The 143,875-nt window shown below is 32.7% G+C and overlaps 11 protein-coding genes and 1 pseudogene across 21 annotated transcripts; 7 read left to right on the forward strand and 5 right to left on the reverse strand.

Annotated features, from left to right (window-relative positions):
* Positions 1 to 14,526: 14,526 nt before the first annotated feature.
* Positions 14,527 to 19,215, forward strand: LOC103501477 (probable inactive receptor kinase At5g58300). Of its 4 annotated transcripts, XM_008465055.3 has the most exons (4): positions 14,527 to 14,976; positions 15,070 to 15,123; positions 16,873 to 18,205; positions 18,315 to 19,215. In XM_008465055.3, the coding sequence occupies exons 3-4, from the start codon at positions 16,942 to 16,944 to the stop codon at positions 18,971 to 18,973; spliced, it is 1,923 nt and encodes a 640-aa protein (XP_008463277.1). In that variant the 5' UTR covers positions 14,527 to 14,976; positions 15,070 to 15,123; positions 16,873 to 16,941; the 3' UTR covers positions 18,974 to 19,215. The 4 variants fall into 4 exon arrangements, with proteins under 4 accessions (XP_008463277.1, XP_008463283.1, XP_008463279.1 ...); XM_008465061.3 differs by lacking the exons at positions 14,527 to 14,976; positions 15,070 to 15,123 and adding an exon at positions 16,313 to 16,760; XM_008465057.3 differs by lacking the exons at positions 14,527 to 14,976; positions 15,070 to 15,123 and adding an exon at positions 16,313 to 16,639.
* A 2,009-nt stretch (positions 19,216 to 21,224) lies between these two features.
* LOC103501476 (ubiquitin-conjugating enzyme E2 28) lies at positions 21,225 to 24,343 on the forward strand. Its single transcript, XM_008465054.3, has 5 exons — positions 21,225 to 21,595; positions 21,741 to 21,813; positions 22,043 to 22,170; positions 22,294 to 22,398; positions 23,887 to 24,343. Exons 2-5 carry the CDS (start codon positions 21,744 to 21,746, stop codon positions 24,028 to 24,030), a joined length of 447 nt encoding a protein of 148 aa, XP_008463276.1. The 5' UTR covers positions 21,225 to 21,595; positions 21,741 to 21,743; the 3' UTR covers positions 24,031 to 24,343.
* Positions 24,344 to 26,306: 1,963 nt separating this feature from the next.
* Positions 26,307 to 29,982, reverse strand: LOC103501474 (uncharacterized). Of its 3 annotated transcripts, none has more exons than XM_017047510.2 (6): positions 29,789 to 29,982; positions 28,462 to 28,617; positions 28,232 to 28,363; positions 27,353 to 27,751; positions 26,671 to 26,785; positions 26,307 to 26,457 (listed from the first exon to the last, which is right to left on the reverse strand). In XM_017047510.2, the coding sequence occupies exons 2-6, from the start codon at positions 28,593 to 28,595 to the stop codon at positions 26,425 to 26,427; spliced, it is 813 nt and encodes a 270-aa protein (XP_016902999.1). In that variant the 5' UTR covers positions 28,596 to 28,617; positions 29,789 to 29,982; the 3' UTR covers positions 26,307 to 26,424. The 3 variants fall into 3 exon arrangements, with proteins under 3 accessions (XP_016902999.1, XP_050944401.1, XP_050944402.1); XM_051088444.1 differs by lacking the exon at positions 29,789 to 29,982 and adding an exon at positions 29,652 to 29,774; XM_051088445.1 differs by lacking the exon at positions 26,307 to 26,457 and having other exon boundaries at positions 26,459 to 26,785; positions 29,789 to 29,980.
* A 1,298-nt stretch (positions 29,983 to 31,280) lies between these two features.
* LOC103501473 (thioredoxin H-type) lies at positions 31,281 to 35,368 on the forward strand. Its single transcript, XM_008465051.3, has 5 exons — positions 31,281 to 31,749; positions 32,265 to 32,336; positions 33,195 to 33,317; positions 34,319 to 34,441; positions 35,019 to 35,368. Exons 2-5 carry the CDS (start codon positions 32,316 to 32,318, stop codon positions 35,169 to 35,171), a joined length of 420 nt encoding a protein of 139 aa, XP_008463273.1. The 5' UTR covers positions 31,281 to 31,749; positions 32,265 to 32,315; the 3' UTR covers positions 35,172 to 35,368.
* A 1,834-nt stretch (positions 35,369 to 37,202) lies between these two features.
* Positions 37,203 to 41,669, reverse strand: LOC103501472 (receptor-like protein kinase FERONIA). Of its 3 annotated transcripts, none has more exons than XM_008465049.3 (3): positions 41,366 to 41,550; positions 38,363 to 41,175; positions 37,203 to 37,516 (listed from the first exon to the last, which is right to left on the reverse strand). In XM_008465049.3, exon 2 carries the CDS (start codon positions 41,088 to 41,090, stop codon positions 38,397 to 38,399), a length of 2,694 nt encoding a protein of 897 aa, XP_008463271.1. In that variant the 5' UTR covers positions 41,091 to 41,175; positions 41,366 to 41,550; the 3' UTR covers positions 37,203 to 37,516; positions 38,363 to 38,396. The 3 variants fall into 3 exon arrangements, with proteins under 3 accessions (XP_008463271.1, XP_050945215.1, XP_008463270.1); XM_051089258.1 differs by lacking the exon at positions 37,203 to 37,516 and adding an exon at positions 38,051 to 38,282 and having other exon boundaries at positions 41,366 to 41,547; XM_008465048.3 differs by lacking the exon at positions 37,203 to 37,516 and having other exon boundaries at positions 38,051 to 41,175; positions 41,366 to 41,669.
* A 15,935-nt stretch (positions 41,670 to 57,604) lies between these two features.
* On the reverse strand, positions 57,605 to 62,755 carry LOC103501471 (serine/threonine-protein kinase STN8, chloroplastic). Its single transcript, XM_008465047.3, has 4 exons — positions 61,897 to 62,755; positions 60,059 to 60,232; positions 58,804 to 59,208; positions 57,605 to 58,130 (listed from the first exon to the last, which is right to left on the reverse strand). Exons 1-4 carry the CDS (start codon positions 62,452 to 62,454, stop codon positions 57,792 to 57,794), a joined length of 1,476 nt encoding a protein of 491 aa, XP_008463269.1. The 5' UTR covers positions 62,455 to 62,755; the 3' UTR covers positions 57,605 to 57,791.
* Positions 62,756 to 68,582: 5,827 nt separating this feature from the next.
* Positions 68,583 to 73,570, forward strand: LOC103501470 (uncharacterized). The gene is made up of 7 exons (XM_008465046.2): positions 68,583 to 69,285; positions 70,829 to 70,909; positions 71,363 to 71,437; positions 71,612 to 71,656; positions 71,738 to 71,827; positions 71,957 to 72,058; positions 73,006 to 73,570. The coding sequence occupies exons 1-7, from the start codon at positions 68,674 to 68,676 to the stop codon at positions 73,186 to 73,188; spliced, it is 1,188 nt and encodes a 395-aa protein (XP_008463268.1). The 5' UTR covers positions 68,583 to 68,673; the 3' UTR covers positions 73,189 to 73,570.
* A 2,061-nt stretch (positions 73,571 to 75,631) lies between these two features.
* Positions 75,632 to 76,767, forward strand: LOC103501469 (high mobility group B protein 6). The gene is made up of 3 exons (XM_008465044.3): positions 75,632 to 76,212; positions 76,304 to 76,372; positions 76,455 to 76,767. Exons 1-3 carry the CDS (start codon positions 75,787 to 75,789, stop codon positions 76,533 to 76,535), a joined length of 576 nt encoding a protein of 191 aa, XP_008463266.1. The 5' UTR covers positions 75,632 to 75,786; the 3' UTR covers positions 76,536 to 76,767.
* An 8,687-nt stretch (positions 76,768 to 85,454) lies between these two features.
* On the forward strand, positions 85,455 to 93,148 carry LOC103501467 (phospholipid-transporting ATPase 1-like). 2 transcript variants are annotated; one of them, XM_008465042.3, is made up of 9 exons: positions 85,455 to 86,121; positions 86,338 to 86,516; positions 86,635 to 88,693; positions 89,454 to 89,793; positions 89,977 to 90,760; positions 90,874 to 90,997; positions 91,079 to 91,298; positions 91,632 to 92,090; positions 92,208 to 93,148. In XM_008465042.3, the coding sequence occupies exons 3-9, from the start codon at positions 86,932 to 86,934 to the stop codon at positions 92,413 to 92,415; spliced, it is 3,897 nt and encodes a 1,298-aa protein (XP_008463264.1). In that variant the 5' UTR covers positions 85,455 to 86,121; positions 86,338 to 86,516; positions 86,635 to 86,931; the 3' UTR covers positions 92,416 to 93,148. The 2 variants fall into 2 exon arrangements, with proteins under 2 accessions (XP_008463264.1, XP_050944430.1); XM_051088473.1 differs by having other exon boundaries at positions 86,338 to 88,693.
* A 789-nt stretch (positions 93,149 to 93,937) lies between these two features.
* Positions 93,938 to 97,655, reverse strand: LOC103501466 (protein FATTY ACID EXPORT 3, chloroplastic). 3 transcript variants are annotated; one of them, XM_008465040.3, is made up of 7 exons: positions 97,077 to 97,655; positions 95,973 to 96,363; positions 95,478 to 95,645; positions 94,982 to 95,028; positions 94,824 to 94,861; positions 94,634 to 94,726; positions 93,938 to 94,476 (listed from the first exon to the last, which is right to left on the reverse strand). In XM_008465040.3, exons 1-6 carry the CDS (start codon positions 97,326 to 97,328, stop codon positions 94,645 to 94,647), a joined length of 978 nt encoding a protein of 325 aa, XP_008463262.1. In that variant the 5' UTR covers positions 97,329 to 97,655; the 3' UTR covers positions 93,938 to 94,476; positions 94,634 to 94,644. The 3 variants fall into 3 exon arrangements, with proteins under 3 accessions (XP_008463262.1, XP_050944431.1, XP_050944432.1); XM_051088474.1 differs by having other exon boundaries at positions 93,938 to 94,726; positions 97,077 to 97,557; XM_051088475.1 differs by lacking the exons at positions 93,938 to 94,476; positions 94,634 to 94,726; positions 94,824 to 94,861; positions 94,982 to 95,028 and adding an exon at positions 94,956 to 94,981 and having other exon boundaries at positions 97,077 to 97,542.
* A 12,536-nt stretch (positions 97,656 to 110,191) lies between these two features.
* On the reverse strand, positions 110,192 to 114,208 carry LOC103501509 (probable serine/threonine-protein kinase PBL1). Its single transcript, XM_008465105.3, has 5 exons — positions 113,954 to 114,208; positions 112,392 to 113,072; positions 111,484 to 111,741; positions 111,149 to 111,274; positions 110,192 to 110,969 (listed from the first exon to the last, which is right to left on the reverse strand). Exons 2-5 carry the CDS (start codon positions 113,019 to 113,021, stop codon positions 110,337 to 110,339), a joined length of 1,647 nt encoding a protein of 548 aa, XP_008463327.3. The 5' UTR covers positions 113,022 to 113,072; positions 113,954 to 114,208; the 3' UTR covers positions 110,192 to 110,336.
* A 20,444-nt stretch (positions 114,209 to 134,652) lies between these two features.
* LOC127150717 (uncharacterized) overlaps positions 134,653 to 143,875 on the forward strand; it is a 10,642-nt pseudogene continuing 1,419 nt past the window's right edge.

Here is a 143,875-nt window from a genome sequence, read left to right on the forward strand (position 1 = left end):
AGGGTATCGACCACTTCCACTCTCAGAAAAATCAGTCTAAAGGAAGATAAGCTTTCTTGTCTTGTAACGCATGAACGATAAGGTCATCATCATTTCTCATTATTTCTATATTTGTTTAATGAAACAACTCAATCTTTTCTTTTATACAACTATTCACTCCTTTTCATAGGCTTTCCTTCCACTCTATAGGCTTTCTACTAGTTTCGCATCTTCCTCCTTAATAACCAGCCTCTGAACAAAAGAGGTAAGAGCTTCTTCTACGCCTACTATTTAGAGGAAACCCTAGCCTCCAAAAAGTCTATCCTCCGTCTGTAATAATCAGCCTTCCGCTGGATCGTAAGTAGCATGATCAGTTTAGGCAACGATCAGTCACTCATCTTGGTCACAGGTAAGAACAAGACTAAATTGGATGGATCTGTCTCAATTGATTCATAAAGGGAAAATAAAAAAGCTACATAAGCTGCGGCCCTGGCCAAGAATACGAGTCTTCCATTATTCAAGTATTTTGAATTTAAGTGAGAAAGGAAGATCAACTTGCTCACAATAAATGAACTTCGAGAAAAGAAGTCATTTGAAGATGCAAACTATAATGGGGTCTTTCTCTTTTGAGTAAGCTAGATCGACCACGTCAAATAAGAAGGCAACACATGTCAGAGTGAAAAGAAATGGATGTTTTAGAAGTGGTAGTCGTTGTTCTTGTCCGCCTTTTGTAAAGCTATTATCGAGACGAAGAGGTTTTCAACAGCTTAACCTATAAAGAATAAGAGGAATCAAGAGCAATAGCTCCCCTTAAGAAAAGAGAAGAAGAAGAAAACCTAGGCTCGTACAAAGGTTGAGGAAGAAGTAGCTTTAGTTCTTGTTGATCCCAAGAAATAATAGAAAGAACAAGGGAAATGAGATGTTGAAACTACATAAGTCAATCTATAAGATGAAGATAGTTGTGGTGAACAATATCGATCTTCTTGTTCTCTTTCTGTCTTTTGAAGGCTAGAGCCTAAAGTGCTTAGCCCCGAGGCTTTCACTTTCAATCTGACTCAAGTTGTTGAATTCAGTCTCTACTCTAAGTTATATGCTCTACTTAGAAAGAGGCGTTTTCCTCGCATTAATTCTTCTTTGTTGCTTTCTACTAACCATACGGAGATAGGCTTCGTGAGCGCCTATCGATTTATTCCAATATTCTTATATCCAAACTTACTTTCCTCCTATCATATCCAAAATCATCATACGTCCAAACTTGTAGACCAATAAAACCCACATTTCTCTAGCACCAATTATGCAAAACTTACTTTCCTCTTATCATATCCAAAATCATCATACGTCAAAACTTGTAGACCAATAAAACCCACATTTCTCTAGCACCAATTGTACAAATATCTTTAATTAAGGTGCTTCCATTATTTAAAATTCTATCCAACCCATTTTTACTATAGCCCCTCCAATTTCTTCCATTTAGACAGATGAGTTTCTTCACCAATCATCTAGAAACTTGTAGAAACAAAAAAAAAATCATATACCAACGAAAATCCAGTTCTGAAATTTTGTTTCCAAGTAAATTTGTGCCAACAATGAAAAGTTAAATTTGAAATTCACTTATCCTACTGCTTTTTGGTTCGGTCGTATTTGTCCCTATCGATCCTACTAGTTGGTCAAGCTCAACATCCTTTCCTCCTCACATACATAACCACTAAACACAACAGACCCAAGGATTGTTTATTATCCAGCATACTCACCAATATCTAGCTTATGTCCATTACAATGCAACTTCTCTCTAGCTTCATTTACGCAAAGTCCTTTTATTCTTGTGCGTCCTTTATCTAGAATTCTTCCAAACAACTTTTCGTCACCACTCAAATTATTCCTTTTTTATTTGTGAGTTTGTCCACCGATCCTCCAAAAACTAATAAAACTCAAAAACATATACCAATTAATCTCCAATTTGAATAAACTTAGTGTCCAAAGGCAATTGTCTTTTTCCTTTTCTAGTACATAATCTCTAATTTTATCTTGTCATATCAATCTCTATGGAAAATCATTGATAATTTCAAAAATAGTCTATATGTATTATCTTAACACTTCATCTACTTTGCTAATCTTTCATCCAAAGAATGACAAGAACTCTTCAGTAGAAAAGCTAATCCAAATTGACGAAGGCTACAGTGTGTGCAAAGTGTGATGCAAACCGGTAAGGTCGTCTTAGTATACTCCATATGCAACAAAATCAAATTAAAAGAGACAAAGTTAATCATAAAGTTGTAAATCCAAAGAGAGAGTTCAAATAAAGGAAGTTCTTACCTTTAGCTCCAATCAAAAAGAATTTATAAAATCCTTTACTTTTTACTGTAGAAAGGGGAAGTAAATGGTCGAACCCAAGGGATTCGGGAGGAATAGGGATTCTAATTGCAAACTAAAAAAATCTCAACCAAGTAGTTAGATGACCAAGCGAAGCATTAAAAGGAGTGCGCAAGAGTGTAAAGAGAGAGAGATCTTGCTAGAATCGGCGGGCTATAGTTGTCTAGGGTTCTTAACTTAGTTCTAGTGTTATTATTTCCTTCGAAGTGACAACAAGCTTTATTGAACGTGTATCCTTCATATAAGACTTCTAGTTTCATTGTGGCTAGACAAGAGGCTTCTAAGTCATGCTTTAACTGCACAAGAAAGTTATGGTCGTCTTCAACTTCTAAAAAGCTTGCCTATCATTTTCAAAATCTACCCAGGCAAGATTTAGATAATTGCATCATAGGCACGTTCTAGTTAAGCAACAAAAAAGACTAGCTAAGGAAAGGCATCTACGCATTTATTCTTGTATACAAGCAATCAAGCATTCACTAACGATCATACTTGGCATTCAAACAATCATATACAAGTGGGTATGACCAAAAGAGGGGTATTAATATAAAAGAAAAATAGCAGCACATGTTTTCAGCACATATTATCAAGTATGTACAGAATTCACAATATTCAGAAAATTGACAGCATGTGTTCTACTCATTTCTAAGCTATCAAAGTATGCATTTTCAACATATTCAAGATATTCAAATAGCAAACACAATCACAAACCCGAGCTCCATGCTCAAGGGTTGGGCAGACACACTTTTCTAAGCTAGAAAGCAAAGTAGACATGGTATTTATTCTAGGAATAGAGGATTTGAAAATTTTTAAGATTTAGGCACTTTTGGCGAAATGAAAAATTTCCAAAGGACATGGAACATTCAAGGCTACAACCCTACCCCTACTTAAAAATTTGGTTTGTCGTTAAAACACTTTAAGAAAAATTCTAAGGATGGAAAAGAAAGAGACGGGGAACAAAAAACCTCCCTTTGTAATCTAGTCCTTCGTGGAAGCCTACTTGTAAAGGTTCCAAGTTTGGTTATACTTCATTTTCCTTTATTCCTACGATAAGAAAACAAAAATTTCTATCAAAAAACATGCAGAATTTAAAAGAAAGCAGTAAAATTTTGCATCGTTTAAGGTCGGTTGCACAACCGTACTCTCTCTAATTCTACCTGGATCAATGACCAAGAGTTTCTTTCCTCTTTATGTGATTCTTGAAGACCTTCCGAGCTTTGGTTGACTATCGATGGAGGACCTTCCAAGCTAGGAGTTGATGGAATAGAAAGAGAAAAGCAAGAAATGTTAGATGGAAAAGTTTTATTCCTTGCATATTTTTGCCTTAGAAAAATGTAGTTGATAACAAGCTTAAAGTTTGAAGCCTCAATGCAATAATCAAAGTCAAACAAATCATTTTGTTCTAAGCTTACATTTTGCTCTAAGCTTGCATTTTCATCTTCCAACTCGTACTCACTATCCACTTGTTGGTAGGCTTTCTTTCCACTCCGTGGGCTTTCTACTCGCTTCACATCTTCCTCTTCAATAACCAGCATCCGAACAAAAGACGTAAGAGCTCCTTCTATGCCTACTATTTAGAGGAAAGCCTATCCTCCAAAAAGCCTATCTTCCGTCTGCAATAATCAGCCTTCCTTTCACTTTCTTTCTCGAATTCTTGAATGAGTTCCTTCAAGCTAGGTCAAAACAATAAGAAGACATAAGACGTTCCATCTCGAACACATTAGATGTACCGACTGTTTTAGAATGAATAAGCATGGGATAGGAAGAAACTTGATCTTATAACTTTCCTTTGAGTAATATCATTATGAAACATTTTGCACTCCCGAGAAATTGAAGAGAGAAGATTATCCTAAAGATTCGGTAAGTCGCTCCATTGAAATCCGTACTATACGAGACTGGTTGTCCAATGAGATACTACGATGACCTAGCTAATGCCATGCTAGCCCAGCACGCTCTGTTTCTTTAAATGTTGGGACACTATCCAAAAAATTATATCTACCCGAGACCAAAATTTGTGCACCATTGGAGGCTAGGGGTCAGATTTGGACAGATCCAAAAGTATCCCTTTAAGAAGTAGCATTGGCAAGTCTCGCTCTCCTTTCTTTTGTTCTTTCTTTGCTATATCATATTTCTAATAGAAAGTTAAATAAACCTGAAACATGATAAGTTCCATAAATTAATCTGACTATCGATGGACTAAGTGTATAATGGAAGAAAGAGAATATGGATATAAACAAGTCCTTTGGACGGGTCCTTTGGGGCATGTCAAATTTGAATTGAGGTACAATTCTTTCTCTTTTAGAAAGCTGGAAGACATATTTTTCTCATTCGGGTCAAAGACGCTCACGAGAGGAAGGAAGCCCACCTCGAATAGTCTTGAATCGGGTTACTTTCAATATTGCTTAGGAAAATGAGACCCAAACATAACGACTTTAATACACCCTATACACAAATACTGGAATGCAAGGTTCAACTCTATATTCAAAATGGTAGGGCGTTAGGCTGGCTCCTCATTATCTTTTTATCTTGAATTATTTATGAGGAGCTGGTCGGCTCTCATTTCCATCTAAGTTTCAATTGATCACTCGTCGTTCATAGCCCTAACGTGCGAGATCGAAAAGAGTAGTCCACGTAGCAGTAAGGTCAGCAATGTTGCTATTATTTGTTTTGTTTGATCGGTTTCACACTAAGGCATGCTTTTCCTTGAATGAGGTCTGATGAAAGAGATCTAAGGAAATGCTCTACTGATCAACGGATAAGGCCACCTCTTAAACAAGTACGGGGACATCATCGTACTTTGCTCTTTGGGATAGCATTTCTTCCTTATATCAGGCACCTCTCATCCTCTCTTTCTCATGAAACTAATAAGAAGAATAGCAGAAAAGAGAGAATGAAAGAGTCAACCGAAAGAGCACTCTTGATGAAGTTTACCTTTCAAACTCTTTCAATTCAAGACCTCATTATTCATTTCTCATTATCGCTTTACAAGAATGCTACTTCCAAGATTACTTTCTCATGCACAACCTCTCACGTGAATGAATTGAACCTATCCTTTTGACCATTTTTATTCATTCGCACTCTACACTCCCCTTCGAAGTTCATAGAAATCAACTTTGCACTCTTTTTTCATTCAAAATGAAAAGGACGAAAAAAATGGGGACTGACTCTGATTTTGGATAAAAGAGGAGGAATCCCACCAATCCTCAAAAGTGGAAGAAATCCAAGACTTACTGGCTCGATCTGGTACGAGACTTTAGCAGCTTTCTGATCGAGTGGCACAATAAAGAGAACTACTTCCCTTTCAAGTGGGATATCTACTACTGCCCTTGTATGCGCTCTGACCCATCCCTTCTACCTATCTCGTTGGTGAATCTAGATTCCTCCTCATCACCTTCAGTCTCTTTTCGGTATGGTCTTCCTCTTTCTAACATGTATGCCTTTGTCCATCTTCAACCACCTCGTGCGAGATTCCTTTCTGTCCCTCTTCAAGCGCCTCGTGCGAGATTCCTTTCTTATAGACTCGACAAACGGTGGATTTGGTGATCTCTCTATAGAACCTTTCTCACTTCGACTTAGGAAAAGTGACCAAGTTTGATATATGTCCTCCAAGTCTATTTGCTTGAAAGCCTGAGAAGCCTTAAAAGCAAAAATTAGGCTAAATAAGGAAGACAAAACAGTAGGCAAAAAGAGAAAGCTCGTCGCTTCTCAAATTCCTCGCCTTAAATAAATGAGTTCGGAGGACCATTTCGAAGATTAATGTGGATTTTTTAGTCCTTTGGACGTGCGATCTTTAAAGAGGTATCCAAATCTGAGATTCAAGCTCACCGATCCAACCTTTTTCCTCTTCCACTAAGTGGAGCGGTCTGGAAGTGTTGCTGATAAAGCCCACGGAGCGGAAGGATCAAGGAAATATGATTGATACCTCAAACTATCTTCCTTAGCTAATGACAAGCCAAGAGCTAGAAGTGAGAATCAAATTTCATTCAATGGAAAGTGCTTAAGGAGGGGAGGTATCGAATCAACCAATCGAAAGCTTCTTTCCTGAAACTTGTTCGAGTGGAATGAGTCGGGTCTTTCTTGCTTTGTCTTCCTTCACTTAGGAAGCGATATTGACCAAGTGTGAGAGGCCACAACCTCTCGCATCTTCTTCTTTATCTCTTTCTTTATCATTCTTTGAACCTAGCTCGACTCGTATTCTAGAAATTGGGCGACTTGACTAGAGGGAATTCAGTCTCAATTCTTGCTTCAAGGGAATGAGAAGGATCAGAATCGGGCAAGGAGAAGGAGAAGGAGAGGTTCAAAGAATTTGAGAAGCTAACGAGCTTTACCTAGGAGAATAGTTCAAGATGAAATAATAGAAATGAAAGTAGAACATTTTTCATTTCAAGGGGATCGGAGGGGCAGGGAATCAATATGCTAAGGCATGGCCTAGTATGAATTAGTTAGATAGATTCGGCCTTGAGGTAGTAGGGAGGGACTCCTTCCTTTTTCATTCCTCATATCTCCGCCTCTATTTCACGACAAGACTGAACTGAGTTAAGGATGAAAAAGACGTGTAGAAAGATAAGAAAAAATGTTTGATGCTAAAGAAGAAGAAGATGTTGGAGATATGGAGGCCTTAGAGGAGAAGACATCCTCGAAAGCAACCAACTATTTTAATTTTCGAGATACAGTTAATATTAAATTTTTATTTTGATATTTCTATCAATATTTTACGTTTCTATAAGTTTGATGTCGACATAAGTATTGAGTCGGTCGATATTTTCACTATATTATAGAAAAATCTTAAAAAAGGAAAAGTAAGCATCAAAATGCACTAATATAAATATTATACAAATAACGAAACATTTATTTACTAATTAAATCTTTTTAATTGTTTTTTTAGAAATACCCATAAAAATCAACATTTTTTCGATATTTTTATTAAAAATTTTCATAAAATATCTCTATTTTAAACCTTTGCACCACATCATCTCCGATGCTTCACTAAATTATTATATTATATTATATATATATAATATAATAAATAGAAATGAAATTTTAAGATGGATGTGTGATTTAGATATAGTAGTTGATTAAAAAGTGTAATTTAAGGTTAAAATTAGATAAAGAGTACTATAAGAAGGGAAGATCCATATTTAATATTAAAATGAGTTTATAATAAGTTAAAAATTAATAAGAATATATATATATATATATATATATATATATGGTTAGGTCAACCACTTCCAAGCTTTTAAGGACAACAAATAAAACAAAAGTTAACAGTAGAGATGTCATTGTTATTAGATCACCAATTGTTGGCCCCTTACTCCTAACCATTACTAACTATACTACATTTTTTTATATATAATTTTTTTAGAGCATAATAATACTAAGGTATTATTCAATTATACAATTCAAATTAATTACCTATAATTATTTATACATTTTCATGACATGTCTTAAAATGAAAATATTTTTTTAGCATTTTTATAAAAAATTCATATAAACAAACACAATTATCTAATATCTAAAAGTTTAATCTCTATTTAATAATCATCTTTTTTCTTTCTCTCATTTTTAAAAGCTAACCTTATAAGTACTATTTTGATGGGTTGATTTCTTTGTTTTTTTAATCTATTTTAAGCATTATTTTTAAATCTATATTAAGTTTTTGTTTTCTTAGGTAGAAATCAACGCGAAAAAAAATTGCAAGAAGATAAAAGAGATATTTTCAAATTTATCAAAGGAAACTAAAATATTTATAAAATATACCAAAATATCATAACTTATGTACGATGAACTACAGTAGATCAAGATAAGACTATCTATATCATATATAATCTGTATAAATGATTAAACTTTTGAAAGTATTTTCAAATACACCGAAATATCGTAATCAATTACGATATATATTTGAAAATACTCTCAAAAGTTTTGTCATCTAAAATAATTTTTCAAAAAATATACATAATTTGCAAAAACTACAAAATAAAATAGTTGTTCTCAAATACAACAAAACAAATCAAAATACTATATTATGACGATAGGTCTTGCAAATACGTTGTGATATTTTACTATATTTGTAAATATTTTTACCCGATTTAATATTTAATATAATTTTCAAATAAAAAATTAAACTATTATATTAATTATGCAAAAGGGGCTTTTCAAAAATGATTAAAAAAATTATTTACCCTCAATAAAAATCCACTAAAAAACAAAAATCTATTACATTATATTTTTCTACAAAGAACAAATATGGCTATTTTTTACCGTTTCTCAATTAAGAATTTAGGTTTTAATAGAATAGCCTCTAAATACTTCTTTACAAAACATGATTTTTCAAAATAGGTTTGAAAACAAAAGCACAACAATATTTTAAAGAACAACTACCAAACAACCATAATCTTTTCGAAAAACAAATATATTACAATATAAAATACTAAACATCGGATGTGCTACAAAAATTCTCATCTACTCTTTCTTGTTATAATAATAATAATTATTATTATTATTGTTATTTATTTATTATTGCTATTATTTAATTATTATTATAAAAATCATTAATTTACTTAGACTAATGAAAGTTTGCTTTTTCCCAACCTATAATTTTGGTCCCCCACCAAAATAAAAAAGGGCATCCAATGCCATATTATTAAACAATAATGGTTGTGATTTTTAATATAAGGATCAAATAGCAAAAATTAATTCCTTTAAAGATGTGGTCTAAGATTCAATTTTCCTTTTCTTTCTTTATATATTCATTCAAATAAATTCCTACCTTAAATAATAATAATAAAATTGAACGGTCAAATTTATAAAAGCATCCATTTCTGCCTTTTAACTTACAAACCAAAAGTGAATAAATAAATATATTAAAAAAAAAACATTTGGTTGGTATTTTTAATTTAGTAAATGCATTGATATTGAAATTATTAAAAATGCTATGTGTAGCACTAGACTCGCTACTAACATTATTGTACCTTGTAAATAAAAATTTTACTCCATTATTTTTTTGGGATCTTAAATGTTAAATTTATTCATTGAGTTTGGAAATAAAAAATACTCCATTTAATTTATTTCAACAAAATAAAAGATTTTTTTTTCTCTTTTTAATCTATTCATAGTCAACTTTTACTATCAACGTTCGTTTTCATTCAATTTTTTTTCAAAAAAGGCATTTATTATTATCATCTTATTGAATTTTAGGTTAAAATAACTTTAGCATCATTCTTTTCTCGTGCGGAAAATAGATTTTAAATCTTGAATTCGATATTGTAAGTCTACGTATGATATATTTATCAACTAATTATAAATAAAAAAATTTCTATTAATTTGATCACCAAAAAAAATTGAGTTAATTAACGGATAAATGTTCCAAATCAAAACTAAAAAATAATGGTTAAGGTTTAAAAGTAATCATTGTATAATTTTTACCAAATTAAATTTTATAAATGCACGTCTTGTCTTTTTCTAAATTCTCAATCAATTTCAGTTAAATTATTAATTATTGTTTTATCAAATAATCCTCACAAAGGAATTATTTAATATCACCACATTGCATTCTTATGTCTAATTAAGATTAAAATTGACCCATTTGACGAACTTTTAAAAAATTAAAATAAGAGTTTAATTTGTCTAGTCAAGTTTAAAAGTTAAAAAAAAAATAATAATGTTTCTTTAATGAAAAAAAAATACCAATCATTTCATGGAGGGGGAATATAAGGTCTTTATCTATATATATATATACACGATTTGTTTATAGCATTTTATAAAGGGTTCTGGTTGAATTTCTAATAAAATACTCATTTATATTTTATATACACAAAGCATTATTCCATTAAAGAGAAAGTTTATTTTATTAACGTTTTTTGGGGGGTTTTTAGAAGAATAAAAAATATATTATTTACACTACACCACAGAAATCACTAAAATACAAAAATATATGGGAGAGGATTCCCCTATTTGTTGAGTTTAATATTAGACCATCCGATTTTAGTTTTTATATTTTTAGTTATCTTCAATTTCAGTTTCTGATTTTAGTAATTTATAAAAATAGTTATTGTCACGAGGAACAAACTACTTGAAATATTTACAAAATATAATAAAATTTTAGATTTTATTGAACTTAAGTGTCTCTATTGATGAATGCAGGTAAAAGTGTATTAGTGTTTATTAATGTCTATTATAGATAGAATATGAAAATTTGTTATAATGCGTAAATATTTTGGTTTATTTTATTATATTTGAAATTGTCTTATATGTTACTTCGTTTTCAAAAAATAAAAATATTATTGCTATTAGTTTTTGGATGCTTGTTCATTTTGGGAAAACATCGATTATACTCTAAACCTTAAAAGTTGTATCAATTTAATTGTGTTTTAATGGTATTAAATTAAACTTTGAACTTTTGTAAGTGTTTCAATTTATACACCATCCGTTACTTTTCATTTAAAAAAGCGTCGTGTGGAACTTATAATTGTGTTATTTAAACCACCAAACTTATAATTGTATCATCCCTAGTCATAATTTTCTTGAAAATGATTCGTGTATTTATTCTAATCATTCATTCTAGTAAAACTGACATTTGAAAAGTATACACTTGTCTAAGAATAAGTGTATTGATGATTTTCAATGGTAACCAAAATGGTATGTCTAAATTGATTGACAAATAAAAAATTAAGGATTTAATTGACTCAAATTATAAGTTTCACATAATATTTGTTTCGACGAACTCTGGAGAAGAATGCAAGTTGATATACTAAAAAATTTGGCTTAAATTGATACTTCAAAGTCTTAATTGATACCATCCTCAATGTATAGGGATATAATAAATTGATATTTACTCATTCACAAAGTTTTTTTTCTTAAATAATATAACGATAAGAAATTTAAAGTTAACATCTTCTGATCAAGAGTAATTAGTTTGATGGATTGAGTTGAGTTATGTTTAATTTCAAACACATAAGTCAAAATTCAGTCACTATGAATTATTTAAGATTTAGTCACAATAGGTTATCAATTGTTTGAAATAAAAGTTTGTTGTTGGAAAAGAATATTGTAGCTCATTATTTCACTGAGTTAGGTAACGAAGTAATAAGTTGTACTTTTCAAAACAATAATCATAATAAGTTGTAAAATATTTAAAAAAAAAAAAAAAAAAAAAAAAAAAAAAGTCACATTTTCTAGAGAAAAAGAGTTTTGAGTGTGAAATTAGTTTAAACATTGAAATTACAAGGTGTAAGTATAATCAAATGAATCTTAAGATACTCACGCAAAAAAATTCTAATTATTTGAAAAAGATTAAAACATGAGTATTTAACCATCATCTAAAATAGATTAAAAAAATAAGTTTGTAAAATAAATTTGAAATCAAATTTTATAAAAATAAATGTAAGTATTTAATGTAATTAATCTTCCTAATTTGTTTGGAAAACTTCGCACCTCTATCTATCATGTCTCATCATCCATTATCTTTTAATGTAATCAACGCATTCTTTTATAGTAATTCAAAATTGATAAAAATACTTTTGATATATAACAAGTTAAACAAATTTTTGTAAGAGATAACACTTTTAAATATAGGAAAAGAAAGTGAAATTATTTATCAATAGAACAAAACCTATAGTTAATATAAGTATTTTTTTCTATATATATGTTTGAAAATATTTTTAATTTTTTATTATTCATGACAAATTTTCTACTATATAAGATTTTTTTTATTTTTTTGTATTTTCACGATTTAGACTTTTCATTTTATTTTATTTTTTAAATTTAATGTAAAGAGATTGACATCAAAATTTATCAAATTTTCTACCGTCGGTATAAATTTTTTTTGGCTATATATATTTAAAAATATATTCTTTTTATTATTCTTGACAAATTTTCTTCCATATAATTATTACTTTTTGTTTGTATTTTCATGATTTAGACTTTCATTTTATATCTTTTAAATTTAATGAGGAGAGATTGATATTTTGTAGTAAAAATTTGTTAAATCTCTAAACTTTCATAAAAATAACAATTTTGTCTATGGACTTTGATTTGTAAAAACTTAGTTCATGTACTTTTAATTTTGTAACAATGTATTATAAGGACTTTACTTGTATAAATTTAATCATTATATTTAAAGTTTGTAATCATTTAGACATTATCTTATAAATTAATGTTAAAATTTAATAAGATTTTTGCAAAAATGAAGTGATAAACAATATATATAGTTTATATCATAAAATAATAAAAATTGACATCAGATTTTGATATTCTTTTTTTTTACGACTAAATTGTTATCAATTTAAAAGTATAAGGAATAAATTGCTACCTAATAAATTCAAGGAACTAAATTATTATAAAATTATACCAAACAAATTAAAGGTTAAGGATCAAATGGTCTATTATGGACTAAAAAAGAAAATGTTTCTAACCTTATAAATAACTCTTTCTCATTATCATTATTTCCAACCAAATAAAATCAAAAAAAAAAAAATCTTACAAAGTTACATTTTTGTGTACTTAGAAAAAAAAGTCATAGATTTTAGGAAAATGGCTTTCAAGAACCCACCTTTGCATTATTATGGATATTCAATGCATACCCCATTGAAATATAAATTAAAAGATTGGATAACCATTTTTTTTTATTAAGAAAATAGGTTTGTTTTCTCCTATATATATATTCTCCTATTTTCTATTTTTGTAAATAAAAAAAATATTTTGAATTTGATCAAATTTCAAAATAGAAAGCAATTTATCAAACCTATTTAAAAACTTGGCTTAAATTTTAAAAAACATGTATAAAAAGTAGTTAATTAAGAAAAACAAAACAAAACAATGGGTGAAACATGAAAAGTACTTTTCAAAAATTAAAAAAAAAATAAATATAAAATAATTATCATACCAAACTCGAAGATTAAATTATAAATTTATTTACTAAATGCAAGGATTGTGACAACCTTTGAATCTCCAACTCCATTTTGTTGTCATCCCTACTCATGGAGAGTGAAGAACATTGAAAAAAACAGATGTGTTTTATGAATACTTTCAAAGAGGACCCCACAAATAATGAAGAATTATGTGAACTTCTATACTATATTTTTTTCTTTCTTTTTATTATTAATTTGTTAACACTCTTTTTTTCAACCTCTCATGGTTTTCAATCCAACCATTATAAGAATGAGTGATTGAACCATTGACCTTTTAAAGAATAAATAGCATATTGAATCAGTAAATTTAGGTGTCTTCCAAATTCTAAACGCATGTTATCAATTATTTTATACTCGAGATCAAAAGAATGTTATAATGTTATTTATTAGACACCTCTAGATAATATATCATTCCTTAAGAAATAGAAAATCTTTCGTTAAGTAAAAATATCAGTTGTTGCAAACATAACAATCAAACCTAAAGTAATATTAGTAAATATAGTCTAAGGCAAAATTTAGATCTAGTTCTAAAAGTCTATGATGTACCATATCACTAGTATATTAGTGACAAAGTTATATTAGTGACAAAGTTCTACCGAAATCTATTATCAATAAATTTTGCTATATATATTTGAACTTTTTTTCAAAAAATGTTGTTATATAGTTAATTATTATCTTAAAAATGTTAGTTATTGTAATCACTCAAAGTAGACCATTTGATGCACATTTGAAATTATTTAAGATGTTTTTGTTAGTTCAACAATATTTAAATTATCAAAATGAACCTAGCTTGACTAACTTATGAATATGTTATTGATTAAGAAGTCAATTATAATATACATCCAAACAAGTGAGCTATGTTTTACATTAAGGAGTTATTTGCGAGCTTGCAATGAAATGAGTTTGTAATGTAATATAATATAAAGTTTATGTTTGGATTGAGCATTCTGTAAAAAAATTTCAGTGCTATCCTGGATGAATTCTTTTTCATACTGTCTCAATGTGGACTTCACACAGTAAAATGAATTTGTAATATAATATAATATAAAGTTTATGTTTGAATTGAGCATTCTGTAAAAAAAATTTCAGTGCTATCCTGGATGAATTCTTTTTCATACTGTCTCAATGAGGGCTTCACACAATGAACATTAACATTCCTGAAGTTTTTAATTCAACCCTTTTTTTTTCACTATTCACAATTCTATCTTTATTTTTTTTTTTTTCATTCATATTAGCGGTAATCGTGATTACATTTTGTATTGCTGAACCAACTCTAGGATTGTTTTTTACCTTTTCTGAAGGGATGGTGAGAAGCCACCACGTGGACTCAGAATCAAAGAAAGAAAAATTTTCGATAATTTCATTGGTCAAAACTTACTGTCCCCACTCACTCCAAAGCTAAAACATTCCGATCTAAAGAACCGACTCGGCGGCAGAACAGAGTGACTCGGATGGAAAATGCGGTGGAGGCGGCGGCGACGGTGGCTTCATGGTGAAGTTTGAGCCCAACGGTTGAGGGAGAAGAGAATCTGAAGACACCCAAAAGGGGAAAAAGGAAAGAAAGAAAAAAATTAAAAGAAGAAAGAGAAGAAAGAAAGGGTATTAACAATGGAACCCAACTCCAACCACCATGGCTCACTCAGTAGGTCACTGACTTTAATTAACTCACTTTCCTTCTCTCTCTTAATACCCATTGCGTCTTCTTCTTCAAGGAATGCCGTTAAAGGTCTGGTTTCTCCCTTTCCTTTCTCTTTATCTATTTCTCTTTTCTCCACCATTTTTCTTTACTTACTTACTTGCTTCTTCTATCTTATTTCAGCTCTATTTGGTTTCTTTACAATGCTCTTGCTCAGTGCTGCTCATGATTTCTTAGGTTTGGTTTCTCTCTCTCTATTTCACTGCTGAAATTGCCGTTCTCTGCTTGTGGGTTTTGTGTAATGTAATGTAGATTGGTCTGTGAATGGGGTTTTCTAATTGGATTTTTAGATCTAGGAAATGGGTATTGGAGTTTCTGAAGAGATGGGTTCTTGGTGAGTGAGAATGAGGGAGAGATTTCTCTGTTTTGTTTGGTTTTTGAGAATGTCAATTGGAATAATCATTCTCATTTCACTGTCACTGTCTGTGACCAAACCCCAACCCATATTTTTACAATTTTGCTTTGGTTTAGGTTTGGAAAAATGAGTTCTAAATCTGTACTCTGTTTGTGAGATTGGAGTACCCCTTTTGTCCTTTTCTTTGACTGAGAGGACACCCTTTCACTTGAAGCGACTTGGAGTTTGATTAATCTAACTAAGTTTTGCCTCTGTGTACACTGCATCTAATGTTCTTTCTCTCTTTCTCTTATCTTCATTAATGGTGTTAAGTTACCAAATCTTGGCTGTGTACTATTAAATTTACTGGAAACTCCATCAACATTTTGAATTTTACACATCTTTGATTGTAGTGAGAGTACAGAGTACTGTTTCTTTTTTTCTGTTCTTCCATGGCTGACTTTTCTGTTGTATGGGAAAAAGGTTGGACCCCTCCTCCCTCCTGTAACTTTTCATCTTCTTCTCCATTTAGCTATGCCTTAAGCTCTGCAGTGTTCCTCCATTATCTGGTTTTTCTTTTTCTGCATTTAGATGGCAGATTTTAATTCAATTATCAAAGTTGATAAAGTAAAAGTTTGGGTGAACTTTCCTTTTGGACAAAAAATAAAGTAGAATTATTGTTTCATTTCTTTTCGTTTCTTCTCTTTTTCCCATTTTGAACTCCATTGAACTTACTCAAGCAAAATTTTCTATAATAATTTTTCTTTTTGTTTCTCCCAAAGTTTCACATTTTTAGTCTTAACTTTTTGGATTGTTGTTTTGATTTTAGGACAATTACACTTCGTTCTCGTGCATTATTTTACATTATATCTATAACTACAGAATCGTTTAGGCAATGCAAAAGGAAGTTATGAAGAATGGAAAAAAAAAGTGATAAAGGGATTCTACAAGCATTTCTTTTTCTGGTCGCTTTAATGCTTTTTCTTTTGCAAAAAAAGGTTATGCTTTTGTCTTTTCATTTCATTCCTTCTTCTACGTCCCCATATCCCACCATATGACTTTTGGATTTTCATTCAGCTTCATCTCACTTCTTCAAAATCTGAAATTCGTTAGTGCTTAAGAGTTAAGACATGTGATTGAGACAAAGATACGGCTTTTTCAAGATTTGGAAGGACTACCCTGTGTTTTGGATGTGCTTCTCCCATGATTTAATCCATCAAGTTTGACCGCTCATTACATCTCTTGAGAAATGGGCTGTTAGATCTCCTCCTTTTTATAAAAGTAATTGAAATGATTACCGTTGCTGTGTGGACATCCTTACAAATCTCCCCTTCCCCCTCTTTCTGTTCTTGGATGTTGGTATGGTCCTGGCTTTAGTTTCTAGATAGGATTTTTGCTGTTTTTATTGTTTCGATCACATTTGTTTATTATGTTATACTCTGTTATACTCCTGCAATAAATAACCGGCATGTGATAGAAGGTTGGTTCTTTTTCTTTGCATTTATATGTGTTCTATGCATTTGGCTGATTCTGATCTTTTTCGAGTTCGAAATAGATAGAAATAATTCCTGATAATGCTTCTTACTTTGCAGGGAAGAAACTTTTTTGAGATTTTGCCAAGATTTTTTGCTACCATAATTGGCCTCCATTAGAAATTCTCCATGAGGCTACAGTCCCTTCTTGCAGCATCATCTTTACTCTTACTCATTTATTTTCTCTCCTTCATTGCGGCTGATCTAAACTCAGACCAGAAAGCTCTTTTGGATTTTATTTCAACGGTTCCCCATGGTCGAAAAATTAACTGGGATCCTTCTACCCCGGTCTGCACTACTTGGGTTGGCATCACTTGCACTTCAGACCTCTCAAATGTGCTTGCTCTCAGGTTGCCTGCAATTGGACTGTATGGTCCAATCCCGGCCAATACTCTTGGAAAGTTAGATGCCCTTAGAACTTTGAGTCTTCGATCTAATAATCTTAACGGAAATCTTCCATCAGATGTGCTATCCCTTCCCACCCTAAAGTTTTTGTATCTCCAACATAATAACTTTTCTGGTAAGGTACCTTCTTCCCTCTCTCCTAGTCTTACCTTCCTTGATCTGTCCTTCAACTCTCTAACTGGAAATATTCCAAAATCGGTACAAAACTTAACGCACCTCACTGGCCTCAACGTTCAAAACAACTCCCTGAATGGATCCATTCCTGATATAGGTCACCTAAGGCTTAAGCAATTGAACTTGAGCTACAACGAGCTCAGCGGTCCCATTCCTGCTTCACTGCAGTCATTTCCCACTTCTTCCTTTGAAGGGAACTCACTGCTATGTGGCTCACCTTTAAAAAATTGCTCAGTTGGTGCTCCCTTACCTTCTCCATCGCCTGCTTCGTTTCCCCCGCCAAAGAAAAAGAGTGAAAAGAAAATAAATATTGGAGCTATCGTTGCCATCGGCTTAGGTGGTGCTGCCGTGCTCTTCCTCCTTGTATTATTGATTGTTGTCTGCTGTATGAAAAAAAAAGATGGTGAAAGCAGTGCTGCTGATGTGAAAGGAAAGGGTAAAAGGACTGAGCAACCGAAGGAGGATTTTGGAAGTGGGGTACAAGAGCCCGAGAAAAATAGGCTGGTTTTCTTTGAAGGCTGTTCTTATAATTTTGATCTTGAGGACTTGTTAAGGGCCTCTGCGGAAGTACTCGGAAAAGGGAGTTATGGAACTACTTACAAGGCAATCTTGGAAGAAGGAGTAACAGTGGTAGTAAAGAGGTTGAAGGAAGTGGTGGCTGGGAAAAAGGAATTTGATCAACAGATGGAGATTGTTGGGAGGATGGGCCAGCATCCCAACGTCGTCCCTCTCCGTGCCTATTACTATTCAAAAGATGAGAAGCTTTTGGTTTACGACTATGCCGTTGCTGGAAGTTTTTCGGCACTACTCCGTGGTATGTTCTATTAAATTAAATTTCTCATCACCATCTTGCTTCTATATGGTTCTTTTGCTCTTTGAAGACAAATGACAGAAAATAATTTTGCACCTGTCACGTTCTGCAGGAAGTCGAGAAGGCGGGCGAGCACCACCAGACTGGGAAACAAGATTGAAGGTTTCACTGGGGTGTGCCAAAGGCCTTGCACATATTCATTCAGCAAGTGGGGGAAAATTCATCCACGGGAACATAAAGTCCTCTAACATCCTTCTCACACAAGACCCGAATGGTTGTATTTCAGATTTTGGCTTGACTCCTTTGATGAACTCCCCTGCCATTCCCTCTAGAAGCGTAGGTTATCGTGCTCCGGAGGTAATCGAGACTCGAAAATCAACTCAAAAGTCGGATGTTTACAGTTTTGGAGTTGTTTTGCTAGAGATGTTGACTGGGAAAGCGCCATCCCAATCGCCAGGCCGTGACGATGTTATAGACCTTCCGAGATGGGTCCAGTCTGTAGTAAGAGAGGAATGGACATCTGAGGTGTTTGATGTAGAGCTAATGAAGTATCAGAACATCGAAGAAGAGCTTGTTCAAATGCTCCAAATAGCAATGGCTTGCGTGTCTCGAGTACCAGATATGAGACCAACAATGGACGAAGTTGTTAGGATGATTGAGGAAATTCGATCATTACACTCGGGAACTCGACCATCATCAGAAGATAACAAAGCCGGGGAAGGGGACGGGGACGGGGACGGGGACGATGACTTGAATACTCAGACCATGTAAATGTTCTCAACTCATTCATTCTTCTCCAAGAATCTGAAACCTTCGTCTAACAGTGGGTTGTTGTTTGTGTGATGTAATTTTTTTTTTTTTTAATATTTGGAGGGTCTTATTGTTTTGGGTTTTGATTGGTTGTTTGTATTTTCTCTTGTAATAACCATGTCAAAGTTGTATCCATTATAAACTATAAAGTAGCCAAGGTGCTGTTCTCTTAATTTCAATCATAAGTAATTTCATTTTGAGCACACGATCTTATTGAATATGCGAAGACCTTTCCAAGAGCCACAAGAAAACAGGTTGACTTGAAAATCCACAACCCAACCTTATTGACTTGCTTTATTTACATAATGATTACGTGGCTATTGACTTTATTGCTTATTTATGTAAGCTTATGGACTTTTCTTTTTATTATCTTAATATTGAGTTATGTTCAAGCGGTTGTGTTAGCGTTTAGATACTTTACAAACATTTCTTAGGTTTGGAAAATGGATGAATAGTCACGATGTCATTCCCATTTGTGAAGTACACTGCATATAAAATGAGCATGAGGATTACAAATCTTTACAAACATTTATATTATCTTTCCATAGTTATAACTTGTTGAAATGCATTGTGTATTAAAATGCATTTCATTGCAATTAAAAGTACAACAATCCAAGTGAACATGTTTCCTTTTTTTGAAAAATGACTTCATTAACTAAACAACAAGATACTCTCTAAGATCAGAGGACATCCATTCAAGGTAAAAAAAAGTTTCAATAAACCTCTTTAATACCTCCTTAAAAGTGAACAATCGAACAATAGAGAATGAGCGAAAAATAAAATGTACGCTTAATTACAATGTACAAAAACACCCAAAGTACGAGTCTCTCTAAAGAAGCTTCAACCACATCCTTAATCTTAGGAAGTCGGTGAATAACTCATTGAGAGCAAGAACGTTATCCACCGAGTTTAACTCCACCTACAAAGGGTGACACAATGCCCCTCGCACCAGACCAGAACAATAATCCAACCTTGTTGCACATTGGGTGACATAGCGCCTATCACCTCTCCTTCCAATGTCTTAATAAGCCACTCATTCCCCACGCATATAAGAGAGTCCTGAGAATCATGAATCACCCAACCCAACCCTCCTACTTTCTTTTCGTTGCTTCAAAAGCCATCAACATTAGGCTTCCAACATCCATTTGGGGGGCAAGACCACCAATATTGATTTTCGTTTGATTCCAATTTTACTTCTCAAAACTAACAAAGTCACACAACTTAATCGAAAGAAATGAAATCAAGTGATTATAAAAAACAAAGTCACATGACTTAATCAAAAGAAATCATAAAACTAGTGATAGACAAAAACATACTAGAAGTAATCAACTAACCTCTATGATTTTTTTGGATTTTTACTCTTTTCCACTTCAAAATTGATACAAAAAAAAACGTATGAAAAAATAGAAAATGAATTCTTGTGTTTTATTGCAAATAAAGAATAAAATTTTAGAAGTGCATGTTTTGAGATGACAAATAAAAGTGATGTGATAGACGTGAATTTGAAATAAATGAAATATATATTTTTCATCCAATAAAAATTAAAATAAATGTATTTAAGATGTTTATATAAATTTAGTGTTTAATAGGACCTTATGTATTCAAATATTATAAGCATGAATAAATTTATTAATATAAAATTCAACTTTAAATTCTTTTCAATTCCAAACTATTTGGATTAAAAAAAATATTTTGGACCAAATATAATTTCATAGATTTCAAATTTAGTATTTTTTTTCTATTCCAAACCAATCTAGAATCTTTGGATATAATTCAAAATTGAATGTTTCAAATAAAAGTTATACATACATGTAGTTGACATGAACCCATTTTCTTAAAATTTAAAGTTTCATCCTTTGTCATCATAATCATTATACTAAACTTATATTTACTAAGATCTTTTTTTTTTTTTTTTAGTTTTTACTATGTCTAGATAACCTAAAATTTAAATCAATCTATTTTCAATAACAAATTTTTAAATCATACTTTTACATCTATGTCAAAATGATCCCAACTCAATTATAATTATTATCAATATTAGATTTAGAAATTTGACCTTTCCATCTTGCATATTTTAAAATAATAGTTAGAGATATATAAGATTAAGAATTTGAGATTAGATGTTGGATTTCTTATATATCTTTGGAAAGAAAATAAAAACAAAAGAAAAGGAATTCAATAACCCATTGATAGCAAAGCAATAAAAATTGATGGACTAAAAAATTCTTACTTTTTAAAAGAAAAGACAAACAAAACTTCCTAATTATGAATGTGAAGTAAAAAAAGGGAAAGGATAAGATTAGAATGTGGTAAAAGAAAAAAGAAATGGTGGATTTGGGTTTGGGTCGCTTTAAATATTCCGAGTCTTCAATACTTTTCTTTGGCGATTGGCAAAGTTCTTCGGTCTCTAACATTGTGAAATTCCACAAAAAAAATCTGAGGGTAAAGAGACCGACGAACAACCACCGGTTTCTGGGGTCGCCATCGATCTGATTTCTAAGCTTATTTCCCTTTCCACAGCTCTTTCCGGCCGATCCTGATCTTCATTTATTTGTCGATCGCAAACCCTTTTGAGTTCTCAAGGTATTTCTCTTATTTCCATCCGGTTTTCCCCATTTCTTGCGTTCTGTGTTGACCCTTTTTGTTAATCGCGTGACCCTCTGTTCGCTTTGTCCTAAGTTTGATGGGTTTTTTGAATCTCCTATTGTTTGATTGTTTTTGTGTGTAGATCATGGCTTCCAAGCGTATCTTAAAGGAACTTAAGGATTTACAGAAGGATCCACCCACATCTTGCAGTGCTGGTCTGGTTCTAAGCCTTGATCTCTTTATTTCGTGGCTTATTTTGACCATTTTCTTTGGATTTTATTGCTTTAGTTGATGGGAATGAATTAATGAATAAGATGAATTGGTATCTGTTGAATGGTTGTTTTTGTGTTGACCTTTTGATCTGTCTTGATGTGAAGATGTTTATTTGTTTTTTAGTTTTGAGCTTGGGATGTTTATTTTATTTTATTTTGCTTTTGAGGATAGGCCCCGTAGCTGAAGATATGTTCCATTGGCAAGCGACCATTATGGGACCATCTGATAGTCCTTATTCAGGAGGTGTTTTTCTTGTCAATATTCATTTTCCTCCAGATTATCCTTTCAAACCTCCCAAGGTGAATGATGTTTGTCTTTTGTTTGTTGCTCTTAATGATCTGTCCAAGATGATTCTATGTTTGTTGTTTTCATTACGAATAGAGTACGACCGTGAGGTTTGATAATCGTGTATTGTTGTTTAGGTTGCTTTTAGGACCAAAGTGTTTCACCCCAATATCAATAGCAATGGAAGCATTTGTCTTGACATCCTGAAAGAACAGTGGAGCCCCGCGCTTACAATTTCTAAGGTTGGTTTGGCCTTTTGTTTCTGAATTCACTCATAGTTTTCATCATTTAGTTTCTAATTCTGGATTGTCATTGTGGTGTTTGCATGAATGTAGCTGTTTTTTCCATGTTTGAGATCTATATGCTTTTGCGTTAGTAAAGTTTTGTGTAGCATGATGACTACTTGTCTTGATGTAGAATTCTAGAACACTCGAGTAGTACTGAAAAATTCACGACCCAGTTCCATGATCTATAATGGACACCATGTTTCTATATCTGTTTTCTGTTTTCTTGTGTGATTGGTTTGATCACATAAACCTAAGAAACATGGATATGAATGCAAGGCATCAAAGACAATACGGGCACGGTGACAAGTAACTTTTTAGAATCTTTGACATGGACATGTTTATTAAAACATATATATTTTAAAATATATCAGTTTAAGCAGGAAGGAAAATCGAAGTCATTAAGTTTATGCATTTATATGCATAAAAATTTAGTTTGACGTATTTCATTCTCAAATTTTATTATTTTTGTCATATATGCATAGATTTATTATATATATCAAGGGATTTGATGTGTGTCTAATAAGTTGGTCTAATCTGACTATGCACAACTAGTGTTTAAAACACATCTATTGCACTAACAAGTCCCCAATAAATGTCCAATTGTTGTTAGATGATATAATTTTGAACTTGCATCACCCATCAACTTAAGCTTATGGGCAATTGATGATTTAAGATGTTATAAGATGTTATGGAGCATGTGGTTCAAAAAATCTTGTATTCAAACTCATTCAATGCTATTTCTTCTCCAATTATAATTGATTTCTGCTTATAGTGTCTGCATATTTCAAGTCCACAAGTGAGAAAGAGTGTTAGATGATATGACATTAAATTTGCCCTCGCCCATTGGCTTACGTTTTTGGGACAATTGGTGGTTTAAGAGGATTGCCCCAGTGTTTGACACCGACAAGGCAGCCAAACTAAAGTCTTTGCTTAGACATAAACAGTTTGGATATTTCTTTGAGCCATGGTTTCTTCTATACAATTGGGAAGCCCCTTTTTTCTGTGGATAATTTGGTTCTTTACCCAGACCACTTGCATAATACTCATGACCCACACCCTGTTACTACCGAAATGGGAAGCCATTCCAAGGGTGAGGTGAGCCTCAGGGTGGCTGAAAACAGTCGTTGAGTAGTGTTTCAATCCCAATAAGTGTTGAAGGAAGTTCTTCTACCTTTGCCCTCTCCTTGTCTATATGAAGAACTACTGACATCGAAGTGTCCAAATCCCTCATTTTACCAACATTGCTATTTAATAGCTGAGGTTGATATCTTTCGACTTTCATCAGGGAACTCATATTCACATAAACTTTTTGCTGATTCTAGAAATGTTAAAAGTTAAAAAGGATGACTGATTTTGCAAGAGACCCATGACCGTTATCCAGAGAGCGAGACTAAAAAAATTTGATTGAGCTAATTCTAAACATAAATGGTGTTCATGAAACAGGTACTGCTCTCCATATGCTCATTGCTGACTGATCCAAACCCAGACGACCCTCTTGTACCAGAGATCGCACACATGTACAAGACCGACCGAGCCAAGTATGAAGCGAGTGCACGGAGCTGGACTCAGAAATATGCAATGGGTTGAGACGTTGTTGTAGCTTGATGTTGTTGACGGATGATGCAATGGTGATATCTTTGGCATGGCATCCTTCTGTATTGCCTCGTTTCTTCCAGGGCTGTGTAGGTATTTTAAAGCAAAAAAAAAAAAAAAAAAAAAGCAAAATATGAAGGAAAGAAAAAGAGGAAGTCTTATGATGGTTTTCCCCCTTTGCCACTGATTTATGAATGAAAATTCAAGCAGGTTGTCTAAGGTTTGTCAAATTAACTGGATTCGACATTCCTCTTTGTGGGGATTTGATGCTAGCTGTTATTTATCTCATAGACAACACATTGTTCAATTTCTCTTCTTCTACTTCTTTTTTATGGGATTTTTTCTTTTGTTACTAACACCTTGAGAGAAAAAAAAACAATCTCTATACCATGAGAAGTTTTGGGATGGAGACGGAGAAGAATCGGTTTCCTTAGTATCTTAACTTTTAAAAGTTATGGCCATTTATAGATGGTTCATGTTTACTAAAGGGTGAATCAGATACATATATGAAAACTTTTGGAATGATGTACAAATTTTTACTGAAATATGTGTTACAATTTAAATTGTTTACCTACTGACCCAAAAATGTAAATTGTTATGAGATGTATGTGTGAACTAATTAATTTCTGGAATCGAAAAATGGGGATGGGATTTAGAATTTGGCATGCTTTCTCAAACAAACCTCTAATTTTTACTTTTAATATATTCTTAAATTGTCTTATTAGTCATTTATTAAAAAGTTATTATTGATTCACCTTTCATCACAAATCTTCGGTGATTGTTTTAGGTGATAAAATTTTAGACGACACAAAATTTTTGTTTATTAATGATTATTATTGATAGTAGTATTTTAGGGCTCGTTCAATAAAGTTTTGTTTTTTGTTTTTTTGTCAAGCTTTTCATTTTTTAAAATTTTTTTGGTCTATCTTGCTTCCAAGTGAATGGGTTTGAATCCCAGTAATTCTTTTTACATTCTTAATTTATTTATTTATTACTTTTTTATGTTTTTATTTACAAAAATAGTCTCCAATTTTTATATTTTATCTCATTATTTAAATTTATTTATTATTTTAATTTTTAATATGGGAATTGTGAATTTCAAAATGGGCAAAATATGTACATTTTATAGCAAAATCAAGAGTAGTTAGCTTTTGTTGAGTGTCTTTCTCAATTTCTAGTGTGAATGATTTCTTTTATTATTCTTAAAAAAAACTCTTTTTATTATTAACTTTGCTATTTACAAAATAATTTTTCTATATTTATATTTTAATTAAATTTTAAATTTTAAAATTGTATAATATTTAAATTTATATCTTATTATAAATGTCAGTAGGTATCTTAATTCTTCAGAAATTTTAAAAATTATAAATAAAACTATATTGATATATTTTAGTAAATAGTTTCATTTTTCTTTTTATTAAATATGCCTTTTTTTCATATATATTTCATGTTTAGTGTATTAAACTTGATAATATCTTTTTTTATATATTATTTTAATTATAGCATTTTTAATATATGATATGAAATTGAATGATTTTTTTAAAAAGAAAATCGGGTATAATTTTATATTATTTGATTAAAATATTCACTTAGCTTAAATTTTAATATTTTACAATCATCACATTGACATAATTATATAATCGAGTTTAAATTGATATCATTTGAAACAAATGACTTGAGTTCGTGACATCAATGTCAATCTAATTTGAACAATACATAGAGAATATAATACAACTTTGTTATTATATTTTAGTTGTTATCGAGACTTTCTTGTATTATATGACATAAATTTTGATAAAATATTTTTTAAGTTTAATGTACGACATTTTTATATCTTTGTATATATATAATTGTTGTCGTAAAAAAACAAAAAACACAATCATTATCAAACATGATCATATTTTTTGTTCTCAAAAGAGAAAACAGAAAACGAAAAACAAAGAACATAAAACAAAAACATTGTAAGACGGTCACTCAATGTCCATTATTCAATAGCTATCACTAACCAATATTGATACTTTGATATTATTTATAAATATTTTGTTTCATTTTGCTATTTCTTAAAATAATCAATTTTTTAGACATATTCTTTTCTTTTCAAGAAAATCTACCAACTTTAAACTTTATCTTAAAAACTAAAACGTAACATTTAAAAATATAAAAACTAAAATAGAACAACCACATCAAATTATTATTTAAACCCAATTTTATATTCAATGATTTGGGTTTGAACATGTGAGGAAGGATATGGATGACTAATTTCTAGCAGGAAATGAAAATCTTGAATCATTTTTCTTTGTGCCAACAAACATGAGCTAGTTTTTCCCTTTTTTTTAATCAAATTAATAATTCTGGGAGGATATCAACATTTAAACCCTTTTCTTCCACCTATTTGTGTGCTCCAACAATAAAGAACCAGCCCTATCCAAAGTAGTTCATATAATCAATTTCAAGAAACAAGCTATAGCAGCTGAATACAAGAAATAGGAATCCCTGTGCTCATGACTCAAAAGAAAACATAAAATAAAATTCAAATAAAACACCAACTACTAATAGAAATGATGATGATGATGATGATGATGATGGATAGCAGAGTAATCCACAACAATGTCAAGGTAAGAGAGGGAGCTCCACCTTATCAAATGAAAAGAAGCAGACTCTTCCATGTTCAACATGACAATATTTCATTGGAATGCCTCTTGATGTTCTCTCAAGAACTTCAATCTCTTCTTTTGATGGTGGATATCCCCTATAAGAGAAATAAATGATACCACATGAATTAAAGAATCAAATCAATTCTAAGTAATGCATAGAATTTTCCAATAAAAGGCACGACATGAGTTGAAACCTATTATTAGATATTAGTGTTATTACAAGAATACAACTAAATGGTCGCAAAAGGCTAAAAAAGAAAATCGATACAATACATAAACAATTTCAGAACCATTGACTTTTTTGTTTTTTTAACAATATGTGGAGGAAAGGTGCATCGAATCTCTAATTTCAAGATTGACAAGATTGAGAGTATAATCTATTGCTATGCTCATTTTGGCAAGTTTGCATGCCAGTTTATTCAGATAGGGGTAGGCAGTTAAATCAAATGGTTGAGTAGTAAAAGGTGTTTTCGCATTTTTAAAAAGATCTAATAATGAGAAGTAGTTTGAGAAATTCTAGAAATTAGTAAAAAGTATATAGAGTGTTTATACAGGAAACATTTAACTAATTTTCTTCCGAAACTGCTACATCATATGTGTGTCACTTAAGAAATTGAACACAAAACTCATACTGCAGACTATGTTATAGAGGAAAATGTTACCTAGCCAAGCAGACCATAAAATTTGGGTCACCAGGAGAAGATTTTCTAAATTTGTTATGTGGAAGAAAAACATCAAAAATGGGTGTCACTTCATCGAGCTGAATGGCATTTAATAGCCCGGAAATCAACTGCTCATCTTCTGATTTGACATCTGATACTCCTTTCTTTTCAGTAGAACTTGGAGATGAAAGGTCACAGTCATTCCTAACATTCTTTAGAGACCAAGGAACTTTATGCTTTCCAACAATGTAACCAAGAGATTTGAGGTGCCTATAAACCTCAAACTGCTCCCAGATACAGCCACTTCTTCCTTCAGCTACCTTCTTATATACATCTTTCAACGAAAGAGTTGAATTATCATGATCCAAAAGATGTAAGGCCCCGACTTCAATAAGAAATCTGAAAATATAGAAAAGAAATTTTGATGGCGCTCATAAAATTTGTTTCTGAATGTCTCAAAAGAAATTGCAATCCTTAAATAGAAAAGAGGATATTTTCTACTTAAATGCCTTTACTAAGACATAAAAGGCAGCTTCCTCTTGTATATTTTTTGTTAGAATTTCTTCACTTTATTCATAATGCAATGGTCTAAATACAGGCCCAAAGACAACCTAAACGCAATTAAAAAAACTGACCAAGAGGCGACCAAGGTAATTGCAAGATGCACGTAATGCAGCTCTCCTCACCACATAGGCCAATTTCTGGCCCTGGCTTCGAAACGTTTCCAATTTCTTTTTGTTTTCAATGATATTACCCTATTACTTAAAAGAAATCAAATTCAGACAATGCAAAAGAGAAGAATTCCCCAAAAAGTGTTGTGGTAAATATCAAAAAACAATCAGGATAACAAAACCATAATAAACTCATAGTTTAACCTACAAAGTTTCCTCAATGGTACAATAAATCTTGCCACAACGTACAATGCCAGTTGTCGTCCAAAGGCTGCCCTTGTTCTCTAAAACTTCTGCCATTCCCATTTGATCGTTCCATCGAGCAGTTGAAGCATGCTTCCTAGAAACAGATAAAATATTGTAACACACTTGATAATAATCAAATAGCATCATCCTACTGAGGGATTCAGAGGAGTTTAACTTCTTGAAATCCTCAACCTGAATTGCAACTTGCGCAAGCACCGCGATGCACTGAGACATTCTTCTTCGTCGTTTATGTCTTGTTCGTAATTGTCTTCATCACCAGTATCACTAGCTCCTCCTGAAGAGCTTTTCCAATTCGTAGCCTCCATCACAAACCTCCGAACCAAATATCTATCAGAGGCAATGAAGGAGAATTAGGCAAGAGTTTAGAATAGATGGAAAATTGTGGAGAAATGATAGAACACCAAGTAGGTCTGTTCTAATTTGAATGAAAATACTTCAATGATTACAAAGAAGAATTGATGACTTATCAATTCTGAGTTGAAAAGTACCGAAAACTATGAACCAAAAGTAATATACTACCCTCTCTGCCTATCCTCTCTCTCAAGGAACAGTGCAGAAACTACACAAACTGATTCCTCCCTTTATCACTTACCCTCCCTATATTTATAACAAGTTGTAACCACCCTAGTAACCACACTTACACGATGACTATTAGTAACTTCCTATCGTATCCAATTACCCTTATACCCCTAACCCTATACTAATCTAGGTATCTAACAAGAAACTTCTTCTATTCAGTGCTTTGACACATAGGCTCAATTGGAGCTTTCTTAGCTTCTTAATTACTTCGTTACAAGGGAGAGAACACCTCTATTATTTATAGGTGTCAACAGAAGTCTCTGGAGAATCCCGATTAACGACCTAGGAAATAGATCTCTCAATAAAATTACATAACCTTTACGTATTCTAAAAAGTCATGTTGAGATTGGAGATTACAAATTACGTTTAACAATATCGAGACTCCTCGTTCAGGGAACAACCATGGTAGTGAAATAGTAAAAGTGAAACGCGGAGAAATAAATAACAACCCAAAACTACTAAGATTGCTAGATATTAATGTGATGTGATTCTTAATTCCGAAATTTCATTTGGTAACAGTTTATTGAACAACACAATGACCTCGTCTTTCTTATGGTGGAATAAGAAGAGTAAGGTTTTCAGATATTTGAATCATGAGAACTGCCTATCACAACACAAACTAAAATTAACCCTTTAAACCCAAACCCAATCTGTCAAATTCATTAAAAAAAATCAGTGTGTTTGTTACACATATACATTCAAACACAACAAAAATTCAGAAGTTATTGCTCAATCTAACATAGGCACGACGGATTTAAAAATGATCGGAAGTTAAATCTCACCGGAAAAGTCGCCAAATGTCCTTAAGCACTCTAAACCCCTCAAACTTTTTCTAGAATCTAATATTAAAACAGTGTGGGTAAACCGGAATTGAATTTTCACTGCCATGGGTAACAAAATAAACAACAAGAAAACTCACCGAAACGTCACGAAACGCTCACCGGCGTTGGTCTCGGAAGTGACTGGGAGATGTCGGCAAAAGTAGCGACGGCCGAAGATCCGGGGAACTTGTAGTGACGATGCAACGGTTGGAGGCAATGAAGGAAATAATCAAGATTTATGGAGAGGGTTTTGGCAGTCAGTAGTAATCTAACTTTTTTAATTACTCTAACATCTCTATTATTTTGGTAGAAATAAAATAATGTTGGTAGAAATAACAACGTCCGTATAAATAAAATCAAAAAAGTCTTTTATATAATAGAAAAAAAAACAACTTTCAAATCATTAGATTTATATTGTTACATATTTGATATTTAATTTGTTGATTCACATACTGCATATTTTAATTCCACTAAATTTTATAATTAATTAAAAAAGTAGTAGAGGTAAATGAAAAACGATTTGCATTCAACTTTTTACGTAAAACATACTTTTTAATTTCACTAAACTTTAAGTATAATTAATTCAAAAAGTAGTGGGAGAGGTTGTACCTTTTAAAATTATATATTAAAAAAATTTAAAATTGAATTTACCATTAAATCAAATAGTGATTTGAAACATAACTAAACTCAAGGGTATAATGGTGAGAAAAAAGTTTCTCCCTATTGAGGTTTTTATATATACTATAAATATTTTTAGATACAATAAAAAAATATCGATTCATCCTTCATGTAGATTTCTAATCCAATGTAGAAAACATGTCGACGAAAATTTAGTACTATAGTCCCAAGTACCTTGCTAATTTGTCATATATTCAATTACATTTCTTCATCTCAATTAGCTAGACACTAGGAAGACGAATTTTACTATGACGAAAACACATTTGTTGAATGCTTATAGTAAGACACTTAAGAAATTTATTTTTCTTTTGTCCTTGTGACAAGATCGAGCTGCTCATATGATAGCTCGTTATATTTCTGGTTTCTCTTATATATATATACACACACATATATTTGTATTTGTTGTTTCTTCCAACTTAAATGATTAAGAAAAAGTTGGGTTGCTAATATTTCCAACTAGGTACATGCTGTCATTTCTTTTGTCTCTTTTTGTTTGTTGTCCCTTGTTGTTGGGCTTCTATGAAGTTTGCTTCCTTGAAACAAAATAAAATTTAAAAGCATATTTTTCTCTTAGGTAAGGATGTGATAGTTAGTTCCTAATTATAATAATTAGGTTCGAATGAGATCTAATCACATAAAATTACTTTTATTTCCACTCGTATCTTGAGGACTTCAAGTCTAAATTCACCCCACAATCATATTGAAACTAATAATTTGGACTCTTTTTTTATTTTCTTCACCTAAATGTGTTTTTTGAGATACAATTCAAATTTCTTTTGACTTTGACTCTGGTTAAATAGTTAAATCCATTTTGACCACCTTAAGTGGAGAAGAGATTGTATACTTTTTGGTATAAAAGAAAATTATTATTGTTATGTTGTATTAAAAGAACAAATATTATTATGTTTTTTTATCATTGGACTAAACAATGAGGCACAGCACAACCAATATGTTCTGTCCTTTTGTTTTCTTTTTTTCCTTTTTTCTTTTTTACATTTTTATTTGAAATTCAAAGCTTTCATTTTTACCACACCCAACGCGCCTTTGAACTCGAAGAAAAGTCAAAAAGTCCAAAATCTAGGGCAAATTCCATTTTCCGATTCCAAAATTCATAAATACAATTTGGGTTATTGCCAAAATTTTCCATTTTCCCTGTTTTCCGATCGTCATCGTGAACCTACTGTTTCTGGGGTTCAGTTCCCTCGTCTTATCCCCCTCCGATTTCACCATTTTTCGATTGCTTTCCTTCAAAATCAATATCCGGAACAATTTTCTTCCGCAAAACCGCGTGGGTTTTTTTTTTCTCCACAATTTATTGATGCCATCACCCCTCCACCGGCTACTGGATTGACTCGAGACTCCAATTCGGGGGTTCTTGAGGGTAATTTTCTGTTTCTTTGATCCGATTCTTCTCTACTCGGTTTTAATTATTCTTCATTAGTTTGTTTATGAATAGTATTCAGATGGGTTGCTGGGTCTTCTTTGATTCTATATTGTTGTCTGTCTATTTTGGGATGTCGAATTGGGGGAAAGTTGAGAAGTCTTTTTACCCATGATTTTATTCTGCTGCAGTTCCCTTTTTCTTTACTTAGGGAATCGTATTTCATTGCTTTACTATTGGTCTAAAGTAAGTTTGAATGATATGGTCATCGGTCCTTATCTATTTGTTAGTTGATTTACGAACCCAGAATTTGACAGGAGTGAGGTCCTTGCGGTTTGTTAGCGTTTTAACTTTTTAAGGTTATTATGTCACTGACAAAATTAGAGCTAGTCTTTTTTTGATGTCTCTTTCACAGAATTTATAACATATCTGTGAATATGAAATATCTAGAATAGACAAGGAGTTAAATGTCATGTTCTCTTCCCTTGACAACATATATTTTTTTCTTTTTTCAGGCTAACTTGTGATACGTAGAACACTTCAAAAATCTGTACTTGGACCTTCAAATGGGACTTTGCTTTAGTAAGGTAAGAGTCGGATAGCACTGTTAATCGGCACTGTTAATCTAGTGATGTTAGTTGAGTTGTGTTTGGTGGTTTGTGATGTTCGTGTTGTGTTGGTATCTGTACATGGAACTTCTTTTAAGCAATTGTGAAGCCTTAACAGAGTGTATCAAGAGTAATATGGAAGTTGTGAATTTGACATTGATGAAAGATGATTAAGGGGGAATGATTAATTGTCGACTATAAATGAACAGGCTAAAGAATTTGGCTAGGGCTTGGCTTTGTGGGGATCAGAAGAGGACTAGATATATTTGCTTGTCCTGTTAATTTGAATATTTGGTTTGTAAATTAGATTTGTTAATTTTCAATCTATTTAAAACAGTATTTGTATTGGGTAATAATATTCTGAAGGTTTTTCTTGGGTGCTGTAAAAATAAAGCCGTTACTTTTATTATCACCTCAATTATGTATGGATATTGGTGAAGGTGGTGCTTTATCATCATTAGCATTACACCAAAGGTTATCATTTATTGAATATTTGGCAGGAAATGTATAACTGCAGAAAATGCTATTTATATATGATTCAAGTCCTGACTTGATGGCTTCAGAAATTCCTCCAAATTTTTTTATTCTACCTGAGTTTGATCAGATTATCAGCATCTACTCTTTTTTTACCCTCTCTCCTTTTTATGTAATTTTTTTTATGATCCTATAAAATAAACCAGTTGTTGGAAAACTTGGCGGTAATTGTATTAGCTGTTATATAAATATTTGAAAGGGAAGAAAAAAAATGTCTCTTTTCTGACATTTTGGTTTGCTGCTTGTTTTATGTGATTCTTAACAGTCATCTAACTGGGGTGTTATTATGTTCCCTGTTTCTAGTCCGAAACCAGAGACGATGACTCTGAGCATCATGTTGAGTTTGCTGCTGGAAATGTCCATCTAATCACAACCAAAGAATCTTGGGACCAAAAGTTGGAAGAAGCTAATACTAGCGGCAAAATTGTAAGATTAATAGTTTAGATTATTGAGTTATATGTTGGCAGTGCTTTATTTAATTTGTTTGGTCAACTGAGCAAATTAAAGAGAAAAAATCAATTGGAGAAAATTGAAATATTCAGTTGCTGTGCTATGTAGTCGCTGAAACTTTAAGGCCTGCTGTTGTTTCTAGATTAGTTCAAAGATTAATTAGGCCTGTTTTTCAGAAACCAAAGTAGTAGGAGAAAGAAACTCTTGCGCTTATGCAGTTATGTAGATGCCTATTTTGCTTTCCTCATAATTTTAAGGAATGCCATTGTTCTTGCTTCATGAACTTTGTTCATAATCATTCTTTGTTTTCCAAGTATTTGATGTCCGAGTGTTGGATAATGCTTTATTTGGTAGAAACTTCAGATAGTTGATTTAAATAGTTAAATAAGCCTTCGACGAAGGAGAGTCGGATGGTATGGTGTTGGCTTCATGGATTAAGGTTTGAGCTGGAGAAATACAGTTATAAAAACAAAACACTTGGACCTGTTACTGCAGTGCCCACCGATATTGGAATCATTTAAGACCTTTTTCTTTTTATTTGCATTTCATTTGGGTAACGAGAATCCTCAAAGACCTATGTGCATTGATATTTCCATCTTGATCATGAAATTAACTAAGGAGGGAATCAATAGCTTCCTTTTAGTATGTAGTCTATGATTCTATCTTAAAATTTGTTTTATAATTTTAGTACTCATGAGAAAATACTAATTTTACATTTTTAATTGTTCGACAAAATTGGAATGATATAAATAATTTAATAAATAGTTTGCTTTGTGTCATGCCTTTATTTTTTTGCTCAGTTCTATCATCTATGTAAGGGAGGCTGCCATGATTCTCTCTAGCTTTTGGTAATGAATATCTTTTGTCAAAATTCTAACACAATCGTACCTGCATGTGTTCCTTAACCCACTTTCAGCATTTTCATTTCATATGCCATGGGTTTAATCCTATCATAATTGAGATTATGGATCTGACAGGTGATAGCGAACTTCAGTGCAACTTGGTGTGGTCCTTGCAAGGTGGTTGCTCCATTCTACAGTGAATTGTCAGAGAAATACGAGTCTTTGATGTTCCTAGTAGTTGATGTTGATGAATTAACTGTGAGTAGTGAATTACAATATCATTTGACTTTGTTAACTCTTTTTGCTCATTCATCTAAACTCTTTTTAGACGTTGAACTGAAATTATCTTTGATATTCAATTGATGATATTACATTTTGTGGGGTGGGAGTTCAGGCATTTATGATATAGAAATGGTAGAGCAAGGTGGTCTGATAATATTTGTTCTTTTATGTTTGGAATGCCACATTCCTTGTCAATCCGTCCACAGCTCGATGGACAAGACACTCGCTACCTCTGCCATTGTACTAAAAGAAAAGGGAAAAGAGAAAGAAATTCCATGGTCCTTGCTATGAATTTAGCACTAAGCTAAGACTAGGATGACACAAAGGTCGAAGCATTTCATGTTCGATAAGTGTATTCTGTTGTTATGGAATGCCTTCTTAGAACTTTACTGAATTGGAGCTTGTCTATGCTTCTCATTTTGATATAATTCAATGCCCTTCCACATCACTTCATCATTAGATGTGTCATTAAGATGATAATTATATATGTTTGTTATAGGTTCGTTCTTTTTTGGTCTACAACATTTATCAGCATGCTTTGGTGTTTTTACAGGACTTCAGCACTTCTTGGGATATCAAAGCTACACCTACCTTTTTCTTCCTCAAAGAAGGACAGCAAATCGACAAGCTTGTCGGAGCGAATAAAATCGAACTAGAGAAGAAAATTATTGCAGTGGCAGATTCTCTCCCCCCTAATCGGATATGACTTCGGGTAAATACCATTTTAAAGTCCTTGAGTGTCTTCCCTGTATCATGAATGTATGATGTTGTTTCTTTGTATAATGCCTCTCTTTTAAGTGTAGACTATTAGTAATATTTATTTTTAATTATTGTGACTTCTTAGAAGCTTTCAAGTGCAAGAAAAAGAAATATATGAATGAAGCATGTGGGTTTTTTCCACAACGTTATAGGTTGTTATTATCTCATTCTTAATTTTAATAAGTATGTAAGTTTTTTCCCTCAGTTTGAGAGTGTTCCCAATCAGACGTATTGGGGGCGTTTGAGACATGGACTATCTCGGATTATAGTAAACACATCTTACTACCATAAGTACTATTTAAAAGTTTTCATTTAGGTATAGTAAACATTATTTCAAAAAACTTTCATTTGTCACTTGTATTTACTAGTTGTTACCGTTTTTACTATTTTATATTTATCGTTTTTTTAATTATTTGCATAACATTTAGGGTAATTATTCTTCTCAAAATAAAATAATTTATTTCACACACATATTATTATAAACCAGATTAAAATAATTTACACTTCAAATATAAATTATTATGATTCGACTATAATAATCTAATACTATAATAACTTATACTGTCCCAAGCCTCTTAAGGGGGTTGTTTGGAGATAGTAATTGAATGAGTTTATAATGTAACGCAATTATAATAGGTAGAAATTTCAAGAATAATGACCAAGTGTGTAACAACAATTTTTTTATAAAATTATAAATAAAACAAAGTCTATTAGCGATGATTTACCTCTATAGTTAATAGACTACTCTATCATGGATAGCCTCCAATTAAATGTGCCATGGTTGCAATTAAAAAAAAAACATATTATTATATATGTCAATATTTTGAATCTAATTAGTATATTTGTAATTATTCCAATTCAAAATCCATGTTGGATTGTGCTTTTGGATCCAATTTGTACAATATTGAACTTATTCTGCTCTCAATTTACATTTTACGATATTTATTAGTTTTCCACACTCTTTTACTCTTGCATTTCAACACTCTGGGTGTAATTATTTAAGTTAATCAATGATTAATGAACTAACTTTCAAAAAATTTATTATTTTTTTTATTATTCTATTAAACTATAATTATAATTATAATATTAGTGGTTCTTTATTTGATCCCAAAGTTTTAAAATGTTACACCTTTCCATGAATTTTAAATTTAATTTCTATTTGGTTTTTAGATTCAAATTTTACATTTTTGTACTACATTTTTGTGCTTTAAGTTTCGATTTTAGTTTTATTTTGGTTTCTAGATTTCAATGTTTTATGTTTTATCTTTTAAGTTTTTATTGATGCTCAATTAGGATGTGATTTTTCTAAAATTAATTTAACAGCGATGAAAGGTAAGTGAACTATTTAACAAGTATCAAGGGATCAAATTGTATGTGCACAAAATTTATAGTATATTTAAAAACGTAAAGAGAAAAGCTTAAAAGATTATAATTAATTAATATATCAAATACTTCTTGTTGGACAGTATGACTTGAATAGATGTAACTATTAGAAGAAAAGAAGGAAAAAAAATATATGAATTTATGAAATTTTAAGAGTTAAAAGATGTAACGATTGTTGTTTAAACATGTGTATACTATTAGATATTAACGTTTTCATATCTATGGCTTAAACTACACTCTACTTTTAACTTACATAGTTATAGTGTGGTAAATGACGTGATTGTTATTCAGACATATTTGATTGTTTGGTCATGATTTTTCATATGCATAAACTACATCACAACAAAAAAAAACCATATATATATATATATATATATATATATCATTTCAACTAGAATAGTCATCGTAAGCAAAAGAAAAAAATAATGCGATTGTCCATTTGAATCACTTATACCGTTAGATTATGGCGTTTCATATTTATGATTTAGATCACACCTTTAAATAACAAAATACATCACTCTTCACACAACCATCTTGACTTGAACAGTTGTGATAAAAGACAAAATATGAGTTAGATATAGCTATGAGGACAAAATGGAGATGTACTCGTCATAACCCCTTTTATATATAGGTATGGATATAGAAAAAAATGGAGATTAGAAAAAGAAACCAACTCTTTCATAGTTTAGGAGACCTTGGATCATGAGGTTTCTATGTTTCATATAAAAACAAATGAAAAATACACCTTTAATTCATGAAGTTCTGTTTAAATTGGCTTTTAGATTTCTTAATTATCAAACTTCAATACCCAACTTTGGGAGAATATCAAGATGAGTCTTCAACCTCTAGGAAGCACCTTGAGTTGACCTTCATCCCATCCAAAATATTTGATTTGAGTTGTTTTGTTTCCTGAATAAAATACCAGATCGACCATAAATATATATTCAAAATGTTCAAATGTAAAATCAAGATCTAATAGACCAATACCATACCCTAGAAGAAAAAATATTCGAACATTTGAGTTGGTTTGATTCTTCCATTTTCTTCACCATACCCTTTCAAGTTTATGTCAAACATGCCAATTATGTAATTTTTCAAAATACCTCAATACTGAAATGCCAAATTTGGAACACAATTCAATTCAATGTTATACCAAGTAGATTCGTGATTCATTAATAATAATAATAAAAAAAAAAGTCTATTAGACCCAATTGAAAGTATAGAGATGTAAGTATGAATTTTAAAGCTCTATTAGAAGCATTTTAAAGTTAAATTAACAATCAACCAGACATAAATCCAAAATTCAAAAGGTTTTGGACTAAACTTGTAAACTTCGACTTATATCTTCAATATTACACAACACCACCAATTTGTTTGAAATAATAGTAAGAAGAGGAGGAGGAGGAAATGGAATTGAAGCTGAAAAGCATATTAAAGACAAAATAAAAAGAATGACAATAAATATTAAGTAGGAAATAATACACAATTAAGCAGTCAATAATAACAAAGAAATAAAAATTCACACATGAAAGTGAAGTATGGAGTGAAAATATGTTTGGATATACCGATATATCGATATTTTTATAGATACAAATCATACTACTACTAACAACAGAACACCTTTTGCTTTGGGATTGAAACAATTAGAAGCCTCAAAAGAGAAAGTGGAATAGATCTGTAATAATTGAACAGAATTAATGAGCCAAGGTTTGTACTTTTGATCAATCAGAACTATGAAAAGTATTAAGGCCTTACTGGGTGGAATGAGTTCAAGCCTCTCCTTGTGCTGTTAACGCCCTTTTGGGTTCATGATCTGTGAGAAGACAGCACTTGGCGTCAACCCATCTGAATCTTCACTGGCAAGACTTCGGCTTCCAATGCTCATACTGATTCCGGTGCTTCTTGAGTCGGTTATGTTTCCATCAATGCCGGGGGAAGCATCTGGATCCTTCTTCCCTTTGTAAACTACATCCAGTTGACCTTCTTCCACATCCATCCCACTGCCTACCTTGCCACTCTCTTCTGCGCTCTCCTGCAGCTGCAATGCAAACTCTAGATTCCAGAGAACATCGCCCATCGATGGCCTGTCGATTCCCTGATCAGACACACATTTCATTGCTGTCTCAGCGAACTTCTTGAGACATTCTGATGCGATCTTCCCTTTAAGGAATGTGTCGATTATCTGATCTAAAATTCCTTTGTTGTAGCAGTGTGCAGCCCATTCAGCTAAACTCACTTGCTCCTTGGGGAGTGTTGGGTTCAAGGCTGGCCGAGCACATAGGACTTCAAAGAGAACGACTCCGAAGGAGTAAACATCTGATTTGTCGGTCAATTGCTGTCGCCTAAAGTATTCAGGATCCAAGTATCCGAAACTACCTTTCACAACAGTGCTAACATGTGTGTGATCCAAAGTAGGACCAGTTTTCGACAACCCAAAATCAGATACTTTTGCCACCCACTTTTCGTCTAAAAGGATATTGGTTGTCTTCACATCTCTATGAATAATGGTATGCTTTGCACCGGTGTGAAGATAATGCAGACCACGGGCAGCTCCAATGCATATTTCGAGCCTTTGCCTCCAAGACAACGGTGGCTTGTGAGTCTTGTATAAATGTTCTCGCAGTGTTCCATGAGCCATGTAATCATAAACAAGAATCATTTCACAATTCTCTTCACAGTAGCCAATCAATGAAACAAGGTGGCGATGGCGAAGCTTAGAAAGCATTTCAATCTCTGTTTGAAATTCATGAACACCTTGCTCAGAGAGAGGGTTCCCACGCTTGATGGCAACTTTCGTAGTCCCACCATCAATTTCTCCCTTGTACACTTTGCCAAAACCACCAACTCCAAGTAGTAAAGATTCATCAAAGTCCCTTGTGGCAGCCTTGATCTCAGAAAATGAAAAGTGGCGGCAAAGGTTCGAAGGCAGGGAGGATGTATAGCTTCCAGTTGTATTTGTCTTGGCAGATCCAGCTGAATGGGAATTTCCATAGAGAGAAAGAGGGAGCCATCCTGACGGTCCTTCAACAGTACTAGAATCTTTACCACGCCCACGGCGACGTTTAGCAAAAACAAAGAAACCAATAATCAGAGCTAAAACAACTGCTCCACAAACAACTCCAGCAATCACCCCTGAATTATTCTTTGATTTACCGTGAGAAGCTGGCTTAGCTAATGATGGATCAATAATCTCCTGTTTTGGAGCAGGAATAGGATTTAGCCCAGCAAGATTAGCGTTCGAGTCATTAATTTTGAATATCTCCACTCCATTTAAGATTGCATCATAGTAATTGGGGAGCATGGTCTTGTCTGGATGCAGTTCAAGCCATAAATCCTGCTGTGGATTTCCATTAGCAGGAACAAAAACCACATAATCTTTGTACAAAGGAGTATCGTTACTTCCAGCCCAGGCAATCACATCAGCACTATCCATAGCAGTTTTATTATAAAGGAAAATGTCAAACACCCTTTGGTTAATTTTTGTGATATTTGCAGCAATCTCACAAAAATGAAGCCTAACAAGGTAAAAGAACTCAGAGTCAACAGGGAAAATCCATGTCAAGTTATAATTCAGATTGACATTGTTATCAGGTCCCATTGCTCTAGCAGTGGAGTAGACATTCTCCGGTGCAACATAAGTAGGAAAGCCCGGCGGATAATTAAGCGTTGTGTTTTGATCAGTACTCATCGTTACTCCCTGTGCTGCACCATACAAGAATGGAGTGTCATCAAACCAAGACCTATACATCCCGGTATCAACAGAAGGCGAAATATCATTCCCCCCGACATTCAACCGATAGACGTTCTCAAGCGCAGTGGAATTGTCCACAGTGAATGGAGTAGATGGACCAACAATCAGGGTACTCCCAGAAGTATCACTATAAATATCAGGCATAGATACAATCTCAATCCCATTCACAAATGCATAAGCCTTTGGATGAGTGGAGGATGGAATGAAAGTCAAGTTCAACCTATCATCATCAACATGGATAGAGTATTCCTTAATGATATAGGCATAATTCAAAGCTGCAGCCGTTTGTGAAGCGCTGAAGTTCTTAAGAAGAGTATAGGATTGAGTGGAAACAGAGAAAAGAGCATCAGATGCATCAAGTCCACCATAAGAAGAAGGGTAAAAGTAGAGACGAACGAATAAACGACTAGGAGCCACAGGAAAGCTGTAGGTGAAATTAGAACTAAAAACCCTAGCCGTCATGAAAGGGATATCAGGAACTGAAGGATCCTGAGTAGCGGCTTTAGATACAGTGCTATCGCCTGCCGCCGGAACAAACTTAGATTTGTCATCGGTATTCCATTTCCGGCTATCGATGTCGTTAGCAGTTGAAGGTCCTCCACAATCAAGGAGGATTACATCCCGAGGGATGTAATTTTGTGCTAAAACCACATGAACATCGAAGAACAAGGAAACGAAAACAGATATAGATGCAAATGCAAATGTAAATGCAAGACCACGAATTTCCTTCATGAATCAACACCAGAAGCTTCTTCTTCCACTAGATCGGAAACAACATCAACACCCGGATAAAGTTGAAAAGGAATCCAAGATTTCCCTACACAAAAATCATAAAAAACAACATCAACCCAAAAATCTAATATGCTTTATGAGTGCGATCAAACAAATTACAACCCAATGAAGGGATATACATGAAGAGTGTAAGATCAATCAGATCCAGGGAAATGAAGAACACAAAGTCAAAACAAATTTGGTGGGTATGGAGTATTCGGAAAGAGGAAGCTTACCTTGTGAGAGTAGATTGAAGATGGGAGAGAAGAAGGAGAGAAATGAGTGTGAAACAATGGCGGAAGGTCTAAAACTAAGAGACCAGAAACCGAAGGAAATGGGGAAGAAGAAGAAGAAGAAGAAGAAGAAGAAGAAGAAGAAGAAGAAGAAGGTGCCAGCCAAGAACTTCGGTGCGGGCCGCATTTTTCAGTGTCCAACACTTCATCACCTTTCCAATTGTTCTAGATTTACCCTTGGTTTTTGGATTATCTTCCTTTTTGCCACTACTATGTAACCATTGACCTTTGAGCTCCGAGAAATAAAACAGCAAATTACCATTTGATGATTGGATCTTCACTTTTGTAGTTATCGACTTGAAAAGGAGAAAAGAATTTAGGTTCTTGTAGTTTGAAATGGAAGAAGTTAAGCTTTTGTATGAGTAAAATACGACATTCTTAAGTTTGTACAGCAACTATACTTAAAAATTATTTTGATTGATAAGAAATGAAAGATAGGTCGTTTTATGAAGCTTCTTTTAGCATGTTAATGATGGAGATATATCACATTTTAATTGTGTAGGGGAGGATGCCATGTTGTGAAATATGTGATCAAATGTAATCTTAAGTTGGGCATTATCAAGCAATCTCATGTCTTGTTTGGCATGAGTCAAGTTTAATCATGGCTAAAATTTTGCTTCCCCTTATCTAGAGAGTGGATTCCAATATATCATATCTTACTCAAATATCAAATATAGTTAAATTTTATTTATTTAGATTTTCTTTTTCTTATAATTGATTTTTTTTATATGATTTATAAAACTTAAAGTTCATGAAACTTTACAAACCATGATAGCCAATTAAAACAAAGTTTAACAGTTAAAAATTAAATAATTTTTTAGGTGACATATGTTACATAAAGGTTATACTAAAATAACGGTAAATTCACAAACCAAATAATTATAACAATCCAAGGGGTTTATAATTCATCCAAATTCTGACCTAATTTCAAAATAACTTTACACTTTTCCAAGTTAGTAATTCATCTAATGAGCCCACCACCATACTTAATCCCATTACATTATTATAATTTTTTTTTTTTTAAATAGCCACCATGGAGTTCCATAACAACGTAATAAATAGATCAAGATTTATGCGTACAACTTGTAAAAGTGATATAATTTGAACAATTTATAGAAAAATATCAATTTAAACATTAACTACCATAATCACATTGATTTCATCTTATTTAGTGTATCTGTAGCTTATAATTTATATCAACTAATTAAACTTTTAAAAATCTTACAAATAAATTAATTTATAATTGTTTGATGGTCGATAATGAAATTTAGATTCGTAAAGTTACCATGTCATAAATATAGGTCTGAACAGAGTCTTTTGGACTCGATTTGGAGTACAAAATTCATTTAACCTTTTATTTTGTCTTTTCCACATTTCACAATTTCATTTCTATTTTATCTCTACTACTCTCCTTTGATTCCCAAAAATTATAAATATGTTACAGCTTTCTAGATAACTATTAGACTCTTTGTTATCATTACCATAAATTTATTTACGAATTTAGATGTTTAATTAATTAATTAATTATAGATTCTCATACATTGATTTTTTTCTTCAAACAACCACAATAAAAGATGTAGAATAACACAAAAGTTTTATGATTTAAATCAATTTTACCCTTAAAAAAAGGTTACTGTCTAGAGAAAAAAAAAGGTCTAAATCAATGTGTGAAAGGAAAAAAAAAATGTCACTAAGGAATATATATATATATATGGTGTCGTTAGTTTGAAAGCCACCTGTCAAGAAGTTGGATTTGTGGTGGGTGTAAGACTGAATGAACGGTGGATCTAAGATAGCAATTTAATCGGAGGGTGAGAAGACGTTTAGACAAAAAAGATAACAAACAATAATAATATTAATAATAGAAAGAAAGTAATTATTTATTATTATATTGCCAAATTACGCGTTTTCGTTTTTTTCTTTTTTTAGAATTTAATTCGAAAGGAAAGAGGCAAAAAGGGCATAAAAACGACGCGTTTGGATCGGATTGGATTTATTGTCGTCGGCGCGGCGTGGAAGCCATTTGGCGCCAACTACATCTCACTTATTTTTACTATTTTAATTCCTTTTTTATTTCAACAAAATTAGCGTAACGTGGGTCGGGTCCCACCTATCTCTCCACTTTTGGGCATACGTGGATATTTCATATTTCTTCCTTTTTTTTAAAAAAAATATTCGTTTTTACATAAAATGTTTTTTTTTTATAATAATTTTGTCATTTATCATACATTTTAAAAGGAAAAAAAGAAACTATGATGTCATTTTTTAATCTAAAATTTAATCAAATTTAGTATATGTTTTATAATTGATTAAGCAGATAATAGAAAGAACATTTTTAATGATATTTGGAGTGGTAGATTGATTATTCGGGGAATATGAACACATAATCCTCCACCAGATACTCAATATGTTAATTATGTTTGGTTGATGTGGTCTGTTTTTATTCTTTCTTTTTTTTTCTCTTTTCAAATAATTAAAATAACCATAATTTACTATGTCTAAGTTTAATTCCATCGTTAAAATTGACTTTTTATTTTAGCTAATAATTCTTTTTTTTTGTTAATTTCTTACTTGCTATTAATGTATATATTCTTTGTAATTAAGAATATATTATCTTATATTATCTTATACTATTTGTTGCCTTATTTACCACATAGGTCTTTGTATTTATCTCCCTTTTTCCTTGATGTAATAAGGCACAATATTATATTCAATAAAATACAGCACATGGTATCAGAGCTTTTAACCTAGGTTATTGTTCAACCGCCGCGGCCACCCATCTGATGCCCGCGTTTCTTCGTGCACTTTCCGATCTCCGAAGTCGCGTTCCCTGTCGTCATTTCTCCATTCTGAGCCTCATCAAGACGAAGACAGATCCATCCTTCGTGCACCAGTCTGTTCGCACGTGCGAGACCTCCTCCGTCCAAGCTTAGCCGCAGCACACCTCGATCTCCGACCTCAGCTCTCTGTTCTTCGATCTCCGTGAAACCCAGCCACAGCCGACCTCCAATCTCGTTTTTCAGTACGCGTTTCTTCGATCTCCGTCCGCAGCATGCTCTGATCTCCGACCTCCGATCTTAGCTCCCTGTTCTTCGATCTCCGTGAAACCCAGCTAGGCTGAACTCCATTCTCAATTCTCTGTTTGGCCCCATTGCTCATCGCCACCGTGATTTCTATTCGACCCTGCTGTTCATCGTTGTCGCTCTCTAAGTTTTAGTTTTTTTATGCAGATCTGCTCAATCTTCTGCCGTTATCAGAAGTTTTCCTCTAAATTTGTGTTTGTGCTTTGATTATTCGATATCTGACTTGTTTCTTATTGTGAGTAGATGGAGAAAAGTGAAATTGCTCGCCCAATTAGCACGATTCTTGATGACTCTATACATGGGCAAATCAAATGAAAACTTTTTTAATTGGCCAAAAATTATGGCGTATTATCACCAGCGATATTACCAAACCAACCAAACAAGACAAGGAAGATGATAGCAAATTTATCGAACGCCTCAAAGAATGGGACATAAAAAATCATCAGATTATCACCTGGCTCAGTAACACATCAATCCCAGCTATCCATACACAATTTGATGCTTTTGAAAATGCTAAGGAGTTATGAGATTTTTTGTCTACAAGATTTAAGTCTGTCGGATTAGCTCATTACTATCAGTTCCACAATAGCCTTGTTAATCTTAATCAAGAAGTTGGTCAATCAGTTAATGAGTATCTAGTCGTGCTTCAACCTATTTTGACTCAACTTGATCAAGCTAAAATCAGTAAAGATCATCTTCGTCTTATAAAAATCCTTATGGGACTCCGTCCAGAATATGAATATGTTAGGGCTGCCTTATTACACCGCAGTCTCTTGCCCTCATTGGATGTTGCTATCCAATAAATATTATTTGAAGAAAAACGTCTTGGCATCAATCTCTTTAAACATTATGATGTTGTTCTTGCCGACACTTATTCACCATTTGGAGCATCAAGCACATTTTGTAAGAATTGTAAGCTCACTGGTCATAAATTTATTGATTGTTCTAAAATAGAATGCAGGTATCGCCATAAGCCAGGTCATATTCTGAACAATTGTTCCATAAAACCACCTCGACCTTGAAGCTATTCTACAAGAGTAAAGAACTTTACTAAACTCGGTACCTCCTCCGTTGTTGCTGCTGCTTCAGATAATTCCACTACCCCCATTTTCAGATAAGTGATCTTCAAAGTTTGTTAAATCTGTTAATTTCATCATCTTCCTTTGCACTTGTCGTCTCACCAGGTAATCGATGGCTTCTTAACTATGCATGTTGCAATCATATGACATCTAATTATTCTCTTATGAACACTCTTAGTCCTGCTAAATCTTTACCTTCCATTTATGCTGCTGATGGCAATTGTATGAACATCACTCACATTGGCACCATTAATAACCCTAGTTTGAATCTTCCTTATACTTACTGTGTCCCAAACTTAACCTTTAATCTAGTATCTGTTGGTCAATTATGCGACCTTGGCTTAACCGTTTTTTTTTTCTCTCAATGGTTGTCAGGTTCAGGATCCGCGGACGAGACAAACGATTGGAACGGGTCATAAAGTGAGAAGATTTTTTGAGCTCCTATCACTTCAGGTTCCTCCTCCTTCATCCATCTCTGCTCCTGTCATTGACTCTAATACATATCAGTGGCATCTTCGTCTTGGTCATGCTTCTCCTGAAAAACTGCGACATTTAATTTCTATTAACAATTTAAATAATATTACCAAGTTTGTCCCTTTTAATTGTTTAAATTGCAAACTTGCTAAGCAACCTACTTTGTCTTTCTCTACATCTACTTCTATATGTGATAAGCCTTTTGATTTAATCCATTCTGACATTTGGGGTCATGCCCTTACTACCAATGTCCATGGTTATCACTATTATGTTTTATTCATTGATGATTTCTCTCGATTTACATGGATTTATTTTCTCAAACACCGCTCTGAATTATCTCGCACTTATATTGAGTTTGCTAATATGATTCACACCCAATTCTCTTGTTCTATCAAAACCCTTCGCACTGACAATGCCTTGGAATATAAAAACTCCACTCTTCTATCTTTCCTCTACCAACAGAGCACTCTTGTTCAGCGCCCATGCCCCCACACTTCACAATAAAATGGGTGTGCTGAGTGCAAACATCGCCACATTCTTGATTCAGTACGTGTCCTCCTTCTGTCTATCTCATGCTCTGAAAAATTTTGGGGTGAAGCAGCTCTTACATCCGTCTATACTATCAATTGTCTTCCTCCTCCGTTCTTCAAAACATCTCTCCATTCGAAAGACTATATGGTACTCCTCCCAACTATTCTAACCTTAAAGTCTTTGGTTGTGCTTGCTTTGTTCTCTGCATCCTCATGAACACACTAAACTTGAACCACGTGCCCACTTCTATTATTTTCTTGGCTATGACACAGAACATATATAAAGGTTTTCGTTGTTGGGATCCTCTTTCCAATAGATTTCGTATATCTCGCCATGTCACATTTTAGGAGCACACTATGTTCTCTCGCTTGTCCTTCTTCCACTCCTCCTTCTCTAGTCCTCAATCTTTCTTCACTGATACATCGTTGACCTTTTTCCTCTCTCTGAGTCCATTCCTGATAATGAGTTTGCTCAATCTGCACCTACTTCTGCAACCTCGGACCAGTCGTCCGTCTTGGATGATAGTCCTGAACCTACTCCAGACACCTCTCCTCGTCGTTCTACTTAGGTAAAGGAACCTCTCATTCATCTCCAAGATTATCACTATTTTTCTACTATTGTTTCCCTTGTTGAACCTACCTCTTATCGAGAGGAAAATACTAACCCTTTATGAAAGAAAGCGATGAATGATGAATTACAGGCTCTTGAAAAGACACACACTTGGGACTATGTTGACTTACCTTCTGGTAAAAGACCCATTGACTGCAAGTGGATCTACAAAATTAAGACTCACTCTGGTGGTACTATTGAGCGTTATAAGGCTCTTCTTGTAGTAAAAGGGTATTCCCAAGAATATGGTATTGACTATGAAGAAACATTTGCTCCCGTGGCTCGGATGACGTCTGTTCGTAGTTTATTAGTTGTTGCTGCTGCCAAGAAGTGGCCTCTTCTTCAGATGTATGTAAAAAATGTTTTCCTTAATGGGACTCTTTCTGAAGAAGTCTATATGAAGCCACCTCCTGGTACTTCTTCTCCTCCTCACAAGGTGTGCCTCCTGCGTCGCTCATTATATGGTCTCAAACAAGCTCCACGAGCTTGGTTTGCCATATTTAGTTCTACCATCACTCAACTTGGCTTTACTTCTAGTCCTCATGACACTGCACTCTTTACTCGCCACACATCCCAGGGTATTGTTCTTCTTCTTTTCTATGTTGATGACATGATTATCACTAGTAATTATCCACAGGCCATATTTGATCTCCAACATTACCTTGGTCAACATTTTGAAATGAAAGACCTCTCAATTACTTTCTTGGCCTTGAAGTCTCTCGACGCTCAGACTGGTATTTATTGTCTCAAGCTAAATATACCTTTGATCTTTTAGCTCGCTCGGGAATCACTGACTCTAACACAGCTTCGACACCTTTAGATCCCAATGTTCATTTGACCCCTTATGATGATGTTCCTCTTAAAGATGTCAGTTTGTATCAGTGACTCGCCCAGACATTGCATATGTTGTTCATATTGTTAGTCAATTTATGGTTGCTCCTCGAACCATCCATTTTACTGCCATGTTATGTATTCTTCGCTATATCAAAGAAACTTTGGGGCATGGACTTCAGTTTTCTTCTCAATCCTCTCTCCTATTATCTGACTACTTTGATGCAGATTGGGCTGGGGACCCACTGATCGGCGTTCTACAGCAGGTTACTGTTTCTACTTAGGCGATTCTCTCATTTCTTGGTGTAGTAAGGAACAAAGTGTCGTCTCTTATTCTAGTACTGAATCAGAATATCGTGCTTTTGCTGATGCTACCGCTAAACACTTATGGCTTCGTTGGCTCCTTGCTGATATGGGTGTTCCCCAGCAGGGTCCCACTCTCCTTCATTGTGATAATTGTAGTGCCATCCAAATTGTCCACAATGATGTTTTCCATGAGCATACAAATTAGCACATCGAGAATGACTGTCACTTCATTCGTCATCATTTCTTGAGCAACACACTTCTTTTGCAACTTGTTTCCACCACTGAGCAACCAGCAGATATCTTCATCAAAGTTTTACCATCTACTCGCTTCAATCAGTTACTTACCAAACTCAAGCTGACAGCTACTCTACCACCTTGAGTTTAAGGGAGGGTATTAATGTATATATTGATCTTTTGTAAGAATATGTTATCTTATACTATTTGTTGCTTTATTTACCATATAGGTCTTTGTATTTATCTCCCTTTTTCCTTGATGTAATAACACACAATATTATATTCAATAAAATACGGCACACTTGCTAATTTTAAATTTAATATTTGGCTTTTAATATTTTTAATTGTGTTAATATATATACTGATATAATTGCTCAAAATTCATTATTGTCATTGTAAAGAAAGGAGAATATTAGAACCTCTTGCCTTTTTCTTTTTCTTGGAATGTATAAACTTTATATCAATTTGAATTATACACTAATTTCGGCTTCTTTTTTTTTTTTTTTTATAATTTTGATTCTTCTGCTCTTATATTATTTTCTTGAAGGAAAGAATTAATGGATAGGATTTTATAAATATTTGTAAAGTGACTATTTTTTCTTAATTAGTGACAAGTTGTTAATATCATTATTTGGTCTCTTAGTCATACTTTTGTCAATTTAGTCCTTCATTTGATGGTGAATGTTAAATTTTGTCCAAAATAATTTATAAAGAATCATACTTTTATCTATAAACATAAATTTAGAAGAGAAAGAAGAAGTCATTCTATAAGAATAAAATTAAAAACTTTTACCAAATTCTTAGAAACAAATTAAAAGAAAGTTTATAGATTTGTAGTGTATTTGAAAATGATTCTAAGATTATTAAAATTATTTTTGTTCATATTTAAAATCACAAAAAAACACATCTTTAATTACTCTAAATTACTTTAATATTCAACTTTACATTTTTAAATGTAATTTTCATAACATTGCTATAGAAAAGTACAAAAGTAATCTTTTTAAAAATTAGCAAAACATCACAATCTATGTCTTATAACAAGACAGATGCAATCCATTACAAATAAATACAGTGATATTTTATTGTATTTGGTTCAATTTTAGATGTATTTAAAAATAATTGGAAAAGTTTAAAATTTAGGATTTAAGGTTTAGTATTTAGGGTTTAGGGTTTAGGTGTAAATAGATTTAGAATAAGTGTAAAATAAAAGAAATAAAGTCTAACTCTTTCCTAACAACATTTTGATTAAATAAGAAGGTTATTTAAATGTTAGTTATGTGATCACATAGATCACTTGCTTTAATTAATGAAGAGAAGTAGCCATTGATTGAATAAAGACTAAGCCATCTTTGGATTATATTTAAATCCAACAAATTTTATGCTTAATTATCTTATTTGATCTTAGTCTATAATTTCCTTATGTGTATGTAATTTTTGTCACTTTGTATCAAATTAATTACTAGAGGAAATGGATTTGAATGTTTAAGGGACAAATTAGACAAAACCATCAAAGTCTAATACTAAATTTGTATTTAACCCAAATTTTAATTCACATCTAAAAACTGATATTAAAATCATCTAAAAGAAAAGAAAAAAAAACAATTTGTTTTTTTCTCTTTTATATTGTTCAGTTTTGAAGTAAAATTCTTTTAATTCGTAATAGCGTGTGAGTAAGAGTTTGACACGAGAAAAAAGGACATTTAATTTTAGTATTATTATAGTAACCGTTGAACTGCTTCTTGTGATAGATGTCTTTAGCCACCGAATGCATTAGAGTAAGAGTATCAATGATACTTGCTAAATTTGTCATAATTGTTTTTAATGACCATATAATACGTACTATCCGCAATAAATCATTATTAACAATAAGTTGTCATCCCTGTCGAGTAGTGATTAATCTTAAATTTAGTTTATTGAAATTAGTTTTTATCAAATAATGATAATAATTTCCATAAAATTGCAAAAGGATGAACTAGCATCGAGGATTTAAGATTTATTAAAACTACGACATAGAGTAAAATTTATTGGATAATAGAAAATATAAAAACTAAAATTAAAAAAAGATTTAAATATAAGGACCAATGCCATATTTTACTCTTATTGTTGTTATTGTTATCGTCGTTGATATCAATTCAAGCCCTAGATTTTAGCACTCTTATGAATTTATACCTTAAACTAATAATTGTATCAATTCAAATCCTGAACTTTGGAATTTTATCAAATTAAATCCCAAATTAATAGTTATATCAAATTAGTCATTGAAGTACTTTTATAAGTATACAATTTAAACTTTGGACCTTTGTAATTGTATTACTTTAAACTTTATGATTAAGAGTCACATAAGAACAAGAAAAATCCAAAGAAGAAGACGTGAGAAAAAATGATAGACATATTTTATTTTAATACACTTACAAAAATTGATCGATGATTTAAATCGATATACTTATAAAACTTCAGGATATAATTTGATATAACAATTAGTTACATTTAGTGTTTAACTTGAAAAAACTTAAGTTCTGATATTACAATAAGTTTAGGTTTAAATTATTACAATCCAAGATTGAAATGGAATATTAGTATTATCATTATTATTAATTTCTTGATGGAATGAGTAAGTTTTCTTAAAATGGTTGGCACCAACCAAGCATGTCACGTTTCAATCATCCTATCAATTTTGGAACAAACATCATATTCAACACTACTTTCTTTATTTCTCATAACTCATCAAATAATTCTCTAGAGGTGAAAAGTACTCTTTTTGGTCTTTCTAGCTCCCATTATGTTTTCTATTTTAATGAAAATTTTGTTTTAATCCATAAAATTTCAAATGCTATTTGGATCAATCACCGATTATAATATATATTACTTTAAACTTTGTTATATTTGTTAATATTTTAGTTTATTTTATTATAAAATTGTTATAAATCAAAAAATTTTAGTGGGAATAAATAATAAATTTATTCTTTTAAAAATAATTTTAAAATAATTAGAGGCTGATATAGATTTAAAAAAAATTATCAAGAAATTACATTACATTTCATTTTCATTATGGATGCTTTGAGTATTTAGAATGAAGACACTGAAAGAAGGAGCTGTGGTCATTTTGTATTCTTTTGACATCGTCTTTAAATTTTAATTTTCTCCAACCAAGGTTTTAATGGTGTCTATAACTCTTTAAATTTTCATTTTTCTCTATCGATTTTATCTCTAATGAGTTCTTGATTTATTGACTTTATGTTAAAATTAATGAGCCTATTGAAAAATTGGAAGTTTAATATCATATTATACACAAAATTGAATTTTATATCTAATAAACTCGTTAATAATTTTTTTAAGAAAAATGGCTCAATTTAAGACATGGGTCGATTAGATACGAAATTGAAATTTTAATAACCTATTTGATAAGAAATAAGAAGTCTAGTGTTTAATTTTTATATTAACTATTTAAAATACATTTAGAATTGTTCAACAATTTCTTTATCTCTTTTTTTTTTTTTTAAATTACTTATTTTTAGAATCAAACATTACAAAAACTTCAAACAAAATCTTCCTCTCCATTAAGTTATCAAAGAAATGAGTGCATAGAGCGCATTAACTTCGTCTCCGATGATGATTTTTCTTTCTTAAACGAAACGGAATTGAATTTCTTTTTTAGTACAACACCACAACGTATGGAAAATTGAATCTCTAACTTTAAAAAATGGAAGTTATACTAATACTATCGTGTCAAACTCATCGGAGTAGAGGTCGAATACAATTGGAAGAGACAAAACTCAAGTTTCATATGCATTTTTAAGTGGTAACTTTTAATCAAAGCTAGCCAAATTTCTAAGCCACTTCCCTATAGTGTTGGTTCCAACTTCAAGCAATGGTAAAAGCCCAACAAAAATATTGAAGATATAAAATTGAATTATTTAAATCTATTTATAAAACTTTTAATGAATAATTGGATTGGTATCAATTGTTTAATAGATAGATAAAACAATATTGAATTAAAATTGGGTAGTTGCAAATGTAGCAATTATATTCAAAATAATTAAGTATATAGCAACATTTTGAAAAAATTGCAAATATAGCAAAATTTGTCAAAATCTATCAATGATAGAAGTCTATCACAGATAGAGCATGTAGCAAATGTTGGTCTATCACTAATAAACCATAAGAGTCTATCAACGATAGAAGTCTATCACCGATAGATTTGCTATATTTATAATTTGTTTAAAATGTTGCTACATAGTTAATAATCATTCTAACAATTGTTATCCTTTTTAATTACTCAATTAAAATATTGTCATAGCTATGTGTGCATATATCCAATTCACAGTAAATTGGTAGAAGAGTAGACATTATTACTTACTATTTATTACTTACAACTAATTTCAATAGGTAAGTTTTCGTCGGTTCGATTTATTTAATATTAAATAAATATTATTACTTACTATTTATTATTTATATTATATAATAATATTTATTATTTATGTATATCTATATACGTATTAATGTATGTATACAGGTTCAAATGTGTTCAGTCGGTTTCAAGTAATAAGAGGTTTGATTTTGGTCAGTTTTTGAAACCTTTTAATTAAGCCGACCACGGATCGTATTTTTAATGAAGCCGACCATTGAGTATTGGTTCAGTTGATTTCGATTATTCGGATCGATTTCTCAAGTGTCGAAGTTTACCTCTAGTAAATAGATGGTTATTATAATCTTATATAACCCTTACTCCAAACATTTTCTAAAAATATTACGAAACTAAACATTTTTAACTTTATTTATTTATTTTGAAAATTTAGAAACTAAAATTTAATAAAAAGTTTCAAGGAAAAAACGTGAATCAAAATTTCAAAATGGATTGTTTTAAAGAACAACAATAAAATGTTTATTCTTTCTAACTTTAGCTTATGATATATTTTTAGCATTTAATACTTTATTCTCTGTGCTTTTAGTTTTCTAACAATATAACTTTTTATTTAAAACCATTTATATGGAAAAAGAATTTATATTATTTCATAATAATAGTTTTCAGTCATTTAGGTTTAAATTGCTATAATTTGTACCCGTCGAAATCTAAATTAATTAAAATTTATAAACTAAGTTGTTACAAATTAAATTATAATTTAAAAATTAAATTATCGACAAAAAGTGATATTTAACTATAAATTTGAACTCTAATATATTAGAAATAGAAATCCTTACACACAAACTAAAGAAAATTTAGTGAATATCAATTTAGTTTTTTTTTTAAAAAAAAAAACTTAATTTCTTTGAATTTTATCTCTTCAAAATCCATTAAAAGGACTTTTAGATGTAAGAGGGAGACCCAAAGCTATGAAATATTTTCTATGTGATATATACTTCTCCAAATTTATAGTTTTTTCTTTTTTAATTTACTAATGGAATGTGTCAATTTCCTTTAAATGGTTTCGCCACCAACCCAATTCCACATCACATTTCAATCATCCTATCAATTCTAAATAAACCTCAAATATTCAATAACTAATCTTTTAAAAGACTCAGTAAGAGTTAGATAACCACTTTTACAAGTGAGAAAACGATAATAACGAGTAATACTTAGATACAACCTAAACTAATGTTTATTCTTTTTTATAAAAAAAAAATATATTTAATAATCGTTTAAATAAGAAATTTTGGAACCAATCACAAATTGCCTCGTCATTTACTAAAATAATTGTATTTGGGATTAACTAAGAATTGACATGTCTCCCAAATTAAATTTAAAGACAAATTGGACAATTCTAACAATGTCACGTATCTTTATTATGACAATTGGATCAAATTAATTATTTTGGTTTAATTAAATATTATTTATTTGTCTAAAATTCAATTGAGCCAAAAAAAAATAAGCTTAATTTAGCCAAAAAAAAATAAGATTCAAGCTTTCTTCAAAGTCTTCAACTTCAAGAACACCCTCGAAGATTGAAGCTTCTTCGAAGATACAAGCTTTCTTCCAAGACTCCAACTTCAAAAACATCAACTTTGGTTCCTCAAATCAAGCGTAAGCATACACCTGAGAGAGAATCAGATGATCAAATTCTAGAGATCGAACCACATCGCATCGAATCAACATAAATACAACATCAACACAAGCTCAACTCCATGAATCAAATTTCTTCGAAAATCTCGTGTGAACAATAATAATTATTAAAAAATTAACTACCACATTTCAATTTATAATTGAGTGCAATCAATCTCCACTTCAACAAGTTACTGATGAGCGATAACTACTTTTTCAAAAATGAAAATTTAACAAGTCAACAAATTATTTTGTAAGTGATAATTTATTTATGGAAGTTTATATTTTAAATCAATCTAATTATTAATTTAAACATTTAACTAATGCAACCCTAAAGATTAGAGTATGAAACTCATACTTGAGCATTGTTAGTGGGTGAGTTATAAATTTTAGCCCAGATTGTTTGGAGAAAGTTAGAGTTTAGTCCCTCTCATTTTAAATGTTAGAATTCGTAAATGAGTTTATACCATAGAAATGTTTATGAAGATTTTATTAACATATGGAAACTACAATCTAACTATAAATCACAAAAACTAAATTCTAACTAGAAATCACAAATAATGGTAAACTTACCATTTAACTTAAATATATAAAGTCAACCACTTCCTCTCCTTGTCAAATATATGGGTCCATGACAATTGATAATTTGAGTCGCTTTAGAAATAAATTGGAAAGTTGGAATGCAAACCAACTTTTAAGGTTGCATTTGAAAATATTGCAAAAAAATATTTAAACAATAAGAATAACAGCAATCACAGTTCATTCGCGTGCATATACATTTTCAAATGTTCTGTCAATCGCTCAAAATAACTTTGAAGTGTATTAATAATTTTTTTTTTTTTTTTTTTTGCAAAAACATTGGATAACTAAAAGAGAGAGACCTCACAGCTTGAGGTCGAAGCAAACACAAAACACCAAAACAAGAAACTACAAAAACCCAAACAACTTTAAGTAAAAGATCGAACGGAAAATTGGTTGGAGTCCCCAAGAGAAGCCTTAAAACCATTTAGAGCAACAAATAATAAAATATCAATTGAACAACCTAAATAATCACTTAGGGAGGATGCAAGATAGCACTATATGCATACAAATTACTTTCATGCTAAATACCATAAATAACACCACACAAAGTAAGAATGTTTTATGCTGTTTTATTAAGCAATATATTATCTATTAAAAAAAGAAGTTTAATAGGAAAAAAGTTCTAATTTTTCTCTTTCTTAGGTAATGAAAAAAAGGAAATTGTAAAAAATGGTAAATTTAACAAAATATTTATAAAATATAGCAAAATTTTATATTCTATTGATAATAGAAATTAATATACTTCTATTGGTGATATTTATAAACAGTAATACAAATTTATCGATTTCTATCATTGATAGAATTATTCTGCTATATTTTGTAAATATTTTAATTTATTTTTATATTTGAAAATGTTTCGAGAAGAAAATATATTTAATTTTAGATATTTAAGGGAATTCAACATTATTTTGTTTATTAAATAATAAATTGAAACTAGTAAAGTTTGTTAGAATAAATACTTTAAATCTATATAACAGATTAATTTACGATCATTTATGCTAAATTGTCAATAATAAGTTACATACCAGATTTCATCTCCTTTAATCGATGATGGCTATAAAATGACTATTGTCTTTCTCAACCAAAACCTGAATTCCCTTTGTGAGATCTTTCTCTTGATGGGATGCAAGAAAGACTAAGTGTTTATGTTTTGGTATGTTGGGGACCATAGTCCTAAGTTTCTTTATATACTAGTTCAATTAGGATCCCATTAAATTCTAATCAATCTAGAAATAAACTTCTACTCATTTAGTTCATATTCAATTAGGTAGATCACATACTAGGCCTAATTAAATAAAATAACCAAATGTGATAAATTATTAATTTACATACATAGCTCACACTTTAATTATGTGTATTATTGAAATACATCTAACAAACTTCACTACTCTTTTCCTTCATCTCATTTGGACACTTTTTAATACAAAATATATCTTTTAAAAAAGGGAAATTGCATCAAGTGACAAAAAAATTTAGAAAAATGCAACTGGTAGTACCTTTTTTTGCATATTGCAAATATGACAAATATGACAACTAATTAAATATATAAGAGAGCTATCAAAAGATTGTCCACTTTTAAATTTGTTACTTTTGTAATTTAGAAAATATAATGACATGGATCTTTTATCATAACTTTTTTTGCTATTTTTGTAAACATCCCTTTAACAAATAGTAACGGTCAATCATTATTGAATTATGTTTTGTGTCGTGACTTAGACACTGTTCTTAGTTTTTGGAAGTGGCTATTTTATAGCAAAATATTCTCCTAATTACAAATAATCCCATTGTAAAATCAACAATGAATGAATTGAAATGAAGATCTAAAAGGCAATAAAGCTCTCCAAAGTATGCTATATGATGAGAAATATTATGAGTGTGGTTTGATGCATGTGATTTTATTGCTTTTCCATCTACCAATACACAAATATGTCATGTTTGTATATTCATATTCTCTCAAATTATAGCTTTAGACCCTTCACAACGTTTCAAAAATTACTCTTAAAGTAGAAATTTTATTGAATTCTACTCAAGAATAGTAACAATGTGTTGACAACTTTCCTTTTTATTAGGCCACTTCACATCATTTGGGTTTTATTTTCTCTTATGGTTTTCTATTACATGGGGAAAATATTTAGAAGATGAACTTGATCCAATTCAATAGTCAGGTCGGTATCAATCCAATTCAGACACAAAATTTTCTTGAATGCTTGGACTCAGTGTAGAATTATAGTATTCATCTGGACTTAGAACACTTTTTCTCTCACAAAAATTTCATGAAGTGCTTTTATTTAAGCACCGTTATTTTTCTTTGAAATCTTAAACCTTCTGTTAATTAGTTGTTAGTTGTGCTTTGTAAAAATCTCCTTTACTAGAAGAAAAATGAAGTGAAATGCTCGATTATTCCTACTGAATAAAATTGTAATTGAAATAGCTTTTTACATTGATATTTTTTTTATATCAAAGTCAAAATTTTAGCATTAAATACATTCCTTTAAAGTTTATCTTCCAAAGGGACCATCATTGTCCCATGAAATTTAATAAAAATAACCATATGGAGATGAAAAATGAATTATAAATTTCTACTTACATTCCCTCCTCCAACCTCATTTCTTGACTAAGTTTAGTTTAGAAATAACTGCAGCTGCCTGATCACTCCCCAACAAGAAATAAGGGTGCCTCAGTGCAGCAGAAGCCGATAAACGCCCCCTTCTCTCTGTAACAAGCTTCGTTACGAGATCCCACCCTCTCCCTGAGTCGAGATCGAGTATTGTTAAATCGGGCTTTGTTCTTGTTTTCTCCCTCCATTTATTCAAATCATATCCGTAGTTCTTAATTTCCATATTGAAATTCTTCAACCCAGCACTACTCCTCAAGTTTGGTACTGCCATTTGCATAAGCACGATGCCAGCAGAATACATGTCGAACAAATCAGGGTTGTTCAGCTGCAATAGCACAACAGTCCCAAAAAAGTAATTTTAGTGTTTAAGCTCGAGGCATGATAAAGTGTAAATAGTCTGTTGGGGCTTAAGCACACTGCAGTATGTACAAAAAGAAAAACACAACCGAAAGCATAGTTGAAGCGAAAATATGAAGGAAAAAAAAAAGATCCCTAAACACAAGATATTTTGCATTAGGCTTAGTAAATTGGATCTTTCTAAAAGTTAATAAAGGAAAAACCCTACTTATTACCATTTTATAAAAATAATAAAAAAGCCCCTAGGCTCGGGCACCTTGAGGCTTCACAAGACGTGCACCTTTTTTGTGAGCCGTGCCTTTCAGGGCGAGGCGCCAAACTTGAGCCTTGACCCTCACACCTGAGATGGCTTCTTAAAACACTCTTTCAAGAACAGTTACCAAATTAGAAATACATGGAGAATATGCAAAGGAAGTCAACAGCAGCCTTTTAACAGCATGGATCATTTTATAGATGAAAATGCTAAAACTCAAACTGAACTTTGCTTCAAAATTTCAAATAGACAAAAAAAAATTAATTTCTATAGATGAAAATGCTATAACTCAAACTGAACTTTGCTTCAAAATTTCAAATAGACAAAAAAATTTAATAAGCATCAGAATCCCAAACTTTCTGCTTCAAGAAAATATCCATGAGCTTACCTGCCAGAGTATAGGAGAAAGGAGTGCTGCAATGGGAGCTGGAGGAGGGCTAGGTGTTTCTTCAGGCATCACGTAAAGTTCAGGGGGACAATAATCAGGATCCAGCAAAGCACGATTCGGTACATAGTTCTTCCCAATTCGGAGGTCGGTGGCTGCCCCGAAATCTATGATCTTTATCTGACCTTTCTTGGTTACTACTAAGTTTGCTGGCTTTACATCCCTGTGAACAATGCCTGTATCATGAATCTTCTTCAATGATGTAATGATTTGTCGCAGTATTTGTTTGATAATCAATGCATTTCTTTCAACTGAGTTCATGCCTCGTAAGACACGCCCGAACATTACAGATTCCAAATTTACGGGGAAGCTTCTATCTTTCATGTAATCCCCAAGAGTCTGATCTCCCTGCATATTTAGTCATATTTCACCATGCTTTAGATTAAACGTAATGGTTTTGAAAGCTACCTCCAACTTGTTTCTTAATTATAAAGTTTAAGTTCAGATTAATTGCGAATTACTTCTAGTTCAATAACTAAAACTTTTACGTTTTACCTCTAGTATCTGGTCCCAGAACTCTAACTTAAAATAGCGAGGGGGAATTTTACATTCAACTCTTTACCTATACAATGAATTTTAAAATTTTAGGGGACTAAATTAAAAAGAAATCTTTAAAGTTGGTTTCAATGTTTCCGAATATATATTTGGTAGAAAATTTAGGAACTAAATCCTAATTTAAATAATAGTTGAAAAAATGTTTGATAATAATATTTATGGTTACCAACTAAATGCCACGTTGAATCACAACTATTGTTAAATAATTATGAACATATTGTACGTTATGAACTTTGAATAATTATATTTTACAATATCACTAAATTTACAAAAATATAATATATGCATTGAGTTATAAAATGAAATCCCGTATTTAACAATTCTTTTATTATTCTTTAAAGTTTATTTCCTTGTTTTAAAATTTCAATTTCAAATACAAATGTTTCTTTTAAGCGAGGTGAAAACCACGGAAAAAAACTGGGAGAAAACAAATATAAATTTATGAAATAAAAAACAAAATCGCAATCAAACAAAGCCTAAATTTTTACAAAAGGGAGATCTCAAGTTCAAAAACTTACAATGTCACTACTCTCTCCAATTCATATACTTAAGTTATTATTCAAGATTAATATCCCAAAGTGCACATTATTGGATAATAATACAGCAAATGATTAAGTTGTTCAACAAAATGATTTCAACGTACCTCAAATTTCCAAACGAGCCATTTTCCTCCGGCAGAGAATTGCCTGCTTGCTCTATCAGCTACAAAACTACCAAGAAAGTCAGCACACGTTTCAGGTGCTGCTCTTGAAAGTCTGTAGTTAAACCACACTTCATATTCCCCTAACTCTTCAGCTCCTTTAACTCCCAACTTAATCTGCAACGCACACAGTAAAACAACTGCATCTTCATTTGTTCTTTTCATATCTAAAAGATGTTTGAAAGTGTTCAAAAGTACATCTGCTATGCTCGAAGGCACTTCTCCCTAGAAATGTTAACATAAAGAGTGTTTCCAGAGATTCAAAGGAACTTAAAGCATTGTGAGAAAGCACCCTTAGAGTTCTTTTGGTAAAATAATGACAGAAAACTATCCATAAGTATTTTCAAGAGTATCAAACCAAATATTTAATCCATAAGTATAATAGAACCTGTTATGGGTCATTTTGACCCAAGAGCAATAGAGTTCAAAAGAGCAGGACATTAGGGGAAAGGAGGTGCAAGACAGGCCAGCGAGTTGAGGGAGTAAGAGACCAAGGGAAGGGAGGAAGTTGAGCCAAATGACCCATTGCCCATCTCCTTCTGCCTTGTCCACTTCTTGTGGCCAAGGTCTTAGCCCCTACAGCCAGCCCGAGTTAGCATTCCTATGTCCCTTCCAGATTAGGAACCTAAGTCCACTCCTACATAAATAGGAAGTTATAGGCATCACCAAAAGTAGGTTCTTCCCACTTCTAGCTTGCTCTGACCTTTTGTTAATTATTCACTTAAGTATTGAAGATTTTGCGGTAGGCACCACCAATGGCTTTCTCTTTTTTTTCTGTTTTGCAAGTCATCTTTCTTCTCCCAAATTGCAAATTTTCCGTCGAATGCATGTGAAGGTCAGGTGAGTCTTGTTGTCAATATTTTTCCACGAACATAACCCATATAGAACTAGAATAGTATAAGTGATACAATTTAAGAAGTATTCAAGATACTTAGAACCTCTTAAGAGCGATCACACTTAAGCCTTAACTCACTAAACAATTGCTTAGTGCACTCTTACCTACTCACCTTACTTATAAGTTATACCAAATGCCTCCCAAAAAAACTCCTTAAATAATTAGTAATAAACCCTTAATACCTTAATAATATGTTAAATCCAAGGTGGCTACCTACCTAGGAATTAATTTTCCCACAAGTTTCCTTGACACCCAAATATTGTAGAGTCGGGTGGATTGTCCTGTGAGATTATTCGAGGTGTGCGTAAACTAGCCCGAACACTCCGGATATAAAAGAATTGTTAAAAAAATACACTGAACTTTGTGTCTTTTGTTTTAAAAGTACCTACGTACTTGGGAAATTGTAACATTACCTTGAGCTTTCATAAAGGTATCAACACTATTCTAGAGTGAAATCTTTTGAAATTTTGGATGGCAATTGGAATTTGGAATAGTAGGGGTGACCCAGAACAAAAATTTGGATCGTCACACCAATCTAGGTTATAGTTTTTCCTAAAATTATAAAGCATTTCCATTCCAAGGTAGTTTTCAAACATTTATGGAAAGTCGAACGCAAACATAGGAGTAATTATAAGGGAAAAGTTCAAAGTAAACATTTGGGTGCAAGTAAATTAAGTAGGTGATCACCATATATTGAATTCATTTTCTATAAGTCCTTTCCTTTTTTACATCATACAGTCTTAATATTAGGAATCCTGTGGATGCACTATGTTATTGAGTACTTTTAACTAAGCAGCTTAAATTAAACTACTTTTGCTGAAATCTCTTAAACACACCGTTAAAGAAATTTGAAACAGCCGTAACAATCCATTGCATTGAGAGTTACCTTTTTAAGAATCACCTTCTCCTTCCCATCCAAGGCTCTGCTCGTTCGTTCTTCATTCTTCACATTCTTCGGAAGAAAAGCACCCGCATAAACAACTCCAAACGAACCCTCTCCCAATTTCCCCCCAATCACAAAGTCAGAGCTCTTCAAGCTTCTTCTTCCCAACAAACTATCCAGCCCCAGCTGCAGAGGAGCCAGAAGATACGCATCAATGGCACCAACGAGAACCCCAGGTCGAGCAGTGAGATAAACCCAAATGAACCCAGCAAAAACAACGAAACCCCATTTCTGCAAATCGCTCAATCCCCCTGAGAATCGTTGAAATTGAACATACCCAGATTGAAAAACCGGAAGTTGATCAACTTTAAGAGGGCCATCCAGGTTATCGAGTAGATTATCGGAGATATCTCCGAAGAAGGACGCTCGACACTTACCCGCCAGCGGCTTGGGCGTGAAAGTTCCAGGCAAGAGAGGGACTTGGGTTTGGAGAGTGGGCTTGAGAGGAGAGAGGCGGGTTTGTTGGAGGGAAATTGCAAATGGGAAGATCAAAGAAGCCATGGTGAAGGTATGGAGTAAATGGGTATCGAGTTTGGAGGTTGTTGGGCAACATCTTCTTACAGAGTGCGAGTATGGTGTGGGGCAGTGGCTGGCTGGACTGAGGCCGCGTGTCTATATCAAGGTTTATCCTTTTGAGTTCCAAACTTTTGAGCGTTGAGATTTGGGTAAGTAGGTCCGTTTGGGGGTTCCTTCTTTCCTCTTTTTGCTTCTCTTGTTCTTCTCTATACTATTATCAAACTGATTTTGTGTTTGGGTAGCTGCATTATACCAATCAAATGAAACGAAATGGCTAAAGCCATTATTGGAAGCTAATGAGGGAGAGCTGCTGGAGGATGAATCTTAAATAGTTTCCCGTGGGATGGAACTAGTTTGGGTTATTCACAACTGAAATGAGGTACTATACATCCCTAACACATTGAGTCCACGTTCAAATCCGTAAACAAAAGTTACTAGAGTGATTGAATCAGACTCAATTTAAGTCATCAAACTTTTCAAATATGAGGGTTTTGACTTGTCAAATATATATTTATTTATTTATTTGTCGTTGAGACTCTATCTTGTTGTATTTATTTTTGTAAAGTCCTTATAAAAGATAACAAAGTTACACGTAGTTAGCCATCTTTTTTAGTCATCGAGATGGATTGTTGTATGGTCATTAAGAAAAGAGAATAAATTACAACGGATTCTCTTGATTCAAACATAAAACCTTAGTTTATATATATATTAATTTTTATCAACCAACTTAGTTTTAAATTTGTTTTCTCCCTGACTCAAAACCGACTCAAAATTATTTATATTCTCATATTTTTCGACCCAAAACCGCAAACTGGAATTGCTTCACCGGAACCAATAAGCAATTCTTGTCAATTCAAGTGAAGTTTTTTCAATTTTTCCTTGCAATCCTACTTTATGGTACTTTATTAACTATACATCACTCTAAAATAGTCATATTTAGTTCAAGTAGATATAATAACAGATTTTAGACAATGTTTTCTAAGTCTAATGGGAATGAATCAATGGTAAATTTAAAAGTGAGTTCCATGTGATTACATTTGAGGTTGTTTACTCATGTTATGGATTTGTACTAACACATTGAGCCCACATCCAAATCCGTAAACATAAGTTTTAATCTAATCGACGAGCAAAGGACGATTAGATCGATTGCCTTAAAAAATTACGTTGTACCTTTACCGCTATGGTTATGGTTATAATAAACATTATTGTTACTCTTTTAGATTAAAAAAGAACTATGAATCTTGACACGTGTACGATTACCATTATTGTTGATGTTATAGTTTGGCCCTCAAAAGGTTAAGGTAACCATAACTATAGCGGTAAATTTGATAAAATTCATAGTTTTAGGTAAACACGATCAAAGCAATTTGATTACAATTACAATTACAATTGCAGTCCATTACCATTAGTTTATTGATGAAATTTCATTACAATTACACCAACTTTCATTACGAATTTATTGACCTAAGAGTTTATGTAACGATTCAACTCTTTATACTAAGTTGAGGTCATTGCTATTTAAAGGAAAATAAAATTTCTTTTATTAAATTGAAAGGTAAAATAAATGTTCATGATCAAAACGTCAAATACTCATTTAAAATCATAATAAATAAATAAATAGAATTAAATTTCAAAATAACAAAATCCTAGTTCGGGCCCTATATAGTTTCAAAGAGTAATAATGAAAGTACAAGAAATACTAAAATCATAATGGCGGAAGTAAAACATTCCCTATGGCATATCACGGTCACTTCTTGTCATTCGCCAGATTTCCTATACTCTTACCTCTACCTCTGCTTGAAAAATTAAACATAAAAGAGTGAGTATAAAACTATACTCAGTAAGGGACCTACTACTAGTCCCACTAGATAGTTAACTTCCTATTAGAGTCTTGTAAAGTGGTACCTTTAGCTGGCACGTTCCCGAACACGTGCAATCTGTAATCCCATAGGAACATCTCTGGTCTTTGGTGAACTCAAAGGAACACTTAGAACAAAACTAGTCTTCGGTGAACACAAGGAACACCTAGGTCAAACTGATCTTTAGTGAATCTCGAAAGAAACACTAAGACAATCGGGTTGTGAGTGACCCCGTCGAGTCACTCGTAACATATCATCTCATAATGGACTGGTGATCCGTCGAACTACATAATCATAAAAGGTAGTGATCCCGAGGGACACCCATGTAGGTATGACTCTAATATATAAAGTTAACGGTACGACCTAACCATAGCATGTAGCATAATATAACATCATAAACATGGCATGAATATTAACCATAACATTCTTAATCATGAGATTTATAATTCATGCATATCATCAACATCAACAATCATCGTCAACAGAACTCAGTCAGAACTAACCGTGAACATAAGTATAGACTAGTCATGACTACCAATTATCAAAGATCATAAACACATTATGCATGTTGGCTACGTTAATGCATAATGGACAAAGTTACATGCAAGTTCATACTTCAATTTGAGTAAGAGAATCTTTTACTTGAAGATTAGCTTAAATCAAAATTAATCCTGACGGCAAGGTCAACTTCTCAAGGAAAAATCCTAAACAGGAAGGATAAATATTAAGATGATAACTTAATTTGCAGTTAATTTATGATCCAAAAATCTAGTTAATTCAACTTACCCAAAGTTGAGATCGAGTCCAAATTATCCTGGTTGGGAAAAATTCCACAACTTAGCTTCCAATTAAAATCTAACCAATTTAGTCAAAAATCCAAAATTAAATTAATTATAGTCTAAAAATCAATCTTTCTTGGCCATTAACCAAAACTCAATCCACTTACCCAAAACTTACCTAAAAATAGGTGAAAAATGCCCAAAATAAACTTGGTGGCTCAAAATGGCTTGGCTAGGGGGAAATTGGCTAGGCGGCTCAGGTGAAGAAAGGAAATCGGCTAGGTAGGCGGCTTGCACACGTAGGGGCACTCGGGTACGGATGCGCACGACTTGAAGAGAAGCGGCTCGACGACTAGGGTGCGGGTAATGACAGCTCGAGTGAAGGTGCGGCTACGACCTTAGTTTATATATATTAAAAAACCTTAGTTTATATATATATTAATTTTTATCAACCAACTTAGTTTTTAATTTGTTTTCTCCCTGACTCAAAACCGACTCAAAATTATTTATATTCTCATATTTTTCGACCCGAAACCGCAAACTGGAATTGCTTCACCCAAACCAATAAGCAGTTCTTGTCGATTCAAGTGAAGTTTTTTCAATTTTTCCTTGCAATCCTACTTTATGGTACTTTATTAACTATACATCACTCTAAAGTAGTCCTATTTAGTTCAAGTAGATATAATAACAGATTTTAGACAATGTTTTCTAAGTCTGATGGGAAAGAATCAATGGTAAATTTGTGATTACATTTGAGGTTGTTTACTCATGTTATGAATTTGTACTAACACATTGAGCCCACATCCAAATTCATAAACAAAAGTTTTAATCTAATCGACGAGCAAAGGACGATTAGATCGATTGCCTTAAAAAATTACGTTGTACCTTTACCCCTATGGTTATGGTTATGATTACCATTATTGTTACTCTTTTAGATTAAAAAAGAACTATGAATCTTGGCACGTGTACGATTACCATTATTGTTGATGTTATAGTTTGGCCCTCAAAAGGTTAAGGTAACCATAACTATAGCGGTAAATTTGATAAAATTCATAGTTTTAGGTAAACACGATCAAAGCAATTTGATTACAATTACAATTGCAGTCCATTACCATTAATTTATTGATGAAATTTCATTACGATTACACCAACTTTCATTACGAATTTATTGACCTAAGGGTTTATGTAACGATTCAACTATTTATACTAAGTTGAGGTCATTACTATTTAAAGGAAAATAAAATTTCTTTTATTAAATTGAAAGGTAAAACAAATGTTCATGATCAAAACGTCAAATACTCATTTAAAATCATAATAAATAAATAAATAAATAGAATTAAATTTTAAAATAACAAAATCCTAGTTTGGGCTCTATATAGTTTCAAAGAGTAGTAATGAAAGTACAAGAAATACTAAAATCATAATGGCGGAAGTAAAACGTTCCCTATGACATGTCATGGTCACTTCTTACTTGAAGATTAGCTTAAATCCTAGTTTGGGCTCTGCATGTTTACTAGTAGTAGGTCCTTACTGAGTATAGACTAGTCATGACTACCAATTATCATAGATCATAAACACATTATGCATGTTTACATGCAAGTTCATACTTCAATTCGAAGGTCTAGTAAGAGAATCTTTTACTTGAAGATTAGCTTAAATCAAAATTAATCCTGACAGCAAGGTCAACTTCTCAAGGAAAAATCCTAAACAGTAAGGATAAATACTAAGATGATAACTTAATTTGCAGTTAATTTAGGATCCAAAAATCTGGTTAATTCAACCTATCTAAAGTTGAGATCGAGTCCAAATTATCCTTGGTTGGGAAAATTTTCACAACTTAGCTTCCAATTAAAATCTAACCAATTTAGTCAAAAATCCAAAATTAAATTAATTATAGTCTAAAAATCAATCTTTCTTGGGTATTAACCAAAACTCAATCCACTTACCTAAAAATAGGTGAAAAATGCCCAAAATAAACTTGGTAGCTCAAAATGGCTTGGCTAGAGGGAAAATTGGCTAGGCGGCTCGGCTGAAGGAGGGAAATCAGCTAGGCAGGCGGCTTGCACGCGCAGGGGCACTCGATTACGGACGCGCACGACTTGAAGAGAAGCGGCTCGGCGACTAGGGCGTGGGTAATGACAGCTCGAGTGAAGGTGCGGTTACGACGTGCGGCTCCACGTATGCAAGGACGCGGTTACTACGGATGACTTGCACGGCTCGGGCGAACGCAGACGATCGACTGACAGATGACTGTCGATGCTGCGAAAAATGAACGGTCGGTTCATGGATGACTGCAAAACGCGGCGGCAACGATGTTTCGCGAACGACGGAGATTGAGACGGGGCGGCTAATGCGGTTGCTGCGACAGAAGGGATGCAGTGGCCGACAGATGATTTTGGTGGTTGTCGAATGAAAAAAAATGGTAGTGGCGACGAATTTGCTTGCTAGAATTTTCTCTTTAGGGTTTTGTTGTGACGAGAAAGAAGAAGATGATAGTGGGAAGATGAATAGTGGGATTCCACGTTTTGCAAGGAACTTATTTAAAGAAAATAATAATAATATAATTATTATTACTTCTCTTTTATCTTTTTCTTATTTTATTCCAAATAAAACAACATCTTCTCTCTCTTCATTTAAACCTATCAAATCTTTTTAAACTCAAATCTCCCTCTCTCTCCAATCAATTTCCCAAACTAAATATCCTTACATAATTATATTATCTACGTAATATAATTATTTCAACTTTAAATTCAATTAATTACATAATAATAAATGATAAATCAAATTCCCCCAAACACAAATCTTTTAAAACAAACAACTTTAATCATAAGCTCCAAATTTAAACAATTAGATAGTTTCCAAAATATCTAATAAATTTCAACTCCGCAATAAAAAAAATTTCAAAATTAAACTCAAGATAATTACGAATAAATTACCTAAATTTTGGGGCGTTACAGTTTACCATGAAAATATGTGTCTTAGGAAGTGTTTTGCGTGCATAATTGATGTGGTAATTATTATAAGTGGAGAGTAATTTAGGAAGTTGATGTAAAAAATAAGATGAAAGTGATAGTTAATATGAACAATGCAATAATAAACTTCTTTGATTATTGATAAACCAAATGTGGGTGCTAAGATTAATCTAATTTGGGGTCATAATAAACATCGTTTAGGATAATAGTTCTAGTGGTAAGGATGGAATTTAAAAAGAAAAATCAAATATAACAAAGTTTATCTATAATAGACTAATATTTGAGAGATTGTCTGTTAATATAGTATTCTATTAATAGATCGTGTTACAAGTATTTGTAATTTTTTACTATATTTAAATTTTTTTAATTATATTATCAATAGATTTTGTTATATTCCTAATCTTGGTTCATAATTAATTATTTTGATCTAAACGTTGCTCGTTTAGGGGTTGACAATTGGGCTTAAGAGTCGGTCCACAATCGAATAACCCGATTTTGAGGCCCAAAAGTGACGACTTCCCAACGGTGACGAACGACGATAGCCGTCATCGGCTCCGATTGTTCAAATCTTCCGGTCACAGTCAAGGTTACACCATGTGCGACTCTGTTCCGCCCCTCTCCTTTGCATCTTCCATCAAATTTCGACCATTACCGTTCACCCAATTTCAATCCCATTCCCTTCTTCTTTCAAATTCCTTCCATTATGGTCTTCGAAATGGCTGCCTTCTCTTCCCTTCAAGAACAAAACTCACTAAAAGCTTGAGCGCATTTACACCTAAGCGAAATCGATTCAGCGGCGAGTTAGAATTCAAAGGGGAAGACGAAAATCTTTTCGACGTCGTCGACCCTAGTCGGAGCGTTGCAAATTTAGATGGTATCGACGGGAATTTCGCAAGTAGAAATGAGAATGATTCCGACGAAAGACGGGGCGATGGTGCAGCTAGATCGTCCGAATTGAACTTTCTTGATCAGAAAGATGGTGGGGAGGTCAAGAAGAAGAGGTTAAACAGTGAAAGAAGTTCAGAAGGGGAAAGGGATTTGGTTCCCATTGAAGATGAGGATGCAGAAATGGAGAATGGGAAGGTAGCTTTGCGGAAAAGGAGGCAAGTGATGAGGAGATCGAACATGTTGGCAAAGCAAGTGATCAGTATTCAAAGTGCGCTTAGCTTGGGTTTCGTCTCTCAGCTCTGGGTTGATACCTCCGCTGTAAGTATTCTGTTCTAATTGTAGCCGTATTGTATGTTTCTTGTAGACTATGCAAGCTCCGAATGACTTCAAGTTTTTGCATTTCCTCCGGTGTCTAGGGTGAGTTGAGTTATGAAGTCTGGAGTCATAATTAGGAAGTCTGTGTTTGTGGTACATAGCTGTGCGGTAAAGTTATTCGATAAATATGTAAAAGAGAAAAAGAAGTGACTTGATAAATGTATAAACTTCAATAATAAACACCACTGTAGTTTAGTTATTTGGTGGACTAAACATTACCGCTTTAGTGAAGTAAAACATAAAATTTACCTACCATAATCCTTCTCCAAATACATAATATCATTACACTAGGACTATTATAATATTAGGATTATCATAACACTAACTCCTTCCATAAATCGACTCTTCTCCAAATGCCACCTAAGAGGTTTAGTAAGGAAGAAGCCTTTTTATGGAGGCGCTTAATTGTGGCCATTTACGGCTTACTACTCAAGATCTGAACAGGGGAAGGTCTTTTAGATTATGGGGTGGTATTTTGAAGCACAAGGAGATATTCTTTAAATTCTTGGCTTTTTTGTTGGGAAAAGGAACCAAAATCAGATTTGGAAAGGACAGTTGGTGTGGCGTGGATCCACTCGTAGAAAAATTCCCTAACTTGTTCTCCTTGTCATTGAACAAGGATGCTTTTGTGGTTGATTGTTGGTGTAATGTTACTCATTCATGGAACTTGGGCCTTTGAAGAAATGTGCTCGATAACAAGCTTGACAACGTGGCCTCAATTATGGAAATTCTTCATTCTTGGCCCCCCTCAGATGGTGATGATAGTCTTAAATTGACTCCTTATATTAATGGCAGCTTTACTATGAAGTCTACTTTTCATAATTTAACCAAGAGATCCCCTCCTCATGGTTCCTTTGATTCGTCACATATGGAAGACTAAAATCCCAAAAAGGTGAAATTCTTCTTATGGTCACTTGCCTGTAGAAGTCTTAACATACATGAGAAACTCCAAAAGAAATTCCAGCACACAATGTTCAGCCCTTCGATGTGCTATCTTTGTTTCAAAGAAGAGAAGACCCTGGACCCCTTATTTTTGCATCGTCACTTTGCTAGGAAAGCTTGGAACACTTCCTTTAGTATTTTTGGTTTGGAGTTTTGTCTTCCTAGTAAGGTTGATAGTTGGCTGAATGAAGGACTCAACATTAGAGACTATAGCTCGAAATGAAACATCTTATGGAGATGTGCTACTCGGTCCCTTCTGTGGTGAATAGTAGAATATTTTAAGATAGCTATGATTCTTTTGATTCTTTTTGGACTGTGTTGCAACACACAGCTTCTTGTTGGAGTACAAATTACACCAAACACTTTTGTAATTATAGTCTTTCTATGATTTTCAACGATTGGAAGGCCATCATTTTTTAGTTTCTTTTGGGGAGGGCCCTCTTGTCCCTTGCCCATAGGTTGTTCTCTTTCGTTATATGAATATACATACATGTTTCTTATCCAAAAAGAAAAGTTTATGATTTACTTCTTTTTCCTACTGTAGTGGATGGTAAAATTTTTAGAAGTGAAGCCAAACTTGCTATCTGGAGAATCAGAATGGTTTCTTCTTGAGGATATTAATAAGGTACTTTTTTTTAACTCCCTCGTTCATATGCACCTTGCACATTGATGTAGTAAAGATGTGAAGATTGAATTTTGCAAGTCCTAGACTAGATGGTGGTAGAAAGAGTTCTATAACTCCCTTCAATTTAGGGGTTCTAGATTGTTTGCCTATAGTTACTTCAGATAACACCTTGTCTTTTTCAGTCTACTTGATTGGCTGCTCAATTTAGATGTTGGTAGTTGTGTGTCTAATGCTTCATTGGATCTCCTACATCCACCTTGGACTTTTAAGCTTTGTTAGGGAGCCTTTTTATAAATTTATAGGTCTCAGCAGTAGATGAGCATTCATGAATGCTATGATTTCAATCAGTTGGATCTCTTGAAGGACTCTGGCTATCTTTTATTTCCAATGCCCATGTTTGAGCTTATGCACATATCTTTTTCTTTTTTTAACATCTAATCTGACCCTTTGTAGGTTGGTGATGTTATACTTGTCCATGATGAGACTGTGATGGATAATGACTTCAAAATGGCTGGATTGGAAACACTGGTACACTTAGTTGTTTATGAAGAAGAAGTCTTCTTTTGGGAATGATAGTTCATGGTTTTCAAGATAGAACGATGCTTGGGATGTTCACTAGTGTTTTTCGTTGGTAGTTGTTGAGTACCTTTATAACTATATGCGTGGTTTATTTTTGGAAATTAACAATTAAGTATTTGCTAGGTAGGATACAGAGTAGTTACACCTGGTCGACGGAATATTGGGAAGGTATCCATTTTCTCGAGAAAGCTCTAGATTCTAGAATTGTTACTTGTTAATTTCTCATCTATTTTGAATCTCCGCTGTTAGATACGTGGATACACTTTCAATATTAACTCGGGCGCTGTTGAATCTCTGGAACTCGATTCATTTGGATATTCCTTTCTTCCTTCCAGCCTTGTACGTGAACTTATCCTTGCATTGCGTACATTCACAAACATGAAGAAATGTTGCTTTTAGGCTGTTTGATATCTTTACTGAACACCATTTCTTTACTAGTCGACTCTCAATTTCATGAGACTATTTCAGGTGAGTACATATGCTTTGCTTGTTGAGGACGTGCTGGAAGTCATATCCGATGTGGTCGTTGTACATGAAGATGCAGCATCACGCATTCAAAGGCTGACAAAGGTACCATATTCTGTGTTTAAATTTCCCGCTAAATGTTATGGTGATGATAATGTGTTTGCTTTGCTACCGTTTCTTTTCTTGTGTGCTGAAGACTAATGATAGACTAGTTTGTGAAATTCCTAGTATTTGAGTGGTAGGTTTGAGGTGAGTTTTACTGTGGTTCACTCTGATATTCTGGGAAATCTGTGAGATAGGAGATTGTTCTTTTTAGTTTATTGTCGTTTTGGAAAATTTCTAAAGTTGGTGGTTGGCAATGGCATTGGCAAAATTAATAAAATTTCTGAAACCTATTTGGCAAAGTTGGCTGGTTTCTCTTATCTTTAATGATATAATTAATTGGACAGAATTAAGGTGATAAAAAATGGTATAACTAAAAATCCCACCTTAAACAGAAGAATAAATACCAACAAAAATAGGCATTTCCACCTCAAGAACTCCCATAAACATTTTAGAAAATCGAACTGCTCATTTAAGTTCAAATTCCAATTGGGTTAATAATATGAGGCTAAATTACAAAAATGTCCAAGAACTCTACCCTTTGTTATGAATACCCTTGTTCTTTTAAAAGTTGTAATATTTTCGTTGACCTTTTATGAATGCTTAAAATTACTCTTGGAGTACAAGTATATTAGAATATTGAACAAGAATTGGTACTTGATAGTTGAAACCATGTGGCAGTAAACTTGAATGATAGTTAGGACCCAAATACCCTCACTCTTCCAGGTCACTCTCATTCTGTCAAGCCCAATTTCCATCCAAAATTGTAATGAACTTATGTAGTTTCGTACATTCATGAAAGACGAAGGGTATTGCAACTTTTGAAAGAATAAGACTAAGAGTATATTAAATAAAGGGCAAAGTTTAGGCATATTCTTTGTAATTTAGCCAAAATATAAAGTACTCCCACTCTTGAGACTAACTCAAAATTGCATGGTTGGTTATACTAGGGATTCTTAGGCACCCAAAGCGTGGGGAATTCTTTAGATGACCTGGAAGAACTTTACGAGTTCGAAAGACGGAGATTTGACGAGGACAATTGGAGTAACAAAAGAAACTATGATGGTAAAAGATTCAGAAGGAGACGAGAGGCCAATGATGATGATTTGGGGCTCCCAATGGATTATCTCTAGACATGATCACAGGCTTTCCACTCATTGTACGCTACATGTTTGCTCTCCTCTAAACTCTTGAATGGACGTTGCATTTGGTGGATTGAAATGTTCTTTGCTTTCAACAACTGCAGAAGTGGGGTCGAACCATCGATCTTTAAAATGGTATAATTAGTTCCTTAATTTATTAAACTATCTTCAGATTGAATGTTGAGGTCTTAGCGTCATTGAGTCTGATGAAGTATATCGTCTCCCAAATTTGGGTATATCTTCTTTCTTATGTGTGGTTGTATATATTGTAATTTGTATATATGGGAACCTTATATGTTGTGTATATAAGTGAAGAATCCTTTGAGAGTTTATTCATTATGAATGAGGAGAAATTAGTATGCATTTTAACTTCTATGTCTTTTTAATTAGTCTACCATTTAGGACTATGCACCCTTGAACTATAGGGTAGTTCAATTTGGTCAAATCGCCACCCAAAATCTTAGGAAGATGTTATAATTAACTATCAAATGTTTCACCTATAAACTAAATTATAAGAGTGCTACAATTAAACCTAAGTTTTTATGTCTGTTTTTTCTTGAAATGGCTTCCCAATATCTATCTTAAGACCAAAATTATAGGATAAATCTAGAATTTTTATAAACATAACAATTTAAACTACGAACACTTTATTAGTATAACAATTTTTAAAAAATGTAAATAAATTTAAAATTTAACTTGATTTTTATATGTAGTATTTTAGATGTTTAATTGATAAAGTTATAAATCTTGCACGGTGTTTAGATTAAATAAAACATAACTAAGGATTGTAATCGCAAATTTCATAATTTAATTTAATACAATTATTAATGTAATATTTAAATTGATACAACTCCAAAATCTAGATTTAAAATTAATATAATTATTAGTATAAAGTTTAAATGGATGCAATTGATATAACTCCAAAATCTAGATTTTAAATTAATATAATTATTAATATAGATTTTAAATTGATGCAATCTTTCCAAAGTTTAAAGGTTTAAATTTGATATTTATCTTTTCAATTAAAGATATAATCCTCCTCTTTGAATCTTAAATTTAAATGGTTAATTCTTTGTTAATAGAAACCCCCAAGTTTCTGGAGTTTGGAGAGTTAGATTTTGCAATTTCTCCAAAAGAAAATAATAATAAATAAACAAATAAATAATAATAATTTTGTGTCAATTAGTCTTCAATTATTTTGGAGAATCTTATACTCATTTTGAAACTCGACACTTTTGAAATAAGTTGAAAGGAACAAAAGATGTGTTACATTAGATAAAATAAAAAATAATATTTATATGGTTAAAAAGAAAAGTCTTTGTTGGCAAGCTGAAGAGGGTTTTAAGATTAAATTTTAAAATGTATGAACTCAAAATTGCAACGAATCCAAGGAAGGGAATCCAAATTTAAAAAACCTTTTTTTTTCCCTACGATCCACTTTTATTTAGTTTGAATTTACATTAAATTATTGTTTATTTTAGGACTTACACTAAATTAATTATTTGAAATTTCAAAACTGATTTGAATATGACATTTTTAGAATAATCCCTTTAAAACTTTAAATTATTCAAACGTGATGTTAAGCTGTTCACTGTCTACCAAACAGAGCATATTCTCTTTTAAGCCAATTAGTGGATTTGAACTCTATACATTTCACATTTTAAATAATATCATACTCTCTCTTCAAAAATAAATAAATAATGATACTCTTTCAAATAATAATAATTACTATTATTACGGAGAATTATAAAATTGATCAAATATTTATAAATTATACTGAGCTTTTAGAATCTGATAGTCAGTGTCTATTCAGTAAAATTGATACATATTCACTGAGGTCTATCAATATTCATTTATAAAATCTATCAATATTTATGAGTCTAGCATTAGTATAATCTAAAATTTTATAATATTTTTTTGTTTATTTTACAATATTTAAAAATTATCCTAATAATAATAATACCAATAACAAGAATAAAATCTTAAATTTAGTTTCCAGTTGGTTATTATTTATTTTTTTTCAAAAACTTACTATTTATTATATATAGTAAAATGAGCTAAAATGTTTACACATTGTGCATATATTCAAATGTGTCTATTGTCATCAAGCTATATATATTGACATTTTGCTAGATGTGTATTTTTATTCGTTTTGTCGTTTAAAACAATTACTTTTGTATTTTTTTCTTGGTATAAAGTATCGTTATTTAACCAATTGGGTAATTTCTAAGTTAGAAATATATATTTGAAGAGTTATTGAGATGGGAAAAAGTAGAATGAAAATTTAACCCACTGATCTTAAACAAAAAATGTGAACCTTACTAATTGTGGGAAGCCTAACTCGACCCCGACCCGATTAGGTGGCACTCTTTGTCTTTGTCTAAGTTAAAAGCAAGTAATCCAAACAAACATAACTTATTATTAAACAAAGTAGCCGTTGGCGCCTACATACATTCAAATTCAAACCCTAAAAACACAAAATTCCAAATCCTTCACGAAAAGAAAAACTTTCTTTTCCCTTCTTCTCTTTTTCTATGATTCCATTTCTTCACTTTCAAACCAATTTCTCCATCTCCACTCCACACCAATATGCAAACTCTCCACCATCCCTTACCCTCTCCTCGAGATATTCCTCTCAAGTCCGGCCGCCGCCCGCTCCAGCCAAAGAATTCTCTCCCAAATCTTGTCCCTTCCGTTGCCAAAATCATCAAATCCAAGCCGGAAATCATCCAGATCTCCCTCTCCGGCGACGCCAATAAGGAGAATCATCCGCCGGCAACAACGGTGAGTATTGAGTCATGTGATTTGTCTCTGGCGGATGAACTGAATGCGGTTAAGAGGAAGATGGAGAGATTGAGATTGGACGGTGAACGAACGGAGAAGATGTTGAGAGAGAGGGATTTGGTTTTGGAGTTACGGATGAAGGAACTGTTACAGAGAAGTCAGGAACAGAGAGATCTGGAAATGGAAGTTGATAGGTTATTTAGACTGAAGGAACTTAGATCGTACTGTATGGTAAATTTGCTAAACGTTTTTTTTTCTTTTGGTTAGTTTGAAGGTTCGATTCGTGTTTTATTTGCTGATATTTTCTTATGATTTAAATCAGAGGATTTCTCCGATTCGAAGTCTCAGAGAGAAAGAACGAGAAAAGATTTTCACCGATGCACAATTTCCGGTACGTTCCGATCTAGAATCTTTAAAGCTTATTTCTTGGTTCATCTTGTGAAATCAATCCACAATTCACTGATTTGTTTCAGGAATTTGAAATCGGCGATGGAGAAGAATCTGTTGGCGAAAACTCCTCGTTGGATTCTTCAGAATTCGTAACAGGTTTTTGAAATCGTTTCTAAACTTTTGTGGATTTGCCCTAATTTTCCGATCATTACTACATCTTGTTCGGGTTTTCAAAAGTAGAAATTAGAGAAGGAAATGGATGTAATACCTCATTATGATCTTCTTTACGCATAGATGGAAGCTTTTGAGTAGTTGTAATCAATGTGATTCTTCTTCTTCTTCTTCTTCTTCTTCTTCTTCACTTCAATTAATGTTTGAAAATGAAGAAATTCCAAATCGTGTTGGTGAATTTTTCTCTCGCCCCTCCGTAATCATCATGATCTGTAATGAATTTTGTGAGTGAGTTTAGGGAGATGGATTGATTCAATTCATGATCGTCAGTTACACACAAACAATCGAAGAATAAGAGTTTAAATATTTTGGTGGAGTGTTCTTAATTGATCAATATTTAATGCGTTGTGTTTGAATACAGAAACCGATCAATTCAATTGAAATGTACTAAAATTCAATTTGATGACGAAATAAATTCACATCGTCTAAGGTATTAAATTTATGGGTTCGAGATATGTCCCAAATTTTGGGGAAAAAAATGTGCAAAAGCAAAACTAATAATTTTATCACTTTAAGTGTATTAATTTAAATTTAAGGAAAATTCTTAAAACTAAGGTGCTTGAGTTTTCGTTTTATAAAGCTAAGTTTTACATGGTCCATTTGGGACGAGATCGTCTAGTTAAAAAAATAAATAAATAATTGTTTTTGGGTTTCCTGACAGATTACATCAATATGGTCAAATAACTGTATCCAATTCAGGTGTTTTAACTACAAAAATCATTTAAAAATTTAATAAATTACATACATTTTGACATGACATTAAGTCATTAAAAAAAGAAAAGAAAAGAAAAAGAAAAGAAAATATATAAAATTTGACATGAGATTTGAGAATATTTGAAAAAATTACACCATGTACGGTGAAAGTCCAAAATAATCCATAAGTTATTACAGTTGTTGTAATAGTAGTTAATGTTTTGAGTGTAGTAATATAATTTATAATTAATTTGTGTTTGTGCTGATAATGTTAATATAATTAATTGAAGGAATGCAAATGGATTCAATTTATAAAATAAAAAAAGTCAGAGAAAAACAAGGAGGAAAAAAGAAAGTATAACTAAACCTTTCAATCTTTCAGGAGTACCACTTTGTCATTATTCTTAATGAGAGAAGAGAGTTGTGGGCTTCTTGTGGTTTGATATGCAAAATTTTTAGGAGATTTCATTTTAGAGAGATCGTTCAAATTATATAGAGCAGATCTATTCTGTATATCTCAACTACCATGAGAGATGGAGATAGAGGGAAGTTATCAAATAGGTTAAAATAACTTCATCTCTCTCTACATGTAAAATAAAATTAATATAAATTTGATTCATATTATATCTCATATAATATAAACTTTATTATATTATATATAAAATAACCAATGGTTTAAATCTCTCGTATGATCTATAGTGTTAATATGAATTGAATTCATATTAATTTAACCTACCGTTTCTTTATGAATCTTATTCGTATTATTATTATTATTTGAATCATATTGAAATATTAACTTCTCTCCTACAAACTTTATATTATAATATATCAAATACATTATACTAGCTGTATCATGTACAATTTATTCCTTTTAATCAATTTGAATAATTCAAATTAAACCAAAATAAATTTGATTTTCATTTATCCTTATTGATCTAACAAGGAACCTTATGGACCTACATATTGAAACTCCATTGATATGAGATTAATTAATTAAACTCTTTAATTAAATTAATCTTTATTCATTAACTATTAGTCATTCGACTAAATACTAGTAGTTGCACTCTTCTTACTGTAGATATATTTTTGTGTCCATTAGATATAATCAACCAACAGTACAATGACCCTTCACAAATTGTTCGTAAGTACATATATACCAAAAATTACCGTTTTACCCATGTAGTTACATCTAACTCCTTAAGTACCATTGATTCCTCTAATGAACAATAATTATAGTCCCACTATAACTTAACTCCTCACGGGCTAAGAGAGGGTGTGATGCCACATTCTTTAAGCCCTAGAATCAGCCCTTAAGAGAGCAATTTCTCTACTTGCTTTATCTATAGAGGATTGAATTCATTCTTGTGTAGCTGTGTTCCCAACTTCCTAATTAGACGAATCCCCAAAATGCATATCAAGTCGGCGACATAAGCTACTCTCACCCATGATAATCAAAGAACTGCCTTCATAAGCAAGGAGCTCACAAATCACTCAAGATTCAGATCAAGTCACCTACGGTTATCATGGTGAAATGTAGTCTCAACTAGTAACAGTGTTAATAAGAGAGACTATTCATTTCATTGTTCGATTTTATACAAGCTCTTTGTATAGAATATATCCCTGCTCTAATGTCTCGACATGAATGATTATGATCACATCATTTGTAGCACTTTAGATCAATTGTAACAACTACAGGTAGTGTCACCAGGATAAGGTATTCAACCTTATCCATATACTACAAATCATTTAGGTTATCACTTAAACATGATCCACTTGTATGTCTCTACATACATGTTTAAGTTATAGAAGATAACCTTGGATGTTAGTTTATTGGTTTTATAGGTTAATGCAACTAAATGTCAAATAAAAAAATTATTTTATTAGATAAATAAAATGTTTATATAATATATACAATTAAAAACTACAAAACCACAAGATTTAGGGCATCAACCTCAACATTAATACTGTGGCAAGCAATTTTTCTAAGTTTAATGGTTTTGTGGATGAAACTAATTTCGCTCCTTGTTTGAAGATGCTCATGTCTCATCTTTTGTCTGGTATTCAAGATCGGTAAGTGAAGCGGCTCACCATCTCACCTGTGCAACAATATTTTTTAGTAGGTTTGGTGATATTCTTTCAAATTATCATTTTGGTTCTCCGCTGCAATTTTTGTGGAGGTTAGTGTCATAAACTTTTATGGGTGCATATATATCAATCCATTTCTAAAGGTTGAAATAACCTTATTCGGTTAAAGAACACAAATTTTAGGTCAGATTTATTTTATCACAAATTCACACTACTAAACATTTTTCCAAACTTGTCCACATGTATTTTGGTAAAAATAAAGATTACACCTTATTCACTATCCCTATATAAAACAAAAGATATTTATTCAACCTCTGTCTCTCTACTTGAAGTACTACATTCCAAAGTTATGTATATAAATATAACGCAATGTTATTTGTGAAATTATATCAATAAATGATAATATGTGGCAATATTTTTTTTTTCTTCTTCTTCTCCTTTTGCATGTTTGAAAGCGAACCTAACTTTAGTCTACTTAAAAAAGTATCTAATCTCATTGTCTTACCTAATTTTGTCAACTTTATTTCTATCTCTTTTTTTTTCTTATTATTGTTATTTGTATAATATTTTTTAGAAAAATTACGTTAAATGACAAAAAAGAATTTAGAAAAAGTAGCGTATAGCACCTTTTTTTTATATATTGCAAATATGACAAATATGTAGATATATCGAACGGCTATCACATGGGTATCAAATAGTTATCCGCTTTTAAATTTACTATTTTTGTAATTTAGAAAATATAGTAACATAAATCTTATTATCATAAAGTTTTATTATTATTTTTACTGATGCCTTTTTTTTATAATTATAATAATAGAGATTTTGTTTATTAGTGTAATTTGACACTATGAAAGTGTGTTGAATAAATCAATCCTAGCCTATAGATTGAATTGCATAATCTTAAAAAAAATTACCATTCTAATTCTACCAATTTTTAGGCTTACATACTTCTTTCTATCTTAAACTTTTCTTAGTTTGTTTATACTTTAAACTACATTATAAAAATATCTATATCCTTCTCAAAAGTTCTAAAAAGGTAGCATATTTATTCCTTAACTATTGTGCTACTTAACTAGTTCGTCTTTGATGGTTCTTCAAATTTAGGGGAATTGAATATGTAATGTTAGAGAAAATGTGGTAACATTTTATTGACCGCTAAAATGACGATGGAGATTCAATTAAAAGAAATTGAGAGGGGAAAATACAGGGCAACAATTTGAAGAAAAGGAAAAGGAAAATGAAAATGATGAAATTTATGGACAACAATTAGAAATTAAAAGCTTTGATTTCTTTTTTTCTTTTTTTTTTTTACATTTTATTTATCAATATTAGTGAAAAATGTAGTGGATTAATTGTCCTTCATTATAAAAAAGAGAAAGAAAAAAAAAACAAAAAAATGCAGTACATATTTTGTTGTTATTTAATAAATTTTACAAACTAAAATGAGTAAAGAAATTATTTAAAACTCCACACTTCGAATGCTATGTATACAAATAAAATAACTCAACACTTCACACACAAATATATAAACTTCATACATCTTATCTCAATTGATTGACTTAAATCGTTTCTAAAAATTGTTATGAAAGTTAGTTTTGCTATAAATCAAAATAATATAATATAGTTTGCTATATTTCTTTTTTCTGTCCTCAAATTTGCTATTTTTACTGTTTTTCCATTTATGAATATAAGCAGCCCAAACTATTCCACTTCATTTAGCCCATAGTATGTATTGCGTAATGTTATAGGAATCGGATTTTAGTTTGTTAGAACTTTTAGAGAAAAAGCAACAATCAATGTAGAGAGTCAAAGCATTAATGTTATTTGATGTGAAATTATGACAATGATAGCACAAAAAGTTCCTTAGCTACTAAGTATAATGTAAACTAATCCTAAAAAGGCATTTGCAAATTAAACCAATTGATAACACAAATATAATTAAATTCAAAAAGTAAAGTTCCATTAAGTTGATTGTTTTGGGAGGGGGAAGCAAAGAAACACCACATGTTTACGTTGAGGAAACCTATTTGATTAAGTTTTTAATCAAAGCACTATGCTATTTAGGAGGAGGAAAAAAAAATCAAAACATATGAAATTAAGATTGATGGGATCATTGGCAACATATCTATTTTTGTTTTAGTTTATATTGTTTAAAATGCAAAACAATTATAGTATTATTTTTTGCTAATTTTAAATTAAACTTCAATCAAACTTTGTATGTATAACATTGTTGGGTCTCTTCCATAATATTTATATTTTTCATTTTTTCAAGAAATACACATATTTGACAACCATTTCCATTTCTTTTTCCAACGTTTTAAACTAAAGGTTTATAATTTAATTCCCAAATTTGGTGATTTTATTTTATTTCTCTTTTATATATATATATATATATATATTTCTTTAATTTGTTTTATCGTTTTTTTAGATTAATTTTTTATATAGAAAGTTGTCAAAAATAAAATATTTAAGGATTTTTTAAAAAATAGGACAAAGTGGCAAAATATTTACACCAACAATTTCGAAAACGAAAAAAGATCTACAGATCCACGATAAAAAATACAAAAAATGTCCCGTCAACTACTTCGTCAACAACGCGCCTAATATATTAGGTACGTAATATATTAGGTATGGTCATTTTTTCAATTCTATCGTTTAATTTGGTTACCCCATTTAGATTTGGTTGTTGAGGTTTGGGGTAGCCAAATAATTTGTACACGATCGTTTGATCTAGCTAAACGATTTTTTTAATTCTTTTGCTACATTTTTTACACATCATTTAAATTTATCTACTTCAATCTAAACGATTTTTCAAGATTCTTTTTACACTGTCTTTTAGAAGATTCTTTTTACATCTGCCATTTGGTTATTCTAATGTGAACCACGAAATGAAGAGAAAAATAAGAAAGACGATGGAAAGAAATCCCAGTAAAAGATAAAAAAAAAAAAAGTGAAAAAGAATAAATACAATAGAGAAATTATATTTGGTTATCCAAATGACCTAAAAAAAAGGAAAGGAAGAAATAGAGAAATCGCGGAAAAAAAAAAAGAAAGACGATACAAAAAATTGTAGTCAAAGAGAGAAGGAAGACAAAAGGATAAACCTAATATTTAAAAAAGAACCAATTTTATAGGTTTGTTACGCGACCTATAAATATTTTAGCAGTTACTTATAAAAATTTATCAAATAGTTACGCTAAAAAAAAGTCATGCGTAATTAATTTTGTTTTTTCTAGTAATTCTGTTATATAGAATATAAATAGATGGTGAATTTTTCTATTTTTAAAAACCCCTTAATATTTCTTAATTGATTTTTTTTCTTTATTAATCTTTCAAATATATGCTTAATATATTTTAATTTTTTAATTTCTTTATTGATATTTCATAATCATATGTTTAACTTAATTTTAAAATTTAAACTTTAAAATTTAATGTTGATATATATTTTATTTTCAAAATTTAAATCTAATTTTACTCTTTCTTTTCTATTTAGTTATATTTATTTTATATTATGTATTTATTAATATTTTTATACTTTTATATTTATATTTGGTCGTAAATTTTAAAAGGTTCAATATTTAAATTTATATGTTATTTTAATCTTTCGACTTAAATTTTTAATATGTTAATTTAAATATTTTTTAATTTTAATTTCAAAATTTATTATTTTTAGTACCACGGAGTTAGCTTGTATTTTATATTATATAATTTATTTTACTCGAAAATAATAATTTGTTATATTTAGTAGTTTATCATCTTTATATATATATATATATATAGATCGATCGAATGGGAAATAGTATTTTAAATCACATTTTAACAACATATGATTAATAGAAACTATTGAATTATAGTTATTGATTTTGTACGAGACTTATGTTTATAGATAATGTCAATATTTCATAATATTTTATATATTTTTAAATGAATTATATATTTTTTTTATTTTACGTAATTAAGTGATATTTACATTAGAAATAAGATAAAATATTAGGAAAAATAACATCAACAAGGAAATACAAGAAATGATTATCAAACAAGTTTATATTTTTTTTAAAGAAACAAGAAATAAGGATAGTTATCAAACATAATCTTATTTCTTGTTCTAAAAAAAAGAAATAAAAAACGAGAAACATAAAATAGGAAATAAAAATGATATTGATAGATGTGTACTTAATTCAGATTGGAGGTAAATTATGGATCAACCAGAGATTTGAGTTGGCAAAAATATGGGTTGGATCGAATTGGGTCACCGGGTTGCTTACTTTCTTCATAATTTAAATTATTTTTTATTATTTATTTTTCCACTAAAAGTTAAATTTTTGTAGTGAACAAAATGTCATATTTTCGTAAATGACCTAAAAAGAATCAATTTATAAAAAATATATAATCAAATAAACAACTATAGTTAAGTGTTTATCCTTAAATACATGAAATATATTTTTTAAAAAATTTTACAACCCAACCTAACCCTTACTATTTAGGTTGGGTAACCCGAATCGGTTAAGTTATTAGGTTTCATGATCACCCCAATTACCAAGCTGTTCTTATTTTCTATATATCACAGCAAGACAAAGTCTTTTTCAATAAAGTCAAATGTGTTGAACTACCTAAATCTCATTGTGGAAAAAAATTGTGGACAAAAATAGGAACATAAGATCGTATAGTCATAGGAGTAACAACAAGTTAATTCTTAGTCAATTATCCTATTTTTCTTAGGACTCATTTTTCCAACGATCAAATCAACGTATTTTTTAAGTTAAAGGATAAATTTAATCTTTATACTTCATAGACATTTTCAAAAATAACAAAATATAAAATTATATGATTGAAATTTAGGTATTATAACCAGATAAATTTTTTATAAACAATCTTACCATTCAACTTTATGCAAAAATATAGGAGGATTTTCATTGTCACCAATATCTTTTTCACCTTTTTTCTTGATACTTCTAGACCCAAATTAACACTTTTTATATATTTTTAAATGATGGATCAAATTTAAATTGAGACAAGCATTCTACATTTAACTCAATTTGCAAAGGGATATAGCCAAAAGAAATAAAAAAAAGAAAATGGAGAGAAAGATTAGTGGAAGATAAAATAATGAAATTCTATTTGTCACATCTTAAACTTCAATTATATAACCATTTAGTTCTAACCCTTTAATTTTTAATAATTTTATTTCTATACTTTACTGTTTATAACAATTTGATGTTTATTGTAAGAGTTATTATTAAAATTTAATGAAATTTCTTATGCACATACATATTTAAACTTATAGGGAATTGATTTCTTTTTAAATACTAAAAAGATTATGTCATGTTTTTTTTAAAGAGAATTTCTAATTACTATTTATTAAAATTTAAATATTAAATAATTACAAACTTAAAAGTTTTTAGACTAAAGCATTATCAAATGAACTTGAAGGATTGAATTGGAATGGTTTGATAGAGAACTTGAAAATAGTAAATCCAAAGAAAACAAGTTTGCATTTAGTGTTTTTTCATAAATGAATTTGCCAAATACAGATATTAGATTTCAATTTTGAAAATGGTTTTAAATTGTGTTTATTACTTTACATTCCCAAATAATTAAGTTAGTTGTAATTACCAATTAATTAATATTTATTTGACAATAGATTAAATGATTTAAAATATTTAAGAAATAACTAAATTTATGAACTTTGTGATACTATGATAAATATTTTGATATCTTGATAGTTTGTTATATTTATGGAAATGGACTTATGTTAAGAACAACCTAAAATTATTATTTTGTAACAACATAGTACAATATGGTATGTGTAAATTGTTTTATCTCTATTTTAAAAGTATAGATCCTTTTTAAAATTTGCACGGTTTAGATTATAAAATTAAAAAATAAAATTATCTAGTCTCTCGAACAAATATTCTGAATCGGAAAACATGAAACATAATTGGAATTTTGGAGATATAAAAATAACAAAATTGGGATTTTGGAGATATAAAAATAACAAAATTGGGATTTTGGAGATATAAAAATAACAAAATTGGGATTTTGGAGATCTAAATTGTTGTTTAATAGAATTGGGGGAGAAAAATCGATTTGAAGGAAGAAGAAAGGTTGAAGAAGAGAAAGAAGTAAAAATTGGGACAAGAAGAAGAGAAGATGATAAGTTAAAAAGAAAGAGAGCGTAACAAACAAACAAACAAACAAAAAAGAAAAAAAAGAAAGTGGAGGGGAAGAGGAGGAGACGGTGCCGTATTCAGTGAAGGGAGCCAACCAGTCATCTGATCCATCCATGGAAGAAACTAAATCACAGCAGCAAATTCAATCAAAACACAAACCCATTTCCAAATGCATAGCTTCTTTCCTTTTCTAATTGGTGGTTTTCCGATTCTCTCTCTCTGCGATTTCCTCGCTCTTACCACTTCTCTCTCTCCAATTCTTTCCCTTTCCCCCCTTTTCTATTCTTATCCCTCTTCCCCAGTTTCTTAATTTATTCCTTTTTTCTTTTCGGTGTTTTGTTTTTGATTTGATCTTCCCGCCCCACCCCACGATTTCTTTCCTACCCATTTCAGGTGGGAGATCCTCCGATCCACCCCCTTTCTTCTCTCTCTCACTTCTCTCCCATTTTTCACTATGATTTCGTATTCAGTGCATTGAAGGCCCTTCTGATCTCTCTGCTCCTTTTACTTTCTTTCATCAATTCCGAGACGATAACCCCTTCTCTTTCATACCCTTCTTACACAGTTACAGGTACCTATCTTCTTTCTTTCTCTTTAATTTTACCCTTTTTTTGCATTTCCTTTTTCTTTTTTGCGGTTTTTGTGATGATTGCGTATCTGGGTCTGATTTGATTTGGGAGTTTTTTTTTGAAAAAAAAAAATGAAAGGGGATAAATTTTTATGTGGGTTTTGGTTTTTTAGGTTTAGGGTTGGTTATTAATTCGTGTTTGTCTCATTTGATATCTAGTTTTTTGGCATTGCGTGCTTGGGGAATCGTTAAGGTGGTGTGCTGTTGTTTTGGATCCACGAGGGAGCGTTGTCAATACTTCGTCGAATCGAGCTGTTTGTCTATCATTGATTCCTCTTTTATCAGATTTCTATGGGCCTCTGTTCAAGGCCGGTCTCTGATCTGATTTCTTCTTGCGTGTAAGTTTCACTTTTTCTTGTTAATTGGAAATGGTGTCCGAGGGAAAGGCAGGAGTTTGAATGTGTGTCGCCATTGTTAAGCCCTTCCAATATATTTCTCTGTCTTCTTCACTTTCAGGCAGAGGGATTTTTCGTCTTAACGTTTGAGGATTTTTTATGAAATTATTTATTTGATTTTATTTGAATCATGCTGACCTTTAGTCGCTGAGGCGTGGACGTTGGAATAGATTGTTGGATAGAACAAGAAATATGGGTTTAGGAGGATGATGGGATGCGGATTCTTGGTGAGATGGAGATTAAACTCTTTTGGTTTTCTGTGGTTTGCTTGGATGGAGTTGGGATGAAAGGTTTAATGTTCACTGGGGCTTCGTTTGATTTGTACGTGAGACTCCCTAATGTGGTCAAAAGATAATTTATGACATCTGGTCAGCCCTTGCTGGCTTCATCAGAATCTCCCTCAGTTATTGAATACAGATCCAAATCTCGAAATCGTGGTTCGGTTGGTTGTCTATGTCGCAGTGCTTCCTTCACCTCTTCCAGTTACGACGATGGTCATAGTGACATTGTGGATGTGAAGGAAAACTGCGCCAGCCCTTTTGGAGATAACGCTTGGAGTGGAGAGAATTGCCTCAGAAGGTCTACTTCGCTTTCTAGGAAGAGGCAGTTTTCTACTGTTGGCTCTCTGCTTTCTCAGCAGTTTTCTTCTGGCTACCCCACCCAGGATAGAAGACGCCTGGTCTCGTGGGGTGCAATGGAGATGCATAATATTAATGATAATAACCCTGAAAGCTTCGAACTTTCTAGGGTCCAGGAGAAGTTGCATAAAGCGCAAAGAAGTCGTCATAAGAGTATGCAGTTTGAGGATAATTTACAGCATGACGATAATCCTAGGTTGATATACATCAATGATCCAAGGAGAACCAATGACAAGTATGAGTTCACTGGAAATGAGATAACCACCAGCAAGTACACATTGATTACTTTCTTGCCAAAGAACCTCTTTATTCAGTTCCACCGGGTAGCCTATCTTTATTTTCTTGCTATTGCCGCGCTTAACCAGCTTCCACCTTTGGCAGTCTTTGGGAGAACGGTATCTCTTTTTCCCCTTCTGTTTGTGCTCTGTGTCACAGCTATTAAAGATGGTTATGAGGATTGGCGTAGACACAGATCTGATCGTAATGAGAACAATAGACAGGCTTTGGTGTTTCAGTCTGATGATTTTCGATTGAAAGTATGGAAAAAAATACGTGCAGGTGAAGTTGTAAAGATTTGTGCTGATGAAGTCATTCCTTGTGACATGGTTTTATTGGGGACAAGTGATCCTAGTGGCCTTGCTTACATCCAAACGATGAATTTGGATGGTGAGTCAAACTTGAAAACAAGGTATGCTAGGCAGGAAACAGCATCTGCAGTCGCTGAAGGGTGTTCATATTCTGGTCTTATTCGATGTGAACAACCTAATAGGAACATCTATGAGTTCACTGCCAATATGGAGTTCAACAGCCATAAATTTCCGCTCAGTCAATCAAACATAGTCTTGCGTGGTTGTCAGCTGAAGAACACTGAATGGATTATTGGGGTGGTTGTCTATGCTGGGCAAGAGACAAAAGCCATGTTAAACAGTGCAATGTCTCCTGCCAAGCGAAGTAAACTGGAGGGTTACATGAACCGGGAAACATTGTGGTTGTCAATTTTCCTCTTTATCATGTGTCTAGTTGTGGCCCTTGGAATGGGCTTATGGCTTGTTCGGCACAAGGAACGGCTTGATACCTTGCCATATTATAGGAAAAGGTATTTCACAAATGGGGCTGATAATGGTAAGAGGTATAGGTTTTATGGAATACCTATGGAGACATTTTTCTCCTTCTTGAGTTCTATTATAGTGTTTCAGATTATGATACCAATATCCCTTTATATTACAATGGAGATGGTGAGACTGGGCCAGTCATATTTCATGATTGAAGATAAGCACATGTACTGCAGAGCCTCTTCCTCAAGGTTCCAGTGCAGATCATTGAATATCAATGAGGATCTTGGTCAAGTTCGCTATGTATTTTCTGATAAAACAGGAACACTTACGGAAAACAAAATGGAATTTAAAAGGGCAAGTGTGCATGGGAAGAATTACGGGAACAACTTGTCTGAGGAATATCCATCAATGCTGTATTCCATCCCAGGTACGGAAAATAATTTCACTGATACCATCGTCATAATTTTGTTATCCATGTTTGGGTGAACTTATAGAGATAACCCACGTTAAGCTGCCAATGCAATTGCCGTTGGTTTGTGTCTCCCGACTTTCCTGCCTTTCTTTTAGCTTGGCGTTTGATAACGTATCAAGTATTGTTGTTGTCGCTCTTATTATAATAATTTTTTTGCACAACTTTCTAAATGTATACATTGCAAGTGTACTAAATTTCTCTACGACTGTTCTCTATCTTTTATTGCTCGGTTTTTAATTTTTTTAGTGAAGGAAATATCTGTTTGCATGTTTGTTATTGAGCTTACATTTTTTTCCAAGGGAAATCTTACGTTTTTCGAAGTTTGTCTCTTAATTGGTGTTTCTTCGAATATGGTATAAACATAAAAAGATTTGTATGGAAGGGCCTTTTCTTGCTTGTTGGTGGACTCAATTTTCAATTTTACAAACTACTATCATAACGTTTTTCCTGTTCAGGAGTATGGTATATCTATATTCTACAGAGTTTAAAAGGTGGGGGTTTGGAACATAATTCCCAAAGTTAATAAGAATGAAGTCGAATGAGAAATACAATTAGTTCTAGCGTCTTGTGTCAGTATGATCTCCAAAAGATGACCAGCCTATGTCCTGTGATGTCCTACCTTGAGTTATCTAAACCTTCTGGTAGATGAAATTTCGAGATCATATCATGTTTTGTCTTTCTTTTTCCTTCATCTAGTGTGATCTTTTTGTAACAGCAACATTAGGCAGGAGGAGGTGGAAACTTAAATCTGAAGTTGCTGTTGATACTGAACTTATCAAATTGTTGCACAAGGACCTAAACGGAGATGAAAAGATTGCTGCACATGAATTTTTTCTTACATTGGCTGCATGCAATACTGTAATTCCTATTCACATGGATGACAGATCTAATTATGCAAATGGTGAATTGCTCGAGGAGGGTTTTGAAACTATTGATTATCAGGGGGAATCCCCTGATGAGCAAGCACTAGTTGCTGCAGCCTCTGCTTATGGATATACCCTTTTCGAGCGCACATCTGGGCATATTGTTATTGATGTCAATGGTGAGGACTTAAGGTAGATAATCCTTTGCTTTCTAATTTTAATTCTTAGCTTGTCTAATTATTTTTTATTCATATCCTGTTATGTTGTGTTTGAATGATTTTTATGATAGTTTGTTCCATACAACATAACATCCTGTCTTTTTCTCTCTCTCTCTTTTTTTTTTTTTTTTTTTTTTTTTTTTTTTGTGGATTCTAGGTTAGACGTTTTGGGTTTACATGAGTTTGATAGTGTTCGAAAAAGAATGTCTGTCGTCATCAGATTCCCTGACAACACTATAAAGGTGCTGGTAAAAGGTGCCGATACTTCGATGTTGAATATTATAGGCATTGACTCTGATAGGGATGAATTTATCCAGCAGACTACTCAGAACCATTTGTGTGAATATTCAATGGAAGGTTTGCGAACACTTGTAGTTGCTGCAAGAGATCTAAATGATTCTGAATTTGAGTTGTGGCAGAGCAGATATGAGGATGCCAGTACTTCTTTAACTGAAAGAGCAGTAAAACTACGTCAGACAGCAGCCCTTATAGAATGCGATCTAAAGCTTTTGGGTGCAACTGCCATCGAGGACAAGCTTCAAGATGGTGTACCTGAAGCTATTGAATCTCTTCGACAGGCAGGAATAAAGGTTTGGATTCTGACTGGAGATAAGCAGGAGACAGCCATATCAATTGGTCTCTCCTGCAAACTGCTGACTTCTGATATGCAGTCAATAGTTATCAATGGAAATTCAGAGAATGATTGCAGGCAACTTTTAGCTGATGCTATGGCAAAATATGGTATTAAATCAACACAGTGTGGAAGCCAAAGGCCGAAGCTTAGGAATTGTGAGAATGAATGTCATGATCATGATATACCAGAGACATCTAGTATGTCAGACTTTAGTGAAGGGAAAGAAGACGTAACTGATAAACCACTAGCTCTAATAATCGATGGAAACAGTTTGGTGTACATTTTGGAGAAGGAATTGGAGTTGGAGGCAAGAATCTTATTGTTACCTTTCAGAACCTTTACATTGCAGTGTCAGTAAATATCATTCTAATACTTCAAACCTTGTTAATGATTGTTGAAATGTTTCTTATTCTATGGCAGCTTTTTGACCTTGCGACTTCATGCGATGTTGTGCTATGCTGTCGTGTCGCTCCTCTGCAGAAAGCTGGAATTGTTGATTTGATCAAGAGTAGAACTGATGATATGACATTGGCAATTGGAGATGGTAAGATTTTTTCTCTAACTTCTTAAATATCACGACCTCTGTTTGTTGACTGAGAAATGCTTTCAATTGCAATTCTTTTAGGGGCCAATGATGTCTCAATGATTCAGATGGCCGATGTGGGTGTTGGTATATGTGGACAGGAAGGGCGTCAAGCAGTTATGGCATCTGATTTTGCCATGGGACAATTTCGCTTTTTGAAAAGATTACTACTAGTACATGGACATTGGAACTATCAGCGTGTAGGCTACATGGTTCTTTACAACTTTTACCGCAATGCCGTTTTTGTCTTGATGCTATTCTGGTATGATAAGTGTCTTTTTGCGTCAATTGATACATGCATTCCAAAACATCAACAAAGTACTGCTTGTCAGTCATACTATACGTCATCTGATGAACTTGGGAAGTAAATTATTTCATAATGGAAGGTGCAGTTTGTGCTATGATTTTATATGCTAGTTCATGCATAAATTACATCTTGACAACATGACACCAACTCTTGCAATGGTGGTCTTTTTAAAGAAAAAAAAAACAAAATTCTGCATTTTATGGCTTCCCTTCTCTCCAAATCCGGAACATATCATCTGCTGATGAAATTATGCATTATTGATGTGCCCTTTTATTTTGTATTCCTTAGGTACATTCTATGCACGGCATTCTCAACAACTTCAGCTTTGACTGATTGGAGTAGTGTGTTTTACTCCGTTATTTATACGTCTATTCCTACTATTTTTGTTGGTATTCTGGACAAAGACTTGAGTCACAAAACCTTACTCCAGTATCCTATGCTCTATGGTGCTGGTCATAGACAGGAGGCATACAATTTGCGTCTCTTTTGGTTCACAATGATTGATACCCTGTGGCAGAGTCTTGTTCTCTTCTATGTTCCTTTGTACATTTACAAGGAGAGTACAATTGATATATGGAGCTTGGGAAGTTTGTGGACGATAGCAGTTGTTATCCTTGTAAATGTACACTTGGCGATGGACGTTCAACGTTGGGTATATATTACACATGCTGCAGTCTGGGGATCCATAGTCATAACATATGCTTGCATGGTGGTGTTGGATTCTATACCCGTTTTTCCTAACTACTGGTTGGTTTCTTGTACCAAATCTTGATGATCTCATCTTATTTATGTGAAAGTGTCTAGGAGTCCGTCTGATGTATTTACTTGCATGATTGACCTTTTTTATTTGTTGTTGTTTTGTAGGACGATCTTTCATCTGGCTAAGTCTCCAACCTATTGGCTGACTATATTGCTCATAATAGTTGTAGCATTGCTTCCACGTTATCTATTCAAAGTTGTGAATCAAAGATTTTGGCCCTCAGATATTCAGATAGCCAGAGAAGCCGAGGTACTGAGAAAACGAAAAGGTCGAGAACAAATAGGCTCAAAGCGAGATCGAGATTCCAATTAACACGTGTCTACTTTACCATCTTTGTGAGCAAAAATTCATTTGCAGATGGCTTCCCCCTGTGGGTACACATGCGTGATTGTAACTTTGAAAGTTGGACATGCCAAGTGATGCATTTTTTTCCTTGGACATAGATGAATTCTTTTAGTTAATTATACTTTGAGGATAGATATCCACTCTGAAGGCTTAAGAAGGTGCTTTAGGAAGGTCTTATGATACAAATGTTTTCAGTTCGTCCTCAGACACACGTGCATCACGAGAGTTGGATCCACAGAATTTGGAGTCGGGTGTGATATGAAGATGAGAGAAGATGGAATGCCCCACGAAATGGTATGTTCTCTGGTTGGGGTGATGATTATTCAAAAAGGATGCGTTAATTCGTGTCTGAAGTGGAGGAGGGATCTCGAGTTGTGTAGGGTTTATGTTTTGTTTTTTGGTTGGATTGGAGAAGGATGAAACTAATGCTGAATTATGCGATACTGTATCATATGATATTTTAGGGTGCTGAGGTAAAAAGAACGTACACAGTTTGAAAGAGAAAGGAGAGATTGAATTAAAGTATATAATAGGGGGTTTTCTTTCCTTTTTTTTCTTTTCTTTTCTTTTCTTTTTTTTGGTTCCTTATTTGTTTTTTTTAACCCTTGTAAAGATTTGAGAAATTTTTACGCATCAACATAAGGAATGAGCAAGTGTGATGGAAAGTACAACACTAACATACACCTTTGGGTTTTATTCACCTCTTTTTGTGCATTGTAACCATTTTAGCTTAGACATCAAATGAGAAAGAAATTAACATGAAACAGTTAGAATCTTTCATTTTCACATCCATTGCCTTGATTTTTTCATGGAATTTTGAGCATGTGAGACTACTGATTTGTGTTTATTATTGTTCGTTAGGTCTAGTATTTTGCAAATTACAACAGTTGTGTTCTTTGAAGAAAATGAAAGGATATAAGGATATAAAAAAAAAAAGAAAAAGTAAGCTCACCAAAATATCTCAACTAAAAGAAGAGGTTCCATCGAAGTAAAATGATATCAAGGAAATATTTACAATAGGTCTTCAAAACAGAAGCCCAGAGGAACACATGATATTTGACACTGGATTTCTTTCCTACAATAGTTTGTTTGAAGTATTGACCAGTTTAGTCTAGACTCTACATTATATTTGTAGTGTAGAATATCAGGATTATAATAGTTGAAAAAGCTATCATAAACTTTAAGACTGAAACTGCAAATAGCCTATTGTAGCACACTTTACCTAATTGAAGTTGGCGATTATGAGTTTTTCAGGAAAACCCAGTATCGATTAGGAACATGATCTTGAAAGCATTAGCAGGGACATCTCCCCAAATGTTGAGTAGATATGAACTTCTATTACTCTTGGGTAGAAGTCTTAACCAGTTGAACTATATGGTGGTGCTGCTTTTTCTTGAAACTAACCTTGCTAACTCAAAAATTCAATTTAAAGAAAACCAACCGTGGGGAAAAAGTATAGGTGAGATCCAATAGTGGAAAGACAACAAAATTAGGAAACCACATCAAATCATATGGATTCATTTCTCTCGATGGTTTTACAATTATTTTTAGTACAAATGGAGTCGACAAAACTTAAAAACACATTCAAATTACTTGGGAGTTGCCAGTTTTTTCCAACCACCTCTTCAACTCAGCTGGCTCCTTCACATTGTTGTCTTGTCGACACTCAATAAAAGAGAAAATGAACTCTCAAAAAGAAAAGAAAGAAAGAAAGAAAGAAAGAAAGAAAGAAAGAAAGAAAGAAATATTAAATCCATTTCTTTGATGCTCTTAAAAGCCAGCTAGCAACAGATAAATGTAAGATACTACCCTACCATCAAACCTAATCATAATCCAAATTTCCATACCCTTTTTCCCAATCAAACTTCAACTTCATAGTCTACTTCCTTGGAACTCTTAGCCTTAGCAGCATCATACCATTTCTTTCAAAGGTTTTTTTTTAAACTGAACAAGCAGAAACTATTCTCTTCAAGTATGCTAACTGTGGTTTTCAGATCGTGAAGATATGGAGATCTGGTAAAGTTTCTCCTACAAGTAGAAAGAAAACTGAATCAGGGCAGAAATTCAGGGAACGCTCTCCATTAAAATGATTGGTCGGGCATATCTAGATAGACTGTCACAATGGCCTTTATCTGTCGACCTTCCATCCATCCGAGTGTCCATATGTGCATAAAAAGCAACTCACCTGACTGGTTTTCATTCTGTCCTGAAATCTTTTCCCTTTTTGATGCGAGCATCCAGAGCGATCCTATAGAAATATAGTGTGACCATAGTTGCACTGCACAAAAAGAACTCTCAGCCAACAAACCTTTAAGCAATGTAGAAGGAATTGAAATAATGAACATGAGAAGAATGAAGTAAGAAAAGACATAAACCTGATCAAAGTAGTCGGAAGACTAAAAAATGATGGTCTCTGCATCAAGAAAGAGAGAATGAGAAATTAAAAAAAAAAAAAAAACAAAGTATAAGAAAAGAAAGAAAAGAGTCATTCTTCATGTAAAGATAACCTTTAGTTAGTGTCGAGAGTTCTCACCTGAAACAGCAAGCGCAACTCTCTGAGAAATAGAATACTTGCAATCACTGTTACAAAAAAATTCTTGAAAGTTTAAAAAATTCCTTCTAAGAAAATAAAACTGATCAAATGACTCAAAACTGATGAACTCAAAAGAAATGGACTCAGGAAATGTGGGCAGCAATTAAGGCTAGAAAAGACTTATCGGATGACTAAGTGAAGAAGAAGAAAAAACAATTCACACTTTATAGTCCTTAAATCTACAATCCTCCTCCTTATCTGAATAAGCTTGTACAGACTAGCGAAGATATAGTAGCTTAAGGTGATAGATAATGAAGAATGTAAAACTTAGAAAACGTGATCATGACAGGACAACAGAAAAATACTTGCCAAGTAAGCATTTTAAAACAAATTTAAATGCTGTAGAGTATAGAATTGAGGGCCAAAATGTTTACTCAAACAAATAGCTCCCATGAATGTTACATATGTTAGGTTATTGAATTAAGGGAAGACTAACCTGCTTGCCCCTTCAGAGCAAGTGGAAGTGATTGTCCTCTTTTGTACGACTGCAAGCTCAAAATACTCAACACCAACAAAGCACCACCAAGTATCACTCCAAATCTAATTGCAGCAAGACTTCCCGTTAGCATGAAGGAAACAAAACCACCAACAGAAAGGACCAGTCCTGTAGACCATCAGCAATAAAAAGTAAGGAAAAAAACAAATACTAAATAAATAACTCAGCGGGAAATTTTGTAAGCCCACAGAACTAAATATATTGATGCAAAAACAACATCCACTAAACGAGTCGTAGATAGATTCTATAAAGGACAATGTTGCAATATATACAAATATTAAATTCCTTCCAATTATTCTATCTGAAGGTTTCTTTGCCTCCCAATTCAAATTTGATTTGGATGGATTACTCAATTAGAAGCAGAAATAAATGGTTGTACTAAAACCAAGCTGACCCTACTCCATTCAAACCTCCCATAAAGTTTGTAATACATACCGTATGGTATCCCATAATAGAATTCATGAACTTTTGAAATATCACTTAAGTCGTCAGTTGGAGAAGTAAATGTTTCCACAATCTCCTTGATTTCTTCAGGATAATTCTCTGTGGCAGAGGTAATATATTCTTTACTTTCTTCACTGAATTCTTGCACTATTAAAGCCAAATCATCCTTTGCCTTATCTGCTTGAATTTTCAAAAGCTTTGAAGTTTCATTCAGAGCAACTAATGCTTTCTCAGAGTATTCATCATACGCATCCTTTGAAATTGCTTTCATCTTCACAGCTTGTTCCTTGAAGGAATCTAAAGCATTTTTCCACAACTCTTGTGCCTTTTCAGCATCAAAGTCTAAATCTTTTCCTTCTTTCTTCCCTTGAGTTTCTGAATGCTAGTTAGACAAATAGGAAAACAAAGGAGCCTATCAATCTACATTCAATTCATATAATCAACTACACTATCTTGACAATTCACTAACCATGTTTAGCATATAAACATAATTTTATAAGTAAAATAAGCACCGGGCCATTCTCAGATAATGTGATACTAAACCTGAATATCAAAAACCAGTCAGACAATTATTGACTATTATTATTTTTGGTAAAAAAAACCCGAGCATTCATCAAAAGAAATGAATGAATATACAATATGAAAATCTTCATTTATCAAGCTTGAAACTTGAATGCATGCACATCATTACCATCATAAGAGTTGGAGGATAACATCTCCTTTCAAATAAATGAAATACCATATCTTTCATGCAAATGTTGGGCTTATAAAAATAACCTTGGGTACTAAAAAAGCCATCGTTATTCAACAAAGCTTGGCTGGACAATGTAGATATGGCTAAATTACTGATCACATGTCATAGAGCTAAAATAATTTAAATAAATATAAATGTCCAGACTTTAATTTAACTGCTCAATAGTATAATTCATAATACACATGAATTACTAAACCACAGACCTCATCCTCCTCCTAGTGATATTCAAAATCCTACACCCTCAAGATATCATAAATTATCCTAGAATCTACGCTAATCCCAATTCCAATCAGCTACTAGAAATTCAACAAAGTGACAAAAGATAACAGAATTTGGCATACCGACTCTTCATGGGACGCAGCAAACGCCAGAACCCGTCGACTCAACGTACACTTTCGATACGACGAAAGAAACCCATTACGCTGAAAAGTATTAGCAACAAAGGAAACCTTACAAGCACCAAAACCCATCAAGGGATCAAGCCTCAGAGACGAAGAGGGGCGAGAGCGGAGAGGAACAGCAGCAGCTATAGGCTTGTGGGGCTTCAAAGGGGAGGCGCAGGGGGTGGAATTGAGAACCAGAAGCGACTCCATTAGCAGAAATTGAAGCAGAGAAAGGGGAAGAAGGTAAGGGATGAAGGGATATGGCGAGGGGTTCGAGGTTTAGAAGAGGAAAGGATTAGGGTTTTATAGAAATGGGGGTTAGAGAAGGAGAGAGAAGAGAACTGAAGGAGAGATTTTGTGTGAAATACAATGAGGAAGTTTTGATCTTTTTGGCGTTTTGGCGTTTTGGCGTTGGGGTTTGGTAGGAAGAATCACTTATCTATCAATCAAATGTTTTTTGGTGGCTCCATTGTCCAGCTTTCTTGCTTTTGTGAAAACCTCTGTTTCATTTCATTCCCTACCAATTTTTTTTAGTTTAGTTTAATATTGTTGCACGAGAGATTGAACTCTCCAACTTACTAATATCCACATTTGAGCCGATTACATCTTTCTTGCTTCGTGGAGGAGCTCTGCAATAAATCTATAATGCCTCAAAACATGTTTGAGCTATTTTGCATCAAGGTTCATATGTTTGGTTTAAAATTTTTATAATTGTATTAATCGGAGATGGCAGGAGGTAAGGGTGACACATTCGAGAACTTTCCATTCTTAAGAAGGTTTAATTCATTATTAATCGGAGATGGCACATGCTTATCATAATGGTATCATTGGTCTATAATCAAATTCGTAATAGACAAATGCAATTTGATTTTAGAGTTAAAGGATGTTAAATTTAAGTTTGGAAATTAAATAAGACTCACTAGGTATGTTACCATTATTATAGATACTTTTATCATGAGAACTATGAACGTGTCACATTAATTGTTACGGCCCTATATCCTTTTCGATCGACCTTAAACGAAAACAGAACAAGTTCAATCATAATCAAATTAAGTTTCAACATGCTTAAGTAAACTTGGTCGAAAGCAATCCAATTACATTTGGAATTGGATGTCACTACAATTGATTTATCGATAAAATTTCATTATAACTACACATACTCTAAGACAACTATGGAATAGCAATTACATGAAAGAAGTAGGTATATTTAAAATACGAACAGTTTCGCACAGGATATAAATATATTAATTACATGTAAAAAAGCCACAAATTCTCACTTTCTTTCACGAATATATTATAAGTGTAACTTTTCTTATTATTAATTAGATTTCATTTTGATTTTAAATTATCATATTTTGAGCTTTTTTTTCACTTTACTTCAAAAATATTATATATTATGTTTTATGCTGCTTCACTTTACTTAATTTGTTTTGGTCTATTCTCCCTTTATTTATTGATATGAGATTCAAACATTTAACATGCAAAATTTTTAATTCAAATTAGCCAAATCAACAGATTTTAAAAGGGATGAAATCAATATATGAAAAACTTAATCAAAATGGAAAGATAGACAAATGTGAATCATATTTCTTTTCTCAGCATTACCTTTACTTGGGTGAATAGGCAAAGCAAGGAATGGCACATGTTCCTAGGCAAGGCAAGGAATGGCACATGTTCCCATCTTCTTCTCAAGTTCACTCTTGAGGTTAATCAAAAAGGAAAAAATGAAAACTTTTAGATGTTCTTTGCTTGATACTTTAAAGATCAACGTTTTTGCTTCTTGTTTTTTGTTCACGTTTTTCATTTTTAAAGTAATGAACTTGTTTGAGGATGGTTCTTGTTTCTTGTTTTTAAAGTTTGAGAAACATTTTTGAAAAGTGGACACATTTTAAAAAACTATGAAAAGCAAGTTTCATTTGTTTCGTTTCTATTTAATTTGTCATTTTCTTTTGAGATTTTACAATGTATAACCATTTTGGTATAAAATATTAAGTATATGTCAGTTTATTAAACAATTTGCAAATATAGCGAATTTTTTATTTTTTAAAAATATATTCCAATATTGCCCTTGTTTTAAAAAGATATTGGTGCGACTTTCTCCTCCTCCATTCTCCTTCTACGCGATTTTCTCCATTCTCCAATATATTCTCCAGATTTTCTCCCTTCTTCATCTTTACCATTCTCCACGTTAAGAACACCTTCTTCCGCCTCCAACGACGCCTTCTTCCGCCTCCAACCAGTCGTTATCTTATTGTCTATTTTCTCCTACTTTCATTAAATCATCTGGTATGTAATCAGGTATTTTTTAAAGATTTTAGATTTGATCTTTCTTTTTAGTTGTTTCCACTTATTTTAGTTTTTCTGTTTGTAATCTTTGATTTTAGTTGTTTCCTCTAATTTTAATAATTTTTTAGTTTGAATCTTTGTAGAATATTTTTTTGTCGATTTCATGCTTTTAGGTTAAAAGAATTACATGTTCATTTTATTATTATTCTGATATGACTTCATCTTCTTACAGAATTACATGTCTATCTTTTTCTATTAATAATAGTGATAGACTTGTATCCTAGTGTATCACTGATAGAAGTCTATCACTAATACACTATGATACAAGTCTATCACTGATAGACACTTTGTCGTCTAGCACTAATACACTATTTTTTTTAATTCTGCAGTAATTTGGAATTATGATTTAAGCTTCCAATAGTAGTGTTTCATAGTGGACAGTGGGATGATAGAAATAGTTACTTGAATTACAAGACTACATGTGTATTGGTTAATGAGATGATGTGTTTTGAAAATTTTGTGAGTTTGATATTAAGAGAAGTTCGATTTGATGCATCTCCTTCTTCAATACAATTGTCAATCTTATTGGATTATGGCATCACTGATATTCAAACTGTGGTTCAAATTCAAGAAGATAAAGATGTTACTTGGTTTCTAAGTTTAGTTAAAGGGCAAATTACAAGACATCCATTAGTTGCCCATGCTATTGCTCATGTCTCTAATATGGATTTATAATGGTCTAGTGTTGTTGACAGTGGGATGGATAATTTGTGTTCTTTGTTGCCTTCTTCTTTCATTGATGATGATTTTCAAATTCTTATGGATATTCATGTTAGTAGCTTGTCTTCTACATTCGATTTGAAAGAAAAGGATATGTTTGCTAGCAAGGAACTACTATCAAAGTCATTTTACTACATTGCTATAAAGAACAACTTTGAGTTCAAGACTGCGAGATGAAATTCTAAATCTATTGAGTTTAAATGCTCCCAAGATAATTGTCCATGGTATGTCTGTGCATCTCGTTACAAGGGTGGGGAATTATGGCGACTAAGGAAGTATATTGCTAATCACAATTGCTCCATAAATGTTATTCAAACTACTCATAAACAAGCATCTTCATCATTGATTAGTGATTGTATTGTAAAAGACTTTAGTTCTTTTGACCGTTCGACTCCAAATGATATTATGATTCACATGCGTACTAAACTTGGTGTAAATGTTAGCTATTATAAAGCGTGGAGGGCAAAGGAACTTGTTATGAATTCTTTGAATGGTGAAGCAAAAGAATCTTATGCCTTGATTCCAAACTTTTTTATGAAACTAAAAGAAATTAACCCAGGTATGTTTTTATTCTTACTATTTATATATCATCAATCAAGCTTTCAATGATATGGTCTATCACTGATAAGTTCTATTAGTGATAGGCCTTATAGTAAATGAGCATATCATCAGACAACTGGTGTTATGGTGGTTTACTGTAGGGTCTATCAGTGATAAACCATATCAGTGACAGACCTATGGTAAAAGAACACTTCTGTCTTAGTAAGTTAGTTTTGAAAAGTGGGCTCGAGCATACTGTACAAGGAAAAGATATCAATGATGACTACAAACATTTCAAAAAGCTTAAATGCAGTTCTAAAAGAATCTAGAGATTTGCCTGTTGCAGCATTACTCGATTCTATCAGACAAATACTTTAAAATTGGTTTTATGATCGGAGAAAAGTTGCATGTTGTATGAGAACTGTTTTAACTAGTTGGTGTAACGCCCCGAAAATTCGAGGTAAAATTTTTTTTCGTTTTATGTAAATTTTTCGGAAATCTAAAATGTTGGTGTAAATTGATATAATAATAATATATATTATATTATTATTATTATTATTTATTATAATATTAATATTAATAATATTATTATTATTTAATATTATAGTAATATTATTATTTTAAAACAATAACATTATTATTATCTAATGTTAATTTATTTTTTATTATTTAATATTAATATTATTCTATATTATTATTATTATTACTTTATATTATTATTATTATTTTATAATTATTAAAAGTATGTGTATATATATATATATATATATATATATATATATATATATATATATATATATATATATATATATATATATATAATAATTTTTTTTTTTAAAAAAACCCTAAAAGGGCGCGCGCGACACACACACCCCCCCCCTTCATTTTCGCTTTCTTCTTCCTCACGCCGCCGCCGCAGCCCATTTCCTTTTCTCTTCTTTTCAGCGCCGTCGCCCACCATCTCTCTTCCGCTCACGCCGTCGCCTCCGTCTCCACCTTCCCCGCCACGTTTCGTCTCCTTTTCCGCCTCCAGCGTCGTCAGCTTCATCGTGTTCGTCCGCCGCGGCCTCCCTGCCATTTCGGATCTCCTCTCGGTTTCAAATCGTCCGACCGTGTCCGTCGTCAAGCCGTCGTCCTCCGCCGCTTGAGAACAGAGCCAGTCGTTGGACTCCACCCAGCCACGACTCACCCCGTCGTCGAACGCCGAAGTTTTCGTTGAGGTCGCCCCGGTTCCAAGCTGAGCCGACCCGAGAACCATTTCCAGCCGAGCCGCGAACCACAAGCCGAGCCGAGCCGTAAGTTGACTTGAGCCGAGCCGCGAGCCGAGTCAAGCCGAAGACCGAGCCGAGCCGCGAGCCACAAGCCGAGCCGAGCCGAGCCGTAAGCTGACTTGAGCCGAGCTGCAAGCCGAGCCGCAAGCCGAGTTGAGTCGAGCCGTGAGCCGAGCCGTGAGCCAAGGCCGAGCCGAGCCGAGCCGAGCCGAAGGTGAGCCAAGCCGAGTCGAGCCACCTAAGCCATATTTTCCTCCCTCCACTTCGGGTCACGGTGAGTTTTCGGTGAGGATTATTATGATGAACCTCCTAATGTTGCTACGTCCGATTCGAAATTGAATATTGTAATAAGATTTGGTCCCACCTTTTCTCCCTTGAAGGTATTAAGGAGTTGACGTTCAAGTCTTCGGGTTCCGCGACAGGCTTGGTTGGAGATAGCTTTCTTCTCCTTGGGTAAGTCAACGGATGTTGCTTAGGACCATTTAAAATGAGTTCTACTAGTATTATCGATTAAAAACCTTCGTGTTTTCGTTTAGGTGGATCCGTTGAGCGTGGACTCGATCGAGGGGCATAACCAAGTTTCAGGTAAGGGTTCTCCTACTATTGGACCTCGGAGCGAGGCTGGAAACGTAGTAGTCCACAGGGGATTACACGTTAGTAATTGTACCGAATGAATATATGTGTGTTTGACTCTTAGACATTGTTATTATATTCTTGTCTGATGTAAGAGAAATCCGATCGCTAGTTGTAACTTGTGCGCTATCGGGTATAAGGAGTTTCTTGCTAGTAGGCCCCGATGTTAGATGTCCGGTATAGTGTGGTTATGTTAACGGGTTACGTGGTAGATTGGAATTGCATGTCGATGGACCTTGAAGTTACGGTTACGCGTACGACAACTGAGGATGTAGTTGTTTAAATCTGTACTAACTGACTGGCAAAGCCTATGGTGGGATTGTAATATGAGTGTTGAGGGGGTATGACTGTTGTAGACGGTTTAGTATGGACTGAGGGGTAACGGTTAGCTTCATCTATGGGGTAGTGTGCCTTACTGGTATGTGCATCCTTCGGGAGCACTAGACTGATGTGTGCATCCTTCGGGAGCACTAGACTGATGTGTGCATCCTTCGGGAGCACTAGACTGATGTGTGCATCCTTCGGGAGCACTAGACTGATGTGTGCATCCTTCGGGAGCACTAGACTGATGTGTGCATCCTTCGGGAGCACTAGACTGATGTGTGCATCCTTCGGGAGCACTAGACTGATGTGTGCATCCTTCGGGAGCACTAGACTGATGTGTGCATCCTTCGGGAGCACTAGACTGATATGTGCATCCTTCAGGAGTACTAGACTGATATGTGCGTTCTACGGAACCACTAGACTGTTAAGTAGGGTACCCCTGATTAGGAAGTTAACTGTTGTTCCCTAACGGGCCCAGTAGTGGGTCCCTTACTAGGTATGTTTATACTCACCCTTTTCTCTTCTTAAACTTTTCAGGTAAGGGCACAGCGAGGGGCAGACCGACGAGAGGCAGGAAGGACGCGTGAAGGCCATATGGACGCGTCTGGTTTTCTTATTGCTTCCGCTATGTATTTTTGTTAGAATATTTGGTTTGTGATTTTGAACTGATGACTTGAGTTTTTATTTGAGACTTTTATGATTGATTTAAAATAGGGCCCGAAACTGTCTTTTGTAATGTTCCTAACGTTTTTAATGAATCGTAACCGGTCCGTTTTAAATTTTATGTTGTATGGTCGAGTTTTGGTATTTAGTAGTGACCTCAGCTTAGTCCGGAAAGTTGGGTCGTTACAGTTGGGCTGAGGGAGAATTACGAATTCAACATCAAAACTCAAGAAGCTTCACAGTAAGTTTTTGTGTTTCAATGTTTATTTATTTAATTAAAGGGTAATGTAACAAGACCTATCAATGATAGACTCTATCGCTGATAGATTCTTATTAGTGATTGTCTATATCAACGATAGATTCTATCAGTGATAAACCATATATGTTGACTAAGTTTTTTTTTTTTCAGGTTAATGTTATTAATGATGTTGAATTTCAAGTGATTGATGGAAGAAAACAATTTATTGTACGGTTAGATTGCAAATCATGTACCTGTCGCGTTTGGGATCTTGATGAAATTCCATGTGCCCACGCTCTTGTTGTTCTTCGTGGGCGTAATATGAATACTTACTCTTTTGTTTCCAAGTATTTTTTGTCAAGTACTTTGATTTCAACTTATACTGGATCAGTTCGTCCGGGAACCATGCTAATTGGAAGTCTATTGGGATTGAGAATAACATACTACCTCCAACTTTCAAGCGTCGAGCAGGACGACCGCGAAAACAAAGAATACTATCAATCGGCGAGAAGAAAAGTCACTCAAGATGCAGCCATTGTCATCGTGCTGGTCACAATCGTAGAAATTGCAAATTTCCACCATTTTTACAGTGACGTGATATTATGTTTTTTATAATAAACTTTTAGCTTTAGCATATAGAGCATTTATTTTGTGTGTGTAGTAAATACTTTCTATTTGTTTGACTCAAACCGTTTAATAATAATCTACCTTTTTCTCAAGACTATAAAAGTAAAAGTGACTTTATTGTAAAGTCTATCACAGATAGTTTCTATCAATAATAGATTTTATTGTGTAATTATCACCAATAGTTTCTACCAATGATAGAAACCAATATACAATTGAAGAAACTAGAAGGGATAATTGATGAAAGGAATAGTTTAAAGCTTTCAATAATAATCTACCTTTTTCTCAAGACTATATTGTAAAGTAGTAATATGAAGTAATCCACTATAAAGTCTATCACAGATAGTTTCTATCAATGATAGACTTTATTGTGTAGTCATCACCAATGATAGAAACCAATGTACAGCTGAAGGAACTAGAAGGGATAATTGATGAAATGAATGGTTCAATAAATACTAATCTCAATGCAAACAAAGATAGACAAAAAACTTTTTCTTCATTAATATGGTAAAATCAACTAACAGCATATGAAGGTCCAATGTGAACTCTGTCACAAACATCCACAAAATAACTAATGCACTACAATATCTATCTACTAAATATTAAGAGATTTGTACATTAAAACAATGTGAACTCTATCACAAATATCAACAAAACTACTGCACTACAATACCATCTACTTATAATTGAGAGATTTGCAAATCAAAACTAGGTGCAAGATCCTTTATTCTAGGAGAATGTCTTGTTGGTTTTGGAGAATCATTCTTCGTGCCTCTTGCATTCTTTTGTTCTTTCACATTCTCCAACACTTTCTTTGATGGTTTAGGTTGTCTCTTCGACCAATATTCGTCGCTATTTCCATAATTTTCACTTTTGCCTTTTCTTGAACAACCTGAAAACATAATATTGAATTAGAGTTTATTTACATATTTACATTAAGTCTATCATAAAACAAAAAAATGTGCTTATTATAATACCTTCACTTTGTTTGATGTGTCATGCACCATTTTTGACTTATTTTCACGATGATTATCATCTTTCTCGGTTTCCTCGTTATCTTCAATCTTTTGCAGATATTAATATCAGTATTGCAATGAAAAGAATTATAGAAATTGTCAATATCCTATCATTGATAGACTTTTGAATCACAATTGAGATTTCAGAATAGTCTATCACTAATAGACTTAAATCATAGAAAGAATAGTCTATCATTGATACAATTCTACCATTGATAGACTTTTCACACACAAACATTATAGTCTTGGAAAAAAATAAAAGTAAAAGAACTAGAAGCTTTAATAATTTTACCTCTTTCTCTTTATCAACATCAGCATCAATCATTTCTAAACTTATTGATGGAGGAGGATTCTTTTCCAAGGGCTCTTGAGATTGTTTTCACTTTCACATTTGTGCGAAAGTCTTTGATTTACCACTTCTGTCAGTGAAAGTAACAAACGAACAATCTCCTCTTGCCCCTTCTTCAAGCAGTCTAAATCTTCTTTGTGCTATTTTTTTAAAATCTTTAATATCTTCATTTAAAGAAGATATTCTTTCTGACATATTGCTTTCCTTCATAGCACATGCTTCTTCATCCAATCTATCATTTTCTAATTCCAAAAAATATCTGAAGTACTCAGATTTCATTTCTTCTTCTGATGCAACAATGGGTACCACAGATAGCTAAAAAACAAAATATATAATCAGTGTTAAACAAAAAAGAAACTATTACTGATATGGATCTATAACTGATAAGGATCTATCACTGATATGGATCTATCACTGATAAGGATCTATCACTGATATGGATCTATCACTTAGTAACAACAAATTTAGAAAATACTAAAAACGAAAACAAATGAAACTTACATTTTTTTTCCAGAAAGATGTTATCTTCAAGATCTTGCTAATCGAGTTGTTCACTGGATTCCCAATTTAATATTCTTGGACACCCTTTCCCTATTCTTGTCACATACCCGCTAACAAGTTGAGGAAGTATTTCGTATGCCCAGTAAGCTAGAACCATAGGGAAGCCTTGTAGAAAGGCACACGCTTTAGATTCTGTTTCTGAGTTCTTAGACTTTCTTTTGGATTTCACCGCATTTAGAATGAATTGCTTTGTAAGACTGAAGCACAACCTTCCCCAAGGATAATTCCTAAACTTCTCTTTATCATCCAACATTTTTACATGATTTAAATCCAACATATTGTGATTTTGTCTAGGAATTAAAACATTGTACAAGAAGTAAAGGTTGACTAATTTTACTAGCTCTTCTTCATCGGTGCAGGATTTACAGTGATAATTAAAAGCAGTCTTCAATTCTTGTCTACTAATGAAAGTGTTATTTCTAAAAAACAATTGTTTAACCGTAGTCTCATTTTCTTCCGTTGCATCTAAAACATCTTCTATAGGATATTCACCACAATTTAATCATGTAATCAAACAAAAATCTCGCAGTCCAAACTCCACAATGTTACCTTCGATGTTGAAAAGAAGAACATTGTTGTCCGTTGAGACACATTGTCTTCTAATCAAGTGTGCTAATAGTTGTAAAGGTATTTTTGTCATTTTTAAATTTAACAAGTGCCCAAATGGTCCTTCTTTAAACAAGTCTAGACAACTAGGTGATAAACTTTCGATAATATGGTCAGAAGTTTGTAGATTATAGTACATAGTGATTCTCAAGGTTGACTTCCACGTTTCTTTGGGAATAATTAATCGTTTTCCCTGTTTAGAGCAAAATAATTGTTACAAATATGCAACATACTAAGTTAGAAACAAAACAATATATATATATATAATGGAATACCTTCTTTTTTTTTTTATCTTCTTTTTGCTTGATGAAGCTTCATGTGTTGAAACTCTTTTTGCACATTTTTCATTTGGTTCGCTTTCCATAATATCTTTTTTCTTATCCATCTATTAAAATTACAACAAACACATCAACCCAATGAACTAAACATCCCCCAAATCTATTAGTGATACAAACATATCAGTGATACAAACATATAATAACAATCCAACACAAACAAAGTAAAACATCCTTCAAGCTGATAGAAACATATCACTAATAGAACATAAACAACATCACATAAAAATATACATTAAACTAAATTATCTACTAACATCTCAATGCAAATAAACTAAACATCCCTCAAGACTATCAGTGATACAAATATATCACTGATAGACCCTAACCCTATACACTAACACACAAACCTAAAACAGATCAGCATGTTATACATTCCAACATAAACCAGTTAAACATCCTCCAAATTCATTAATCAGTGGAAGAAACATATCACTGATAGACCCTAAGCAACATAACACACAAAATCTAAATTAGACTAGAGCTTTTACTAATTTCCTAAGTCAAACAGGCTAAACATCTTCTAAGACTATCAGGGATTAAAACATATCAACGATAGACCCTAGGCAACAACATATAAGAAGTGCACATTAAACTAAAATATCTAATAACAATCCAACACAAACAAGTAAAACATCCTTCAAGTTGATAGAAACAGATCACTGATAGAACATAAACAACATCACATAAAAATATACATCAAACTAAATTATCTACTACATCCCAATGCAAACAAACTAAATATCCCTCAAGACTATCAGTGATACAAATATATCATCGATAGACCCTAACCCTATACACTAACACACAAACCTAAAACAGATCTACATGTTAAACATTTCAACATAAACAAGTTAAACCCTAAATCAGTGATAGAAACACATCATTGATAGACACAAACTGAAAAACAGAGCGTAGAACGTAGCGCGGCGGAAGGAATGAAGGAACGATTTCAAACAAATAGAAAAAGAAGAAAATCTTCTTCAACAATATAGAATGTAGCGCGGCGGAAGGAAAACAAAATAGAAGAAAGTAGTACGGGCAGCGCGGCGGAAGGAAAACAAAATAGAAGAAAGTAGTACCGGCACCGAAAAACTAAATGGGAGTATGAAGAAAGTGGAAGAAAATAGAAAGAGGAGGAAAACGTGAAGAATCTGTTTGAAATCGTCTTCCAGAGGCTTAGTGTATATGTAGGGGTAATTTTGTCTTTTTTTGTTAAAAATTGCCATATTTGCAATTTTTTTTTTAATTTTTGCTACATCCTTAATATATTTTGGGTCAAAAGCTATATACCCACTCAACCCTTTTCTTTTCTTCTCAATAAGACCTTTTGGTACATCAGTATAGAGACTAATTCAATTGGCAGAGGTTATGATTTTCACTCATGTTTGAAGAATTTATTTAAAGAAATTATTATGAATCACACAAAAAGTAAAATTTACAAAATTTCAAATAGGTAATAGAAATTTTGATTAATTTTACTATATTTTGTAAATAATTTTAGTATTTTACTATTTTTGAAAATGTCTTGTTTATTTATTTAATTTTTAATCCCATTTTCCTTACTTTTATTTTTTATATTATTATTATTTATATATTAGTTTAATTTTGAATTAAAAAATCTCTTAATATATCAATTTAAATTTCAGTTTTCAAAATTTTTATATACAAACTTTTTTTTGTTTGTTTTTGAATTTTAAATTTGCATGTTGTATATTGAATTTAAATTTTGATTGCATTTAAAACTAGTTACAGTTTTATAACCATATAGACGTTTTCACTAAAAAATTCAATTCGCTGTACTTGGCTTTAATAGATTAAGGTATGTAATGGGTTATATGAACTTTTTATGTTATCGTTGAAAAAGAAATTTTGACAAGTTAAATTGTACCATATCATCACAACAATTTTTTTATGATTATAATTTGATTAGATTTGGATAGTCAAAGTTTTTCATATCCAATCCAGTTAAAGTTCCTAATGAAAAATTGAGTCAAAGAAATAACGGGCCCGAACTTGCCAAACAAGTGAGCCCGAGCCCAAGCCACCAAATAAATGAACTCAAGCCTAATCATGCCAAGAAAATGGGTCCAAGCCGTCAGATAAATGAACCCCAAGCCGTCTAAGGCTAACAAGCAAATGAGCTCAAGTCACTCTACGAAAATTCTCTATAAATAGAAATTTTCCCATTCATTTTAGAGATATTTGATTGGAAGATTCTCTATAAATAAAAATTTTCCCATTCATTTTAGAGATATTTGATTGGAAGAATAATTGAAGCTCCGAAGAATCGATACTCTCAATATTGAAGCCATGAAGAATTGAAGATTCAAACTTCAAAAAACATCATACTTCAAAAAACGTTGAGATATCATCTTCGGAAATATTGAAGACCGAAGTGATCAAACTTTTTTTAAATTCTAGAATAAATATTAGAGATTGTATCTACAACACCATATAAATCAAAGTTCAATTCTATAAATTACGTTTTTCTAGAAATCTCGTGTGAACATTTATATTATTACAATAAAAAATAAGAATCAATTATCAAACATGTTTATGTCTTTTTCTCTTTTTTATTTTTTCAACTTGTTTTTAAAATGGAGAAAATACGGAATAAGAAAGAAGAAACAGAAAATAAGAACGTTATCAAACGGGATCCTTTGATGTACTAGTACATTGATCTTGCTTAAAACTCAATCAGACAGTAAATGCTCAAGAATTTTGAAAGTTTGAATGTTCACAATAGAGGAAAAAGAAAATCCATGGCTGAAGAAGAGTAGTTTGTAACTCAGGCAGGAGAAGAGTGTAAAGATTTACATTAAATGACATTGTTAGAACTATATCTACACAAAAATAAGCATATATTTATGGTGGGGTTTTTTTCTTCCATCTGCTGTACATTGTGTTGAATCAATCACCAAAAGACCATAGAAGAAAACAAAGAAGAAAAGTTTAATAAATAATAAACAAATAGTATAAATTTAGAATATCAGTATCCTTCGATTCGAGGTCTTCGAAGGGCTGATGCGGATGATTTTCGCCTTTCTTGTCTATCGAAATCCTCGAAGGAGAGGGTCGAGCATAACCGGGGTGGGAGTGTAGGAGAGGAATTTTTCCCTCCAGGTGAAAGGGATGGGTGGATTCCAGAAGGTGGAGAAGGTGAGAAACTTAATCTGGCTGCTGCTGGTGTAATGATCCCATCAAGGCTTGGTGATCTTAGCATCTGTTTTGCAGGGGATGCGGCAATGGGTTCTTGTAGAGGGAATCGGCTAGATTGCTTTAGATTTTGGATGATTTTCAGATGCTCAACTACATTTCTCATTGTGGGTCTTTCTGAGGGATCCTTCTGAAGACATTTTTGAGCAATGTCAGCCACTGTCCTGGCTGCCTTGGTCGGGAAACGGCCTTTTAATTGAGGATCCATGATCAACGACAATCGACCATCATCTGCTAGGAACGGTCTGCTCCACTTAACTAAGTTCCTCTCTTCTTTTGGGTAACGGGAATCAAGATTTCTTCGTCCGGTTAGCAATTCTAGAAGAACAATTCCGAAACTCCAAACGTTGCTCTTCGGAGTAAGCAGCCCCCTCTCCAAAGTCTCCATTGACAGATATGCCGATCCCTGAATATGTACAGATATGAAAAGGAATCAACAGTCTTGCATTTGGAACGGTTGAGCGAAAAAGGATGGTTTAAGAGGCCAAGATAATACCATGTACCAGCAAAAATACCAGAAACTCTACCACATAGGGCAAAATTAAAGTTTAAGTTTCACTGGGATTATAAGAAACAAGAACTCACCACTGAATTGTTAGAGATCTCTGTTTCGGTTGTAGGAATTTGTCCAACACAACCATATCCAGAAAGCTTAGCACTAAAATCCTTGTCAATCTGTATGTTGGCAGTCGAAAATTCGTTGTACATTGCCTGCAAATAAAGATCGCATTTAGCTTTAAAATTCTGTTTTGCTTCTTGAGTGACTGTGTACGTATGTTGGCTGGAAGAGAGTGTATAGAATGATATACTAATAGTTATCTTGGTCAATTGAAATACTTCCAAATCAAAATCAGTTACGAACAAACTCTAGGTTCAAGTATTGATTAGGAAAACAAGTAAATGGACCTCTAAATGCTCACCTGAAAAGGTCCTTCTTCATGCAAGAAAGTCAGACCTTGTGCAGCACATAATGCAATCTTTATTCTTGTATTCCAGTCAATAGGTGGCCCATCTGACCTCCCATACAATAGACGATCTAAGCTTCCATGAAAGAGCCTCTCGTACACTAGCATTCTCTGCCCCGAACCCTCGTGGCCATGAAAGCCAAGCAATTTACAGAGGTTTGGATGTTGCAAAGATGTCAGAGTACTAACCTCAGAAACAAATTCCCTAAAACCCTGAAGTGCAGAATACAAAATGTATATGAATTTTCAGTTTCTTCACGACCACGGAGATATAAAACAACTAAAGTTATCCCTAGCCCAAGACTGACAGTACAAAATACTTCTTGAGTTCACTTGAACATGATAAAAACTCAGATTCCACTCCTGAGATTTTTTGTGCACTAAAAAATGCATACATGTGCGAGAATAAAAAGGACCGGTTCTGAATTTTCATGGTAGAAAGCTAATTCTTGGTGCAAGCTCAGAAAATAAGGATGAAAAGTGCAAAAGTAAACAAGCTACTAAACGCAGCTAACACTAGCTACAATTTACCAAGACTATAAACAGTTATACATCCTTAATAAGAATCTCAGTTTTCATTAAAACAAATGAAAGTATGTAAAAGAGGCTTAAAAAAACATGCCCACCGGATGGAGCCACAATACTGGCTACAGCAAGAATGGAGCTCATCCAACATAATGAAACCAAACAGGTGACTACAAAATGCTGATTAGCAGATGTCTATAACGAATAATTAAATCTAACCAACACTCAAAACACTTCATGTCACTCAATGAGAGCTACAATGTGTCAGACTTCATCAACTACATGGGCCATTAAGTAGGGAAACATGCACGAGTAGTATACCAGACTTTATATCTCACCTGATTGGATGGATGACGGAAAGTAATAGTGGCTTCAAACTTCTTTGAAGTTGAAGTGTCATCTCCAAAAGAAGCCCTATATATTAAAGAAGATAGACTTTCTGAAACACAAGATTCAGCAGAAAAATTATGGCAAGCAGCAGATATTTCTTCATATGAAAAGTTTCTGACCGCTCCCACAGGAGGTAGCGGCAAAGGTCCAGAGGAATACAGAGGGCCAGATGATGCCGCTGACTTAAAGCTTCCAGTATTCTTTAGGGCCACAATAACGTGGGGTGATGGAAGAGGAAGGGGTTGAGGACTTGGGGATCTTTGTTCCTTACTGAATCCAAATCGGCTAATTGGTTCTTCGGATTCCTCATATTCAACTGATGAAAGAGCGTCCTGTTCTGCTGCATCAAGAGATGACGGAGCAGACAACGTTCGTACTCTACTTCCAGCAGCTCCATTAGCTGGTTGTACAGGTTTCACTCTGGTCTTAAAACTTGGTGGTGCTGACTGCAATGTGCGTGTACGAATTTGAGGTTCAGGCAGCTTAGTTGGCACAATTTCTTTAGACTTAACACGTTTGTCATGAAGACTCTGTAAATGATTTTTCTTCTTGCTCTTTAAAACTGGGAAACACCCCATCTTATGTTCAAGATGGAAGAAATGCTAACAAGCCACGTACTCTTAATCGCCCTGCAAAAGGAAAGGATAGAAAAAAGGACTAAGCAATCAATTAAAAAACATAAAATCAACCAAATTATAGATTAATGAACCCGAAAACTTGCTAAATTATTGGTGCATTCAAATTCAACTATCGCCACGAAATGACGAGACATTTTGAACGTCGAAGCCAAGTTTTACTTTTACGACCCTCAATCACCCTTTTTGTTTACTGGCAATCTTCTACGCATAATAAAAATCAAAGACGGAGATAAAACAATCAACAAATTTAGTTATACATCAGAAACTATTACCATCTCAAACAGTGAAAATTTCTGAGAAAACCCATATAAACCCCACGAATAATCGAACAGAAATTCAGCTGTCACCAAAGAGAACATCCATTCTTCCAAAATGAAAAGGAAAAAAAAAACATGTTCACAAATTGAAAAATCCCAAATAAATCTACTCCAGCAGATAATCAAAGAGCAAACTCCAGAGCTCAATACCCATTAATCTTTTCATCTTCAGAAATGACAAGAAAAAGCAGCACCAAATAAAAATCATCGCAAACTTCTAACCACGCCCACAAGCTCAATTACCCTAACTTTTAGGGGAAACCCCATTACCCATTTCATATAATCAAATAAAATCAATAAAACAAAACCCCATCTCCATGGCCGAAAAAAAACCCATTACCCATTTCACCCGATTACACAAAACCAAGCATCAAATCGCTACAATCACAAAACAAATAAAAGGAAAAAAAAATGAAGCGAACCCAACAAGAAAAACAGAACCCAGAAAGAAAATGAAGCGAACCCAGAAAGAATTGAACAGTGAAGAAGGTTTTGAATGAATCAAAAAGAAAATATGAAAGTAATTCAGAGAGTAAAGAGAAGGGTCATGAATACCTGGAGGGAAAACAAGTGGTGGAAGCAAGAGTAAGCAGATCGGAGGATTGAGAAATGAAGGGGATGGGAAATTGGGGGTTTCTGAGAAAGAATTGAAGTCTGAGAAACGAGGAGGAGGAGGAGGAGGAGGAGGATTGAGAGCAAAAACAGTGAAAGAAAGGGGAAAATGATTAAGAATTAGTTAGGAACAGAAGGAGAAAGAGAGAAAGAAAGGCTCCAATGAACAGTGGTCAAAGTTCTCACCAAAACAGAACAGACTTATTATTATTATAATAATAATTATTACAATTAAATTATTAATAACAAAAAAGTTTATCTTTATTGAATAATGGTCTCTATAAATAGCATATTCCTCTCCTTATGACCTTTTTATCCTCCTCAACTTCTCTTCCCTTTTTCTTGTTGGTTTTTTCTGTTTCTTTTTCCTTTTTCCTAATAATAATAAACTCATATATCATTTTAAATATTTTTTATGTCTATTTAAAATCTTTTTTCCTTTTCGACGAAAGTCTCATTTCATTATCATTTTAAATAATAATGTTCTCCATAATTCATATCATTTTTATTTGTTCAACTTTGTGTTTATATTTTCCAGACTACTACATGTTTGATCTTACACTTTTTCTTTTTATTTTAAAAAAAGTGTTTTGATTGAATAGTTTTTATTTGGTTTTATGTTCTACTCCTATAATTGAAGGTCTGTTTTGTACAAATTTATTTTTTAGAGATTTAAATTTTATTTTAATTTGATTTACGTAATTCAATATTTATGATTATAACCTCGATTTTTATTAATTATTTGTAAATAGTTTAATAATATTTTAAATAAATTTTGAAATTTATTTAAGAATATTTATTTTAAATAATGATTTTTTAAAAAAACATTTATAAACATAAAAAAATATTATAGATATCCATGAAAAGCTGTGATATTTTACTATTTTGTAAATATTTTAATTCATTTTACTCTATTTAAAACTCGTTTTTTTAGTAATGATAAACACTAATTTACCAAAATGAGTAGTTAGTAAAAATAAAGTTAAAATGAAATTCTTGTAATTTAGAAAAAAATGAACAAAAACTCAAATTTTAATGATAAAATCGCAAAATATTAAAATTGATTGACTAAGTTGAAATAAAAAATTCAAAAATTTAAAGAAAGATTACAATATTTTGAAATATATTTATCAAATAAAAACTAAACTCAAAACTTATTATTATATTTTCTTTTTATTTTTTAACTTTGTAGTTATTATACTCTAACTTTTAATCATGTGTTAAAAAAAATTCTCTCTCTATAAAAATTTAAAATTTAAATAGAAGCGTGTGATTGAAATTTTAGGACCCTAATTTCAAACTCTCGACATATTAAACAAATTGGTCACTGTATTAATAATAGTAGGAGCATTTTTTTTTTTAATTTTTGTTTCCAAATTTTAAAGTTATTTTGTTTGAAGGAATTAATCGGTTTAAATACTATTCTTGGGAGTAATTTTTTTTTAACTTTTATCAAGGTATGATTATTTTTTAAACTTTTGAAAATTTAGAGGTATTTTTTTAAAAAAAAATTAACGATTTCCATCCAAAACTAGATTTTTTGAACTATTTTTTAAACTTTATGTAAGCATTTTTTACCCAAAGTGTAAAATTTAGGGACTTTATTTATAATTTAGCCCATTTTTCTTTACCAAATTAGCAATTTGATTTGATTTTTAAAAATATAATATTATGTATTTGAACATTTCAAATTAGACTAAGTTATAATATTTCAATATGTTGTATTTCCTAAGGAATATTTTTTTTGAATATGTTGTATTTTCTTTAGCATCCATAAAAAGGAGAGAAAATGAAGCTACAAATACCTAACCATGTGAGTTTTGCTTGATTTTGATAATACATTTTTGTGTATTGTATTTCACAAAGTTTTGGAGTGATATCACATAGATTTACATCTTGAAGGCAAATGAATTGTTTTGATGCATACATGGGTGATGGCATCCCCATTCAAACGCCAAATTTGGAAGAAAAATTAGGTTGAAAATTTTAGTTCCTAAACTTTAATTTTCAACCATTTTACTCCATATAACTTTAGATTTGTACTAAGTCCCTACCACAAAAATATTTATCAAAATCAAATGGGGTTTGTTCACTAACTTATTTGTTTTTTTTTTTTTTTAATTTTAAAAAATTAGTATATCTTCTTTTAATTTTGTATATGAACTTCTCAAGACAGTAGTTTGAAAGATGGATGAGAAGCAAGGTTCACAAAAAGTTTAAGACTAATTTTGAAGTCAATCATAAGGTAGTTTTCTACTCTCTTTTTTACTACGTTGTGATGTTCTCTTGTTTGAATTAATTCAAGGTTTGGTCTTCATTAGTGTTCGCTTTTTGCTTCACCCACTATGTTTTTTCTTTGTTTTTCCCCTAATTTGGTCAGTTGAGAGAGAATGAAGAATTGGAGTTCTTAGTCGTGTACAGCCATTTCTTTTCTCTGTAAAGAATTGAATTCTTAACCAAATTTTAAACACATAAAAACAACTCTTTTTTTTCTTCTTTCTTTTCAAAGCTTATTTTTGTTTTTAAAATTATTTTATAAAAAGTAGTAAAAAAGCAAAAATCCCAACTTTCATATAGCTACCAAACAAGTCATTGGGGATTTTAGAGTACAATAACTTAGACTTTATTGTTTACAAACAAATTTTATTCATAATCAAGTTATCAACCTACACGTGTAACAAAATTCATGAAATCTTAATAATACTTTATATGTTGGTGACTTAATCTTTACAAATTTAACGTACGTAGAGTATGTAAGTTCGTGGATTTATTCGTCACAAGTTTGAAAGTTGAAGAACTAAATCGTTACCTACGAAAGTTTAAGAATAAAAGTGATTTTTGAAATAAAATTTAGTGATATCTTAGGGCGTGTTAGATCGATGAAAAATTGAAAATTTAAAAACTTCATAAAATGCATATTTGTTTTAATGAATGAGAAAAGTGTAAAACAAAATCTAGACTATCTATAGCAAGCATTACCTTTAATTTTCTAACTACAGGAAACATAACTGATATTCTGATATTAAGGTATTTGAATGATATTAGCTATATTCGTTCTAATTAAGATATTACCATAATTTCACTTCAATAAGACTAAATATATCCCTAAAACACATTTTTTTGTGTTTTCTTTGTACAATTATTCATTTTGGTTAACAAATCAATAATATCTTATAAATGTATGTGAAGCTGAGGTAATCTCCTTTTAGGACTTAATTACAATTTTAATTATTTCAAAATATAAAGAAATGTCATAACTATTAAAAATAACTGTAAATATATCATAATTTCACTATTTGCTAACGTTAGATAATGATAGACGTTAATAGACATCTAACAATGTGATAGGATTACAATAATCTATCACCATTATACAATGATATTTTGTTCTAATTGTAAATATTTTAATTCATTTTACTAAATTTAAGAACTAATATTTTTAGTTTATCGAGTATATAGGAAAATTCTTTTTTTTTTTTTCGATCTCCAAGTTTGGAAAAACATACATCTTGGCCTTTAGATTTTCAAAATGATCTTTTAGTTCTCGAGTTTGTTTTAAGAATATGTACATTTTTAGTTTATAAGTTATCTAGACTTAACATTTTAGTACACAGATTTTTAAAATAAATTTTAAAGGTTCCTAAAATAAATTTTTATTAAAATTATTAATTTTAAATATCATATAATTATTTTAGAATTAAAAAAATCTTCACAGACATATTAAATCTATTCTAAAAAACTATCAAAAGTGTACATTTATGAAATTTATGGTTCTAATACAATTTAAAAGTGACATTTTTTTCCTTCTAATAATGAGCTCAAAGGCATTGTTGGAAGCTTGGATCAAATGTAAATTTCCTGAATAATAAAAAAGAAAAACAAAAGAAAAAAGAAATTGTTAAAATGGAAAAGGGGAGGGGCAGAAAGGTAATTTAAGATAGAAACTAGATTAGGGAGGTGGCAGCACCAGTCAAAAGTTTGAAAATTATAATATTTTTGAATTATGTTTTTCAAATTATTAGATTTTAAAACAAACAAATAATAAATAATATTTTCTTTCAATTAAAAAAAGAAAAGAAAAGAAAAGAAAAGAAAACATGTTCCCCACATGGTCAAAGATACCTATCAAGATAGACCTTTGACTCCGGACATGCACCGTCAGATCAGTAGTGAGGAAGAAATGAACGGCCACCATGCAATAGCATTGAATTATCGCGTGGGACCCTCATATAAGAACTTCTTTTTTTCCTCTTGTCTCTATCAATAAACAAATGAAATATCAATTTATACTCTAAACAATAACTCTGCTGTTTTTTAACCATGTAATTAAAGTTATTTTAAAAGTAAAAAAATTTTATTTTACCCATTAAAAAAATTATTTATTAAAGATTGAAAACCTATTTCACACTATATTTATTTTTTAAAAGAATAAGTAAAAATGACAGATTATAATTATTATAATTAGTTGATTCGAAATAACAAAGATAGTTTTAGATATATTTTAAGAATATTTTCAAAAATAATAAAATATTAAAAATAATTTAAAAAATATAACAAAATCCATATAAGTATTTTTTTTAGAAGATGTAGTTTAATTGTTTTTGCTAATTAAAATGATGTATAATTATTACTTTGGATCTTAAATTAAAATACAAATGGATATTTCTTTTCTTTTCTTTTTTTTAAAGAAAATAGAAATGCGTAAAACAGCTAACAAACATTCAAGGGCGGCAGAAATCCCGTGAATTTGTGGATGTTTCCACCACCGCAGGTCGGCGGTGGCGCTCGGCCCCACCGGCGTTGTTTAATTTGGACTTTCTTTCTCAACTTTTTTATTTTTTTTAAAAAAATCTATTTTTAAAAGTGAGATTATCATTAACACCACGTGTTTAATTTTTTTGTTTATTTATTTTTATATTATCTAAGAAAAAGATTAATCAAATATCAAGTCAATTAGTTGTTGATACCATACTGGATCTTGCAAATATATATATATATATATGAATTTGATGTTTAAAACAATAGGCCATTAGTTTGAAATTAATTATTACCGTAAAATGTGAATACGAACTTTATATTATCTTATGTTTATTAGTTTTTAATGACTTTATTGGATGTGTTGTGCTCTTGTGGATGTTGTATTTTTAATTATATAAATGGTTTAAATACATGCTTCTTTCGTTTTAAATAATGGCTAAATCATAGAAAACATTCATCAACTTGGTGGGTCGTATCAATTTTTTTTTTAAACTTTCAAATATTTAAAAAAATGTCTTTACTTTTTAAAAAATAGTTAACAAATATTCTTACTATTCTTTTGTATGGAAACGGCTAGTTTTGTTTAAAAAATACTCTCGGACTGTTGTAAACTTCCAACAATATCATTAAACTTGAAAAAAGGTTAAAAACTACTCGTATTAGTCTAATTCTCACACCAAATTTCTTAGCATCGAAAATAAAACCAATGTTTTAAAATAAAAGTTAAAACATAAAATTTCACGAAACCTCGCAAAATTTCGAATTAAAAACTCCTTAAAACATACTATAATAATAATTAGTTAAACAAGAAAAATCTCACATTGATAGAATGACCAATTACATTTTTTATTTGACAATTAACAGTAAGTTAATTAAAATTAATATTGAGATTTGTTGTGTTTGTGATCTATCACTCCCTGTAAATAGTCAACTAAATCTAAAACTTCGGTTTTAACTTAAAATTTTGGTTTGTGAGAAAAATGATGTAAACTTTGGATTGATGAGAGAAACTTTTTCTAAATTTTTTTTATAGTATTTATGAAACTTTTTTAAATAATTAACGAGTAATTTTGAAACAAAACTTTAATGGCTTCCATCTGAAAATAATGACAAATGATATTTTTGAATAATTTTTTAAAAGTTTAAGGACACTTTTTAATAACTTTTGAAAGTTTATAGGTATTTTTGACATAACAGTTCAAGATATTTTAATAATTTAACCTTAAATAAATGTTATAAGAGTTTATTAGACACAAGATTTCTAATTTGATGACCTACAAACAAAATTAAAAGTTTTATGATTTATTAAACACTTATAAAAATACAAGAACTTACCAAACACAATATCCATTTTCAAAGTTAAAAGACCTAAATGTCGAACAAACATATGAAAGTCATGGAACTAAATTTGTGATTTAAGTTTATAAATAAATCAAGTGGATCTTACAAGCATGATCTAATTAACTATAGAAGCACTTGTAAAGAAATTATTATTATTCACACAAGGTTTTTGGAGAAACGTACTTTGAGTTAAACATGTACGCTTGATGTGTTTAACTTGATTTGAAAAACAAAAAGCATGAATGTTTAGTTTTTAGGAAGTTAGGGAGTCTATTGATAGTTGGAAGAATTTTCTCTAAATTTTCCAAAGTTTTAATTTTCTTAATTATTCTTCAAACAGATAACTCTTCTATTTATAAAGTTTTCATGAGATTGGGCTTTGGTTTGTCAATGGATCTACCCATTCGACTTGGTTAATTGGAGTTTCGGGATTAGTTGATATTTAGGCAAATTAAACCTATTTTTAGGCTCAATTGAACATGATTCAAAATATTATTAATAAATTACACCAAATTAACTTATTCGGTTAAACAGGCATGGGATAACACACATCATCAAAAAAATTGGCAACTTTTATCTTCAATTTCAATTCGGGACACATGTTGACTTCTAATGAGAAAAAAATTGATAATTGATAATTTTATCATTAATTTGAGAAATGGCACGACGATTTATGATATGACGATATTTCTCTCTAAACGCTTACACCTACTAGCATGGGAAGTTCATATCTTCACTTTTACATTTGTTGTAGTTCAAAAAACATGTACACATTTCAAATGCTTGAGTTATCAATGGATATCTTATAAGATTTGTATGCGTATATTTTATTATATTTGCTACATTGGAAAGTATATGTAAGAATGTCAAACAATAGTAACTTGACGTGCCGTGACGAACCATTGCCTTGAAAGCAATTTTGACCGACCGTGGTGCTAATTGTTTTGTCGGTTGCTCCCCAAGGTTAACATAGCTTTCTAGTTCAGACATGCACTCGTTGGAATAGGGAATAGAAACAAAATCATAAGCTTCGAACTTTAAAGTAAAAAGAGTAGAAAACGTGGTAGGGGATTGTTAGAAATGATATGTGGGCTTTAGGCCTATGTTCACTGAGGAATCTAGAACTACTCTTTTTGTTTGTCCTTTGGTTAAAAGATTAGCTAAGTTCTTCTCAGATCAAACAAACCTAAGGAAATAGTTCATTCCTTTAGTAGTCGTTTCATAGCTCCTTGCCTAAGACGTATATGCCTTCTTTTGCCATTATAGACACTATTCTTGGCAATATCCTATGGAAATATGTGAATCACAGTGTATGAACACTGGCACAGATGCCCTTCACAATGGTACATCTCATAGTAGGCTTTTAATCCACTCAACCTTTTGTCCTACCAACTCTAATGCTATAAACTCAGATTTCACAGTGGATGTAGCTATGCAAGTCTATTTTGCAGGCTTCCAAGATATTGCTTCACCCTCGAGCAAAAATACATACCTACTAGTAGAGTTAACCTCATCATTATATATAACCTAAATTACATCACAATATCCTTCTAATACGACTGAAAATTTGTTAAAGTGCAAACAATAATTTATTGTCCCTTTAAGATATCTCAGCAGATGACGTAAAACATCTCCGTGGTATCTATCAGGATTATGTGTATATCTACTCAATCTACTGACAACATATGCAATATTAAGTCTAGTGTAGTTCATTAAATACATAACATTGTCTATGATCTTAGCATATTCAAGTTGAGACACACTATCTTCTTTATTCTTCTTAAGATGTTTACTAGTATCATAGGAAGCTCTTACTGGAGAAACATAAAAGTAAACAAATTTCTTTAATATTTTCTCTACTTAGTGAGATTGACAAGGGATAAACCATTTTTATTTTTCCTGATTTTAACACCAAGAATTACGTATGCTTCTGCTAGGTCTTTCATTCTAAAGTGTGATGATAGGAAATACTTGGTATCATTTATTATGTTTGTTCCAAAGATTAACATGTCATCAACATATAAACATATTAATATGCAATCAGCTCCAAACAACTTTGGATAAACACATGTATCTGAGGAGTTTGCTTTAAATCCATTGTTTATCAAAGTATTATTAAATTTTTCATACCACTGTTTAGGAGCTTGCTTAGGACCATAGAGAGATATTTTAAATTTACACACTTTATTTTCTTGGCCAGGAATTTTGAACCCTTCTGGTTGTGTCATATAAATTTCTTCTTCTAAATCACAATTTAGAAAAGCAGTTTTTACGTTCATCTGGTGAATAAGAAGACTATATATGGCAGCTAGTAATCAAGGCCTTAATTGTGGTTATCTTAGTTACAGGAGAATATGTGTCAAAGTAGTCAATTTCTTGCTTTTAAGTGCAACTAACCACCACTAATCTAGCCTTGTATCTTTCTATCGATCCATTTGATCTCGTTTTTCTTTTGAAGATCTACTTACACTTAATTTGCTTACTTCCCTTGGGAAGGTCCACTAATTCCCATGTTTGATTCATGGTCAGTGAATCCAGTTCACTCTTAATAGCCTTTTTTCACATACTTGACTCTACAGAGTTTAGGGCCTCTTGGTAAGTTTTAGGATCCTCATCTATTAAAAAAAATTCGTGAAATTACATTCAATTTGATCTCGCCTTTCTACTATAAAGGTGCTTAAGAGATCTGGACTAAAGCTTTTCTCAGTTCTCTATCTTTTACTTCTTCTAGGTTATAATTCACATCTTACATTAGAAGTATTAACAGTTTTGAGGTTAGGTATTTCACTAACAACTAAGGGGTTTTCAGGATCATGCATACTTCTAGATAGACAAGGAACAAATAGAGATTGCTTTAACGGAAACACATGCTAAAAGAATTCTACATCCCTAAATTCATTTATTGTTTTATCATTTAAACACATAAACCTATATGCAACACTATTTTGAGCATAGCTGATAAATATACAGTCAAAGGTTTTAGACCCCACTGTAGATTTCTTTAATGCAAGAAATGGTACTTTAGCCAAACATCCCAAGATCCTTAAGTAGGAGAAATTTGGTACGTATCTTTTTCAGAGTTCGTAGGGAGTTTTATCCAGTTTTATGTGGGGAACCCTGTTAAGAACAAACATGCAGACAATACAGCTTCCCCACATATTATCAGATAGACTAGAACTTAATAGCATGACGTTCATCATTTCTTTAAGAGTCCTATTTTTTCGTTATGTTATGCCATTTTGTTGTGCTATGTAAGCACTAGTAAATTCATGAATAATACCATTTGATTCACAAAATTATTTAAGAGTTTAATCAGAGTACTCACCACCTCTATCTGATCTTAATATTTTTATCTTTTTACCCAACTAATTTTCAGTTTCTGCCTTAAATTTCAAAAACATACTACTAGCTTAATCTTTTGTTTTTATCAAATAGTTCTTAGTAAATCTAGAGAAGTCATCAACAAAAGATATATAATAGTTTTTACCTCCTCTATTAGTAGTGTTTTTTAAATGATCAGCTAGATGAGAGTGAATTAATTCTAATAGTTCGGTACTTCTAGTTACAACTGGTTTGAAAGGTTTCTTAAAGTATTTATTTTCTACACAAACAAGGCATTTACCAGTTTCATGCGATTCAGATGCATTAATTAGTCTTAAATCTTTAAGCTTTCTAATTGATCTAAAATTTGCATGTGCTAGTCTACCATACCATAAATCAACAAATTCAACCATGTAGGCTGAATTAGAAACATTTGAATTCTTGGAAACAATGTTAAGTATAAACAAATCATTAGAGAGATACCCGTTACTGACAAATTCTTCGTTTTTTGTGAGGACAACCTTGTCACCTTCCAGTACAATCTTAAGACTCGCTCGATTCAACAAACTCTCAGATACCAAGTTCCTACGTAGGGAAAGGGACATACAAAACATTACTCAAAGATAAATTCTTCTCGAAGTTAATTTCAAAATAACATTCCTTTTCTCAATTACTTCTGTAGTAGTTGAGTTTCTCATGAATATGCATTTTCCATCTGCAGTATCCTCGTAGTCATGGAGAAGTTTTCGATTGGTGCAGGAGCGTCTTGAGGCTCTAGTATCGAGAATCTAGTCAATCTTGTTTTCTATCAGGTTGACCTCTATGACAACTACTATGACATCGTCGTCTTGTTCTACAAGATTGGCTTGAGGTGTAGGTCTCTGGTTTGGCCTCCCTTTCCTTTGATTGCATTGGTAAGATTTATGTCCTTCATTTCTGCAGACATAACAAATTAGCTTCTTCTTCTTGATTTTTCCCCCAGGAGTCTTGAATTGTCTCTTTTATGAGGTTTTTCCATTATGTCGTTTATCCTACTTGGATCTGTCTCTGTTAATAACAAAAGATTCAATTAAGTTAGCATTAACTGAATTTAAATTTGTAGAGGCTAGCTTATCTTTCAGCCTGTTAGCTTCTTCTGTGCGCATGTGACTGATTAGTTTATGAAGTTTCAAATCCTCCTTCTAGTGCTTCAGATGATTTCGGCAGTCATTCCATGAGGGAGGAAATTTCTCGAGCAGAACATTTGCTTGGAGTATTTCACACATCTTCATAGCTTTATATAGAACATTTGCCCCCAGGTTTTCATACTCATGTATCTGTTCCACACCCAGCTTGTTGTTTGTCATCTAAAACTGCAGTCACTTTCCAGCAATGTATTTTTTTTCATCCAGTGACATTATCTCCATTATAGCGAGACTCCAGGTTGCTCCAGATATCCTTGGTTGATTTTTCAGCCACGAATAGGTTAAACATTAGGTCTGACATGTGGTTCAACAAATGCCCCCGAACTGTTTTGTTGCCCTTGTCTACTTCTTAAGATTGATCACTTGGTCAACAACAATGACAGAAGGTCATGTGGATGATTTGGATCAGAAGGTGCTGGAGTGGTTGTTGGAGGATTAGATGGCAGATCGGTGGTAAGGACGTAGTCAACCTCGAGCTGCTCAAAGAATATCAACAGTTTCTGGGACCATCAACGGTAGTTTGTTTCATCAAGTGGCTTAAGCTTGGATAGATCTGATAGAACTTTGTTGGAGGTCTTGATCGACATTGTGAAATGTTGCTTTCAGATTGTTGGAAAATATACGTGAGAATGTCGAACAATAGTAACTTGCTGTGTCGTGACGAACCATTGTCTTGAAAGCAATTTCGACCGACCGTGGTACTAATCGTGTTGCTTTCTAATTCAGACGTGCATTCGTCAGAAAAGAGAATAGAAACAAAACCGTAAGCTAGAGTAGAGAACGTGGAGAATGGAGAAGAGAGAGTTGAAATGAAGAATGATTTTGTGTGTTGATCCCAAATGAAAATTTATAGAGAATCGAGTTTGGGATGATGAGACCGAGAGTGATTGTCGAAATAGTAAGGCCGAGAGTGATCGTTGAAATGGATGGATGCACGTTGAATGACAAAATCGGACGACCAAAGATTATGTAAGAAACGACGCGTGGAAGGGATAAAAAAGTAAATTCACCAAAAGTATAGGCAATAAAAATTACATCCTTTTTTGTGCAAACCTACCCCACCGAACAATGGCAACAACGACTAGCATATGGTGACAAGGTTTGAATTCCCCTTTGATTGCTTAGGTATATATACCCACTTACCACATCAAAAAGTATCAATGTGAGATAGTTTATCTCAACTTTGCTAATGGGCCAAAGCCAATATATCATTTCTAATGGCTACTATGGGGGGTGGGAGGTAGTGATTTATGAGATTTACCAAAAATTAATTTTCAAGAGATAACTGTGGAAATAGCAAAATTGTATATAACAACTTGAAAATCGGCAAAAGGTGGGAAAAATAAGAAAAATAGCAAAATCGCCGCCCCCTATTTTTTAAAATTATATTAAACCCGAATCTATTCCTATTATAAGATAATTCATAGATTCCAAGTATAGTGTATTTGAATGAATTCAAGATGAGGTATGATATCCTGGATTTCACAAAGACGATGTATTTTGTTAACAACCTTTAAATTTAATAAATCCTAACTAAATCTACTATTTTATTATTGGACTAGATTGCAACAACCTCCCCTACAGTGATGCCAAATATCTTTACAAAATTCTTGGATTTGTTAGATTTCAAATAATTTATTAACCATATCGGTAATTATTATTAAATAATACATAATTTATATTTTTAATAACAATTTAAAATTATATTTTAGATTAGATTCCATAATTTCAATGCATATTTTAGATTATGGTCAGCCCTAATTTTAACCATTCCAAAACGGTAGGAAACTACAAATCTCCCTAACTTCAGCCCTTCATTATCCTTAAGACTCCTATTTTTCAGCCTCTTCAATTTCTAGCCCTTTAACTTTGGGCCATGTCTGTTATCTAAAGCTTAATAGCATAATCGAGAGGGGAATCCGTGGAAATGGCAAATATAAGAATATAAAATAGAAAAATAGCAAACTGTTATTTTTTTATTTATGGCAAAATTAACAGCCTGAAATAGTTTCCCACTTTTTTGGTTCGAAATTGCCCCTCAACATATGAGAACTGTCCAGATTCAAATACAGTATATTTAATGAGATCAAAAAATCAATTAAAATATCACATATCCGATTACAGTGTATTTGTAAACACACCCCCTTATGATAATTATTAACTAAATCAAAAAATTATTATATTCTTTCAAAGATCCCTAAACCTATTCAATTGGTTTCAATATCCCCTAATTATTTCGATTTTTACCTTCAAATTAATGAAAAATAACTCCAAATATTTAATTTTTTAATGCAATAATTATATATTCAAACTATTATAGATCAAAACTATATAATGCACTAATTATTTATTATCATAAAAAAAATAAGAAATTAACGAAAAAATGATTCAAATCTTCATTGTTGAAATTTTGGAATTATACATTCGAAAGTAAATACGTTCTAAAATAATGGCAAAGATAATGCAATAATTAACTATTAACAAAAACATTAAAAAAGTAATGGAAAATCATTTAAAAGATTCAAATTGGAAAGCTCACGTAAATACCAACCATTTCCTAAAATTATGACAAATATAATGCAAATAGTTAAGTTTAGATTCAAATCTCAACCTTACCTAAAATCATGCCAAATACAATGTGGTCTATCTTTAATTTTGCCAATCAACCAGAATTAAGGGAAACGAAAATAGAAGATTCACCGGAAGACAATCAACCGGAACGTTCATGATCGTAAAAACGTAAATTTCAACAAAGAACGGAGTAAAGGATATTCTTTTTGAAATTTTAACATCTTTATTGTCAAAATCACTTTAGAAAAATAACTAATCTTGCCTTCCTAACATTAGATTCATAAGATTATGCTATATACATTTTATTTCTTCCCCCTAATCTACCATATTTTCGTAATACCCGACCAGTACATCAAATTAAAACGTGATCGCTACACATGAAACAAATACCCGTATAATATATGAAACAGTAATTCCCTTTGAATTTTTTCTATGGCTTTACAATGAGTGAAGACCGTATTCGATGGTAGATGGATTGAGTCCTCCCGATATATTGACTATTGCCTCCTTGATGTATATGTTCCAGTTTGATCGTCGTTTCAAGAATTTATAAATTGTATCCAACGTAGACTTTTTCCAAATTCAGAAGTTTCTGTCTCTAGCTTGACCGTTTATTGGAAAGATTGCAACAATTCGAACCTCATTCAGCTTGTTGATGATAAGGATGTGTCTTGGATTATGTTAGTCATATCGAAATTCCCCGACAATGGTCTACTTATTGTCGTTGACACTGTACCTGCTGCTGATATTGGAAATACTCCGTATTTGAGTAGTGAATTACCTAGAACCGAAGACACGCGTACTGAAAATGTAATTATTGACCTTAATGCATTTGAATCATCTCATACTGGTATATCCATTAGAGTTGGATCAATGTTTAGGCAAAAATCAGTTTTGAAGAAAGCTATTTATATGCTTGCTTTGAATAATAGCTTTGAATTAGTTACTGTTAGGTCCAATGGTACATCATTCGATATTAAATGTAAAGATCCATCTTGCACTTGGTATCTACGTGCTTCGGTATTAAAAAAAGTGATATTTGGATAGTTCGTAAATTTATGGATACACATCAGTGTTCTGTTGACGTCGTGAAGAATGATCACAAACAAGCAACATCCTGGATTGTATCTGAGTGTACGAAATTAATATTTAAAATGAATGACAAGGCTCCATGTCGTCCTTCGGATGTTATAAATTATATGAAGATTCCCCACGAAGTGAACATAAGCTATGATAAAGCTTGGAAAGGACGTGAAATTGCTTTGAATTCCATTAGGGGTACTCCGGAGGACTCGTATGCCATGCTGTCTGCTTTTTCAGATGCATTGATCCTAAACAACCCTGGTATAAAAATCACAAATACTCTGTATTTTAACAAGTACCACATGATCAATCTAGAAATACATTGTAATTTTAAACTACTTTATTTAACTGTTTTTAGTTACATATACGGCTAAAGAAGCAGATGATGAATGTCGGTTTAGATTCTATTTCATGGCACTAGCTGCTTCAATTGATGCATGGAACTACTGCATACCAGTTATTTCCGTTGATGGTGCAAAACAAATATCTTGGTACCCTCATCTCTGCTTGTACTATTGATGGGAATTCTCAAATTGTGCCACTAGCTTTTGTTGTCGTTGATTCAGAAAATGATTTGTCATGGACATGGTTTTTTCGAAACCTTAAGATCGTTTTTGGGGAACATAATGAAATGGTAATTGTGTCCGATGCTCAAAAAAGTATAGAAAATGAGTTTAATGTCGTTTATGAAATAGTTGAACATGGATTATGTGCATTCCATTTGTTGAAGAACTTGAAAAAGAACCATAAATCACTTCCCATGGAGGACTCATTCAATAAATGTGCCAGAGCTTATACACGAGTGAAATTTGAGTACTATATGAAGCAACTCGAACAACTATCTCCATCAATGAGGCATGAGTTGGAAGCGAAGACACAGGTGGGCTAGGGCATTTTTTTAGGAGAAAAAGATACCAGGTTATTACAACCAACATCTCTGAAAGTATGAACTCTACCTTGAAAGAACAACGAGAATTGCCTGTAATTGGACTTCTAAAATCAATTCGTAATTAGGTTAAAAAACGGTTCTACGAATGTCGTACCAAATGGAGTTTCCAACGCACTGAACTTTCAATATATGCAGAAGATATGATTTGAGAATCTTTAAGGAAAGTTGCTCAATGAATGTAAGTTATTTAATATTCAATAAATGCAATAAATGTGTATTCACTTATTTGTAAATGATATTTGTTGTACTGTTTTGACAGATATATCCTGTAGACCAACATGAATTTAAAGTCCACCATCGTAAGGAACAATTTATCATCAACATTTTAAATCGGACATGCTCATGTCGTCAATGGGACCTTGATTTGATCCCTTGTTCACATGCATGTATAGCATTGTCCACAAGGAATCTTAATCTCCATTTGTACACCGATAAGTTCTACTATGTCTCAAATTTGATAAACCTGTACAAGAAGGGAATGCGTCCTATTGATAGTTTCAACCAAATTAAGAATACGCACCAAGGTGGCAATGATAGAATACTTCCACCGCAGGTTAAACGTTCAGCTGGAAGACCAAAAAAAGAAGAGGTTTACTTCATTTTTAGAGAAAAAAGCCACTGTTCGTTGCAGCAGGTATGGTAAAAAAGGTCACAATTGCAGGTCTTGTAAAGAACCCATTTAGTAATTTTCATGTTTAATAATTTAAAGTTCTAATTAGTTTATATTTCCTTTCTAATTGTCTATATTCATAGTTGTATTTTGTTATCAAGTGGGTTGAATGATTCGTTCAAATAAGATTGGTCTTTTGTTCATTTAAATACAAAGTATTTCTTAGAATGTTGACGACTTAGGTATGTTGACTAAATATATTACATTGTATTGACCTGTTTTAAATTCAACTATAGTTATGCTCAAAATCCAATGTATTTCAACTTACTTAATACTTATCAAATAAGCATGAATTGATAAGTTTTGTATATCTAAAAACAAATATTTTAGTTCAACAAAAAATTTATAGATTTAATGTAAGTAATCCAATAAAACAATGAATATTCCAATATATTCTAGACCCCCAACAAAAAGCTTGAAATGAATATATCAAGCTTGACTTAGATGCAGATCAAACGATGGCCATTATGAGGATGAATTCTCTTTATCCTTCCTTGGTGGAACTACTTTTCCTCTTAAAGCATCTATCCATATTCCCGTTGAAACTAGTGTAACCTCTCTATACTCTTTAACATTTGATCTTTTCATTCCTAATCCTTCCTTTGTGGTGTTCAGCTAAAAAAAAAAGAAAGTCCATTAATAGGATAACAAGTTATAAATTACGTATAAATTATGACATACTTACATGTTTTAGAATAATCCTCGCTGTTGGTCTATTTTCCTTCATATTTGAAAGCCTATCATTACTCGGTATTTTTCCTACAATCTACAAAAGATTGACAAACAAGACTCTATATTAAGTATGTTATTACCATTTTCGAAATGTTGAACCCAGATTCATACTAGATATGTTATCACCTTGGCCATTTGTGGTCTATCTTTAATTTTGCCAAATGCTGGTTGCATATTCTTCAACATTCTTGGGGTTGAATTCAATGAACATTGACCTGTGCATTCTTTAATTTTTCTCAGGTATTAGTTAAAGATACTATTCATATACAACAATTCACATCTTTCTAAGGAATAGGTAGTCAAACCACACTTACAGCCATTCACATCCTTATAGGCCACATTTTAGATACACTATAATTGTTATCTGAATTGTTTAAATACAATAGCCATATATTCATTCAATATTATACCTGTTCATTCATTAACTAATATTCATAATGATAAATGTCTCACAGCAACCCATTCAATGATATTCATAATGATAAATGATATTCAATGATATCCATAATGACAATTACCCGGAATAACATTGTAATCAACATATACTATGTAATTACCATCATTCATTACAAAAAATAGTGGCAACTTGTAGATAACCCAAATTTTTTTTCATATCATCGATGCCACACACTTCCTAATATGGTCAGCCTACTAACACAGTTAAAGGTACAAATTCAATGTAGTTTATATTATAGTCATTAAACTAATATCATTTAGTATAATAAACATACACACATCCACAACTATATCGTTCTTCTCCTGTATTTTTTTTTCTTGATCTCGTCATATATAACACTTTCATCGATTGACTGTATCAGCCTGTTTATCTCCTTATCTGTTTCATCCGTGGCCTATTACAAATATGTACATATATTAGTCTATAATATGTATTATACACATCTTCAACAGTTTGATTTTTTTCTTTACCTTATACGGCGAAGAATCTTTATTTTCAGTTGTTGGTGGTGTCTCTGGTTTTGCCACTTTAGATTGATCACCATCTTACCCTCTCGAACTTTCTGCTCGACTTTCATCCATAAGCCCTTTTCCGACTTTGTCTTCATCGTCACCCCTTTTTCCAAGCACCGTTGGATTGCTTGAATCCACCTTGTTAAGGTGCCCTTCAAACGCACTTGCTCCCTACGCAACAAATACAAACCAGATACACAATATTTGTTAAGATTCAGTTACATGCACACAAATTATTAAAGTCTATACAACATGCTTACCATAAATTCATGGGTGTATTAGCCACCCGAAGAACTACATTGTTGGCTCCTTATTGCTTCTATTATTCCATTCATCTTCTGCCCTAGTTCTTTAAATTGATTATTCATTTTCAACTCTACACATTTAAGAAACTCAAGAATACCTTCCACACTTGTCTCCATCCTCTGTTGGTTTTTTTCAATCTTCTCTACCATTTTCGTCAGGACATTAATCCCATTTGTAGAGGGCATGCCTTTATTCAGCGAAACATGGGCTATGTGGTCAGAATTCTTGGTCTTTCGAAGCTCATCTTTTGCTTCTTTGAGTATGTCTTTTTCTGTCTCGATGAATGGTGCAAAGTATGACATTCCCATTTCAGTTGGGATGGCGAGCATGACGACACTTCAAGTTGTTTAAAAAAGGAACAAAATACTTTATAAACAAAACTATTATGAATATATAAACTACTACAAATTACGAGATTTACATACCGTTGGCAAATTGAAGACTTTCTATTTTAAGTCCTTCCATTTGGGCTGTGTGTCAGCTGCAATTTATAATCTTAGGGACTTCATTGGAAATTTTTGTTGCAAAGAAGTTGGACGAAATACTTAATGTTGGGATTACCTCGTAAGCCCAAGCAAGAATGGGAAAAATAAACCCCCCTCCCATCGAAATTCCCATTTTCCCCTTGCTACAAACGACCCTATTCATGAAGTCCACTAAGAGTTCAAAAGAAACTCTACCCCATGGGTACCCATCAAATATTTCATCATCATCTACCATAATGATATGATCTCACTCTACACTTAGATAGTCTTGCTTAGGAATAAAAAAACTCTCAAGAAAGTACAGTTTGACCATTTTTATCCTATCATCATTGGTTCCAGCAGTACTTATATTGAACATAACGTTCAAGTACTGCCTTGTCACATTTTTAAGATTTTTAAAATATGCCCCTTTTAACCGCCCACCACCCTTTATATCCTCATGGTTAATATCAGGAATCTCATGGCATTTTAGGTCGGTTATAAGCGCAAATTCTCTCAATCCAAACCTCAGAACTCTTCCTCCTATTAGAAATTGAAGCTGACTAGTCGATTTGGGTTTGCACATTCGCTGAATAAGGTGTAACAGCAATTGAGAGGATTGGTTTGTTATGAAGAAGTTTTGAAAGTGCCCAAATATGCCATGCCAAAACCTATTAATCAACCTATCTCCAAGATTTTCCTTAATTTTGTCTACTATTGTGCTCTTAATGTGTAGATTGATTTTTAAAGGCTTATTTCTCCTTTCAGAACACATTAAGTAGACCGAGTCCTAACATTGATTTGAAAAAATTATCAGTAACCACACATGTATCTATCACATTTAATTGATTAACACTAAAGATATATTGTAACTAGCACAAATTAATCTTAGACCGTGAATACATTCAATGTAACAGAACATGGTTTACATTCGTAATAAAAAAAATATTGTTTAATTGGATGCACCATATACACATATGATGTGAATTCAATCAATAATCCATTGCATGTACTTGAAGGACCAATCACAAAGCGCAAGGCAAAGAAGATACAAGAGGCTTTCACACTACATGTTCAAAAGCTGGCAAATGCACAACGAGAAACCGAGAATTTTGAACCCAAATTTTTGTATAATGTTAATTCAGCAAGTCAAGAAGAGCATGAAGTCAAGATGACATGGAAAAAAGTTGTGTAGTTTGGAAGATGGCACGAGGGACGAAAAAAGTGTGCAGAATTTGTGAAGAGGTGGCTGTCCAACTTGCATCTTTTGGGATCTTGTGATGTCAAGGTTGTCAAACATTGCCATTATGAGGGACGGATTAAATAGCACATATTTAAGACAATTTAAAAACAATTCTATTTTTTAGTTTTGAGAAATGGTTGCTCGTTTGATGTGCAATCAAGTTTTAAGTTCCTAGGTTTTATTTTCTACAATTTGCAATTAAGTGTATTTGAATGAATTTTGAGTTCCTTGGTTTATCCATGACCATTTGACCTATAAAAAGGTTTGTAATGCTTATGAAAAGGGATATATGATGAATACTAAAAAGCTTTTGCTTATTCAACCATTTTGGTGTTGTCTTTTCTATCAAATCTTGTCTTAGGTTTGATGTTCAATCGGTTCATTGGATTAGTTTTTATCAATCGAATTCTGGAGTGAGTCGTCTTAGGATCTAGGAGAGACCATTATAGATTTTAAGTTTGATCTAAGAGTGATTCATCCTCTAACTAAACTCTTGGTTGGAATCATTCGGTAAATTAGTCTCATTTGTGTCCGTTTACAAGGATCCTAGAAGGACCTCTAGCTTTGTAAACTTAAAGCATATTGGGAGCTTATCATTTGGTATCAGAGCCATTGGTCAACATCCTTTGGCCGACTCTAAAGGTGAAATATCTTTACTTTTCGTCATTTTTTTTTCTTTTCAATATGAGCTTGTAATCTTGTGTCTTGCTCTCGGAGTATTCAAAGTAAAAATCAGAAGGAAAAAAAAAGATTTTTATTCGAAGATCCGAGGGGCACACCAAAAGTTAGTGTCATTATATTGTGTGTTTGTTCAAAGTTTGTAGTTGCTGGTCTTAAGGTTGAGTTGCTCTAGTTTAGATTGTGAAAAGTTGATCATTTGAATCGGTTATATCAAGTGTATAGCAAGATTTCACCAAAATTAAATCCAACCCTTACATCTTTGACCTAGTACCAAAAGCCTACCTTCAGTGATAAATACGAGTGTCCTTGAGTGAAATCTTTGTGAGAAGTGTGGAAAGGTCCTTGTTACTAAATACAAAAAAAAAAAAAAATGTCGCATGATGGAGAAGAAGTTTCGGAACTGATAGATCCAAATGTTGCTATCCTTCAAGCAATTCAAGGTATGTTGGATTTGATGAGGGAAGAAAGACAAGAAAGGAGGGCACATCAACAAAGGGAAGTACGACTGTTTCAAGAAGATGAAGGTATGTTTGACTTAAATGCACATGAAAGACAGCTTGGAGGTAGAGAAAATGTGAGAGGGAGAGGAAGAAATAACCTCGCCAATGTAATGCAACCTAGAAGGATGAAAAGAGTGCATGAAGATAGAGATGAAGGAGTTAAACTCAAGATTCCACATTTTACTGGAATGGCGGATTCAGAGACATATTTGCAATGGGAAAGGAAGATAGAACATGTGTTTTATTCCAACACATTTAGTGAGAATAAGAAAATGAAACTTGCCATTGTCGAATTCACCAATTATGCATCTGAATGGTATCATTATCTCAAGTCCGAGAGAAGGAGGAAAGAGGAGGATCCAATAAAAACTTGTGAAGAACTCAAAGAAGCCATGAGGAAAAGGTTTGTCCAAAAACATTATGAAAGAGATTTGAAAACTTTGAGGCAAGGTACAAAAAGTGTTGCTGAATATTATCGAGAGATGGAGACTTTTATTGGAAGAGCAAGAATCCAAAAAGATAAGGAAGACACCATGTCTAGGTTCCTTGGAGGGTTGAATCAAGAAATTGCTCATCTTGTTGATAGAAAACCACCATATAATATGGAAGATATGTATCATTATGCTATCAAAATTGAAGCTCAATTGAAGGAAGAAAAGGAGCATTCAAAAAGGCATGTGTCTAAAACTCACACCTTTTCAAGTTCTAATACATGGAACAAGGATGATTTTGTGAATAGGAATGAATCAATGTATTAAGGGAGAAATTTGTGGTTGCCAAAAAAGTGGAGACCGAGAGCTCTAATACTAAGAAGGTTGAAGCTTCAAAGGAGGTAAGGGAGAAGACTAGTTCTATTCAATGTTGGAAGTGCAAAGGGTTTGGACACATGAGTAAAGATTGTATCAATAAAAGAGTCATGGTGGTGAGAAATGGCGTGATTGATTCGGAAGATGAATGTGAGGAAAATGATGCACAACTTGAGGAAGAATATGAAACACCCGTTGATGACGAGTATATTGAAGAAGGTAATTCCATATCCCTGATAACAAGGTGGGTACTTAATGTGAAAATCAAGGAAGAGAAAATTGAAGATCAAAGGAAAAACTTGTTTCACACAAAATGTTTGATTGAAGGAAGCCCATGTAGCTTGGTGATTGATAATGGAAGTTGCACAAATGTGGTAAGTAGTTTTCTTGTAAAAAGGCTTCAACTTACTACTCGTCCACATCCAAAACAATATAAACTTCAATGGTTGACCAACAAAGGAGAATTGAAGGTAAATTCTCAAGTTCTTATTTCTTTTACTTCGGGAAGATATAATGATGAAGTTCTTTGTAATGTTGTAACGCCCCAAAATTTTTTTGGAACTTTATTTATCTTAAGTGTGGTTTTGAAATTTTTGGATGTGTTGGAGGAACTTGAGTAATATTATGTGATTATGTAATTCATTAAGTTTTGAGGGCAATTTAAGTATTTTATTGGGATAATAAAAAGTTATTTGTTGGAGATTGATAATATTGGGTTGAGGAGAGAGAAAAATTAGATTAATTGGTTAGGATATTGGTATGTTTTATTTGAAAAGAAAGTTTCTATTAAATAAATTGATAAATAATTTTGACCAAGTTGGTGTTTAAAAGGCCCTTGGAACCCATGCAAACCATAATCTTCTTCTTTGAAGAAAAAAGAGAAAGAGAAAACTCTAATTGGAAACCCTAGTCGCCGCCGGACCCGTCACCGCCGCCGCTGTCACCGCCGTGACCAATTCGAGCCATCACAAGTAGGCGCCACTCGCCGTGCCTCCGTCGAACAACCATCCGCGACCCGAACGAAGCGTCCGCCGACCCGTGCCTCTCCAGCCGCCACTCTTCACAGATCGGAAGTCGACCCGCGCCTCTCCAGCCGCCAGCCCGAGTTCTTCCGCCAGCTGCCGCCACGAGATCAGCTGCATCGCCAGCTGCTCGATCAGCCACGCCGTTGCACGTCGAGCGCCGGTCGTCGAAGCCTGCGAAGCCCAGTCACGCCGTACCTACACAACCCGAGTCGCACACCCGTACCCGACCCGAACAGCCACGCCCCGTCTTCGACCCGGTTTTCGACCCGCGCCCTTCTCCGTGTGCCGATCGCTCCGGGCCAACGCCTGCCGAGTCGTCCTGCACGTGTGAGCCACCTGCCGAGCCGTCCTGTACGCGCGAGCCGAGCCGATTCGCCTGTCTTTGAGCCACCAACCTGCTTTTTGGTTCTTTCCACCTACTTTTGGTAAGTTGGTTGGATTTTTGGCACACCCAGCAAGGACTTAAGGTTTGTGAACCTAAATAAATTATTTGGATTAAACTACTTTGTTTCTCTTAAAAGGACAGCGTGGACCAATTGAATTGTAGAGTGTAAGATTTCTCTAGTTAAAGACCATCTCGTTGTAACCCCGACCTCGGGTGAGTATTCTAACTGAATTTTTGCGTCCTTGGTCATTTAATGCTCAAGTTATGAAATTTGGCGTTATTAAACATTTAGGACCTCGCTGCGTGGAAGGTGTGTTTTCTTGCTGTAAGAACTCGTTGAGCAAATCTTCAGGTAAGAGATTTCTACTATCAGCTCTACGACTAGAATCACAAGATCGCATACATTCTTAGTTATGCACGTTGAGGACTAGACTGTATAACGATATGTCAATTAATGAGGGTATGATGGGACTGATGATGTGATTTGATATGATGACATGGTATAACGTGATGACGTGGCTTGTTATGACATTATGTTTTGACATTATGATGAGATGTGATAAGATGATTAGGCGTGATATGATTACGTGATGATGCTATGTTATATGTATGTTGTGGTTAAGGTGCATGTTAGCTTACCCTATTAGAGTCGTACCTGCATGGGTGTCCTTCGGGATCACCACTTATTTAGGACTGTGTAGTCCGATGGGACCGCCAGTCTAGCATTGATACATATATGATTCGAGCGATTCGACGGGATCCTCGCAGCCCGATTGTCTTAGCGCTTCCTTTGGGTACGCTGCAGACCAGTTTGTCCTAGGTGTTCCTTTGGGTCACCGAAGACCAGATTTTGTTCCTACGGGATCACATGTTGCACGTGTTCGGGGACGTGCCAGTTCTTGGGTATCATTTTCAGGACTCTAATAGGAAGTTAATAAGCACCTAGTGGGACTAGTAGTGGGTCCCTTACTGAGCATTTTATACTCACTCTTTCCATTTCATATTTTTCAGGTAAGGGCAAGGGCAAGCGACCAGAAGTGACCGTGGCGAGCCATAGGGATCTCTGCTTCCACTTTACATCCGAGTTTAAACCTTGAGTGTTTGAATTTTAATTATTCTTTATTTGTTATTTCGTTTCTTTAAAATTAGGTAGGGCCCGAGCTAGGATTTTGATATTTATTTACATTTCGCACATTACTTTTGATTTGGTTTTTAAATAAATAAAATTTTGAGGTTTTGTTCGTTTTAGCCAAACTTTATAACTTTATTTGTGTTATTTACATTTAGTAATGACTTCGACTTAGTATAAGGAGTTGGGTTGTTACAGATGTTGTACCTATGCATGCGGGAGATATTTTGTTAGGCCGACCTTGGCAATATGATAGAGAAGTTACATACGATGGATTGTTGAACAAGTATACCTTTACTTTGGATGGGGATAAGTTTACTTTGTTGCCATTATCTCCATATGAAGTACATTGTGATCATTTGAAATTAGAAAAGAAAAGAAAAGAATTTGAAGAAAAGGAGAGGAGAGAAGAAAGTAAGTTAAAAGAAAGAGCGAATAGTGAAGAAAGAGAGGAAGGTGAGGGGCAAAAGGTGAGTGCAAATCAAGAGAGGAAAAAAGTGATTTTGAGAAAAAAAAAAATAAAGAATGTGAGTTTGGTTATGAGAAAGGGGGAAGTGAGAGATTTGTTTTCATTCGAAGCACCAAACTTTGTACTTATGTGCAAAGGAAGGTGTTTAGAAAATGAGCCTAACTCTAATGATGGTTTGCCTAGTGCTTTTAAATCTCTTTTGCAGGAATTTAATGACATGTTTCCACATGAAGATGCACCTATGGGTTTACCTCCTCTAAGAGGGATTGAGCATCAAATTGACTTCATTCCGGGTGCAACTCTTCCAAACATGGTTGCCTATAGAACCAATCCAACCGAGACTAAGGAGATCCAAAGACAAGTTGAAGAACTCATCCAAAGACAAGTTGAAGAACTCATGGATAAAGGGTATATTAGAGAAAGTATGAGTCCTTACTCAGTTCCGATGATTTTGGTACCCAAGAAAGATGGTACATGGAGGATGTGTGTTGATTACCGAGCTATCAACAAAATAACGGTAAAGTATCGACATCCTATTCCTCGATTAGATGACATGTTAGATGAATTGCATGGTGCTAATCTGCTTCAAAAATAGACCTTAAAAGCGGTTATCATCAAATTTGTATGCATGTAGGAGATGAATGGAAAACGGCTTTCAAAACAAAGTTTGGACTTTATCAATGGCTTGTTATGCCGTTTGGCCTTACTAATGCACCAAGTACTACTATAAGGCTAATGAATCATGTTTTGAAGGAATACATAGGAAAATTTGTGGTTGTATACTTTGATGATATCCTTGTTTACTCAAAAGGCTTGAATGATCATATTTTGCATGTTAAGACAATTTTACTCAAACTTAGAGAAGAGAAGCTTTATGCCAACTTCAAAAAGTGTAGTTTTGTTTTAGAACAAGTAAATTTCCTAGGGTTCATTGTTGGAAAGGATGGAGTGAAGGTTGATGAAGAAAAGGTAAAGACTATTCGAGATTGGCCAACTCCTATCAATGCATCCGAGGTAAGATCCTTCCATGGTTTGGCTAATTTCTATAGGAGATTTATTAAAGATTTTAGTAGCATAGCCTCACCATTAACTGAATTTGTGAAAAAGCATGTGAAATTTGAATGGAAAGAAAAGCAAGAAAATGCATTCAATGAGCTTAAAGAAAAATTGATCAAAACACCTTGTCTTGCTTTACCTAACTTTGATAAATCTTTTGAGATAGAATATGATGCAAGTGGGATAGGTATAGGGGCTGTTTTGGTGCAAGAAAAGCAACCGATTATGTTCTTTAATGAAAAGCTAAATGGAGCTTAACTCAACTACCCGACCTATGACAAGGAGCTACATGCGCTTGTGAGGGCTTTGAAAGTTTGGCAACATTACTTATGACCAAAAGAGTTTGTTATCCACACGGATCATGAAAGCTTGAAGCATCTCAAAGGTCAAACTAAACTTAACAAGAGGCATGTGAAATGGGTGGAATTCATTGAGACATTTCCTTATGTCATCCATTACAAAAAGGATAAGGACAATGTGGTGGCCGATGCACTATCAAGAAGGTATGCTTTATTCTCATCCCTTAGTGCAAAAGTTCTTCGTTTTAAACACATGATTGAGCTATACAAAGTTGAGAAATCTGAATTTTATGATGTGTATGCATAATGTTTAGAAGGTAAAAATGTTCAAGATTATATTGTGTTTGATGGGATGCTTTTTAGGAAAGGAAAGCTTTGTATTCCTAAGTGTTACATTAGAGAGTTACTTGTGAAGGAAGCTCATGGGGGAGGACTTATGAGACATTTTGGAGAATTTAAAACATACAGCATGTTGTGTGAACATTTTTATTGGCTTAAAATGAGGAAAGATGTGAACAAAGTGTGCAAGAAATGTTTCAAGTGTAAGGAGGCTAAGTCTAAGAGACAACCACATGGCCTTTACACACCATTAGATGTTCCTAATGAACCATGGGTAGACATTAGCATGGATTTTGTTCTAGGATTACCAAAGACTAGAAGACATCATGATAATATTTTTGTGGTGGTTGATAGGTTTAGTAAGATGACTCATTTCATTCCATGTAACAAAACTGATGATGCTACCAACATAGCTAATCTCTTTTTTAGAGAAGTGATTAGATTGCATGGCATTCCCAAAACTATTGTTAGTGATAGGGATGTTAAATTTTTAAGTCATTTTTGGAAAGTTTTGTGGGGAAAATTGGGAACTAAGCTTCTATTTTCTACAACTTGTCACCCACAAACGGATGGGCAAACTGAGGTGGTTAATAGAACTTTGGGGGCCTTGCTTAGATCACTAATTTCTAAAAATCTTAAGTCTTGGGAAGAGACTCTACCTTTTGTGGAGTTTGCATACAATAGGGCAATTCATAACACAACTCATTGTTCACCTTTTGAGGTTGTGTACGGTTTTAACCCTTTGACTCCTCTAGATTTATCACCTATGCCGCCTAATATGTTTACTAGTGATGCAGCTTCTTCTAGGGCTGAATACATCAAAACTTTACACAAAGAAATCAAAGAAAGGATTGAAAAGAAGAATCAAAAGCTAGTCTCTCGCAAGAACCAAGGAAGAAAGGAATTGTTTTTTAAACCAGGTGATTGAGTTTGGGTTCATCTAAGAAAGGAAAGGTTTCCGGATTAAAGGAAGTCAAAACTTCAAAAATGAGGCGATGACCCTTTTCAAGTGCTTGAACGGATCAATAACAATGCATACAAGTTAGATCTACGAGGTAAGTACAATGTAAGTTCTACTTTTAATGTGGCTGACTTGACTTTTTTGGATGTAGGCAATGAAGACCTTGATTTGAAGATAAATCCTTCTAAAGAAATGGGGGATGATGTAGATTCAATCAATAATCTATTGCATATACCTGAAGGACCAATCACAAAGCGCAAGGCAAAGAAGATACAAGAGGCTTTCACACTACATGTTCAAAAGCTGGCAAATGCACAACGAGAAACCGAGAATTTTGAACCCAAATTTTTGTATAATGTTAGTTCAGCAAGTCAAGAAGAGCATGAAGTCAAGATGACACGGGAAAAGTTGTGTAGTTTGGAAGATGACACTGGAAGGATATTATTTGAGGTAAGTCGTTATCAAAATGATAGGTTGTTATGGATGTAAGTATGCAAAGCAAGAATTTATTCCTAGTCTAAAATAAAAGAGTACAAGAATAGAGAAAGACTAGATGAAATATGAAGGTTAGGGATTACCTCAATTACCTTTCAAAGTTATCTTTTTAACCCTTCTTACTTTTGTGGAAATTGAGAGTAGTATGGGGAAGAAGGGTGTCGAACCCTAGAGAGCACTTAAGATTCAAAACTTTAAGATTCACAAACAAGGTCGATTAGTAGTTTCAAGATCTAAAAGAAAATTAGAAACACAAAAAAAGGGAGGTTTGTGGAAGTAATTTTTGAACTATAGTAAAGAACGAGTATTAAGAAATGATTAGTGACAACAAGTAATTCAAGTAAAGTTTTTCTTTCAAGTTTAGTAGAGGGACTTTTTCTTGGGTAATTACCATGTTTCTTATCATTGAAAAAGAAAGAAGATTAATTAATCTTTTCTTGAATATACAAGAATGGAATTTTTACAAAAAGAAAGTAACCAAATCTCTATTAAAACATGATTAATCTCAGTGACCAAAGCATGTTCAAAACGAGGCAAAATTTATCCTATTCAAGATTTACTAAGGAGGGGATAGCCACTACCTTTAGCAAAATTAATGCCCATTTCGAACTTGTTATGCAAGAATCAATTAGTAGAAAATTAAAGACAATCTCAACAATTAATTCAACATAACAAACTGGCAAATCAAAATTTAAGTTCAGCACTTTAATAATTTGTAAAGAAATTTCAATGAAAAATTGATGGGAAAAACTTATTTGTTTTATTGAAATTTCAAAAGAAATTGCAAAGGGAAACAAGCAATCAAATAAGAAATTGAAAAGATATAGAAAAGAATTTAATTCTCAAAGAAAACATAATAATTTAACCCAAGAAAAAGTCTCAAAAGATTACCTTAGCCCATGAAGATTGATGAAATTCTTGAAAAAATGTTGAGGAAAGAATCCGTTTATTTAACAAAAGTAATCTTTATTGATATAGTTTCAAGAATTTGCTACAAGAATTGAATGAGAAAGATAGTTATTTTTTTACTTGGAATTTCTTCTCTCTCCCAAAAAATATGAGGAATTTTATAGAAGGGAAAATTGGAGAAAAAAGTGGAATTAGTTTTAAAAATTGTTATCTTGCAGTTAATTTTGGGGAAAATGATGAACTGGGTCACAAATGGGTTTGGATCGGGTCTTGGGTTGGCCCAATTGAAGAGAAAAAAAATAATAAAAAACGAATTGCGTCTGCTCAAATTCGAACTCACGATGGGGCAGAGGCGCACGCGGACGAGGGAGCGACACATGGCAGACGCGTGGTCGCGAACCGGTTTTCCGGGTCGGATTTCGGGTCATGCGGAAATGAAAGAAAAAAAAGAGGCGCGTCTGGGGTTCGAACTCGTGACTTCGTGGCGGATGCGTGGCGTGATCTGGTGATGTCACGTGGCGCTATCTGGTCCGTCCAATTTCCCGGTTTTGCCTTGAACTTGTTTTTGACCGTTCTTCTTCATTATAACTCCGATTTAAGTGATTTCAGTGGCGTTGGACTCGTATCGGTGTGAAGTTTCATATTCTGCATAAAAATGATATTTTAGTGAATAAATGGATAAATGTTGGAAAAAATTAGTTTAATAATGTTAGGTCTAAAATAGCCCTAACAGGCACGGGGGACGAAAAAAGTGTGCAGAATTTGTGAAGAGGTGGCTGTCCAACTTGCATCTCTTGAGATTTCATGATGTCAAGGTTGTCAAACATTACCATTATGAGGGGCGGATTACATAGCACATATTTAAGACAATTTAAAAGCAATTCTATCTTTTAGTTTTGAGAAATGGTTGCTTGTTTGATGTGCAATCAAGTTTTAAGTTCCTAAGTCTTATTTTCTACAATTTGCAATAAGTGTATTTGAATAACTTTTGAGTTCCTTAGTTTATCCATGACCATTTTGCCTATAAAAAGGCTTGTAATGCTTATGAAAAGGGACATATGATGAATACTAAAAAGCTTTTGCTTATTCAACCCCTTTGGTGTTGTCTTTTCTATCAAATCTTGTCTTAGGTTTGATGTTTAATCGATTCATTGGATTAGTTTTGTTCAATCTAATTCTGGAGTGAGTCGTCTTAGGATCTATGAGAGACCATCATAGAT

This window comes from Cucumis melo, chromosome 8 (genome assembly GCF_025177605.1).
Source record: "Cucumis melo cultivar AY chromosome 8, USDA_Cmelo_AY_1.0, whole genome shotgun sequence".
Classification (NCBI taxonomy): domain Eukaryota; kingdom Viridiplantae; phylum Streptophyta; class Magnoliopsida; order Cucurbitales; family Cucurbitaceae; genus Cucumis; species Cucumis melo.

Bases quoted from the DNA above. Each gene is read 5' to 3' on its own strand.
- LOC103501477 (XM_008465055.3), top strand. From the start codon at position 16,942: ATGAGGCTACAGTCCCTTCTTGCAGCATCATCTTTACTCTTACTCATT. The intron at 18,206-18,314 runs GTATGTTCTATT...CACGTTCTGCAG, and splicing joins TTTTTCGGCACTACTCCGTG to GAAGTCGAGAAGGCGGGCGA.
- LOC103501470 (XM_008465046.2), top strand. From the start codon at position 68,674: ATGTGCGACTCTGTTCCGCCCCTCTCCTTTGCATCTTCCATCAAATTT. The intron at 71,828-71,956 runs GTACGTGAACTT...AGACTATTTCAG, and splicing joins CCTTTCTTCCTTCCAGCCTT to GTGAGTACATATGCTTTGCT. The intron at 72,059-73,005 runs GTACCATATTCT...TGGTTATACTAG, and splicing joins GCATTCAAAGGCTGACAAAG to GGATTCTTAGGCACCCAAAG.
- LOC103501474 (XM_017047510.2), bottom strand. From the start codon at position 28,595: ATGGAGGCTACGAATTGGAAAAGCTCTTCAGGAGGAGCTAGTGATACT. The intron at 27,752-28,231 runs GTAGGTTAAACT...CTATATTTTCAG, and splicing joins TGTACCATTGAGGAAACTTT to ATTTCTTATTGAAGTCGGGG. The intron at 26,786-27,352 runs GTAACATTTTCC...TTTCTCTTATAG, and splicing joins TTTATGGTCTGCTTGGCTAG to GGGATATCCACCATCAAAAG.
- LOC103501466 (XM_008465040.3), bottom strand. From the start codon at position 97,328: ATGGAGTCGCTTCTGGTTCTCAATTCCACCCCCTGCGCCTCCCCTTTG. The intron at 96,364-97,076 runs GTATGCCAAATT...TTGTCTAACTAG, and splicing joins CTGCGTCCCATGAAGAGTCG to CATTCAGAAACTCAAGGGAA. The intron at 95,029-95,477 runs GTTAGTCTTCCC...TTTTTGTAACAG, and splicing joins TGCTCTGAAGGGGCAAGCAG to TGATTGCAAGTATTCTATTT.
- LOC103501467 (XM_051088473.1), top strand. From the start codon at position 86,932: ATGACATCTGGTCAGCCCTTGCTGGCTTCATCAGAATCTCCCTCAGTT. The intron at 89,794-89,976 runs GTAGATAATCCT...TGTGGATTCTAG, and splicing joins GTCAATGGTGAGGACTTAAG to GTTAGACGTTTTGGGTTTAC. The intron at 91,299-91,631 runs GTATGATAAGTG...TGTATTCCTTAG, and splicing joins TTTGTCTTGATGCTATTCTG to GTACATTCTATGCACGGCAT.
- LOC103501469 (XM_008465044.3), top strand. From the start codon at position 75,787: ATGCAAACTCTCCACCATCCCTTACCCTCTCCTCGAGATATTCCTCTC. The intron at 76,213-76,303 runs GTAAATTTGCTA...GATTTAAATCAG, and splicing joins AACTTAGATCGTACTGTATG to AGGATTTCTCCGATTCGAAG. The intron at 76,373-76,454 runs GTACGTTCCGAT...GATTTGTTTCAG, and splicing joins TCACCGATGCACAATTTCCG to GAATTTGAAATCGGCGATGG.
- LOC103501472 (XM_008465049.3), bottom strand. From the start codon at position 41,090: ATGAAGGAAATTCGTGGTCTTGCATTTACATTTGCATTTGCATCTATA.
- LOC103501476 (XM_008465054.3), top strand. From the start codon at position 21,744: ATGGCTTCCAAGCGTATCTTAAAGGAACTTAAGGATTTACAGAAGGAT. The intron at 22,171-22,293 runs GTGAATGATGTT...ATTGTTGTTTAG, and splicing joins ATCCTTTCAAACCTCCCAAG to GTTGCTTTTAGGACCAAAGT. The intron at 22,399-23,886 runs GTTGGTTTGGCC...TTCATGAAACAG, and splicing joins CCGCGCTTACAATTTCTAAG to GTACTGCTCTCCATATGCTC.
- LOC103501473 (XM_008465051.3), top strand. From the start codon at position 32,316: ATGGGACTTTGCTTTAGTAAG. The intron at 32,337-33,194 runs GTAAGAGTCGGA...CCCTGTTTCTAG, and splicing joins TGGGACTTTGCTTTAGTAAG to TCCGAAACCAGAGACGATGA. The intron at 33,318-34,318 runs GTAAGATTAATA...TGGATCTGACAG, and splicing joins CTAATACTAGCGGCAAAATT to GTGATAGCGAACTTCAGTGC.
- LOC103501509 (XM_008465105.3), bottom strand. From the start codon at position 113,021: ATGGGGTGTTTCCCAGTTTTAAAGAGCAAGAAGAAAAATCATTTACAG. The intron at 111,275-111,483 runs GTGAGCATTTAG...CTTTATTTGCAG, and splicing joins ATGAAGAAGGACCTTTTCAG to GCAATGTACAACGAATTTTC. The intron at 110,970-111,148 runs GTGAGTTCTTGT...GTACATATTCAG, and splicing joins AGATCTCTAACAATTCAGTG to GGATCGGCATATCTGTCAAT.
- LOC103501471 (XM_008465047.3), bottom strand. From the start codon at position 62,454: ATGGCTTCTTTGATCTTCCCATTTGCAATTTCCCTCCAACAAACCCGC. The intron at 59,209-60,058 runs GTACGTTGAAAT...CTAAATATGCAG, and splicing joins GGCTCGTTTGGAAATTTGAG to GGAGATCAGACTCTTGGGGA. The intron at 58,131-58,803 runs GTAAGCTCATGG...GTGCTATTGCAG, and splicing joins TTTCTCCTATACTCTGGCAG to CTGAACAACCCTGATTTGTT.